At 33.6% G+C, this 144,179-nt stretch overlaps 13 protein-coding genes across 14 annotated transcripts in view; 2 read left to right on the top strand and 11 right to left on the bottom strand.

Annotated features, from left to right (window-relative positions):
* Positions 1–22,052, bottom strand: part of LOC108911728 (alpha-1,3-mannosyl-glycoprotein 4-beta-N-acetylglucosaminyltransferase B) — a 106,224-nt gene extending 84,172 nt beyond the window's left edge. Inside the window, exon 1 of the mRNA XM_018716729.1 lies at positions 21,772–22,052. Within this exon, the coding sequence (XP_018572245.1) occupies positions 21,772–21,883 (112 nt within the window). The 5' untranslated portion in view covers positions 21,884–22,052. The remainder of the gene's footprint in view (positions 1–21,771) is intronic.
* Positions 22,053–35,417: 13,365 nt separating this feature from the next.
* Positions 35,418–86,484, top strand: LOC108911730 (probable 3',5'-cyclic phosphodiesterase pde-5). 2 transcript variants are annotated; one of them, XM_018716731.2, is made up of 9 exons: positions 35,418–35,510; positions 61,333–61,413; positions 68,482–68,791; positions 75,016–75,217; positions 77,131–77,363; positions 81,818–82,161; positions 82,269–82,810; positions 84,171–84,329; positions 85,358–86,484. In XM_018716731.2, exons 1-9 carry the CDS (start codon positions 35,453–35,455, stop codon positions 85,862–85,864), a joined length of 2,436 nt encoding a protein of 811 aa, XP_018572247.1. In that variant the 5' UTR covers positions 35,418–35,452; the 3' UTR covers positions 85,865–86,484. The 2 variants fall into 2 exon arrangements, with proteins under 2 accessions (XP_018572247.1, XP_018572248.1); XM_018716732.2 differs by lacking the exon at positions 35,418–35,510 and adding an exon at positions 35,662–35,728.
* A 1,788-nt stretch (positions 86,485–88,272) lies between these two features.
* LOC108911700 (translocon-associated protein subunit alpha) lies at positions 88,273–91,997 on the top strand. The gene is made up of 5 exons (XM_018716694.1): positions 88,273–88,469; positions 88,667–88,861; positions 88,937–89,260; positions 89,605–89,808; positions 91,643–91,997. Exons 1-5 carry the CDS (start codon positions 88,406–88,408, stop codon positions 91,717–91,719), a joined length of 864 nt encoding a protein of 287 aa, XP_018572210.1. The 5' UTR covers positions 88,273–88,405; the 3' UTR covers positions 91,720–91,997.
* Positions 91,998–98,991: 6,994 nt separating this feature from the next.
* LOC108911715 lies at positions 98,992–103,091 on the bottom strand. Its single transcript, XM_018716712.1, has 7 exons — positions 102,879–103,091; positions 102,143–102,411; positions 101,903–102,043; positions 100,578–100,841; positions 100,218–100,362; positions 99,795–99,986; positions 98,992–99,730 (listed from the first exon to the last, which is right to left on the bottom strand). The coding sequence occupies exons 1-7, from the start codon at positions 103,089–103,091 to the stop codon at positions 99,161–99,163; spliced, it is 1,794 nt and encodes a 597-aa protein (XP_018572228.1). The 3' UTR covers positions 98,992–99,160.
* A 2,990-nt stretch (positions 103,092–106,081) lies between these two features.
* Positions 106,082–108,800, bottom strand: LOC108911710 (glucose dehydrogenase [FAD, quinone]-like). Its single transcript, XM_018716706.1, has 3 exons — positions 108,540–108,800; positions 108,152–108,367; positions 106,082–107,676 (listed from the first exon to the last, which is right to left on the bottom strand). Exons 1-3 carry the CDS (start codon positions 108,736–108,738, stop codon positions 106,235–106,237), a joined length of 1,857 nt encoding a protein of 618 aa, XP_018572222.1. The 5' UTR covers positions 108,739–108,800; the 3' UTR covers positions 106,082–106,234.
* Positions 108,801–110,442: 1,642 nt separating this feature from the next.
* On the bottom strand, positions 110,443–111,367 carry LOC108911697 (glucose dehydrogenase [FAD, quinone]-like). The gene is made up of 3 exons (XM_018716691.1): positions 111,169–111,367; positions 110,926–111,054; positions 110,443–110,864 (listed from the first exon to the last, which is right to left on the bottom strand). Exons 1-3 carry the CDS (start codon positions 111,365–111,367, stop codon positions 110,443–110,445), a joined length of 750 nt encoding a protein of 249 aa, XP_018572207.1.
* Positions 111,368–112,142: 775 nt separating this feature from the next.
* On the bottom strand, positions 112,143–114,957 carry LOC108911714 (glucose dehydrogenase [FAD, quinone]-like). The gene is made up of 3 exons (XM_018716711.2): positions 114,711–114,957; positions 113,959–114,174; positions 112,143–113,788 (listed from the first exon to the last, which is right to left on the bottom strand). Exons 1-3 carry the CDS (start codon positions 114,907–114,909, stop codon positions 112,344–112,346), a joined length of 1,860 nt encoding a protein of 619 aa, XP_018572227.1. The 5' UTR covers positions 114,910–114,957; the 3' UTR covers positions 112,143–112,343.
* A 595-nt stretch (positions 114,958–115,552) lies between these two features.
* Positions 115,553–118,169, bottom strand: LOC108911711 (glucose dehydrogenase [FAD, quinone]-like). Its single transcript, XM_018716708.1, has 3 exons — positions 117,904–118,169; positions 117,524–117,739; positions 115,553–117,451 (listed from the first exon to the last, which is right to left on the bottom strand). The coding sequence occupies exons 1-3, from the start codon at positions 118,097–118,099 to the stop codon at positions 116,007–116,009; spliced, it is 1,857 nt and encodes a 618-aa protein (XP_018572224.1). The 5' UTR covers positions 118,100–118,169; the 3' UTR covers positions 115,553–116,006.
* A 1,599-nt stretch (positions 118,170–119,768) lies between these two features.
* LOC108911696 (glucose dehydrogenase [FAD, quinone]-like) lies at positions 119,769–122,857 on the bottom strand. The gene is made up of 3 exons (XM_018716690.1): positions 122,758–122,857; positions 121,777–121,992; positions 119,769–121,234 (listed from the first exon to the last, which is right to left on the bottom strand). Exons 1-3 carry the CDS (start codon positions 122,855–122,857, stop codon positions 119,769–119,771), a joined length of 1,782 nt encoding a protein of 593 aa, XP_018572206.1.
* A 636-nt stretch (positions 122,858–123,493) lies between these two features.
* LOC108911706 (glucose dehydrogenase [FAD, quinone]) lies at positions 123,494–126,435 on the bottom strand. Its single transcript, XM_018716703.1, has 3 exons — positions 126,195–126,435; positions 125,478–125,693; positions 123,494–125,248 (listed from the first exon to the last, which is right to left on the bottom strand). Exons 1-3 carry the CDS (start codon positions 126,391–126,393, stop codon positions 123,789–123,791), a joined length of 1,875 nt encoding a protein of 624 aa, XP_018572219.1. The 5' UTR covers positions 126,394–126,435; the 3' UTR covers positions 123,494–123,788.
* Positions 126,436–127,590: 1,155 nt separating this feature from the next.
* LOC108911705 (glucose dehydrogenase [FAD, quinone]-like) lies at positions 127,591–131,293 on the bottom strand. Its single transcript, XM_018716702.1, has 3 exons — positions 130,905–131,293; positions 129,731–129,946; positions 127,591–129,603 (listed from the first exon to the last, which is right to left on the bottom strand). Exons 1-3 carry the CDS (start codon positions 131,101–131,103, stop codon positions 128,159–128,161), a joined length of 1,860 nt encoding a protein of 619 aa, XP_018572218.1. The 5' UTR covers positions 131,104–131,293; the 3' UTR covers positions 127,591–128,158.
* Positions 131,294–133,580: 2,287 nt separating this feature from the next.
* Positions 133,581–135,612, bottom strand: LOC108911695 (glucose dehydrogenase [FAD, quinone]-like). Its single transcript, XM_018716689.1, has 3 exons — positions 135,441–135,612; positions 135,076–135,291; positions 133,581–135,022 (listed from the first exon to the last, which is right to left on the bottom strand). The coding sequence occupies exons 1-3, from the start codon at positions 135,610–135,612 to the stop codon at positions 133,581–133,583; spliced, it is 1,830 nt and encodes a 609-aa protein (XP_018572205.1).
* A 2,078-nt stretch (positions 135,613–137,690) lies between these two features.
* LOC108911712 (glucose dehydrogenase [FAD, quinone]-like) lies at positions 137,691–140,039 on the bottom strand. The gene is made up of 3 exons (XM_018716709.1): positions 139,806–140,039; positions 139,331–139,546; positions 137,691–139,269 (listed from the first exon to the last, which is right to left on the bottom strand). Exons 1-3 carry the CDS (start codon positions 139,993–139,995, stop codon positions 137,816–137,818), a joined length of 1,860 nt encoding a protein of 619 aa, XP_018572225.1. The 5' UTR covers positions 139,996–140,039; the 3' UTR covers positions 137,691–137,815.
* Positions 140,040–144,179: the final 4,140 nt, after the last annotated feature.

The following is a 144,179-nucleotide window of genomic DNA, read 5'->3' as shown; positions in this document are numbered from 1 at the left end:
AAAAATGATAAACATTGTATTTTATGGTATTCTTATGTCAATATTCCTTAATTAATCGAACTTTTGTACATCAAATTAGAGATTTTGATAATTTTTTCTCGGAAATTGTTGAGTTTAGGACCCATGTCATATAATGATTTTTTTTTATTTTAATGTATTCTATCGTCTGATAAAATTAAATCAGTCAAACTTTTAACACCCTGTATATGTTTTAGCTTATTCTCCAAAACCAGAGTATCTATTAGCTGTTGAACAAAATGAACAACGTACTTTTATAACCGTTACTGCCGTATAAATATAGGACTAATAAAACCCAACTATTTAGTAGCTGTTTATGCATAATTAGTGTTTGTCAAGGACCATGGAAGAAATTGGTGTGTATGTCACTGAAATCCTTTTTTATAATACCTACATTCTACTAAAATTAAGAATTAAAAACAATGTTTAATTTAATAAATTAAAAAAAACAATAATAGCAGAAATCCAGTGGCACAACAACATCAATTGTACGAATAGAAAACTCCTTAATAGAAAAAAAGTCCTTGATTAAATTAAATTTTGCGATCGCACCCACTGAAGCAAGATAACTAGGATAACTGATGTGGAAATATAACAGAAATTGGCTTTATACTCCTATATCTACCGATAGCAATTGTTAACATCCGATGAAGGTTTAAATTGCAAACAAATTCTGACCTAAATACATTCTAGTTAGTTTTAGTAATTCTTTTTAATCTGGATTAAATAAATAAAAAGCAATAAACGAAGTTTCTACAATTATTCGTACAGAAATGCGTTTTGTTACAAAACATTAAAATTAAATCAAGCCACATCAACAAATATACTCTTTTGGTAATTAACATTAGAACCCATGAAAAATATCCTTGATCCTTTAAAACTAACTTCGTTATAAATTTAAGGTGTAATTACTGGTATTTCTCCCAGCTTATTTTGATATTACAGCACCGCCTTTATGTTAGGCAAAATACACACCCACGAGTACTCGTATATCACAAATTCCTTTGGGTCATTGTAATTTAATATAAAACAGGTTACGTACACATTCCTGATATCTTCGTCACATGTTGAATCACCTCCGGTTATATAAGATACCTGTGAATTCGTTTCCATTTCGTACGCAAGATAATAACGCCCACTCAAATTCAAAGCAAAATTTTATAAATACACAACTTTTATAAAGAGCAGTGAGCAGCGGAAACTATTTGTTGTCCACAGCTGTACATATAGTAATTACAGTTTGTTTATATTTTGTTGATGTGTTCTATCTTCTGCCCCTTATACTACTAAGCTTCAATTACAGTATTATATTTTGTGTTGCAAAGATCATAAATTAAATAACGACCGCTTTGTAGCTAATTAAAATACCTGTTATAAATCATAAGCCACGTTTCCTGTCGACTTCGTCATAAGGCTTTCTAATAAAGTACGCCTTTAATAAGGTGCTCCTAAAATATTCCGGGGTATCCGGTTTGATGGCACGTAAAAATAGAATCAATATCGCCGGCAAAATTTCGTAGAAAATATACTATAGTGTCGGTTTTATCACTTGAATGTATGGTTGGGTGGAGGAGATTAATAACTGGCTTTATCGAAGATATATTTCCCATTTTAGTAGAGAGGTAGCTCCTCTTAAATATGCTATTTGTATATAAAAATTCTTTATTTAAAAGGTACATACGAAATACAGTTTTAAAGAGTTAAACTTATAGCACACTCTTCAATTTTGCTCAAGGGATGTTCAAATCAGAAGAAACAGGTTCTAATGAATCCAAATGAACACTAATATTAGTTTACTTTTTGCACAAGTTACTTGCGTTACTCGCACAATACCAAAACGTCACCAACATACTTTTACTGGCATCCGAGGCAGAGCTTTGATCCGCGAAGAGAGTCATTGTCCCTTTTTATACCTTTTCACTGATTTAGGGTTAATGGGAGACGTACGTCACAATTAGCAACGATGTAGATACGCTTCGAGGCCGTACGATGAAGGAAAAACTTAACTTTGAAGTTCGCTAACGACTCGGACCAACAGAGCAATCAGATGCGAGCGTTTCTCGAGACTAGTGAGCATATTATGCTCGTCACAAGGCCTGGCCGACAATGCGGCGGCACAAAAAGGGAATACATAAGCCTTTGGAGGGCTAGCGAGGAGTTAATAGTTGGCACTGGGTTTTGATACGATAGGAGGATGCAGACAAAAAAAATTAATTATGTTAACAGCAGTGCTGCTATCTCATAACCTCGTATACGTTAACTTTGTTGAATAGTTCAGTGATTTTGATGGTGCTCCCTAAGCAAATGTAAATAAATAAACATCAATTGTCAACGCAAAGGAAATAAAACTACTGTTCACGTGACTTTTAATCATTCATGGAGGCATCAATTAACGTACATTGCAAATGAAGGTTCTGAAATACTGTCCGGCTTCTCTACAATTTGTTGAAGATCAATACGCGGAAGATGTTTCTTTCGCGGGAAATTTACATGAACTAGGAGTTGCCAGGAATGTTCAAGAATTTATGGCTAGTACATAAAAACATATCCCGCGATGTTTTGAACGCGTGTGAAAACTCGCGTTGTTGTAAATAACCCCCATCAGTCTATAAAATATCTTTCACATTTGCATCTATCGCGGAACGAACACGATATTCTAATATATTACGTATTCCCATTCTCGAGGAACACGTATGGTTTTTGCTAGCGATCAGGTGGCTACCAGTAGAATAAAGAACCACCATAACGACACAACATTAATTTAAAGAATCAGCTGACTCAAATTATAGGTGTTATGGGCGTTCAAGCGAATATACCCTGATACTAAATTTTGCAGTTTTGCGAGTACAGAAGTTCCAATTAGTAAATAACAAATTACCTAATTGAATACAAACAATACATATCTAAACACGTAGTAAATTGTGAAACTTGTTAGGTTTGTAGTTTAGTTTAGGAACATGAAACGCTATTCTGACGATTGAACAAACATCAAGATAATTAATTATTCAAAATCGGAACAACTGACGTACAGTGAACTTTGTATAGAATACTGCGAAGGCTATATATTTAAAATATTTCAAATTTAGACGAGAATGTCCTGTAAAAACTTCCAAGCAAGCCTTCCAACTTACGAAAGTTAATAAGTGATAAAGTTAGAAGTTAGCTATGGACGGATGGGTCCTAAAAATTTGTACGATACCATAATAATTAATCAGAGAAATTTATTGTTACGAACTTCCAAAATTAATTATTATTTCTGGGTAAATTATTTAAGTTTCAATTTCCACTGTCACGAGCTTAGATATAATGAAATTTAAGAAGTAAAGGATGGAAGATGAACCTCAGTCAATGTTAAAGTGTTTAACACTTCAAAAAAAAGACGTCATTATTTCCAATTGACATCCACTGATTTTCCCATTAAAGGAAACACAATGCTCTCATTCTAAAGAACATATGATTGAGCTTAAAGCAGGTGTTTTGAGAATAAATTAATCCAAGGATAATGCAATTCATATAAGATTACCATCCCAGCCATTTCTTCATAATTTCCTCCAGGTGTATACCAATATTTTACGTCCCATACAAACAAGTGCACAGGACGAAAAAGTTTACTGATGACGAACCAATGAGAACCGATAGAAAGACGGCATCCATCAAACTGGAAGCGATTTTCCCAAAGTGTATGTATGTAGGTATAAAAATGCCTTGCATGCCTCTCGCTGGCTTAAGTACATTGCTCGCTCATAATTCCAGCATAAAAAAGTTTATATTTCTTTCTTTATATCGGATCATATAGAGGCATCACTCCTGAAGGCGTCGTGTGTATTCAGCTCTCTATATAAATATTTTTATGCGAGGGTAATACGGGTTGAGCGCGTTTATAAAGGCAAGAACGAAATGTTTTCCTTTCCAAAGTATTATCTAACAGCACTGGATGGCACAAAAGGTTTGAGTTTAAGGAAAATTTATAAAAATGCTGTTAAAAACAAGCTATAACACTTTCCTGCATACTTCTCTCTTGATTTTCGTGCTTCTGAAGTTTCATGCATTTCTGTGCATGACTTGTGCTCTGATTTTTCTTTCTTGTTATTTCTTAAACTTGTGCTAATATGTCTTCCAATACTTGGACCTTGGATTACATTGTCCTTGCAGTTCGTCTTAAGAAAGACTGTCCTTATCTTCCTTGAAATGATCCGCCTTTTCAGAACATCCCTGCCAATACATAAAAGAAGAATTGGAAATTATGCTAGTGTTGCTTTCCTATTATTCTGATTTGGAAATAACGATCACAAAGTGCTTTAATTTTTTTGCCGTGTTCACTACAATTAAGGTCTTGAGGATGTTTGTGAAAGGAGTATTAAAACCAAACAGCTCTCGAATAGGATTATTATAGACGTACGTTGTCAAGTAAATTACGATTGATAGAACACATAATGTGTCGTCAACACGCCATGGTTGGATATAGGTTTCTATGGTTATCAGAGTTATGGTATCATCAGCGAACCCGAACAATCGTTCGCCTAATTAAGTAACGCACTATTAAAAGTTTGGGCTTATTAAAATATAGGGGATAGGAGAGAAGATATAGAGAGAAGAATTTAATCTCTTATGCAAGTAAAATGATTAACGTTAAAACTATGTCCTATATCTTCAGTAATACATAAAAACATCATTGGGTGTACCAGTAATGAAAGTTAATAATTTGTAAAGAAAACAAAACTAAACTTCAATAATTACCGACACATCTTATATATTTTTCAACTATATATCGAAAAGAGTATTATTTTGTGTTTCCTCCAAACGTTTATGCATAATCAATGGATAATAACTTCAATTTAATGTAAATATGATAAACCATTGGAAAGGCTGATACCAATGTTGAGAAATAGCCGTTAGAAGCTCAATAAAGTTAAAGAATATTTTAAAAATTGGTATCTAAACGACTGTTTCTGCATTTAAAGTTTACAAAATGATAATTCTCGATGACTCACTTCTTAAGACAAGATAAGAATATTACATTAGATATCGTTATTGTTTTAGATATTTCTTTCCTTGTCTTTATTATGCATATGTCAATTTAAAACTATCTAAAAATAATTCAAACTAGAGTTAACTAATAAATTATTTTGTTTACCTCTACATAATAATAAATAGGTATTTCAAAACATGTGTTTAGTATAACTTATCAATGTCATGGCCTTAAACAAAGCTAAAATAGTCGCACGAACAAAACAAATGATACCATATGACCAAACTGACCTTACCATGCAGTGAAATGTTATTTTAGCAGATTACACTAAGAACAAAATTAGAATTAGTGGTATGAATAATAACAAAATAACAAATATCTATGTACCTAATACATCCCTGTTTTTTGTGCTATTTTCCATCACTTGAAGCAAGTGTTTGCACATAGGCTATAGAACTCAGATATCCGTAGTTATTTTCCATAAACTTCTTATCTTATTTGCATAATAAAAGAAATCTAAATATATTATTCATGCCTATATACATAGTAAAAACAGATATAGCTCGTTTAACCTTTCACATATTTTTCCATTAACATTTAACTTTACCCAAGTTCAAGGTCATAAAAAAACATCTTTGTTAATGGGTGATTTTTATTTCTAATCATTTAGATAATCTGTAGTTTTATAAGTTTAGAAGAGTGTAATCGACCTCTTAAGACAATGGCGTTCCAGCAAAAAAAAACGTTGTAGCAGCGTATTCCTTTAAATACTTAATTAAAAAACTTTTACAAATTCAGTGCATTCGCTTAGATCTGCATATTACAGACGGAGTTCATGTAATAATTAATTCAAACTTGGCTCATGCCTAACACATCTGCTTTTGACGTGCCCGAAAGGGCAGTCAAGGGAGATTTACATTCACCATTTTTCCACCATTCTAGCTGTTAGTTCTCTTTACCGGAGTATTATCTCTGGCTGATCCTTAAACTCAACACAATGCAGAAATATACGGAAATAGAACAATGAAAATGTAGTGTTATTTACTATACTAATATCGGAAAATATTTAGAAGAATAGAATGATAAACATTTTAAAAACGAAAAAAAAGTAGAGTGACATATTAAAAGCAAGTTGTCATAGTTTTGTAGGTAAGTAATTGGTTTTCATCTATATTCTATTGGCAAATATATGTATGAAAAGTTTTTTTCGAAAATCAAATTCGCATATCTAATATAAGTAGTGAAAGGAAATCAGTTATTGTTCCTCTTAGCCCGATATTATATCAATTAATAAATTGTTTGACAATTTAACCTATTTTGTGTCTCTAGTAATAACTACTTTAGCAATACTCTTGACTTAACTTGAGACATCCTGTATATGAAACAAATTTATCATTCATACAACTGTAATTTCGCTGATTGTGAGATTTGTAATTGCTGCACTATTTATTTCGGCGTTATTAAAAAAGTTGGCCATGCACTACATCTGTGACAATCCATAGGTTTGTGTAAATTTTCCTTGACACTGGCCTCCTTCGTTTAATAGAGCACAATTGGTTCTATTAGGCTTCTAGATGCTTTTAAATTAATATAAACCGTTCTTGGCTTCGTAATGTTTTGCTGCTGTTAACATCAAGATTGCGATGGTTTTGCAACAAGTCCAGTGATATTCCGCACTGTCGATTTCAAGTTTTTGAAGTTATTATTTAGGTTACGATGTTACCGAGACAAGCAGGCTGCGACTAACAGTACATTGTTTTTATACTGCCCGTTAGTGTATTGCATTATTAAAATTTAAAACGGCATTGGTACTTTCTCCGCTTATATATTGGCTTCATTATTTTTTATGTTCTCTAACCTAACACATTTGTTGTTGGGGAGTCATATGTTTATTTTCATCACACCTTTTGTTGCCAGCAAGAGGTTTTAAAATAGAATAGAAGATTTATTATTTAATTTTTCATGTGTGTTTGACTTTAAATGAATTTTACACAGCTTTAATCAAAGTTCTTTTTGAAATACACAATACATTTGTTTTTATATTACATAGATTTATTGAACATTTAGTCTCAATCCACAAAATGTGTTTTTGGTAAGTGTCTGGAGATCAGGCAAAATTTAAAAAAAAATATCAACATTAAACGAAATTAATTTTCTGGCTGACTCATTATTCTGAATACGCAAAAGTTAAAAGAATCTTACACAAAAATTAAATAAGTACGTTTTAACTTGTCATAAAGTTATATCCCTATGAACATAAGATTGTACCAAGTATAACGATAAGAGAAATAAAAAAATTATGCAATCCTCAATTAACGCAATTGCCATATACGTACAATTTAAATTTAGCTTATTATACAATGTAAATGATAATAATGACTAGAAATGAGGCAACATCAAAACCATAAAACGCTATAAAGAGTACAAATTGAATAATTAGAGAAACACGCCAAGATAATTTAATTTGCATCAACAACAAGAGCCCGAGGACAATATCGTCATTTTGTCACTGACATTAATAACTTTAAATGGACTATACCTCTGCTGGTTCACATTTTTTATTATTTAAACCATTTTTCTTCTAGAATATCTCACAGATATAACCAAAACACAGATTTCCCATATTTCCAGCCATCGTCATGTATTGTGTAAAATAGTTAATTGAAGTTAAATATATTATTTCCAAATCCTATTCTTTCATTTTTCAAAATACAAATGTTTAATCGCGTGGAACATTAAAAAAGATCTTGCGTCCTTAAGAAAATCCTTGTTAATCATCGTATTACTAGGAAAGTGACCGGTTTCCTTTAGGTGTTTAAAATAGTAAGTAATGGATGTGGTGAGAATTACATTAGTTGAAGAGGAAATAGTTATACTGACACTGATATGAATATTCTCTTGGCTAAATGAGACACTCATTCGAGGTGTCAGAATTCACACTTGCGTTTCTCGTACTATACAGGGTGTTTTAGACAAAGATGCGTTTTTTGAAGGGACACTCTTTCTGAAAGAGCCTGTAGTAATATTTACATTAATCTTTGATCCTTACTAATTTAATTTATAATCTATATTTAATATCCAAAAGCATTCTTCATGAAAGTCACTGAAAACGTTATTAATGAAGTTTCATCCCCTGAAAATGATTGGATTCAGTGCAAAAATATCTATTAAAAATATTATGCATTAAATGAAAAAATCTGCAAGATTTGTGGGACATTTTCATATAATGTTTTTGTATTGAAACATAAACTAACAGAGTTCATTTAAATGACAATTTTTGAAATGCAGAGAATAATTCTCTTTTGAACGTGTACAACCAGATGACATGGTATGGCAATTAAAAATAAAATCACATGTCATGTAAATGCCTGTATAAAAGCTAGAGTTCTGCTAAAACGGTCATATCGATCGATTGCAAACTAATAGAATCAAACCCGAAACTACCTGAAATATTTTCCCGTAAATGGGAAACGTTTGTCGTTGTTTTGTTATATTCATAGTCGATTTAATTTTTTAAGTAAATAAATGAATTAAATTAACTTCATAAAATAATTATGTTTGTTAACAATTACAAATTGAAAAGAGTTTGAGGTTCTACTAAATTTTAAAAACATTTCGTAAACAGTACTATTATCGACTAATAAACTAAAGGAAAATCAGTAAAACAGCAAAGATTAAATGCTAATTTTACATCGAAAGTTATGAACAAACATTTGCACAGTGGTATTTTTTTCCTACTGAAATTAGAAACGCAATAGTCAATAATAATGTAATATAATACCCAATGTATTATGTAATGGTTATGAGTCAATTATTACAAGTAACTTTGCAAACCAAGCTTCAATATGAGAATTCCCTGTCGAAAATAGAAATATTTATATAGAACTATTAAATTGATTTATATTTAAGCTTTAATTTCATGATATTACGTTGAATTCATGAACATATTTACTGCTGGTCTGTATAAAATGTAGGTTATCTGTTTATAAATGATAAAAAGCTAACCATGATTGTAAATAAACACAGAATCAGCAAACTATAAAAATCCATTGCATTCATAACGGAATTATAATTTCAAAACAATATTTGTTTCAAAATGCTGCATCGGTAGAATTCCATAACAGATGAGCAAAAATAAATTAATCTATTTTGTTAATTTAATTAATTTGAATACTTGGAATAATCTCTTCCTAGAACGAACAGAGAAGATATTGGTATAGTACGACAATGAAAATCGAGATATATTATTATATCTTTAAATCCTAAAGCGAATATAAAAAATGTAACATACAATCGTTTTGAGCGTGAAAGATCGGTAAAACGAAAGGTATTGAAGAAAAGGCCAATACAACAAGAAACAAGAAAATTAAGACTAGCCAAAGAAAGAATCGGTCAATATAGAAGTGGGCACGGACCATAATACTTAAATGAAAACATGGTTTGATAATCATAAAACATTGTTTGATTAACTATCAAAACGTTAGAATGGGGATACCTTCAGCAAACAGAAAGGAAGACGGGAATGCCTGAGACAAATCAACTTAGTCAATCAAGGCTTCTAATTGCGTCGTAAGGCAATGCCGATATTCAATGAACGTGCGATAGCGCCTAAATGTGCCGGAAATGCCAACAATCGAGCAAACGGATGATTGAAATATCCAACGCCCTCCTTCTGAGTCATTTTGTTTTTAAAATCACACCTTCATGCCTAAATACTACAAAATATTACATTCACAGTTTGGTTAACTTTGAAGCTCACGAAAATACATCTATACAACAGCTTACGACAACAGCCATTCAGGTTAAGTTCATAGACATAATATGAAACATTAAATTATAATATGTCCATGAGTAATGGAGAAAGTTACATTAAAAATAGGGACTCTACATGGATTTCGCTCACAGAGCAACATCTGTTTATTAGCTCCTACAATATGCATACATAATGCAAGTATATTAATAGATTTAAGAAAAAACAAACACTATTTAATTAGGTACCTACCGACACGAAAATATATTATATTATATGCATTGTGTCCGTTTTGAAGACAATTACAATAAGTCTCGTAGTATTCGCGATATGAATGTATAAATGTCCAACAATTTTAGCTTCAATTCACAGGTTTCTTATCCTTGATATCAAACTCTATAGTTCGCAAGTAAATTGCATGCATTAATTATGAAGGATCGTTATTGATAACAGCAATTAGTGGATGCCAAACTATGAACTCCTGATACCTAGTTAACATGCCAAATATTCGGGAACATCATACATAATCGAGCGGGTTAATTTAACCGAAATTTATATCTGAACTCGGTCTACCATACGAATTGCGTTCCAGCTAGTAATCCGGTTCGGTTTTGAACTTCTCCAAGTTGTCCCCGCATTATAATAAACTGCTAACCACTACGTGGTATGCGTTGCAATCGCAGCAATTATCTGCGGAATTGCACAATCAGGCCTAAGTCAATTAGAGGCTTTAAATATCCGCCTACAAATAGTTTGCATTCATTCGTGATGCGGGGACTGAATCATTAGCAAAAATTTTGTCACCTCAACGTTCAATAAATTTTGTGTGCAACATGAAAAATATTTAGTTCAGATTTGATTAGGACATTTACATTACATCAAAAAAAAAAAAAGAATTTGTCATGAAGCAAGCTTTTGACACATTGGAAATCAACGCAGTTATCATATGATGTGTTAAAAAGAAGTGGTTGTAGAATTTTTAAATGGTTTTATGATATTTAGTGTAAAAGAGATAGAGGAAGAGAAAGATTCACTTTGCAGGGAAAACCATCAATTTTAGAAAAGTGACTCACATACAGCTTGTAGGGAATAAAATTATCTACAAAATGAGACTTGTTAAACTAAAATCGGTTAATAAACAAAAAAGTTATTGCAAAAAACAAGAAAAGTGACAATTTCTTAATTTATTTATAAATATCGCATTTATTGTTAAAATTTTATAAAACCTATGACAAGTTGAGGATTTTGTCATACTTTAAAAGTGTGCCAAAAGTGGGCGCTGTAGGTGCAATAGTTTTCGCACAATTCAATTTGTTTATAATGGAGGCTCAAAAAGTTATGAACTTTAAGCCCCTGTACAGGCGTTAATTTTCAACCAAACATGATTCTGAAAGCGTGATTTTAATCTTAAAGACGTAATTAAGCGACCTATTAAAAAATATCACCGTTTTTTTGACATTAACATTCTCAAATTGTGCATTGAAAAAACGTGCGTTTTTCGCTTATAAACAATTTGAATAAAATTGTTGCTATTTATGCTACCCCACCGAAAATAGATACAAAAAAAATACAAATTTAAAAAAAATTACCGTCTACGACCAACAGGAGCCAAGATAAGATTTAAGTCGAAGCGCAATTGTTTATAAAGTTCAAATTGATGCGCGCTGTAAAATTTTGCAATATCTCTATTATATAATAATCTATTCATCGTAGAATCTTTTTTTTAACTAGGGTAGCTCGACGAAAAAATAACAATGGGCATATTTACGAATTCGTGGAATAGCCCTGAACCCCAGAAAAAATACATCTTTTATAGTTAATTTTTTTTAATTTACAAAAATGTCACAAAAATTATTGTTAAATGAAATATTAATTAAAATTTCTATTTCGGAATTATTTTACTATTATCGAATAAATAAATGAAGCTATCGTTCATTTAAAAAGTTAATTTTTAAAGTGAAATATGCAAATTTTTTTGTCGCACTATTAAAATTGCCGTAGCCCCTAAAAATTTCGACAGAAAGATCTAAAAACTAGAATCTTAGAACTTCAAAATGCTTTTTTTTAATTCCCGATACGACCATTTTCCACCTAAATACAATCTGTCAAAAATCACGGAAAAATTTCGGAAATTCTTTCGACACTTTAATTTTTTGCATTAGTTTATTTGAACAAGTTTTTTTTAGGTAACGATACAGGATTTAACGAGTCCGCCTTTACTAATAAGGAAGATACAGTTATTAGAGCATATAATGACTAATGTCTTACACAAAGGTTTGATATTTTCTTGGAAGCCTAACAAAGAGGTTGTTAACAAAATTATAGTTACTTCAAAAATTAAACCAAATTGCTGAAATAAAGGCGGGGTAATTTATACTCCACGATCTGTTATTTTTTGGAAAAGAAAGTATAGAGAATATTTCTGTTACAACCGGGTACCTCCAAATCAAACTTTCGCATGTAAAGCACGTCAGTAAATATATTTTGATGGTTACAACTGGAATGCCTTTTAATTCCTTGAACACAGTTACATGTAAAGGTGTCGTTGACCCGCACGTGACTCCCATGACAATCCACGATCTTTGATTAATTACAGGAATTTTGGAAGTCGTAACAGTGCCTGAAACGAATTTTTATAATTTGCTTGTTGGTTGCTGATTAAAAAACAAGCATCCGCAATTTCCATAATGGAACGTAGTACGACAAACAGCGACAGATAAAAAAATACACGAAGTAGAACACCAGGAAAACCGGTTGGTTTTTTTGTGAAATTTTACAAGCGTGTAGCCACTGTGACGAAACTGGACTTGAGGTCTATGTCTTCGATGGTTATTGATCCAAAAGTTGTGTGTATCCAATGTTTGAAACATAGGCAAAATTGTTGCACATAGTATATGTATTTTATCTTCTTTAAAAAAACTAAAAACCTGCGTTTGTGATTGAATTTGATTACAATAAGTTTCCCATTAAACCAAATAGTTTGCAGATTCACAACCCCTTGGAGACGGCTGCAATTCAAAGGACATTTTTCCAAAGTACCAATTTTCCGATATTGACGCGAAGCTCATAGGACTCTTGCGGAGCCAGCGTAGAGAGTGATCGGACGTCCACCCCCATCAACATGCAGTTCAACAATCAGTGTTAGATCCTGTCCAGTACTATTGTACGCTCCATTGTTACATTTGCTGTATACTAAAATCAAAACCACAATACCTCTCCTACTGAAAATTCAGACCTTACATTGCCTATACTAAGAATTTCTTTACAGACAGATATTTCATGATTAAAATGGAGGATCTGAACCTTTGTTTATTATTAGCGAAGAATTTGGCACGGGGATCCATTAAAATCTGCATAATTACACTCCAGCTTAGGGGAGCGTTGTACAAAGCCTGCCATTTGCCTCAATAATAAGCAGACAGTTGTAGACACCAGATTAGAAGCGTGCACGAACATTATTCTATTTCTGATTGATGTCGGGTATACTTAACAGTTCCAAGGTCCCACAATTCTAATACAGTGTGCACTTGATGACATAACTGCGTTAGTTTATGTGCAAAACGTTTTTACACTTGTGCTCGCTGGGTGAGTCACTGGTTGTCCTGTAACATATGTAGATTATGGTAAGAGGTGAACTAAAAAAATATACATGTCTTTTTTAAGCGTCCTTCGCGGCTTAGTTTTTGTAGACGAACAGGCAAAGCTGAATAAAGCTCAGAATTATAATATTATATTGTAAAAAAATTTCACTCAAATTTCACACAAGTTTACTCAATAATTACGCACTCTATTAGAATGAGTAGAACTGAGTGAAACTATTGCATCAGAAATGAGTGCGTTTTACTCAAATCCGAGCTAACTATCAGTTGAGCGACTTTTGACTCTATTCCGAGTATATAAAATCTATTTAGAGTTGACTTTTTCTCCAATATGCTTTAAGTTTAACTATTATTCTTTACTCCGACTTGGTTTTTAATTAACTAAATATTGAGTGCAAAAATAAATCACTCATAAATGATTATCTAGGATATACAGTGTTGAAATTATTTCACTTCGCGGGGCCTCCTCCTGTCCTGGCTGAGAACCGCCAGCTGAGACTGACACACGGATTTTTTTACAGTGTATTAATATATCGTTTCCTTCGTCCAAAAGCCCCGAAAATTATAATAGAGGAGATAATAATGATCTGAGCAGCCGAAACTAAGCCGAATATGCTTAAATAATGACACAATGGGTGTTTCTATTATTGAGAATCTCAGATAGCCGTCAAAGTGTTGAGGCATTAGTCAGAGTTCGTTGTTCTTAACCAAAGATTTAACCAATACAACACTGGTAATCTAAATAATGATGAACCTTTCCCATTAGATTTGGTCACTTATTTAGCTTATTTTAGCTTAATGTTATCATAACGCCAAGTCATTAGTCTTTTCCGTGCTTTTTCTCAAGCACCTTTTGCTTTAAAAAAATTTCGCGTCTAAATTTTCTTTATCTTTTACAAATATCAGACGTTGAAGGGAAAAAAATTGTTTCAATGTACTATTTTCTAGGCCGACGTGATTTCTAGTCAAAAGTAGCACAGTTAACTGCACAGAGATTTTATATTCCTCTATTAACTTCGTGTATGGCAATTTAATACAACTATCTATATATGTCCACAAGTACCTTCTCGTTTCACAAGTTTAAAAAGATTATTACAAAGAAATGCGGTGAGTCGGCAAAGAGGTTATAACAACAGTTTACAATTTCATTGTGTTAGTTTAGAAAAAGTCTACAACATTGCATGCTATTCCAAGAATCTACTGCTTACGAAATATTATGTTACTTTTGATAAAACAAAGCGATAGAACCATCTTTGTATCGTCTATACTGTCCTATTCAAATTGCAATATTTCATGCTGAAAGTAACCATGAAATGTATAATAATTTTGTCGTCACGCCATGAACAAACTTTTTATTACTGACCTCGGATATATTCGTCTGTTTCAAACCTAAATTCTGATGTGTAACGAACACAAAAAGATACCTACATACATTAAATCCTCCTTGCGAAAGTTGCCAACGGCTAATCAACAGTTAATTCGATATAACAGCTTTCATAGTTGCTTTTGTATTTATTGCAAAACAATTTCTCACGGTTGTTTTTTTCCCTTGTATAATAAATGCTTCCTTATCAAGCTCATATAGAAAAAAGCTAATAATCACTGATGTATTAATCAATGTCGGCATTTTTATTGATTATTCAGAGACTATAGCCAACAAACTATTTCAAGGAATTTGATAGAGATTAATAAATATTTTAATAACAATTTTAAACTTTAACAGTTGAATGAACCCATATAGTTACATCTCTTCCTCATATATTTTAGTTACTATGACATCAAGAATATGTGTTACCTACGCGTACATTTTTAACAAATAGAAATTGTCATAATATGCAATAACCACAGTACTACTATAAATACTTAGAAAAGATATATCTTGGATCGAGTACTAAATTATCCAAGAGAAAATATCATGAACACCACGTAACAGAGAACGTATGTATATCTGATAAAACTCTCACGATTACATGCGAGACGAAATGAAATTCGGAATAAAACTTTACGCAATAGCATCTGCTACTACTTTCGACATAATGGCTTGCCAAATTTGACTCACTCTGTACTGTTGGGCCAATAGATACGTTAATAACCTAGATTCGCTGACAAAAACCATCTTACTTAGTTGGCCAAGAGATCAGGATATTTCAGAATGACGAGGCAAATTTAAGTGCAAAAAAAGAGACCTAAAATAAATGTAATAATATTCATAATAACACTTGGCTTAATAAAATATAATGTTGAAAATTGTTATGGAGACGAATAGTTTTGTTAAAATAAACAAATTAAACTTTATTACCCGCCTCTTAAACATATGACAACATCTTTTGCATAACTACCACGCATAAATATATTTTACTATCGACAGATCCTGCTATAAATGTTGTAAGTGATGTTCCTTTCCACACCAGAACAGTAGATACGTGTGCCAATTGGCAATGAGCAACAGTCTTTATTGCTGCATGACTGAAAAAAAAACTGAATATCTGCTAAAACATCTATAACTAATTACTGATTATTTTTTTGTATCTACATCTGTTTGTTTTCTTATTCCACTTCAGTAGCCAATCCGTGCTTATTAAATTAATGCAATAAACAAAACAGCAACGAAATTCAACCGTGAACAGTTGAAATTTAAGCAGAATCTGATCGCGTTCCAAAAATTTGAGAAACAAACTTAACATATGTTTTTAAAGGTAAAAGGTAACTTTAATATATTACACAATTTTTTATGTCAGATGCCAGAATATCTATTATGGCATTATCGCTATATATTATAGTTATCTTATAAATTGAGCCTAATAGTATTTTGTAAACCTATCTATAGGTATAAAAACTCCTCCCGAGCACATGTATATTGAGACAAAAGAAAAAATAACAGGCGTGTGTATTATAACACATGACGGTAGATTCTAAATATGAACTCTGGGTATTTCCCAGAGGAATTCGAATATATCAAGCGTATAACAGAGATAAAAGCTTTAGAGCTGATATATAAGGGCCTTAGCATTTTAACAGTCCATATTATAAACATGTGTAAGCCGAGAGAATTGCTGTTAAGAGATTGCATTCGTACCAGGGGGCAGAAATATTTAAAAAATGTTTGTGTGGAATACGCTAGAATTTTTGTCGTTGTCATTCAGTCGTCTCGGGCAATATAAGTTGTTAGCAACTTCAAAAAAAACTTGCCCCATCTAGATTGTGTTAATAGAATTAGTTTAAAACGGCACAGACTTGCAAACGTTATCAAATGAATACAACATCGTCAGTATTAGTTTCAACCTCATAAATATTAACTCGGTATAAAATTTTAAGTGATAATTTTTCACGGAAAAATATAGCCGATCACTAAAAAATTAGATACTATTAGAAGAAATTATAATTTTTGATAAAAACCAAATTGCAAATTAATAAATGTAATCTAATTGTGTAAAAATAAAAAAAAAGTGTTAAATTTAAAAATTTACTGTGGCCGTTCTAATCAACCGATTTCAATTTTTCAAAAAACATTTGACAGGTTTAGCGATCGTTTTTATGTTAAAAAATTTTCAAGTATCTAGATGCTTTATTTGAGGCTGTGCAACATTTTGAAAATTCGAACATTTTTTTTTGCGAAAACTATCAAACCGATTTTAATGAAATTTGATGTTGTTTTGTAATACGCTAAAGTTTTTTTTACCAAAACTAGAATGCCCTCGGAGCAATTAAAATATTTTTAAAAAATTGTCCAAAAAACTCGATTATTTTGCCTTTTTTTCATCAATTATTGCTAGTTTGCAACATCGGTAATAAATTTAACATTTTTAACTTACAGTATATTGTGCAAGATTTGATTCTAAAACTTTTTTCCTCTTCAATATTCTTCCAAAACGCACAGGTTCCAAGATATAAGTAAAAACAGGTATTTATTTAAAAATTTTTAAACATTTTCGCAATTTTTGAAATGTTCCGGACCTCGCCCAGATCTAGGGACATACACTTTTATTATGTGAGTTGTGCTGAAGACAATCCAGAAAAAATTGCTTGTCCCCTCTCACACCCACCTCAAAACAGATCCGTCCTGGTCTATTAGTAATTCCTGCCAGTAAAGTAAGCTATTATCGCAATTCCACGAATTTCCAGTAAATAATTATTACTACTGCTGCAACAAATTATAGCTATGGCAGGTACAAAAACACCGGCAAACACCGCGAAGGGCGTTGACATTTAAATGAAATCGGCGGGCTTGTTTATAAAATAACTCCGCAAATGCCTCGAATTTGCATTTAACAACTCGGAATGGCTGGGAATTTCTTTGTATAAGTAAGGTTTCCTCGTGTGTGTGTGTCGAAGGACGACGTAAGGCGCTATCAGGAAAGGCGCTTTGCAATAATTAAACCCATCTTATGCGGAGATGCAGGGATATCTGCAAGCTGCATTTGCACGTCAGGTCGCGTCTTACCAGTTCAACTATTTACCGTTTAATGAATACCAAATATCCGCCTGGGTTTTTAATGAAATGGTGAGCGAGTCTAGATTAAATTTTTAAGTAAATGTTTTTCTTAATTAACCTACAGGTTTCCAATTTATTTGTAACAAAAGAGCACCTGGAAATGAAATATTTCCATCGTTTCGCAAAGGTACTTTCATAAATTTTGATTGCAAAATTTTCGAAACAATTTGATTTTATAATTTCATAAAAGTATGATACGTGTCTTTTTAAGAAAAATTGTGCACCCAACTGCAATATTAAATATGACGGGAAACTTTATTAACGTTTTCACGTTCACGCGTATTAATTTCACTTTAAAGGAAGCGTCTATCAAAGCACTTCAGTTAACAAAGTCAGAATAACTTTTGTTTACTGAGATCTGGACGGAGGCAAAAATTTGATGAGCTACTGAACTTGCTGGAAGTTTAATCAAAAATATTTACACGACTTAAAAAATAACACTGCGGATTTAATTAACAAATAAAGAACTTTTCTCTAAGAGACAAATCGAACTTTAATGATACCTAATATTAAATAGTATTATATTTATTTCCAAGGACTTCATTCAAATATAAAATTAATATAAACATCAATTGGATATCTTCATGATTTCCATAACAAATATTAAGTTCGTTAATTTGAAAGGATATTAAATTCGCCCCACCGTTCATCTTTAATTTAATCATTCTCCTTACGTATAGGAGTTCGCCTCTACTACGATGTAATTTGAACGCGTTGTACCGTAAACAATGGTTGGGAACTTCTGGTCTGCATCGTCTCGTACATTTGGAAGTTTAATAAAGAAACTTAATGCAAAATTACACGCAATAAAAGTTACTGGCAGCATTACCACTAACTCAAACCTGGAAGAAAATTCCACGAAATACTTTTTACTCATAAATGAAATTTAAACCTTTGTCATGCACGTAAAAACTTTTGCTTGACCATTGCCCTAATTAATCAGATTTTCCATGTTTCCCTCATTCCTGCACTGAATGATGCTATCACCCTTTTCAAAGAACACACTTGTTTCAGAAACATCCTGTATACGAGAATGTATAACAGAATATTAAAATTAACTTGTTTTCTTTTTCTGAAGGCAGCTCCATGATATAATTTCGCGTTTACCAGTCGACCACATTTTCTTTTTCCCTCAGCCTAGCTTAGTTAAAACTGGGTAGAAGCCGTTTCTATTTTAAGGGTCAGACAATAAATTCACGCCTTAAGCGGTGGCGTTCACATTATTCTCTCCAAAACTGTAATGGTGGTGTAACAGATAAAAAATGCCGGGGATTTTTAAGTACCCTGATCTTCAAAGATTAATATCATGTTCAGGGGCGTGTCCGCCCTAAAAAAACATTTGTACAAAACTTTGGGGTTTCCAGAATTGTTAAGAGAATCCTTAGAACCCCAGTTTTGCTCTTCGGTGAAGCAAACACGTTAATTTTTTCGGTTCGGCTCGATGTCTCCAGTTTCATGGTTTTATTTTAATTGTTTTATCATCTCGAGAAGTTTCTTAAAGCATATTTTATGTTAGATACTCAATATGTAAGGGCGGAAACCAAACTATCCCTCAAATTACATCCATTTTGACGTTAGTAAATCAACAGCTTCCTGTGCAATTCCGTTTTCTTAAAATAACTCTATATATATTCAACCATAAAATGTGCTGCAGAAACAAATATACCACATAATACAACAGCTGGAACACGATCTGGAAACTTTGGCATCTATCCAGAAGATAATAAAATAAATCTTTTAACTATGCAGAAAATATATCTATTTTGTTGAAATCTTGAAGCACTTCTGGGAACTAATACTTTGTTTCCAAGATATTAATTAAAATTAGAGTTGTAGGACGAAAAAACAGTTTAACAAAATGAAAAAATTTATTATATTATGATTTTATTACTTAAAAAACTTAGAGACTTAAAAAACCTGAAAATATAATTTGGATGGAAATGTGGTACAAAGTTTAACAAAAGCTGTCTCAAATTTGTGGTCAATACTTTTACAAACATACAGGGTGGGCCATTAGTGTGAGAAAGTAAAATAACTCCCTTGTTTTCATAATACAGAAAAAAAGTTTTTATAAAAGTTGTACAGAATCAAAAACCCTAAAGGGCAAAATTAATTTGAAACACACAGGGCGATGAGTGAAAATGGAACACGAAAAATATTACATTTTTAAATGGAATACCCTGTAAATTTTTAAACATATGAATTTCTGAGAAAATTCTATATATGGCAATATAAACAGTTTTGTTACATTTTAGTGCGGGGTTGCCAAGTTATGTAGAAAATTCTTTGAATTTTGGAAAAAATAACATGACCTCGAAGAAGTTGTAGTATTAACTTTCAACTGCTAACACTTGGAGCAAAAATATTTGACAGTTATAGGCAACTGTTAGGCAAAGTATCCTATATTAGCTAATGTCGATATTTTGTACAGGGCATTTTTTATAATACGATCATTTTTAGAAAGTTCAAACTTGATTTTTTAAATGGAACCCCTTGTATATTATTGTTCTATTTTAGTCCACTCCAACTTTTATTAAGTATGTTCTACACCTAAAGTTGCTAGTTTTTAAGATATAATATTTCTGTAAAAAACTAATTTTTATTATTTTCGGTCGCACGAAATGGCTTTGGAAAAAGCTATCACATTGTGTCAACTTGTCAGTTCATAATTTATCATTCATTAATATTTATTTGTAGTATTCTATAAAATCATAAAAATTAAGTTTATCAGAAATGTTGCTATATCTTAAAAACTAACAATTTTAGATACAGAACATACTTAATAAAAGTAGACCGATATTTGAATAAAATAGAATAATAAAATAGAAAAGTTTTAGAAAATCAAGTTTAAACTTTCTAAAAATGATCGTGTTATAAAAAATGCCCTTTAGAAAACATCGGTATTAGCTAATATAGGGGCCTCTGTCTAACATTTGCCTATAACTCTGTCTAATTATTTTGTTGCAAGTGTTAGTAGCTGAAAGTTAATACAACTTCTTCGAGGTCATGTTTTTTCCAAAATTCGAAGAATTTTCTACATAACTTGGCATGTATAAAAATATGCAGGGTGTTCCATTTAAAAAATGTAATATTTGGCGTGTCCCGTTTTTACTCATCGCCCTGTATGTATCAAATTAATTTTGTAGTTTAGGTTTCTTGATTCTGTATAACTTTTATATAAACTTTTTTCTTGTATTATGAGTAACAAGGGACTTATTTTACTCTCTCACACTAATGGCCCACCCTGTATATAATTAGGTAACTCTCGTACTTTTTGCTTTACTTTGAATATAGGTACTGAGCTAGGACTAACACATTCATGTTCAGGATCAAGCAGGTCTTGAATCTTTTTAATGTTTGGCGATCAAGTGATTCGTGACACGAAGTAAACGTTGAAGAAAGTTTTACAATATCTACTGCAAATTTGGAACAGTGCAAAGTATGTTTGGAGCTCTATACTTCTTACAGTCCAACAACTGGCAAAATTCGACAAGTCTCGAAACGTATGAGTTCCCTCGAGGTGAATAAACACTAGAATTAGTTGGTATAACGGCGAATCTACAAATGATTCCTTATTAACACACACACACATCTATTACGCTGATTGAGAATCTTCATTAAAATGTAACTAGCAAGAGTCAGCGGTCTGTAAAAAAACACGTGCATATGTTGGTAACGATGTGCGTCTAGTTTATTCGAAATTACTTCAACGAGCACCAACCCAGTGTAAATTATCCAATAAGTTATGAGAAACGTAACCTAGCAGCGCTGTTTACCCTTTCTAACAGCTCTCATCATAATCAAGCGACTATAAATAAACGTAGGTGTGAATTATTCAAAACTCCGGCCCATAGCTTAACTTTTACCGCTCACGGAACAGCTGACATCGCCCCCATCACCACGTGTTCCTACATGTAAACAAAAGAGAGAAGGCGCGACATACCTGGCACCGAAAAGAGCACAAACAGACAGAAAGGGATGAAGACGATGAAGGCGAGCACCAGGAAGCAGTTCCGTCGCCTGAGAGGGGACATGGCGAAATTCACAACGGCCATGTCCCACCGACGCTCGCGTTGCACCTCTACACCATCACCAAAGGCCGAACAACCACTCGTCACAGCGTTGGCGGCGCCTCAGGGGCCGATAAACACGGAAATCGGCGGTAGCACGCGATATTTTGACAGTTTCCGCGATTTGGGCGATCACCAGGCCGTACCAACACTGGCTTCGATGTGACTGAAATGCACGGAACAGCGGCCAATACTTATATAAGGTCGCGGAATCAGCACGCGGTGGCGGAACGTATCGAGGAGAGTCGAACGCGTCTAGAGAGGCGCGCATTTATTGATCTTCTCGCCTGTTGTGGTACGAGTTGCGAGTAGCACGTGGCTCAGAAGTAATTCATGATTAATTAGTCCGCGGACTTGTTAAATCGTGATTTAGTCCCGCGGCTTCCGAATTGCAAGCCAGGATTGGTTTGCGAACAGCACGCACAGTCTTGAGGTACTCGACTGAGGATCATCCTGACGCTGCAACTTTTGATGACACAGAAAATAATAATGAAAATTAAAATGATCTCAGTGCTCTTGTAACTTTCCGCCAATTGAGACTACGAATTATTTGGGAATTCCACAAGGGTCGAATTTAAGGCCATTTTTCATGACGTTTAGAAGCAAGAATTAGCCTAGTATTTAAAAAACATGGTTTCAATCCTACTGAGATGAATGCGACTTCGAAAGTACCTCAAGGTTCTACATTTGGTCGCCTTCTGTTCAATATTTTCATTAATGACTTACACGCGAGATTTTCTTTCTAATCGCTACTTTATGCTGATGAGTTATTTACAATAATTGAAGTTCATGATTACTTTGTTTCCCTACATTGTCTTTTCTTGTTCTCTAATTGGATTCGGTTTGGACGTTTTCAGCCACGAAATTTGAGTTATTCTACATTTTTCCAATTTTCACCCCCAAGAACGGCAGTGACAACATTTTTAAAATTATGGCGATGTTTCGCATGGTACTAGCTATGTCATGTAACATTTAGTTTCGCTCAACTCACTCGGTTTCAAAAATACAATACTTATGTACGTTTTCAGCCACGAAATTTGAATCATTCTACATTTTTCGAATTTTCACCCCCGAGAACGGCAGTGACAACATTTTTAAAAGTATGGCCATGTTTCGCATGGTACTAGCTATGTCCCGTACAGATTTAGTTTCGCGCAACTCACTCGGTTTCAAAAATACAATACCAAAAGTATTCGAATGCAAGCTATTCGATTTTGAATTTTCTCGATTCTGCCCATCACTATTTTGGACAGTATACTGTAGACATATAAATAAATAAATTCAACATAAATACCACGTAATCTTTGCCAATGATTTAAAAATTAATATACCGTTAATTCGGGAGCGTTATCGTTTTATTAATATTCATTTTAGAGCAACCGCATGTACTACAGTTCTTGATTTTTTATAGTTGTCGAATTTCGAACATCGGTTTTACTGTCACGCCCGATAAAATAATTATATTAAACCGACAATAACCCTCAATTTTTTACTGAATTCAATTACTTCCTTCCTCAGCAAATTAAAAGAAATTGAAAGTTGAGGATCTACTAGTATATTTAAAATATATGTATGTATATTTATATTTTCTTTAAAAGCTCAAGAAAATTAGTGCTCGTATACAGATATTGCAAAGCATGTTCCATAGTGGATAAAAAAGAGAGTTTTATTTAGTTTCTACTAGATATACAACTTGTAGGTTGCCCACTACAATATTATCAACTTCTGGGTTGATCCGGGAATATCGAAAGAACGTTATTTAAAAGTATTGTACCCTGATCCTCCACCATTTATTAGAAATTTATGTGGTAAATTCATACTATAACTCCACAAAAACGGAGTAAAAAGCACATGCCGTACTTTTTATTTTTCAAATACATAACAAGTTATGCTGCAAGTAAAAAACTTACTCTCAGTATAACTCTAAACTGCTGCGTTGCGTAACAGTTATTTTTGAGTTTTATATCAAAAACTAGAAAGACTGACAAGTCTGCTAACGCAGACTTGATCTTTCTTATTCACCATCCACCATCACCACGTGGACAACCACAGCCTGTATTGATGCTCATTAAACGAGAATTTATTTCGGTCCTTTGACAAAATTCCCATAAATTAAAAACGTGTCAAGTTGAAATCTCACGGATTTGAGACAGACGCTACCCTCTTCCCTGACATTAATTTTCCAGTCCCTTCTTGCAACCTGAACCTGCAACTTTATCCTCAGACGTTTAGGAGGAACTTATTTGTTATCATAATAATGTGTAGGACGCCTCCTCCGAGGCCCAATGGGGTTGTTGTCGGAAGATTAAAGCGGCTTTTGTGATTAATAACACGATTTCATTAGCGGGGGAGAAATTAGTTTCAAGGGCTGACGCTGCTTCGAGAACAAAGAAGAAACGGTTGTCACATTGATACCCCTATATCGAAAGTTTTGTCCCATTCGAAATTTAATATCTTCAATTTACTGAAATGTATGAATAATACAAAATTTTCTGTATGAAAAATAGAGTAAAAATAATGAGAGGTAATTTTTTCAAGATTGTAAGTACCTTAGTAAAAACCGAGTTATGGTAAAAAAAACCAATGACATATTTTCGTAGCAATTTTTTTATGATTTTTGTCAATAAAAAAGTGGTTTTTAGGGGTTGAAAGGAAAAAAATTATTTTATTAGATATAAGGTAACTTTTATTTTAAATAATTGCACTTAGGGGTAGTTTTTACCCCTAAAAAACAAAAAGCGTCAATCGGACTTATGTCACTTTTGAACTTGAGCCTAAGACGAGCCTTATTCTAAATTTTCATGCAAATCCATGCAGTTTCAAAGAATTAGGAGGTTACAGCTGATTTTCAGCTTCAATGACTGTACTATTAATTATTAAATTTAAAATAAATATAAAATCGGATGTCTAAGTAAAAAATAAAACGTTGTATGCACCACGGATGATTATGCTCTTAGTCGATTTGTTTTCATCCCTGTATCTCCCTTGATACATAAATAACTATTTTTTAAACTTTTGGTTATATCGATTCTGTTCTTAATGACCCATATATCTCCAAAATATTTTGGACATATAATAAACACAGTTATCTATAGGAAAATTAGTGGAAAAAATGATGATACAGTTCTCATTGTCGACAGACATTCAACAATATCGGCCTAGAAACAATTTACCTTGAGCTGTCTACGAGATGTGTCTGTACTCACACGCGAAGGTCAAATATTCAATAAGTTTCTAATACATTGCAATAGAAGAACAGATATCGCCCAGTTCTTAGTAATATTACTCAATTTCCACAGTTTAATAATAGATTCTAGAAATAATGTTTGTTATCTTATTATCTACCAACACGTAATTTCTGCACGAAAAAAAGTTAGCTACTTAGTTGGATAAATATAGCGGATTTTTATGCATAAAAAACTGAATAATATAATTAATTAACTATGATCTTGTACTCCAGAACAATTAATAGAAGATTTAGAGTCCAATAACAACTTAAGATCACCCACATAAATTATCAAGGTACTTGATTGGATCATCAATAAAAAGAACAAACAGGAGTGGCCCCAGAACTGAGCCTTAGGGAACCCCTGGAAATTGAAGCAACGACAATAGTGAATTTACCAGGAACATATTTGTCTTATTTTTTGGGGTAGTCCTTGCGTTTAAAGTCTATTACAAACTTTTTTATTCATCGCATACACATCCGCTTCGCGTTCCAATTGTAATTAAGACATTGTAGGCCAATATTGCGGGCATCACGAACCTCCTAAAGTAGGTACTGTCAGTGCCCATCGGCTTGCCGAACAGCAAGGTTCCGATAGACGATGGATTCTGGGAGTCTTTCCCCCGATATCCTCGAGTTAGATGAACTCGACCAATGCTGCAACTCCACCAGCGGCTGGCCACCCCAGCCACAAGTAAGCAAAGATGTTAAATTTTTATTGCACCTTTCTTCTGAAAACTATTTTTTTTAATTAAAGTTAATATTTAAGTGTTAAATTAAAAGTTTAATGCTCTGAGTCATTATTTGACGTACATAAAACAAATATTGTGTGATTAATCTAAATTACAATCAACGTTCTCTGAAACACCACATAGTGCTATGTATTTTTAATGCTTTCTCAAAATCAGTCAACAGAACTGACATGTTTATATTTACCAGAGATAATAAACACTGTAGGAAATGTTAATTAATTCAATTGTAACCTTAAGTAATTCTTTTCCAATGCACGTAATTTATAAAAAGTTAAACAATTACGAATTCTAAGCGCAATAAGAGAACGAAAGAAGTAAAAGGTCCCACAGACACGTTGAGAAAGACCATGAAAGGGAATGGGACAACATTAATGAGACAAATTTTAATGAAAAAAAGACTGTGTTTTATCAAGCTCATAGAACTGCTAAAAAATTTAGAAACAAATGTATCCCGTAGTGTTTGATTTTATATTTATCCAATTCTATTTAGAAGATTGTCTTATGTTAGTAAGTTGGTTGTCTCCATTTAACCAAAGATGCAATCTGAAAATACTTCTTGGTACAAAATTACACCAAACTTTGAATAAATGTAGCCTCTAGCCTCTGAGATCAAGACAATTTATCATTTACATAAATATAAAGTCAACATTATCCTGATTTGTTTTACTGATCATTTTAATTTACATAACATAACATAATAAAAGCTAATGCTTTTCTAGTGCCAATGCTAATTTGAAGTTCCATTTTCTGATTAATTAATATAATGTAGTATTTGAGTTAATTTTGTTAAATGGATGAAACACTTTATTTAACCCTACGTAGAACTCAACAAGGTAAGCAAATTTTTGAAATAATCAATAATCAAAAATTGTAACCATTTGAAATGGTTCAGATATACAGGGTGATTCACAAATGGTGACCAAAAATGAAACCTCGTATTCTTTGGTGAATTTTAAGAGCAATTTTTCCTGTAAAGTTTTTATCCAGGACGCTTCGTTAAAAAGATACAGGGTGTTAAACTTCAAAAAAATATTTTAAATTTTTTTAAATAATTTAAAAACTAGTAAGTGAAATACTTTGAAATTGGGCACATGTATTTATGTAAACATTGTCCAAAATCTGAGGTCTTTTCCTAAAATGTACATGCTTCAGTAGCAGAGATACAGGGTATCGGTGGCATATTTTTCTAAATAAAATAGTACGCCACTGCTTTACGGTAACAACCATGATATTTTCGTATTCGTCTTTCAATTTTCTACAAATTACTATGGTCTTATGTTTACAATACACCATATAATTTTAGCGTTCAAAATGTCCCATATTTACATTAGTGGTGAATGAACTAATATATCAATTTAAGGGGAGTGTCAACAAAACGCTGTCACAGCATCGCGATCGTACGACGAGCTTCTTCCTTATCTATATCATCGTGTTGCTTGAGTTGTTCAAAAAACTTCCCGATCATTTGGAAAAGATAACCAACATATTTTATGTTTAGTATAGGTTGAGGATGAACACCAGAAAATAGCTAATAAAATTGTTCCTGAACCAGTTTTGGGTCTGGCAAAGCTCCGCGCGGTTGTCGTGTACAGGGTGTATTTGTGGAAGGAACTTTATCAGACGCAAACTTTTTGCACCGGTCTTTTTCGTACGTAATAATATTTTCCGATTCTTGCAAGTCCACAAGTTTTACCTTATCGTAATTAACATTGCATCAACATTAACGCAAATAATACGAGATGAGACAAAGGAAGCAGCTGCTTCCTGCCAATCGCCACCAATGTAATATCGCAGTAGCCAAGAAGTTGTAATGTATGCTCTCGTATAACCGCAAAACATACTCTTCGCAGTACTAGGTACTACTTCATGCGACACAAAGGATGTATAATTTATGATTTTCCACGTTAAGTCCACAAAAATACCGAAGCGGATGTGATGACTTCCATAAATAATTGATAGTCGCCAGACATTGTCCCGTTTTTTAACTACACCACCAGTATATTTGCAATACACTCGAGCACAATGCAACATCATCAATTCATAGCAGCATTCCTGCCCTTCGACTGTATTATCGGAATTCTCCGACTTGTGCGTGCGTTTTAGCGTGTTAACAGGGCCCCGTACCAAGAGCAGACCATACCCGCCAACATCTAAACACGAAGACACACACATGCTATGTTGTTATAGTTTTGAAATTTTTATCTCAGACTTTAGCTACAATGTCCCTTACAGTTCACCATAAACTGGAAACATATTTGTTTCAAAACTACCAGTTCCTTAAAATGGAACTTAAAGAAAAAGCTATAGAATAATAATAACAAAATTTAATGTAGTCTTTCCTGAAATTAAATTTGAAATGAATACAAATTCTTCATCCCTGATAAATATTATATAGATAAATTGAACTTCACTATACGAATAATTAAAAAAAATGGCCATATTAAAATTTTGATAGATATTAAGAATTAAAGTAAGCATAGTAACACATTAAGAAAGAAATTTTAAGATCAAATTTTATCGCCTTATGTATAGGCAACCAACAGTATACTATAACCAATCGATGTCAATACCACTATCCTCAAAGTGTTACAAAAGCGCTATAAGATAATTCCAAATATTTCTGAAATTGTGCCTGACATTTCACAGTTATAATTTATTGTTATATAAAAAAATATATAAACTAATAAATAAATTAATTTCTGAATAATATCTTTTGTTTAGTGTGGTGTGTTGTTTGGTTTTCTGCAGAGTTTGTACCTCACTAGAACTCACTACTGAGAAGGGTCGAAAGCTAGCCAGGGTATAATTGACAAATTAAATTATAGCATAAACATATACACAACAGGATCATTATTATGTTAATTACACAAACTAATTACATACACATACATATTACTACTCATAACAATATTGGCGCGTACACATAAATAATTCTACCCATAACAATATATTTAAAATTTAGTATTAATGTAGGAATTATTCAAGACAAATGTAGCGTATTATAATCAAACTTACGTTTTCTTGAAAGAAAATTGTAGGCCACAGAATGGCGTAGATGGGAAGTAGCGCGATAGATGGAGCCAGCACTTACGCTCTGTGTATACACATCTCCCTCTGAGTAACGACACTAAAGCAGCTGGATCGCTCTAACAACATAATGATGAGTCCCAAACCGACCTATGTCTGGTTGGTTAAACTTACGATATCCAAATATATTCTTAAAATATATACAATCATTTGACCAAAACTATTCAATTTTATAATAAACAAACGATACATTAATATACAATACAAAACATGTTTCTATAAAATCTATGTAGATCATAAAATTAAGAATATGGATTATAATAAAATAATCCCTTCACCGGTCTAACCTTAGTACGTAGGCCTCTTAAATGTGGTTACCGCACCTCAGGCCTCACTCCTCAATAACTAATGGTCGTTTGCGTCCAGGTGCAGATAGTGGTTACGCCCATCGAGGGCTGTGACGGAGGCGCCGAGCTACGAGTAATGAGAGGCACCCCCAGAGGCAGCACCGTCAGGAGGCTACCTTTCATTCAGGACACGTACGGCAAGTGACTTTTTAATTATTTGTTTTTGAATGTAAATACGTGAGTCATTGTTTTCGTGATGCATTCGTTGTAGACGCACTTAAGGTTGAATGCACGTTTAATGCACGTAAGAGAAAAAAAGATCGTTAACTCGCGCCTTTGGGATATTATCACTTTCTTACGAATTTATCTCTGGCGCTGGGAAAGCTGCTGGGGCAAATCAACACGCAAGGGAGGCACGACGAACGTCCGGAGAATAGAATCCGCAGGAATAAAATTTTTAACAGAAGTATATTGGCTATACCTCTACAAACGAATGTATAACACCTTATTGAGTTTAAATACATACGTAATTAGTAACAACGCCCGTAACACAAGCCATTTTACGTGCAATATTGCGGGTACTGCGGCTCAGGTTTTCCTCGCAAAGGTGTAAAATGCCTACCTCCCTATTTAAGAGACATTGCGGTCGTTCTTGTCTAAAACCTGCATACCTTTAGTTCTTTTGTCTTTGTGGGTCACAATTCGCATACGAACGACAACTAATATTTAAATAATTTCCGCACAACCCGTGCATTAATACCGTACCCACTAGTTCTCGATTTGAATAAGACATTTTGAAATAAAACAACGTAAATCAATCCACACCCCATGCAAATAACCACACTGAATTTGACCTAGTTACTGCGTTACAAACAGTTGCTCAGTTGGTTAATTGGGGACGATACAGGGTCGACCTAAGTTTCGCCTAATAACTCTTGATGAATTTTTCCACTTGTCAACTGAAAGAACGCACGTATTTCACAATAGAGATTAAGGATTCGAACTAAACATCAAATTGGTCACAAATGCATTGTCAAGCAGTGTTTGTGTTAAGGTTTTCAACTTGCTGTTACGATCACGATAGAAAATAACAGGTTACAGGTATTTTTTACAGCGGAAGATTATTTCTAATTCTGATAATGGCGCAAGCATCATAAATATCTGTCAATTTCAAGTAACAACCTCATTATGGCAGGCCTATTTCACATAGCCACTAAAGATTCTATGCAAGCTCAATTACGCCCCATGCGAAGCCGCAAAAAACTAGTTGCCGAAGGTCAAAGTGCATAGCGGAAACTAATATTATTAGGTATGGGCATTTACCTCGGAAGGCACAAACCGTACGCATCCGCATGTTATTGATGGGACGCGGATACGCGTTGTACCCAGGTAATAGTCGGATGCATCTCTCTGAGCTTAATTAATGGTTCTGTTTGATTTATCTGTTGGGCATTTGTCTGAGCCTCAAAAAAGAGAGCTGAAATAGACTTTCTAATTTCGTGTTCCCTAGCATAATGTGTGCACTGCCACAGCATTAGGATACGAATACAACAGGTCTAGTGAGATCAGTCACATCAAATTTTGCGCAAGGAACCAGATGATTGGTGTAATTCTTCACATTTCATTCAACCAATTAGCGATGGGATTATCTCGAGTGTAAACTCAATGGTTTGTTACTGCTTATTATAAACGTATTTATATTATTATATATTATTTATGACCGATGACACTAAATTGACATTTGCGCATTTTTCAGTAGCGTCCGTTGTCCATGTCTGTTAAGTATTGTTTCTATTCTGCTAAAATGCTTAGGTAAAGAGAAAATGAATGAAACACATAATAAAAAGAGCAGTAGCACGTATATAGTTAAATGATAATGTCGCCAGAAACAGCACTTACCAAAGTTAATTTGGGTAGGGTGTTTCAACATACGTGGTGGTTTTATAATATGCAGTTTGTATGAAGATTAGAAGACTTTTATCACCTTATACAGAATCACGTTCTTGAAAACTTTGAACACGTTCCATCGCCAACAAAAACTTAACTCTGAGATTATCTGTAACTCCCTTTTTTAATTGTTTCATATTTTACTTAACTATCTATCTACATTTACTTATTTTTGGCAATCAGTCCACCAAAACGTTCGTTTTGGTGCATGAACTTTCCTCAAAAATTTATGGTAATTATGTTTTAATTGAACTTACTTTGCATTCTTATCACTTTGCTGAATGGTTAAAAATCTTCCTTTCGTCTCTGTAATAAGGTCAAACACATAAAATACGATAAATGTATGCAGTATTTAAGATATAGAAGCATAGTATAATAAAGCTAATATCTGGTGTTGTTAACTCCTAATTGTATGCAACCAGATATACACCTGTTTAATTTTACCAGCACGCTTTGTTGGTTGCATAGTGGTAAATATGAATGGCCTTTTAAGATACACCTTCTGTTTCTTTATAATTTATGGAACCCTTGTAATATTTTTAAAATCTCGTAATAAATAACGATTTTTGAAATTAGAGTATCCAAATTTATAACTAACATTACACATATACTGAGAAAGGATTGTTAAGTAAATATTGTTGTGTATATATTTGGAAAATAATGTCCTGTTTCTTATCCGGAGAAAAACCAATTACCAGAGTACGAATGTATATTCTTTTAATGTTGGACTGGATAAAATCCTTTTAAATTTAATTAGGGTAGATATATTACAACGCGACATAAAAAAGGGGTCGCAAATTTCACCCTGTTTGAACTAACAAACTTTAGGTAATGTAAAAAAATTTCCCCTGAGTGCTTTCATTCATTAAATGAATGGAACAGCATACGCGGACAATTTTTTGGTAGAGTGAATTAACAGGAAACGCAAAACCAACGTTTATTAACTTTTTATTCTCAGGCGTCTGCATATTCAACAAAAACCGACAAAAATGTACATACATCATTTATCAAAGTTACAGTCGCGCCATTAGCTATTATTGCATATTATTCGCCATCTCGCCTTCGCTCCGTTCCATTAACGATTCCTTTCTTCGGTATCCAACTGTACTCGTTTGTTGCGATTGAGAATTCATAAGACTTCGCGTTATTATTTATGATTTTCCCGTTCCCGAAAGGTACACATTTCCCCTGGTGACAGGCGCGAGGCGTAATTGCACTTTCTTCGAGTTAGGGAAGTCGTAGATCTGAATGTCGAATTGATTTTCCCCTTCTTCGGCGTCCCGTGGGATTAGGGAAATGTGTTAGTCTAACCCAAATCCAGGATTCTCATACCGGCAGTTTTTATCGGAATAACTTCAGATATAGCGCACGTTTTTAATGTTTGAAATAATGTGGAATACAAGTAGCAAAAATAGTCTCAGTGAATATGAAAGTTGCATCCCTGAGGCGATATACCCTCTTAAATAGTAACGCTGCAGTAAGATTATACCACTAAAGATATCCAAACCGACCGATTCCTCATAGACAAACATTGGCCTCGGTGGAAAGAAGGCTTCGCGAAACTGATAAAATTCAGCCCAATCGTGAGGGTGCCGGAAGAAGGCATAATGTCCGAACTGTTGAACTGAGGCAGCTATACTGGAACATCTAGAACAAGACTATGGTACAAGCACAAGACAGGTGTCCAGGCAACTGCAAGTTTCTCACAGTCTTGTGTGGAATGTAGCTCATGAAAATCTTTTATACCCTTTTCACCATCAACCCGTGCAAGAATTGAATGACCCTGATTTACCTAACCGCGTGGATTTTTGTCAATGGTACATTAATATTTCCAGTCATAACTTAAATTTTCCAATGAATATACTTTTCACCGATGAAGCAAATTTTCCTAGAGTAGGTGCAGTAAATCTTCATAATGTTCATTCATGGTCGGAAGAAAATACCCATGAAATATTTGTTTCAAGATGCCAACATAATTTCAGTTTAAACGTTTGGATTGGAATTGTAGGAAATACTCTAGTAGGTCCTTTTATTCATCCACACAGGCTTGGAGCGGCCGAGTATCTTAGAAGAACTGTTTGTGCGAGTGCGTTATAACTTTAACAGACGTATATTAGGTTATGCTTCCAGCAAAATGGAAATTATTTCGAGAATATTCTTTAAATTTAATTTTGCATTTCTTGTTTTTCGTTTGTATTAAATTTTATTTCAGATAAATAACTTTACCTAATACATTTCCCATAGTCATATTTTGTCAAACATTTTTCATTAATTAATAGCAAATTATTCTTAATGTCTTATTAAATTACCAGCTTATCGACGGAAAGTATCAATTTTTAATATGATAAATAACAATTTATTTGTTATGACATCCGCATTTTTATTTTTACAAATTTTCGCAATTACCCCTTTAGTGAACGATGACGCATTTAATTTTTTTACTAGAAAACTATCTGTTTTATCGAACAATTACAAGAGGTAAAAAAATTGCGCAATAAATCAGTTTTCGCAACAAATATTTTTAAATAAATAATTTGCTTCATATAAAAAATTTCTAATAAAATATTGCAATGGGGTTGACTGTTTCACTCCTTTATAAAATACGCCAATGATCGAACAAATATTGAAAAGTTGTCTCTTTATTAGTAGGATGCTCATACCAAGTTTCGTGTCTCTAGCGTTCCCCATGTTAAAGAAAAAAATTAAAACGTAAATTTCAATCCCCTCTTTTAAGAGGGTATATCGCCTCAGGGGTGCAACTTTCATATAAGGTATTTTTACTTCAATCCTCTTATTTTTGGCTCTACATTCACTGGTACAATTTTTGCTACTTCATTTAAAAACACCCTGTATATACCATAGCCTTGAACTAGTTTTATGCAGAACTATAACCAACAGAGAAGTAACTACAAAGGACAGAGAGAGAAGGGAGAACTAAACATAACCATTCGCTAGCAAAAGTCAGCCAATTAGCTGCATCTCGAGATAAAGGTTACATGAACGCATGTCTTTTACTTCAGAACAAGATGCCTTTACTGTAATGGCTCATTTTCGAAGTGCAACTCGAAATGAAGACGAGTCAAAGGATGCCAATTTATGAGGGAATTTCTAGAAGCAAACATTGCCTATGAGATTTTCTTAAACGGGAAATGTGCTATTATCGAAAGATTTGAAACCAAACACTGCATTTGCAAAGAACAAAATTTAAATGTTTCTATGATATTGCGGTTTTTTGACAAGATTTTTTTTGAGAAATAATTTTTGTCATATTTCTCAGAAAGAAACAAATAAAAAAGATGACAGTAAACTCATCTTCATTTTTAAAGTGGTATCGACACTGCTGAAATGCTATTGTGCATTTAAAAATAACTTAGCGTAAATTGACAAGAATTTCCGCTCTGGAAACATAAGCGTAGCCAATTTATATTTAGTTTTAATTAGCGGTGCTTATATTTACTTTAATTACAGACAACTCACGGGAGTTTTATTATCTGGCAAGAAATCGGATGCATAATTTATCTTTTCGACGACGCCAAAGTTATTTGAAAATATTTATAAGCACGTTTTCAATATAAAACAGAAATAGAATGTTCCGATCTTGGCAAAGGCAACCGCATCGACATTGTTGATAAGTAATCTTACATGGAAAATTTACTAAGGCAAACGTTGGTTTGTTCTTAGGAACAAAGCCCTCTTATCTTACTTTGTGTTTGTAGAAATGTGATAATATTGAAATAAAATTCCTATTTTTAAATCAATTAAGTTAGAGCTAAAAATATACGTACATTGTAGGATATTAATACAAACAGCGACGTAAGAACGATAGATAAAGTACTTTATTTTAGCAATGAGAGTATAAAGTCATTTTTTACCTAGATCGCCAAACCTGAATATGCCGGAGCTCTTTTTTTAATTTTCGCCCTATGTCGATGTATTAATTTTCACTTTTGAAACTTAAATTTTGTGTAATTTACACACCCATATTTTTCGCCGCAAACAAAAGACGGGACTATTACTCCCTGACCCCAATCTGACCGCGATTTATCCGCTATCTGTCTCTAGTCTACCTTTAATCCGCCAGAAAAGGGTTAATAAGAGTTCGTAGGGCGCGAGGAGCGTTAAGCGAAAACGCGAGCGCGCACGCATGTTTCGTCGCTTATCAAGACGTTCCGCGACGCCCATCGGCGGCGTCGGCCGCCAGTATCGCAGTGTGCTATGGATTGTACGCGTTGTGCGCCCGCAGAACCGCGATGACATGTGGACTGCTCTCACGCGAACCATCGTCACTCTATGCAGGGGAAGACACACTAAAAGTGAGTTGTATACAGCATGATAAGGGTTCCTTGGTTGGTATTTGTATGGTGGAATGATTGTCCAGGAAATGAGATACGTTTCGAACGCGATAGTGGTGGTTATAGAGTTTTTGTTTGTTTTTGAAGGGGTGTCATTTAAATTTTGGGAGTAGAACTCCAAACGTTAAGATTTTCGCTAAAATTTACTGACAAAGTTTGAAATCGGTAACACACATTTGGTAAGCTTCTCTCCTATTGCTTTGTTTAAACGCTAAAAGTTCTCTTAAGTTCTCAAAAGTTTTTGTTTTGATTTAGTAGGTACATATCATAATCCTGAAAATATTGTTGTGTATTAATTAATAATTTTTTTTAATGAAAAATTCTTTTGAATTGTAAAGGGTTCGTAGATGTGGTATCTGAGATCTACACTTTTAAAGATATGCCTTTAAAATTTTAGAAAATGTGAACTTTTGCTATCGTTCAAAAAACGTTCTTAATCAGAAAAATAGTATTTCGTAAGCTTTTCTTTGAAATTTGGACAACGAATATGTCTGTATATCCGAACTGACTACTATCGAAATAAATGAAATAGACCCCTGAGTTTGGAAACCGATATTAAGAAAACGTAGTTGCAAAATAATTTGAAATTTGGACCATATACAGTCTCACTATTACTCTATTGTGTGCTAAAATTTCAGTTAGTTTCGTTATCTCATTTTTTAGTTATTAATGAAAATGTTGAAAAAATCACGGTTTTCTGCCCACAAAATTGATACCTCTCACTTTAACTCGTCATAATTTGTTTGTTAATTTATAAAAATATTCCAAATTTTTACTGACGATAAGTCGAACTATTGCCTTTAGTACTGTGAAGGTCATTTATCTCAAAAGCTCTTCATTTTTTATTTTTAAGCAAAACAGAAGCGAGTGCTATCTCTGTAAATATTCCATTCTTAAAAAAAGAAAAAATACTGTCCCGAGTAGTAAATAATTGTAAACAACAATCTGCAAAAATTTGTTAAAATAATATAATTATAAAGGCTATACTGGTCCTTACAAACTCTATTACAGCTACAAAATTGGTATGAAATATGTTCATTTTTATCCATATAATTCTGAGCGTGTATATATAACAGTTTTTGGCTATTTGGTTGTAAATGCAAAAATATGTAAAATAAAGTGACTATTTTCCACGCACTCTAGATAGATAAAAAATATAAGGTGTTCCTCATTTATTTAGAATATTTTAGTCGGAAACTAAAAGACTGGCCCTTATGGATTGGAGTACAAAGTATATTTATAAATGTCTTCCTTATTAATTAATACTAAAAACATATAATTTTAAATGTGATATATAAAACTCCTTTTTTTTTTGCAAAATTTCTAATAGTTAGTGACTATATTATTCAGTGTTTACAAGATTTGTATTACCTCTAGAAATTTCACTTTATTAAGATGTAATTGCGAACCTATGTCAAAACATTTCAAGAATTTAATCAACATTTTTATCGTTTTCTGTTTTATAATTCCAAGAAAAGTATTAGTACTATTAACGTACCAAATTATTTGCTGGAAAATCCCATTTCAATTGTCATATTAAATACCATACTAAACATAAATATGTTAAGAAAAGTATCTGCATAGTACAAAATAAAAATTACTCTGCTTGTAACATTGACAACCAAACACAAAATTAATTTTTGTCTCGTTCATTTCAACACAACCCTATAATTTTAAACAAAATTACATTTATTGTACATGGTTAGGTGTAGGTACAATTAGAAACAGTATGATTCGTCCAGTTGAATTAATAATTATTTCTGAAACCCTTTATTTGTCGCTCTATAATAAACCTATTTTTTCGTGAAAACGTAAATTTATTAAAAGTTGCTGCCAATACCATAATCCAAACATTTACTTCCGAATTTCATGACATTAACACGTATTCAGACATTAATTATACACGTTTATCTTTCTCCAAACAGCTGACAAATATTATCTTAATGCCTGTCAGGTTAAAATGAATTTATACCTGTAATAATTCCCCAACTTATTCGATAATAATGATTTGTGTACACATTAGGAAAAGTTCATGGAAACAAAATGTATTTCTTGCTTTAAAAATTATTCAATTAAGTTTCAATTTGATTAAGTTGTCATTTGATCCAGCACTGATCAAATCATTTGTTGCTTCCCTCTATTGTAACTAAAAATACAGTCACTAGTGTCAGTTGATACTAAAAATTACTTCTAGAAATATTAATTTTGCCAAGGTGTAACCAAATTCTGTGCATTGCAAAATAATTAATACAATATTAATAAACACATAAACACTAGAAATGAATGTTAATAGTAAACAGTTCCATCCTTCGTCAATTTAAGAAAGTTGAATTTATCACCAATTTGTTGGGGATTAATATTTATGATAATTAGCCAGTTGTCACCCTTGACTGCCTAAAAGAGCATCTCTCATAAATATTCCATTCTGTAACAGCTTTACTACGATTTTCTAAAGCGGGTTTTTAATATTCCAATTCGTTTAAGGTGTTTATCGTTACATTGACGTTTTTTAACCTCAAGGTTAGTCAGTGTGCGAATATACAATTATGTAGATATTACGTAAAATATTTTAATCAGCAGCTACGTCACTGTATTTTTGATTGATGAATTTGCTTTTACAAAATTTACCCCACTAGCAACTTTGTAGCGGATTTATAACGTATTTAGCATAAAAATTGTATTTTTTTAAATAAAAACGCCTACTTTTAAGAAATATTATTTCTAAAAGCTAGTTTCTATTTAGTTATTTTTTTAATTGCACTTGTATCAAACTCCATATTCAGTGGTAATCAACTCACAATATGTAAGTAAATCTAATTTTACTGCAATATGACTTAAAAAATACATATTGCGATAACTACGCATCTCGCCTACCTTAGTCATAAATTTTTCAAGTAAATAATTTTATTCGTTTCGTAAATAAGTATAATTAGATCCACTTTTAGAAATGATGCTAAATACAAATAATATCAAAAACATTAAAATTATTCAGTTTGTTGTCAATAGTGGGAAGATTAGAGGCCAAATTTCAAAGAAAAACAGCAAATTTTCTCAATTGTCGACGTTTCGTCACTTATCGTGACATCCTCAGGACAATTACAGATTTAAGTGTTTCACTGTGTTTTCCTAGTCTCGTTATACATAGTATGTCATATAACAATCTTGGACAGTCTAGATATAGGTAGAGAATAGCGTACACATACATCAAGATCATGTATTAAAATTATTCTTTACTGTTTAATCGTTGTAATGTAATGAGTAGCTATGGAAAGGAAATTTATCTATAGCATTGAATTTATATTTTAACTGCGATGACCATTTTTTGCGGTATTACAGAAATTTAGCCGGTAATAATTTTAATTTGTTGTACACAAAGCTGCGTAATAATAAATATATGTTATTATTGTAATGAAATAGCAGTCTACTGAAAATAGGAATTACACAGTTTGTTTGTTCCATTAAATAAATTGTACAACGTAAATCAGTGAGGATATTGACATTAGATTTATTTTTTTAATACAATGAAAGCAAAATTGTGGCGTTTCATTGTACCTCAACTTATTTTTTTTTAAATATCTTGTTTTTAACACAATCCTTAAAATCTGACATCTTTTCAAATATTGTTATTACAATTTAAAATAAAAGTAATAAGTTATAACTATGAGATGTACCATATTTCTTTTATTAACGTTCATTTAACGAAAATATTATATCGTTCATTTAACGAAAATATTATATGGAAATCTATAAACATAGCAGATATTTGTTTTATTACAGTGTAGACGGGTCTGTTCAGAAAAAAAAACGAACATCAATCTACTACCATTTTCTCATCGGTGTATTTTCTGAACAGATATCGGGTACTATTCTATGTTCAAATTGAACTAAAATATAACTTTTGGCACACGTAACATACACAAACAAAAATAAAAAATCTTGTGAGAATTCAGTCTTGGTATGTTTTTGTCTAGTTTTCTTTCCCTGGACAAAACACAAAGTAACAATAAGGCGTTGCTGCTTTCGATGACTTTAGATTTAGATAATAATACGAATCATTGAAACTTCGGTCTAATAAAGCAGACTAACTTTGGGGTATCATTAAGGAAAAGTTTGTTGAAACATAAACTGGAGTTTCTGAGGAGTATAACTTTTTTACGTGGATTGAAAATAAAATAAGGCTTCCACAAAATACCAACATTTGTATGTGAGTAAGACACATTCGAAGAACCCAGTAAGGAATAATTGAGATTTAGTACGTTTGACTGGAACTGTTGAATTTTGAATTTTCAAAATGTTCAAAAACAACACAGTACGATTTAGAACAATATACGAGTGTATGTTATGTTTGTTTACTGACTCAGATAAGATTATGGCATTAAAAAATCAAGTAGAATTAATTTTTGGATTAATGTCAAAAGTTCGTTTTAATGGGAATCCAAACTTTAAGGCTAATTATTTTATAGGGTTAAGCTTCAATTTATTAGAAAATAATTTAAGCTAAACGGTCGATTTGGAAAGTAAGGTAATTATTACTGTGGTTTTCATAGCGCTCTTATTACTGTGGTTTATCGTTTACATCAGTTTTACAAGTGTTCGAAGTTACCTGTGTATGCAGCGTTAATGGATATTGAATTAATTTACGGCGAAGCAATACAAAATGCATTAGCATCTATGTAGATTTCTTTCAAATATCGAACTTAGATGAGAATTTTCATTCTATTATCGCGGTACCGTAATAAATATTTCTGCTGATATAATTGTTGTTTTGTTGATACGACTATTTGTTCTACACTAGAATTATCTAAAAATCGTTAGATTTATTGAACAATCTATTATAAACATCGGAATATGACTAGTATATTAAACAGATATTTGTTGATCCATATTTTTCCTTGCTTGTTCAGCTCTCCATTTCCAAAATATAGTTATTTGTGTTTTAAGTAGAATTTTATACTCGCAAGAATGGTTAAACGTGAGAACCTAGCTCCGAATTAACAAATTTGAAAATTAGTATTATCCACTTATTATTGCTCTGCTTTTTTAATTAAATTTCATTCATTAATATATTATTTGCCTGTTTATTCGTTTTGGTAATATAGCAATTATAGAAACAAGCATGTTCCTTACCAAACGAAATTATAATCAATAATCCTCCATTACTGTAACCTAATTATGGTAAAAGACTGTCCATCCTCTCTGCAAGATTACTAATACCCATTTCTGAAGATTGCTTTAACTTAATTAGAACCAATAGCTTACATGGTTATACCCTATTTCTCTATAAAGCGAGCTTTATGATATTGTAGTGATCATCTAGAGACCAAAATTTAATTACAATGAATTGTGTACGTCATATTTTTTAAGTAAATAACTGTAGCCTAGTAAATTAATTTTCAATTACGCAAATTACTTGATGGTCAGAAAATTCTTTAAAAAAATTAGTGCCTACAGAAATACAAATATTCTTCAGAAAAGAGAAATTTTGGTGACGTATCTATTGCGAATTTAATAAAAGAAGACATAGAATAAATGGCTTGTCCATCGACATATTTTTACATTCATTTTAAGTAATTTAAATTTTTTAAGTGTTAACGACACCGCTTTGTATACAAACTTTGTACTGACGTAGAAAAGTTGTCAATAAATTAAGTCAACTAGTGTTTGTTTAAAGGCGAAAGCCTTACGCAAATTAGTTTCTTTACAGCCTCAGTATATTTATAGACGGATTAAATAAATTTATACTTCGCATTTAAATAGTTGCCTGGTAATTTTATTTCGACTAGAGCTCCAATCCTAGCGTGTGTATTCAAATAAAATATATTAATTGCTTTTAGCATCAGCCGGAATTAATATCTCGTAAATATATTTCAAAACTGATGCACGCTAGGCCGACAGAGTAAGCATTAAGGTGCCGCCAGATTCGTATCGAATAAATTGATCGATGCGAAGCTTCTGATCAGAGGCAGACAGGTACATGTTAACGTACAATTGCGCGATTGTTTGGGCAACGGCCTGTAGTGCATATTCTTCTACGTCCAAAGGAAGTTTTTATTGTTTAAATTCGTTTTCGCACATTTTTAGTCTTACTCTGTGCAGAACAAACAAGGCAACACAAAGCAGAACTGATAGAACAAAATAAAATAATAGTTATTTCGCAAATACCAACTGGGATTTTGTTAATGTTTGTTTCATAAAATTTGCCTATAAAAAAAATTCCTAGTCGCTCGTGATTTAAACTTTATTTATTAAACGTTTTGTACTATGTCAAACACATGTATTTTAATATAAACATGCATATAATATTTAAAACGGCGGTTTATTTATGAATATAAAATGATTTCTTTAGTTGTGTAAATAAGCTTGATGCCATTACAACAAAATAAATATTTTAATTGTAAATTGAATTCCTTCTTCCCCTTTATCCAAACTCTTATCATACCGGAAACCGTGATTTAAATTTTTGGTGTATAAATATTTTATTTTATCAAAATCAATGGTTAGTTAAATAATATATTTAGGGGAATAATTATTCCCTTTTATACCAGATTTTCAAACAGGAAGGATGCACATAGTTTTACATTTAGGCAAATAATTTCCTTTTCTAATGTCGTTTCAATTTTCACTCAACTTACCATTACAATAATATTCCCAAAATAAATTAATGTCATACTATAAGTAATAACACTGTATATAAAATTATCGCTACCTTTTAATAGAAATAATACAAAGTGAAAAAATAACGAGCTTTTTAACAGATTTTAAGTTAGAAGACGAAAATGCCTATTACAGATCCAGGAGTGTGGAAACCATTATTTTATACGGATTTTAAGGGCCCAAATCAATGCAGACATAACAAGGACGTCACTAGTCGACTGTCAGGATTATTTTTATTTGAAAAATTAAATTTTCATCGCCTTTTCTACCCCTGTCTTCGCAATATGATGTTATTTGTTTTGATTTTAGCTTGTCGCTTGTTAAATTTTGACACTGTCTTGAATAAATCGTGATTACATTATTATGTTTTGTTTTAAATCACATGACTAACTTTAATGCAGTGCTAGCGTTGATTGAACTTTAATTTTGTTTGCAATCAACACCCCGCGAGTCAAAAATATCCTTCGTTGGGTAAGAAATCTTGAAAGAAGCGAACTTTTCTTCAAACTTTAATTTTTGTCGAACTGAATTATCCTCGAAAGTTTACAACTGAAATTTGATTTACTTTGATACTGAACTTAATTCCATTTCCAATGCGGCGAATGAGCTCGGGAAATAGTAGCTAGAATTCAGCACGAGCCACTACAAATTGCAACTTTTTTGTTGTATGTTTACAGAGCTATCTGGTTTACTTACACGGAATAATTTGGTGCCCTGACGGATTTGCAATGACCCTGCAGGGAATCGTGCTTATTCCATTGGAAATTAATATGACTGCAAAATTTCCCCAGCAATTCTGCAACCTGCGTTTGCGGTGAACCTTTGCTGCAACGAAGCGAAATGAAAATTTTATATGACCAGCATTTCCCGTTCATTTAATATGCAATTTGCGTAAATGTATATTTGTAGGTACTTAAAACCATGCTATAAATTACAGAAATTTACTGAAATGTCTATAAATATATCACCTGTAACATTTTTTATGAATATGGAGGTTTGAACAAACAAATACACTAGGACTTTTAATTGAAATGGGATACCAATGGATTATCTGATTAAAATTACAGATAATCTTATCTTTGGCTTGTGGCTTAGTGTATATTTTTGCAGTTTTGTCATTTTTATGAAGAACAAGCTTCAACTTCGACGACAGCATTGCACTTAAAGTTTAATAACTGTTATTAAGAAAATACCTCTGTTAACATAAGTATGCAGAGAAAATTTTTCTAGTACTGATTCATAACATTTCGCTACAATCCTTATAAACGTATTGATTATATGTAATGTTTGTACGAGCAATGAGATATCAATATCAGGTTGATAACTAATAATATTATAATCATAACGCCCTTATTTTTTAACTAGATAATCCTCGGATTTAATATAATTTTTTATCTAGTTATTATCAGTTTATCACCAATCAGGCAACGTATGGGTAAGAATTACGTCCGAACAGGCTGTAAATATTTCTTTTCCGTCAAACACAGAAATCCTGTGTTATTGAACAAAAAAAATAATAGATTATATTACAGGTGAGTGACATAAGTCATTATAATCAAGTGAGTGTTTGACGGACGAGCAAGTGTGGCAAATTCTCACGTGGTTATACTGGCATTTCACTCTCACGATCTTTTGTCATAGTTCTAGATTTTTTGCTTTGCACGAGAAAGTAATTAATTTCATCTTGGGGAATAATATCTACCTTTTAATATGTCAAAAATTGTTTCTTAGCGGAGTGGCTTTACGTCAGTTATAAAAAAGTTGCGGAATATTTAGCATGAAATTCGTCTCGTTAAAACTTATAATGAAAAGGACACATCCTTAACGTCCTTCAAATTAATCTCCCGCTGGAAAATTTTCCAATAACGGATCTTAAATACCAACCATGCTATGACATAATTAATCTCCGAGTCTTAAGATCGCAAAATTTTGTATTTCGCCATAAAACAACTTTTCTTGATACATTGTCGCCACAATATACTATTTTAACAGAGCAAGTTTTTCATAACTTTTTTATTTAAAATAATTTTCTCCATATTTAATAATGACCCACTCAAAAAAATACCTATTTTTCGCCATCGAAACGCACATCATCATTCGAGAATGTAGTTTGATACGACCCCAAATTAGTGTGGTTTTCCCCATTCTGCGCTAAGTGGCAATAAAGGTTTCAAGGAAAAAAGAACATCGCATACCTTTCTTAAATAAAATTTGGTGTACCATTAGGGTGAAAATGAAGTAAATTAGACATGTTCCACATGGAATGTGGTCTCTAGAGATACTTACTTATCCAAATTATACTTCTTTGAAATAAAAATACATAGAGTAAGTTATTCTCTATACTCATTTTAATTCCTAATAATATTTCAGTTTCCTACTTCTGTGGAACCCATTTTGATTAAATAATACAAACTGTCAATCAATAACAGTGTTATCACGACATTACTAACTGTCACTGTCACAGCCTACCATATAACATTGTCCATGAGGCCTCTTACGACCTAATTAGTGAGATTTAGTTAGAATACCTATACGCATTTTGGACTATATCAATGTCCGATATGTCAAAATATTACAACTAAATCCGTAAATCCTTACGTAATTGGAAAAAAAGCAGAATGTCTTATTTTCTTAATAAAAGACCTTCTTTTCGTTTTCGATTATTGTTAGAGATGGACCCAACAAACCCTATATGACTATACTAGACAGGGAGCGTTCTATTCAAGTATGCAAAAATATACAGGGTGTTCCATTTAAATTAACCAAGTTAACATCCGCGACCATTTTGTTTGGACTTCATTTGTTTTTGTACTATCATTTTCGAAAACTTCATAAAAAATCGTGCAACTTTTGTATTTCACATTTTTTTATAACTTAAAACAATAAAGTTAAAGGTGGGGGTCAAAATATAGTGAATCACCCTTTATATTTAATAAACTCTACCTAATATTAACCAAGGAATTCAAACATATACATACAAAGAAGTATGAAAAAAAATGCCAATATGTTTTTATGGTACAAACAGGTATTACGCATTGTAAGAGGAGCGACATTTTAAGTAAAGATTCTAATAATAGCGGCTTCATTTTCGTGGACACCTGACGTTCGGCGTCGGTGTAATTTAAAATTCTAATTCAGTTCCCTTCACAACGTCATTGGTTCTGTCGTTTTTAATTAATACTGCTCCCAGTTCTTCTATCCCCCTGAAGTATTTTCAGTTGAGGCGGCAAATGCAATATGTCACTCAACAAATAGAAAGAACAGACACTGTATTTTGACGCAGTGAATGGAATGTCAGTGAAAGCAAATATTTTTGGTCGTTATTTATTTAAAATCTGATACGAGAAATATATATCCGGCAATATCTATGCACATCCCCACGGCACAAAAAAATCTATGTGTGATGGACTAGACCAGAGATTCATTCTTTGCTTGGAACAGTGATATTCCTGTAAGTTCGGAAAGACAAATGAAGCACCTGCTGTATTCCACATCCAGAAACGCTCCAACTTGGAAAGTTTCGGGGATTTGTTACGTTGCACTTTTATCTTACTAATTTTTTTTTTCTTTCCTAATCGCATTTTAAAGTAAATATAAATAATTACAATTCTAGTTAATTAATTCAGTTCATTAGCTCAGAGCGTTTAATAAAAAGAAAATTTTATTAAAAATGTAACGTGAATGCTTCTGCTTCCGCATACGCTGTCCCCGCGTTAGTTATCTACATTTCTTTGGACACACAAAAAGGTTGCTGGTCGAGGTTCGAGGATTTTTCCTATCGAGTATTCAGGCAGTTGTTGTTAAGCGAATTTCGTTGTTCTGTGCCGATTTGTGCATTCCAATATAGTTGGGAGTTTTATCGAAATTCACTTTTGAATGTGATTTATGTATTGGTGTGACTATAATCACAGTTCACGACTTATGTCGGATTCTAAAGCAATTGATCTGTAAGTAATCTTTTCTGGCCCACGTGGTTCTTATTCTAACTATTATTTCCTTAATCTACAGGATGCTCATATTATAGCCAATAGGATAGTTCTAACGAACCACTGAAATATATATCTATGTACATTTAGATATTTATCCCAGATACCAGATTGGACTACAATTGAAGCCGCCCTATATCCTTGAGTATTTTTTTTACCCTACTTTCAACAATTTAAACCTTTTGTGTGAGCCTTAGGTGTGGTAATCTCAAAAAAAAAGAAAAGACATTTATTATTCGTGCTATTTTAGGGCTTCGTGAATTTACCTATTCGTTCGTTCGAACCTATTCTTCCACCTTTATACTGGCTGTCTCGCATTTGGGGCTTGTTATTGAACGTCGGATTGTTATCCTCCGATTTGGTTGACGTCGCTTATATAGGACAAGTGGATCCAACTAGGAAAGAAGCATTCGCCTCTCCAGGAATATTGTAAGATCAGCAATTTGTCATTGCCATTGCAAAAGGTCAGATTTTTCCGTTATTATTATTCTTTTTTTTATTGTGACTTTGATTATCAAGTTTGCTACGGAAAGTCTATTGGAGCAAATTCAAAAATTTAATTGCTAAGTTTATTTTAACATCTATGCAACTGAGTACAACATATATTATAATAGTTTTTTTTTAATGTGTTTAAATATAAATTTCCTTATTTTTATGTCATAGTAATAAGATTGTTGGTCTGTATTTCAAATAAGTTTGGCGATATTTATGTGCATTTATATTTATTTTTTTTTTACGCCATTTCTTGAATTAAGTGATATGTATTTATGTGATTAAAATATTTGATTGTACGCCTTACGTGATCACGATTGGCACGCCCGAAATTCTAAAGATAGTACTTAAATTTAACTATCTTTAAAGTAGCCGTAAATATAACTATCTGTCCACATACATATTTATTTAAATTATCTATTTCTTTCTTCTAATAAAAATTCTTCTATATCGGAAGATTTTCATATGGTATTTAATTTTTTTTTGTTGTGTTTACCATCACTTTACTATAACATTTTAACTTTAATTGCAAAAAAAGAGTCGTAGTTTGGAAAACCGGTCAATCTGGGAACCTCCTAGCAGGGTTGCGTTTTATTGCTAGTGGCGCCCTAGATTTTTGATATCTGTAATTAAAATATTTTACTGAACCTACACCCTTCAGGCTGAGTGATTTGTCGGCACCTTTGTTACGCACTTACGCTTCCAAACTACCTCTACGTTTTTTTTTTAATTTATTTATTTTTCCCCTTTTCTCTTTTTTTCATATATGTGTATATATTTTGTACAAATAATTTTTTTAAAAAAAAAAAAAGTATAACCAAGCGTAGCAAAAATTGGCGCCCAACGTGGGGCCCCCGAAGAAAAGAAAACTTAGCCAAATATTTAAATATTATTAAATATAAACGTAATTATTAATTTTTATATTACAGTATAAATCATTTTTGCTTCTTCCTTGTTGGATCGTACTATTTCGATCATTCTGTTGAAATTCGACGTACAGATAGGACAGTTAAGTATTATTAATTATTAGGGTCTTTTCTAACTTTTATTTATTCATTTTGTTTTCGTTTTTGTACTGCTCTAGTAATAAGGGATTAGGGTTGTTTACATTTAGTCATAATAATTTTATTGCATTTTATCTGGACATTCCATTTGGATTGTTGATTAGATTTTCTTAGGTATTTTTTTTTCTTCTTTTTTGTCTTATTTAATTTAACATGTCACCCCCACAATTCGAGGTTAATAGACTTAATTCTGAAGAACTTACTTATGAATTAGCGGTACGCGGCGTTACTGATGTATCGACGGTTGATTTAATGCGAAAGACTTTGCGGAATTTATTAAAGTTGGAACGTGAAGGTTGTTCTATTGATTATCCAACATATCCTTTCAGTTTTGCACAAGATAGTACTGCATTAGGGGAGAAGATATCTGAAATTCAAGATCTAATTCAAAACTTTGATGGTGCTAATGACGCGATTCATAAAAAAATATTTTCTAAATACGCTTTTGCATTGGGGCGAATAAATCGTAGCAAACCTGTTTCGGACGACGATCAGAAAATACGGTCTAAATTAATAGTTACAATTTTAGAATTGAAATCAACTCTTGAAAAGAAAGTTAAAACTTATGAGCGTAGTTTAGCTAATCAAACCTTGGGTATTCCTGATTTAGATTTAGTAGACGTTTCGGATAGCGATAGTGATTCTGATCCTGGTGTAATGCGTTCAACCCCTGTAGCTACTCCTCCAACTCACGCGCCTAGGTTACATTATGAGCCAGTTTCGAAATGGAATATTAAATTTTCTGGTGAAAGTAAAATAGATAATTTTTCTTTAAGTGCTTTTCTCGAACGAGTTGAGGAAACACGTATAGCCCGTAATGTTACGGAGCAAGATCTATTCAATTCAGCGATAGATTTGTTTTCTGGCAAAGCACTTATTTGGTATCGTTCTATACGAAAAACTGTTCGCGATTGGCCATCGTTAGTAACTTTGCTTCGGGAAGAATTTCAGCCCCCGGATTATAATGATAAATTATTCGATGAAATTAAAAAGAGAACGCAAGGTCCCAATGAATCAATTGGACTGTATTTGGCTGTTATGAATGGTTTATTTGAAAGGCTCACTATCAAAATACCAGAAGCGACGCGACTTAAAATCTTGCGAAATAATATTGCTCCTTTTTATCAGACCCAACTAGCTCTTACTTTAGATGGAATCAGTACCACCGAGGAACTACTTAAATTAGGTAGGAAATTAGAAGCGCGGAAAACTGCGGTTGAAACTTTTAATCACCCACCGTCTAGAAAATCCAGTACTATGTTGGAACCAGATTTAGCTTACGTCGAAGCTGGATTTAATCAACCCTCCTCTTCTTTTAGTGTTGCCGCAAATGAAGTTTTATCTGAAAGGCCTATTATTTGTTACAATTGTCATAAGCCAGGTCATATATCTAGTAAATGTACAGATACACGTCGCCGATATTGCTATAGATGTAAAAAACCAAATTTTACGATAAGAACTTGTCCAAATTGTAATCATAATTCGGGAAACGTAACAAGGAGGCATTAAGTGGTCGGGTAGATGCCTCTACAGTAAATCCGACTTTACATTTTGAATCTTCTACAAAACCTATTATAGATTACATTCTTTCTCATGCCAAAAATGATGATAGGCCATATTTGCGAGTTCACGTTTTCGGTCATCCTCTATTAGGTCTTCTGGATTCAGGTGCTACACGTACTATTGTAGGTCAACCCGGTTTTGATATTTTGAAAAATTTAGGTTTAAAATTAGATCGGAATTATTCTAGTAGTTGCGCAGTGGCCAACGGTCAAAGCTGTTCTGTTTTAGGCATTTTCCATACTCCTGTATCGTTAATGGAAAAAGTTCACGTTATAGATATTTTAGTAGTCCCTGAACTTAAACATACTCTAATTTTAGGCATTGATTTCTGGACTGTTATGGATATAGTTCCAGATCTTAAAAGAGATGTTTGGCATTTCGGTCCATTGTTGCCAACACCTCCTTTATGCAGTGTTCAAGCTAAAGATAATTTGACCCTTGTCCAGAGAAATATTTTAAATAATCTTCTTGAAGAAAAATTTAAATTAATGGGGAAAAGTTTAGGTTATACTACCCTTACGGAACACGAGATTATTACCGACGCTCGTCCTATTAAACAGAGATACTATCCCGTTTCGCCTTTTAAACAGAAAATAATCGATGAAGAACTTAAAAGCATGTTAGAACAAGATATAATTGAACCATCTAAAAGTTCATGGTCCTCTCCCATTTTATTAGTTCCGAAACGTGATGGCGGTTATAGATTTTGCGTTGATTATCGCGCATTAAATGCCGTAACTAAGAAGGATGCCTATCCGCTACCTTATATCTCCGCAATCCTAGATCGTTTACGTGATGCTAAATATTTAAGTTCTATGGATATTAAATCCGCTTATTGGCAGGTTCCTGTCAAAGAATCTTGTAGAGAATTAACTGCATTCACTGTCCCGGGTGGTCGGGGATTATATCATTTTAAAAGGATGCCTTTTGGTCTTTCTAATGCCCCTGCAACATGGCAACGACTTATTGATACTGTCCTTGGTCCAGAATTGGAACCATATGTGTTCGTATATCTGGATGATATCATTATTATTTCACCTGAATTCGACACTCATATGAAGATTTTGTCCCAAGTGTTTGATCGTTTATACGCAGCTGGACTAACGGTTAGTCAGGAAAAGTGTAAGTTTTGTCGTCCCTCTCTCAAATACCTAGGTTATATTGTGGATGCAAACGGTCTTCATGTAGATCCCGAAAAGGTTGAAGCCATTCTAAATGTCAAAATTCCTACAAATACAACTGAGGTTAGACGTTTTTTGGGTATGGCAAGTTGGTATCGGAGATTTGTGCCCGATTTCTCTTCTATTGTCGCTCCCCTGACACGATTAACTTGTAAAAATTCTCATTTTAAGTGGTCAGATGATTGTGATCGTGCTTTTAAAGCCATTCGAGATAGGCTTATTTCAGCTCCTATTTTAACGTGCCCAGATTTCTCCCGTCCTTTTGTGTTGCAAACTGATGCCTCGGGTTATGGCATCGGTGCTGTTTTAACTCAGCAGATTGATAATGAGGAAAAGGTTATATGTTTTCTATCCAGATCTCTTACGAAGCAAGAGAGAAATTTTTCCACTACAGAGCGAGAATGTCTTAGTGTAATTTGGGCAGTGGAAAAACTTAGACACTATCTGGAAGGTACTCATTTCACAGTGGTTACCGATCATGCATCCTTAATTTGGCTTAACAGACTCAAAGATCCAACCGGTCGTCTCGCTAGGTGGGCTGTTCGTTTGCAACCATTTAATTATACTATCGTCCATCGTAAAGGAAAAGAACACATTGTACCAGACTATTTATCTAGATCCGTTCCTGTTATTTCCGATTCAATAAATGCTAATTCCAAAGATAATTTATCGATTAAAGATCCATGGTATATAAGGATGATCAACAAAGTAAATTCGCATCCAAGAAAATTTTCCCAATGGCGTGTTAATAATAATATTCTCTATAAGTATCTGGAATGTAAATATCCGGAATTATCCGATGTTGATATTGATTCTTGGAAAAGAGTTGTTCCTAGATCTGAAAGAAAACAACTAATCTCCATTGCTCATGATACTCCCTCTTCTGGTCATTTAGGTGTATATAAAACTTTTAATAAATTATCAAATCAATACTATTGGCCTAAAATGCGGGTTGATGTAGCAAATTATATTCGACGATGCAAGACGTGTTCTTGTAATAAACCTGAACAAAAAGCTCCACCAGGGTTTATGGTTGGAAGACCATATGTCAGTAGACCGTGGGAATTAATTTCTGCTGATCTCGTAGGTCCACTTCCGAAATCGACTCATGGTTATCTTTATATTCTAGTTGTTGTTGATTATTTTTCTAAGTTTCCAGTATTCTTTCCCTTAAGGTCTGCTACTGCATCTTCTGTAGTAAAAGCATTAGAAAACGATGTCTTTATGATGTTCGGTGTCCCAACGTCAATAATCGTAGACAACGGTGTCCAGTTTCGTAGTCGCGAATTTACAAAATTAATGAGAACATATTCTGTACAAATTCGTTACACAGCAAATTACCATCCGCAAGCAAACCCAACCGAACGCGTTAACCGTGTATTGAAAACTATGTTATCATCATTTATTGGAGACAATCAGCGTAAATGGGATATATTATTACCTAAAGTTGCGTGTGCTATCCGGTCTGCTAAGCACGAAGTAACTAAAAATTCGCCATATTTTGTAAATTTCGGCAGGGAAATGGTATTACAGGGCGATCATAACCATTATAAGGATGATCCCAATATTGACCTTAACTTGAAACATGATCAAGAGGAAATAAATAACCGTAAACAAGGATTTCAAAACCTGTACAATGATATTCATAACCGATTGCTTAAAGCATCTCAAGTTAGTACATCAAGATATAATTTTAGACGGCGAAATGTTCAGTATATCCCTGGTCAACAAGTTTATAGGCGTAATTTTGTATTATCTGATGCTTCAAAATATTATACGGCTAAATTAGCACCTAAGTTCATTGGTCCTTTCGTTATTCATAAGCGTGTATCTCCATTTACCTACCAATTAAAAGATCTAGAAGGCAACTTGAAAGGAATTTGGAACGTTAAAGATCTTAAACATGCGCTTGACCAAGATGATCTAGAACAGTGAGAATTTCTAAGAAATTCTCTAGGAAGTAAGGGGGGGATTTGTTACGTTGCACTTTTATCTTACTCATTTTTTTTTCTTTCCTAATCGCATTTTAAAGTAAATATAAATAATTACAATTCTAGTTAATTAATTCAGTTCATTAGCTCAGAGCGTTTAATAAAAAGAAAATTTTATTAAAAATGTAACGTGAATGCTTCTGCTTCCGCATACGCTGTCCCCGCGTTAGTTATCTACATTTCTTTGGACACACAAAAAGGTTGCTGGTCGAGGTTCGAGGATTTTTCCTATCGAGTATTCAGGCAGTTGTTGTTAAGCGAATTTCGTTGTTCTGTGCCGATTTGTGCATTCCAATATAGTTGGGAGTTTTATCGAAATTCACTTTTGAATGTGATTTATGTATTGGTGTGACTATAATCACAGTTCACGACTTATGTCGGATTCTAAAGCAATTGATCTGTAAGTAATCTTTTCTGGCCCACGTGGTTCTTATTCTAACTATTATTTCCTTAATCTACAGGATGCTCATATTATAGCCAATAGGATAGTTCTAACGAACCACTGAAATATATATCTATGTACATTTAGATATTTATCCCAGATACCAGATTGGACTACAATTGAAGCCGCCCTATATCCTTGAGTATGTTTTTTACCCTACTTTCAACAATTTAAACCTTTTGTGTGAGCCTTAGGTGTGGTAATCTAAAAAAAAAAGAAAAGACATTTATTATTCGTGCTATTTTAGGGCTTCGTGAATTTACCTATTCGTTCGTTCGAACCTATTCTTCCACCTTTATACTGGCTGTCTCGCATTTGGGGCTTGTTATTGAACGTCGGATTGTTATCCTCCGATTTGGTTGACGTCGCTTATATAGGACAAGTGGATCCAACTAGGAAAGAAGCATTCGCCTCTCCAGGAATATTGTAAGATCAGCAATTTGTCATTGCCATTGCAAAAGGTCAGATTTTTCCGTTATTATTATTCTTTTTTTTATTGTGACTTTGATTATCAAGTTTGCTACGGAAAGTCTATTGGAGCAAATTCAAAAATTTAATTGCTAAGTTTATTTTAACATCTATGCAACTGAGTACAACATATATTATAATAGTTTTTTTTTAATGTGTTTAAATATAAATTTCCTTATTTTTATGTCATAGTAATAAGATTGTTGGTCTGTATTTCAAATAAGTTTGGCGATATTTATGTGCATTTATATTTATTTTTTTTTTACGCCATTTCTTGAATTAAGTGATATGTATTTATGTGATTAAAATATTTGATTGTACGCCTTACGTGATCACGATTGGCACGCCCGAAATTCTAAAGATAGTACTTAAATTTAACTATCTTTAAAGTAGCCGTAAATATAACTATCTGTCCACATACATATTTATTTAAATTATCTATTTCTTTCTTCTAATAAAAATTCTTCTATATCGGAAGATTTTCATATGGTATTTAATTTTTTTTTGTTGTGTTTACCATCACTTTACTATAACATTTTAACTTTAATTGCAAAAAAAGAGTCGTAGTTTGGAAAACCGGTCAATCTGGGAACCTCCTAGCAGGGTTGCGTTTTATTGCTAGTGGCGCCCTAGATTTTTGATATCTGTAATTAAAATATTTTACTGAACCTACACCCTTCAGGCTGAGTGATTTGTCGGCACCTTTGTTACGCACTTACGCTTCCAAACTACCTCTACGTTTTTTTTTTAATTTATTTATTTTTCCTCTTTTCTCTTTTTTTTATATGTGTATATATTTTGTACAAATAATTTAAAAAAAAAAAAAAAAAGTATAACCAAGCGTAGCAGCTTTTACGAGCAAAGCTGCGGTTTCTCGAGAGGAATAAATTCCCATTACATTGTGAACATATGTGGAATAATGAGATATGAAAGAAAGTTGAGAAAAAAAGAAAGTTATAATACTTTTTGCGATATAAGTTCGCTGTCACCTAGACCTAATTGATTCGTGAAAGATGGGGCCAAGGTCTATTATTTGTACGAAACAACATTTTTCGACTGAGATAAGAAACAGTAGAGAAGTCCCATTAAGCAATTATATGTATGAAATTGCGGTTTAAAAGGAAGATTTTTATTTTTATTGCAAAATACGGACTAGAACGAAGTTATACCGGTTTCAAAACTTAAGTAAATAAATAATACTAAATTGTAAGGTATTTGAGACCTATTAGGCTATTGATTATATAAAAAAAAAACAGAGTTAAAAGGAACTATGAAGTTCAAGCAATTTTATTACATGAATCGTTTGAACGGTAATTTTAATAAAAAAAGAGGTTGTACAATATTTTTGGATGAGAATCGACTGATATGTGGCCGCTCAAACTTTGTCAATTTTTCGATTTCCTACGTAGTTAGAAAGGAATGTGATGAGAAAACAAATCCGAATTCTTTCGGTTTAATGCACCTATTTGAAACAAAATTTCGTGTAGTTTAAATGTACACATAAAAGAACGTATAAGGTGGTTATAATAAAATATTCTGGAAAATAGTTGGAGAAGTATGGTGGATTGGACGAGGAAAACCGGTAACATAGCCACAACAATCTCCAGACGTAAACTCTGTCGACTTTTATGATAGGAACCTTTACAAAAGGATCAGCGAAAGGAACATCCGTCCACTACTACACTATACTATTCCTATGGGCTATAGTACATCTCATTTTGATAACTTGTAAATCATCTCTATTACAACCTACTTGGATTTTAAATTGTTAGCATTTTTTATATTCCTATCTTTAAAGAGATACCTTATTTAATTTTCGTGGTTGAAAACATTCATAGGTATTGAATTTTCAAAACCCAGAGAGTTGCACTAACCAAATTTGGACAGGACATAGCTAATACAATGCGAAGCATATGATAAATGTTGTCACCGTCGTTCTTGGGGGTGAAAATTCGAAATATTTGGAATGGAAGGCACAAAAAGCAATCATTATACGTCAAACATATCCTGCTGCCAAAAAAATTAGCCATGTCGGAAATAATATTATCTCAGACCGCCAGCGAAGTTAGAAAGACCTAAAGGGCACCTAGAGAAGTTTTGACGGGAAATTCTTGAAATTGTCTACCCAGTTGCGTTGCCATCTATAAATTAGATTTGTTGCGACAAAACTTCTGTACACGTGTACAAAGTTACTCCGTAAGCCTCGCGTCATTTGGACATAAACTAATGTTAGTACTCATACAGGGTGGAAAGTGCATCGACTAAGTGATTGTAACTTAAATGGTACATAATCTCAAACTACCCTATTTTGATTTATTTGTTTTAGTGAATTCTGAAGAACTGGATATAATCTATGCGACCACTCTTATTTCGCTGCTTACGAATTATGTTTGTGGCATTGCCGATAGCAGACCCTAGGCCTTGTTCATTATTAATCGATTAAAAAAAGTCTAACAGCTTAAAATCTTCAAAATATATCTGTTAAGATGAATACTGCATTTTATTTATAAAATACCAAATGATTTACAATAATCATCCACCTAAAATGCGAACAGAATTTATCTAACCCTTGAAATATTTGATTTCATCTTCATTTATGCGCTTTATACAGAAATACACGTCATAAAAGTTAATGAACGGTATAACCCGCCGCGTTACATATTTAGGAAGGACTTTTAGTGTTAACCTTTAACCTGCTTCATATAGTTGGCGTCTCTTACTTTCGGGACCTTTTACACTTTTCTTTATCCTTATACAGCCAAGGCCGACAGACCTAATATATCCAACTAACGTTAGAGCAGAGGCGAAAGAGTGTTCGGCTTTATATCTTTACGTAAGGGCGCTTTAAAGTTTGATGTCTCTCGGGGAGAACAAATATTACTCTTTTTACTGACAATTTTATCCGCATGGTTAAGTCTACATCAAACTGACTGGTTGAAAAAAAGGTAACATCTTGCTCTTGAGGTTTCTGAACTAAACGAAAAGAAAACTTTGTGTAAAAAAGAAATATAAGTATTGAGTCGGATTTTGATTAAAATAAATCGGTTTTGCCTAAAAAACTTGTTCTTATTTTTAAAAAGTGCTTGTTACATTCTTACACGTTTATTCTAATAAAGCCTGGATTGCATTCAGTGCCTACTTCTCGGTATTTTTGACTTACAACCGCACAAAGCGAAATCTATGCGCCTTCAGAGCACTTTCGCATACCACTATAAATTCCGGTATGTGGATCCATTCCGTGTTTTTAATATAAATTTTATTAATACAGCCAGCATGAAGAATTCCCTTATATGCACCCATAAAGGACGCCGAAGTCGGTTACGCTGCAATCCATCACGTCTCACACACGATGACACTTAATTCTTTTTGTTTTCGCCATTCCGGACGGTCGTGGAAGATGCAGTATTACATTACGACTTCCTTAATGGCTAGATTGGATGGCCGAAGTAAATCGAAGGCAGGTTTATTCCGCTGACGGAACGGACGATTGTTTAATTTTGGCTTTAATTAGTTTTATGATATCGGAGATTCGTTAGAAAGGGTTTTAATGTCTTTTTGTCTAACATTTTATAAAGAAAATGATATATCTTCAACCAGCTTTACGAAATTATTACTGAAATCAGCGTTACAGATAAAATGAAATGTATTATCCATGAAAATAGAACGGTCAGGGCCATTTTTAAGGAAGTAAATTCTGGAAACAACCCGATTTGAAGGGACCAAGCCATGGAGGCAGAAGATCAAAGCCAGCTTTTCTTTTGTCTTCTAATTCTACACTTTCTACTCTTTGGGCAAATTTCATTTCATCAGTTAAAGCCGAAGCGCTCTTCATATGCTGATCACGCGTAACGTATTTAAATTTAATTACCATAGCGATTTCTGGAATATTTACCCAACCCTTGCACCGTTACAGTTATTATTTACACCATAAAGGAGTATTATTTACCAGTCGAGGACGATTTTGCGCCCGAGCGGAGCGAGGGCTGGCAATAAAGTCCGAGGCTGGTAAATTATAATTAACTGCTGCGTGGTGTATAACATTTTATTGTTCCCACAGTCCTTTATGGTTCATGAAATAAAGATTAGGTTTTATTTTTTGACATTTTTTAATCAATTCATTTTGACATTATTCGAAATCTTGAAAAGTCGCCTTGGTTGTTCATATTTTGTCGTTTCTAAGGTGTTTAAAAACAAAACTACATAAAAGTTGCAATTTTGCAGGTTTTGAATTATTATTTCTAATTGAGTTAATAATATTGCACAGTTTTCGAAACTAGAACATCCTGAAACATATACAGGCCATTCATTCCGAAGAACATCGGCAACGTTAATACAAGAGTTGATGTATTAGCAATCAAGTGACATGGTGGGTACTAAATGTAATAACTGTACAATTACTATAAATATTCATCCATAATAATTAATAAAATGCAATGGTCATCAAATATGTCTATTTATTTGTTCATAAAATATGCATTTATAGTCTATTTACTATAGTGGGAGCAGATAAAACTTACGACAACACGATTTTGTAGTTCTTCACAATCTGGACACCTTTGCTTGTCATTGTCATGGGCGTATTTTGAAGTTTCATATAATTTTTCATTAAACGTCAATTTAAACCAAAATTCTTTTTTTGGTCTTTATCGAACTCGCTTCGCTCGCTGAGCTCGTTCAATAAAGAAACACTTTACTGACTTGGTACAAAAATAACTATTAAAAACAAAACAGTCTCAGAAGTAAGTAGATTACTTATTTACATAGGTGCAAGCATTTTTTTGTTTATTTGTTTGTAAATAAAACGACCGGGAACTGTTGTGTTTTATGAATTCTGATTCCTCATCCTGGACCTAGGATGAGTATTAAACATAAAAAGAAAATACGAGAACTTGAAAGGTCAACTTGTTGAAATTGGCTTGGTAAACAAACATCCCAAATACAATCCTGTTAAAGATGGTCCCTCATTAGGAAACTACCTATTGTTCATACCCTTCTGATCAATGCGAACCACTACGTTGGACGACATTTACCCTTATCTGGGTGTAAAAGCATTGTTTTACTCTATTTTGTTAATTTATTTAGATAATTTCAAGGAACGTTTGTATCTTCAGCTCATGAATGTAGTATCTATGTGTACAAAGCTAGAACGATGAAGTCAGATAAAAAGCAACCAAATAGTCTTGTAGGATATAATTTGAATTCTTCTAGGAACATTCATGAAATCTAAATTTATAATTTCTTAAACTAAATTCCATTTTTGTGAAAGCAGTTGAAAGTACGAGATCATACGTTAGCGTTAACATTTTGGCAGCTTCTTTACAAGTACTACTTACGCACCTAGCAGGGTACCGAATAATAATACGTCTTAATTAGCACCTGGTATCATTTAAGGCGAACGTAACTACCGTACAATTAGTTCTCCACTTCAATTTTGGCGTTCCAATATAACATTTTTATTATGGCCTCTCCTCGCCATTAAATCGCAAACCTGGCAGTAATTAATTCAGTTCGCCACATTCGCACCACGGATTTAGTTATCGGAAAGCAAATAATTACCCAGAAGTTATTAATTGATAAAGTGAAAATATTAATAAGCGATGTTGTGTGCAGCGAAATATTATTCGGGGATAGTTATTGCATCGCTCTGTTTGTCCGAGGATTAATTTGATTAACTCTGGTGAGTGTGATCGTTAGATTCGCTAAGAATGACGCAAAAAAAATTTATTAGCTGTTGGAGACACCGAACGCTTCCATTAGGCCGATGATTCGTCAAAATCACCCCAGTTTCCAGCTGATGTTTGTGGGCAGCATTTCCGCTAGAGCAGCGATCCAACGTCGATTTTGATCACTTGAAGTTATATAACCAGGGACAAGCGCCTGGCCAGTATGTGTGACGTACGATCCGAATTTTGAACTTAGAGGCAATATAGTCAGGCTCCGTAATTGGTATTTTTTACATTAACTTATATGCTGCTGATGTATTCTATCTCTAAAGGTAACATCGTCAAATTGTTTCCTCTTTACAGCATTTGTGCCGCAAAACTAAACATAGCGTTAGTCTCGGTGTACTTTATAGTAAAACTGTTGTAAACTTGTACTTTTTCGGCGTATAGAAAGTGCGAGAGCCTATTTCGTTTTCTTACATACCTGATTTGCATTTATATGGAAAACCCCACAAGTTGCCTTGTACACCAAAATCCCTGTTTATATTTCTGGAGGGAATAATAATATAAACTCCTAGAAAGGTTGAAAGGCATGTTATTAAGACTTTATTAGTTTCTGGTGAAATGACATTTCTTTACATTAGAGGTTGCTCTCATTTTTTTCATAAAGTACTGCCAATTTTGTTTCCTTATACGAAACTTATACGCATTCCAATTTTCAGCAGGAAAAATCAAAGTGTACTGAATGTAATCAGCACTCTTTCGTTTATGTAATGTAAAGTTATACCCGGAAAACTTGAATTTGGTGATGTAATACATTTATCAGTAGCCACCACTGCATATCTCTGTATGTTGAACCATGTGGTAACCTATATATGCTCGTTTTATGTCAGAGTAGATTAGAATGACTTTCATTGTAGAAAAATATGTCACTCATTTGGATGACATCGATAAATATCGCCACTAAGTGTATTTATCTACTCCAATATCGGAATTACGTTGGGGAACGTTGCGGTATTAGATAAATAATTCGACATTTAAGCAGTGGCGGGTCTGGACATCCATACCAGGGACAGCAGAAAAATTTAATTGCAGAGTATAAAAAAAAAATCAAATATAATTGGGTAGTTTTATTTTAAGTACTACTGAAATAGTCCATTCTTGTGCTTTTGTCCGAAATGAACTTTATTACTTTTTCATTAAAGTTTGCATAGTAAATATGCGCTACTCCCACCCCGTCTTCCACTGCTGCGCGACGGTAACCTTGACCACCACTATAAACACTTCACAGATGTAGAGGCGAGCTACAAGGAATCCACGTATTCAGAGTTTTGCAAACGAATTTTACAACTGTGCTTTCGAATAAATTTTATTAATGTTTCGAACAATATCAAAACTTTATTGAAATATTTGAAAACGTTTCTCAATATTATTGATTCATTTACTTTATTCGAGCTATTCTATAAAAATGTTTTTTTTAACAAGATGCAGAATCTCATTTATAGTCCTAAGAAAAATCTTACTAATTATTTGTTAGTTTCTCCTAATGTAGGTACCTAATCCTCATAGAAAAGAGATAACAAAACTTAGTTAAGAAATTCCAAACACCTTATCATGCTTTAAAACTCCTTTGCTCGGCTTTCTTGGAATGATTATTGCCTTTGTTACTTATTCGTTCGACTATTGCAAACTTTAAGCCGTAAACTCAAATAGTTTCTACAATTTCATGTTATCATCATGTTCAACCAAATTAATTGAAAATTATTTGCAAAAAAAAAATCTGGGAAATAAAATGTGTGTTTGTTTACTCTTATTTGAAAGTTAAACGCTGACTAGAATTATTTGAATGCTTTAAAACTTACCGATAGAGTTCATTTACGATAAATAAACCTTTTCTCTTATTTTGGTGAATATTGTCGACTTTCGTACTCTTCATTCAAGAGAACATTTTCTTCAGTGTACGATAAGGTTAATCTAATTCATAGTAATGCTACCAACAGTGGTAAAATCTTGTTGTATCCTCCAGTTTATAGCGAGAGAAATTTAAAATTCTACACATCCCAAGAACAAAACAATGCAAGCCATAAAAATTATCTGCCGTAATAACCGAACCTTTATCTCGAACCTAAATATTTGTTTTATCCGGTACTAATTGAATTATATTTTCGAGATAAACAGATAATGGATATTAATTGCTACGTACGTGTGTCTTCTAAAACAACGTTTATTGCTCATTATAGGTGAGAGGCTAACTTTTATTTATTGTGCTCGCTTTTCAGGGTCTCGATCGCCTGTGAACAACAAAGAGGGGAGCCGGACACCCACTAAAATGGACTTCACCAACTCCAACGTAATCACAGGTACAATATTTTTTATAAAAGCCTTATTCTAGCGTTACTATAAAACGAAAAAAGGTAAACGCAATGCTACTTTAAATAAATATATATCTTTTTAAAGCAGTATTAAGTAACTAATACCAGTTTAGCAAAGCCTGAAGCCTGAAAGTCTGAAACTATGAAAGATATGTAAAATATGTACGTGTGAACCGCAAAGGGAAAGAACCAGGACAGCTGGCGAGAATGGTAAAATGAAAACCGTTGGAGAGAAACCAATTATTGTTTAACGAAATTATTTCCTTACACTGGAAGGAAACTTGTGGTAAACAACACGTGTGCTCGACAGCTATGAATGTTGTATCCCTTTATGACTTTCTATTGCTGTTTAATATTAAATTACTTCATACGGAGCAAAATAATATTTTAGGGATGATTTACTGGAATAAGGCTCATGAATTATGTTTGTGGCATTGTACACGTCCACAGGTAAAATGCGCATGCTCTTAACAACACCGTATATAATTTTATTATCTCGATATTCTCCAGTAGTAAAAGTTACCTGTGTTATAAGTTTGCATCACTATTTAATCATTAATTATTAATTAATACCTATTTAAAACGTAGTTGAAAGGAGTGAACAGCAAAATATTCAACACTTTGATGCAAAACTAAACGAAAACAAGACGAATTGAATGAATTGAATTGAATCCAAAGACAGAGGTAACAAATCGGAATGAATATCACATTTTGGTGTGTTTAATAATGAGAAGCCACTTTTGCAATTTTAATTAAAAACTGTTACTGTGCTACATCATATTTTTCGTAATTTTTCGCAGACTATTTTCATTTTCCACATGGCTGGTCCGTAATTAATATGTGACGATGTAAAAATGCTAAAATTCATCGTGTGTTTACAACGCTTATCGTTTGAAAATTATTCCCGTGCGAGTACCTCAAAGCCTTCTATTGACACAGGATTTGTTATCTGAAGCAAATAGAATCTTATTCTATCAGTGTTAAGCCGTAAATTCTCGACATCTGCGGCCAATATTGATTTAAGATAAATTTGGGTTATACTTGGTTCTAATTGTTCTAGGTTTGGTGACTGAATTTAATCTGCCCTAATGGCATTAACCGATGTTCACGGAATGTGAAATATCAGATATATGAGAGCTCTGGCCACTTTCAAACCAATGATGGCGGTGAGATACAAGTTAAATCTGTGCTAGTTTGATTGAATATAACTTCCCTTAGGGATATTTTTACTGGACGCTATGGCCGTATTTACTTTTATTTTGTAAACTTTGAACTGTTTTTCGTAAATAAAATACGTTTTGTAATAGCCTTAAGTATTTAGCTTTGACAACTTCCTGAAGATCATTATTCTTTGGGTCCCTTTTGAGCTTATTAGCAAATAGTACTGCAAGTTGTTTAAGAACTTAGACTGTTTTTTCTAGTATACTGCACAACGCTCTGGTTTATTTATTTTTACTATTTCTACATCCCTGAAAGCACCGAGTTTTCTATTATCGAATTCAGAGCAAGATTTTTCAGTTTTCCGATTCCTTAAGCAAGCCGTGTTTGAATCTAGTTACTATTGATTTGTTCGTTTGTTCCAAGTACTTCTGATCAAAATTCGCGAGTCCAATATCGTAAATCTCGAAGCAGATCTGGATTCTTATTCATGCATTCTGACGGAATACAAGAGAAAAACGAGGCCTGATTTTTAACCACAAGCAAACACCAATCGGAAGAGTTAATCTGAAGGAATAGAGAGAATATTCCGATTTAATTAAAAGCGCTTGACGCTGGTTGTCGGAGGGTAGATACTTTAAATTATTACATTTTCTAAAGTTCTGTGATTTGTTAAAAAAAATCAAATGAAGAAGTACCAGAATCGAATTTTTCGATAAATTCAAAATATAACTTATCTGTTGTGGCACCCACACAATAAAATCCACTAATTTTTTAAACATAATATATTTCTATATTTATAACTTATTATTTATGTACCCTGGAAAATTAATTGTCATTGTTTTTATTACTTAAGCAACATCATTGTTTACATTACGATCTATTTGAAATATTTTTATTAACGTTATTAATAATAACAGCATCAGTTATTTATATCAGAAAAATAAACCTGTACAAATATGATCTCTGCATCGTTTTAATATATACTGAGAGAAATATTTTATTATAATAACATAGCCCCACAAAAAAGTGGTAGGTCGGACAGACAAAACCTTGATATCCACGTGTTTTTAAGGCCGCTGAATCCGAATCCGGTGTACGTTTGACCCGTTCAGGTCTGGGTTAAGGTTAGTTCAAGGTCAAATATAGATAATCGACTGTCAACAAAGTAAACCGACATCTATACGTTTTTAGGGTCGCTGGATTCGAATCCGGTGACCGTTTGAGGATTTAGATGCTTTATTTGATGCTGTGCAACAATTTGAAAAATTGAAAAAATTTTTCAAAATTTTTTTCAAAAAATTATTTTGCGAAAACTATAGAATTGATTTTAATGAAATTTGGTGTGTTGTTTTATTATACTCTAAAGGTATTTTTACCAAAATTAGAATGCCCTCAGAGCAATTAAAATATTTTTAAATAATTATCCAAAAGATTATTTTGCCTTTTTTCATAAATTATTGCTATTTTGCAACATCGGTAATAAATTTAAACATTTTTAACTTACACTATATTGCAAAATTCAATTCTAAAACTTTTTTTCCTTTTCAATATTCTTCCAAAATGCATCGGTTTCAAGATATAAGTAAAAAACTCAGATAAAATAGGTATTACCGCGCCCAGATCTAGGGATCTACACTTTTATGATGTGAGTTGTACCGAAGATATTCCACCAAAAATTAATTTGCCCCCTCTTACATCCAAGAAGTGGAATATTTCGACAAATCCGCCCTGGTCTATTAACATAATGGATCTTTTCGTATACAAAAACATTTAACTTCAATGTGCTGCCCTCTGTTCCACAAAGGTATTAACCCAGAATGGCGTGAAACGATATTTTAATTGAGAATATAATGAGGCCTTTTATGTATTATTTTTTAGAAGGAAAATAAATTTGTTTTCTACCTCAAACATAATACATTTGCTTTCAAACAGAGAAAAGTAAGCGTTCTGTATAATTTGTAAACAGACAGTGCTTTAGACTTAGACCAACCACAGAGAGAAATGCCGTTTGAGGATAAAATCTGGCTGTTATAGACTTCAAAAAATTAATTTGTGTTTTTAGTTTGGTGCGACATTATAATGCCGAGCTATTTATAAAAAGCGAAATCCGCGATATAAATATTTTGGCTGTCGTATAAATAAATAGACCTCCGCTGCCAAGTGGTTATTTGGCACCAAACGCAGACAATGTTTTGTGTTAACTGCAAAAAGAAACATTTTGTTATAAATGTATTGCATTTTATGCAATAGTACAATGTTGGTATATTTAGTATTTACGGGATTTGCTCAAAAAGTAACGGGAATTGTTAATTTTCTCAAAAATACTTATTTAATCTTCAATTTTTATCCCATTCCATATCGAGAAATGAAAATCGAAAAAGATATTCAAGAAAAACGCGACCAAAAAATTTTCACTTTTTTCAGTCATTTTTGGTCACTTGAAATGAATAAAATCGTTATCACTTTTTTTTACCATGAAAATACAACGCTTAAGGAAAAAAATGAGCCCAGATTCATTTCTCTACGACTATTTGTCGAGCAAGAAGAGCCGATTTTCGAAATGACCTTTTTTCGAAAACTTTATATAACTCGGAAAAATTTTTAAAGTTTTTTAATTAAAAAAGGGCACTTTTTTGCTTGCCGAGGGCTACATTTACAGCAAGTAACAAGTTTCAAAACCTTAATTTGCAAAAGATACAGCAAAAACAAAAAAAAGTCGATTTTTGACAGTTTTTTCGATATATCTCGATATATTTAAAAATACAAATCGATAGGTTTTTCTTATGGCTGCAATTTTCTCATTTAACTTTTTTCGATTGGAGTTAAAGTTCTTTTTTTATTAGCGAAAAACCGTTTTTTTGACGTTTATGAATTTTTTAGGTTAACTTCGCCGTTTATATCAGCATATTTTTTGTTTCCAGGTGGTATTTTTTGTAAATTTAACATTAGACCGTGGCAGATTGATAGGACTATGTGTCTCATCTATCGTTGAAAAACGTTGTCCTTTGATAAAGTGATGAATATTCCTTGAAATTTGTTAAAGTGAAGATTAAAAGCTTTTGTATCAAGTTTTAATAATATTCTTCGTAAACTTAATCACAATAACTATGCAACTAAAAAAAAATAGCAGTGTGAAACAACAATAATTACAGTAGATAATAATTCTGTCACAATAAAGGGACGTGGGTTGCATTTATTATTGAAAGCTTTTATTTATATCACTGTACATATCTAATTTTAATTACAGTAATAATAATCGTGTTATAAATTATTAATAAAATATATCCATGATCTATGTATATGTGGGAATATAATTTTAGCGAGTAGTGGTAGTAGTATCTTAGACCGAATGAATAAAAAATTCCAGACTTTAATTATTACATGCATCATATTAACAATGTCCGTCTTCAAAATAAAATTTTATCTCCAAACTGACAGGAACATAGCTACGAGTCACTAATAATTTGAATGAAAAATAGCGAGCCCGGTTTCAGCAAAGTGAGGGAAATTTTCAAATAAAATATGTATAACTTTGTGTCCCACAATATTTCATCGGAACGTCAAGTTAAAAAAAAAGATTATTTTTACGCATCGGGCAGTAACCCGTACATTTTTTTTATCAAAAGTTCATTTATTATGCCAAAGCCGAGATGAGAATTTTTTTTAAATAAAAATGTGATGAAACAAATTTTATGGCAGAAATTTCATTTCATGTTTCAATTTTAAGTTGATAGTGACGTTGAATGAATATTTATTTTAACGTTACCTTTAGGCTGTAAAAGCTTACCACTGAATTATTATTTAATATATGTAGAAATTTCAGTTCAATGGTGGTAAGGTTCAGGCTTTTTCCAGCGAAATTTATTTTTATCTGCGGATAATTTAATGTATTTGTGATGAATATACGTTTTTGCAGATCTATTATACGAGTGGAATAAAAAAAGTGGTATCGACAATTTCAGGGGTAAAAATGTCACTACTGAAAAAATAATTTCAAGATTATACCAATCTTTAAAATGGTTTGGAATGTGAAATGACTTAATTTTTAAGTCACAAAATAATCTGACTTTCTTAAATAGTTGAAACATAAAATATCATTCAAATTTCAATGTCGATGATAATTTGTCGGCATCAAAAATAAATTTAACTGAAAATTGGAAAATATAAATAATAAAATTAACATTATCTATATTGTTTTAGTAAAATTGAGTGACATTTGAGTGAATTTTTTTTTCAACTGGAGAAAGCTCTGATTTAAGAAATGTTGAGATTTTCCCAATAAAAAATTCATGTAAGCACCGAGATTCTCTTAAGTCCAAATTTTAATTAATTACGTTTAATTAATTAATCTGAGCAGCTTTCTTTCATCCGTAAAAAATTAGCCTTACCTGCTGCGGATTTTGTTCGGAATAGATAGCCGCCTGCGAACTCCCATTAAACTTTCACATCATAGGGGAATTAGCCAAAGTTTTGATTTATTGCTAGCGCTGCATTAATTAAATCCTTGCAAGTGACTTAGAAATAATTAATAAATGAAATAAGTACCTGCGACGTTTCGTCGTTGTTTTATTAGTGCTAAGTTGGCGTTCATCGATATCAATTTAAATTTCTCCAATTTAAAAGACATAAGTACCCTTTTTAATGAATACTTGTATTATAAATATGACTGATGTCCAAAATTATGTGTCAGATTATCTGACTTGCATATCAAATTGGTTAATAAAGCCCTTTTATGACCGTCATAGAAATATTTATTTATTTGTGGCATTTCTGCCATAATGAAACCAAAAAACTCTGGTTTTCGTTAACAAAACTCGAATAAACGACTTGAAATCAAATTTAACAAGTTTTTTTTTGTTTTTTATTATCTACTTTCCATATAGATATAAGATATATGTATAATACTTATTCTATTATTACTTGATCGTTGATATTGTCCTACCAATAACTACCAAGTTTATATCACGTGACATGTGAATATAGTCGATTAAAGTTAGTTAGTTGCAGAACCTTGAGGCCAGTATTAGAGAAACTTTTGGCGCCATCATACTTCCACTCGCCACTTTATCCTTTTTATTCTGTAGTTTAAGGATTTTAAAATTACAGTTGATTTCCCGAATGCCAAGAAACTTCCACAACTCACGGAAACTCGTTAAGACCAACTGTTTGATTACCGAGCCAGAGTCTATCGCCTGTTAAATTTGTGGCGGAACTTCACAATCGGCAATTATCTACAACCATGTGAAATTAATTAGTGAAGTCAAACGGCCCCGCAATAACTTCATGGTGGCTACGTATTGAATCTGTATACCTAACCACACTGCTAATTGTTAATATTAAACTGTACATATGCATCCCGTTTCAAGTTTTCGCGGTTATGTTTGGCAGAAGGTGCTATCTGAAATAATACAGGGTGTCCCATTAAGGTCGGCGAGGTACCATAATAGGAAAAGTATGTAAGGTCCTAGAACTTCGGAAAAAAAGTTCAGCGGTTTCTCTTGGTTGATTTATTAATCAAATTTTTTTCCCGAAGCTCTAGGGCCTATACTTTCTCTAATATCGTACCTCGACGACTTTAGTGGGACACCCTGTATTCCCATGTAATTTTTGCTCCACGTAATCTAAAACACAATGAACTCTAATAGCAAAATACACTCTCGCACACGTGGAAAGAATATTTTTAGTATTCTACGTGCAAATTTATAAATAAACAGACATTTTCAATTTTGTTTGTCACTTTACCCCACTGGAAACGCCATTATACCCATAAATCTTCTATATACTCCATAAACTCGCATTTCTCATCTCTCCCGCTGTTTATATTTCACGTCAAACGTCGGCGAGCGTGAAATCCACAATAAATCCACCTAAAAACGCGACCCCCGTTTGTTTCAGCTGACCAAGTATCGGAATTCTTGTTCGCACACCCCGACTTCCTAGAACGCTACGTAATGGATGAGATAGAGGTCGAACAGCTGGAAAGGTGGATAATCCGCAAATCGCAGAGGCTGAAGAAGAAGCCGGAATCGTGCACCCGGAACGGCAGGAAGACCAGCCTCTCCCGGTGGAAGTTCTGTGTGCACGCCGACAAGCGGCAGATGCTGCAGGATTTGACGCAGAGCCTTCAGCTGAAGCCGACGAAGGATCACGTTCTCTGGGAACTGGCCAACTGCATTTGCTCGGCAGTCAGTGCCGACGGGTTCAGGTTAGTAGAATTCACTCTTATAATAATGATAATAATAATAATAATAAATAGCCATTTTTCCTGTCAAAAATGTTCTACGATGCAAATTTGGGCGAGTATTTGCCAAAACACACGAAACAAGCTATTTTATCGCCAAAAACGACCCTTCGATGGCAGCAAAATTAAAAACCAACGAATTTGTGGATTTGACACCTTCTGTAACTCTGCAACTGTAAAATTAAAAAAACATTGTACTCCACCCTATGTATGCATGTAACAATAAACGACATTTCAGATTTAACAGAACAAGGACCATGGTTTGCGAGAGGCTACGTACATTATTTTCGAGAAGAACCGTTCCTAGCAGTCGTAAAATTCCCCGCGTCATTTTCCTGTTCAATGAATAGCAGCTAGAGCAGTTAATTTTACGTCTGCAAAAGCAGTTGTTTAACCTTACGTGCCTATTATCCTGCTTTATGGAGAATAATGCGGGCTCGAGTTTTACTCTTTAGCGGATGCCTTATTCGGATTTTGAACAACGCGCGTTATCAGCCACCATTATGCCCCATAAAGGAAGTTTTCAATGTAATCTAATCTGGGGGATTAAATACTTACATGCGGAGGACAAGGAAAACCTGTCCAATTGAAAGCGGTGATACGAATAATGTCGCTGACTGTATCTACAGCCATGTGAAGAATATTATTAGCAGTAACCAGCATGGTTTTATGCGAAGTTGCTCCACAACAACAATTTATTGTGCCTTAGGCAGAGGAGTTGGACAATTAAGAACAAGGGGATGCGATCTATACTGATTTCTCCAAGGCTTTTGTGTGTAGTACTAAATTAGTACTTTCACTTTCTATGCTGTCTCTTTTATATTGTTATCTTTCTGACAGGTATCAGTATCAGTATGTATGTTATCCTCAGGGATCAATCCTGGGCCCGCTGTTAATCCATAATTCCATTAATAACCTTGTTCTCTCCTTCTATACAATGATGGCATAAAAATCTATTTAAAGATAAACACCATTCAAGACTGCGTTGGTCTCCAGGAAGATCTCAGTAGACTTAGCCTTTGTTGTGAATAATGTATTTCTGCATGAGTCAGATTTTATTAAGGATTTCAGCGTTTACTTCGACCCCGAGATAAATTTCAGTCTTCGTATAAATAAAACAACTTAATAGTTATTTGAAGAGTATCATTTCATGTTGATTCTATTCTTCTATTAATATGATAGCACTGAATTTACAAAACGCGACACACACTTCATTTATTAGTGAAGACAATCCAGGTCAAAGCGAAAATCAAGAGACAATCTTCCTAAAGTTACGACGTCATCTTAAACTACATCATTTACAGGATGGTTTTTAATTGCGTTCAATAAGGGGCCGATTTTTTATACAGGGTGTCGTTTCGGGATGCGGGACACTCTGTATTGTAATGGGCGTGGATAAGGCTATATAACATTTTATTTATTGCTGAAGGACACTCTGTATGTAAAAGTATTTTAGTTTAGTTATTTGCAGTAGTAATAAAAAGAAAAAACATTGTACTTACTTTGACATCCGCCTAAACCCTACCAGTCAATCTGATTTATTACTTTTAGTTATACTTAGTTACAAATACCGAAATTATTCCAATACATCTAGATCTGGGTTATCCTTTGATTAAAATTTATCGTAGTCGTAACTTAACTCAGTCTAGATTTCACACCAACGTAAAATAAAACCACTTCAAACTGGAAAGCTGGAAATATGGTATTACTTTTCCAATAATGTTATGGTAGTACAGGAAACTTTGTCCTTTAATAGAATCGTCCCCCCCGTTCCGTTTTATCTCAGCATAATGGAGGATGAACGACCCTGTGGAAATAATACTTTCCCAGTTTAATTTAATACTCCTGTTTTAATATTACTGAATTTTATGCCCCTAGTGGCTGGGGTAATATATTAAAAAGACAATAATGTTGGGCACTGTGCTTGTTTCATATTTGCGTAGGGTCGAATACAAAAAAATTAAAGCTGATGATTTCATCCCGTGAACAAAATGAAAGTGTATAATTTTAATATAACAGAAAGTTTTATCTTAATTCTACAACATTGTTGGAAAAGTAATATCGCGTTTAAAGCTTTTCGCTTCGAAACGGTTTATGAAGACAGGTCCTTGAGAAAACCAAATTAGATAAGTAGTTGAATTTGCGTATTTAGAGTAAATAAAACTAAAAACACTAAATTAAACCTGCTTATTACAGTGCATTTAAAGAAAACTAACTCTCGATCACAAAATATTCCCGTATGGTATAAATAGTTTTAACCTACTTTTTCCTTTGTAATTTCCAACCATTTATTTTGCTGATTAATAAACGTACAGTAAAGCTTCCTTCGTCAATCCAGTGTCAAATTAGTTAAAACTACAAACGTGAAGGATTACCACTAACGACTGGGCGACAGTCTATTATGGCCCCTGGCATCGACCTGTTAGGATTTCTCGGGGGACTTTGTAATAAGATTTCGATTAAACGCCACTAACTACATCGAATTTGCCTTTAACCGACCTCACTTAAGGTCCGCCTTTCGCGTTTCCGAATTCCTATTAAACATTACACAGTAACTGACTATTAAACATCTTCCTTTAATCTGAATATTAATCATCTATTCAAAAAAGTAAATGTCAGTTCTGCTAAAATAGTAGACAAATATTAGTTGTCATTATCCAGCTTTAAACTGACTCAAAGTGTACAGAAAACATTTTAATCCTGGTTTAGCCAGCGTAAAATTAAAAATTTTTATTATACTCGCAAGCTGATTTAATGTATTTTAAAAACAAATTAAAATTTAGTATATACCAGATAATAAAACTTGATTATATTCTATAAATACACCTGAATAAGCTAGAACAATACTGTATAAAGTTGGATAAACTGCTACAAACAATTCATTTTAATTATAAGTTCCAATTAATTGATTTTTTAATTAATTGGACACAATCAGGATTGATTGTGTCCGGGATTACTAGAAATTAGGTAGATTAAATATCATCGGCCACCACCCCAATGATTATATGCTTGCGTCAACAGGAACTAATTGCAGTTTTATTTATTTTTTACATCATTAGTCAGATATAGTCAAAGATTCAATGAATTAATGTCTATCTTCCATATCTTATATTATTTATCTTATTTCTTACCTGTAAGCCTTATATCGTATAATTAGTTCCAAGATCAAAGCGTATGCTGAATATTTTCCAATAAAGTCACATGCTTTTGAAAAGCTACTTCGAATCAATCTTTGTGCCCTCCGATGTTTCATTTCAAAGTTATTTATCTCATAGAGGAATAGAACCAAGTAATCTATCTGCGTTGATATTTTTGTGCAATTGCAATTGAAACTTATAGGTGTTACTTAAAATGTCAGTTTCCGATGTAAGTGAATTCGGAAGATTATCGAAAATTCGTTTAGATTAGGGGGGCATTAGTTTAAGGGTTATATTGAATAAACATATCCTAGTTGACAAACAAAATCATACATTTGGATGAAACTGCTGACATTATCAATGTTATTATGCTAACAAAAACAGCCGCAGATAATAGGGTAGGATAAAATAGATTACGTAACTCTTGTATTTTTTTTGTATTAAAATACAGTCCGGACGATATTTGTTGAGATAGAATTCCAAAATGATCCATGCAGTCATAAGTGAAGTTAGATGTGATCCTTTAAATAAAATGGATGTTAATTCGAATATGTCGATAACTTCATTATTGGTTGTCTCTAGAATAGTCTTCGTATTTACTACCTATACTTTTATTAGTATTGAATAAAGGTCTACTGAAATGTTGTTTTTTCTACACATCTTGCTTGTATAATATATAAGTAGAAGGAATTTATATAGTTTATACGAGTATATGTAACTAAAGCTGTGCCAGAAATAAATAACTTCGGACAAATTTTATGTCCGAGATATAACACAATGTTGCATTTTATAATGGAACGAGTAGTTGGCTTTGAATTCATACAAAAGCTGCCCTTTTTCTGATTTCGTATTATCTCCATTCTATTTGTAACAAATAAATTGGTAAAATAAGTGAATATTCTTTAAGAATATATTGCGTTGATTAGGTTATGGATATTTTCAGAAAAGTATACTTAAACTAAATGCTTATTAGAAATAAATTGTAATGGAATATTTCAATTTTTTTAAATTCATATACAAAAGAAGAGGAAACTGAAGTTATGGCATTTTAAATTATTTTAGTTTAATCTTTCAATTCCCAGTTTAAAATCAGAATTCAAAGTTAAAAGTTAGAATTTCGACATTTAAAATCGAAATTCCTAGTTTAAAATCGGATTTCCAAGTTAAAAGTTAGAATTTCAACTTTTAAAATCGAAATTCTTAATTTAAATCAGAATTCAAAGTTAAAAGTTAAAATTTCGACATTTGAAATCTCCATTCTTCGTTTAAAATCGAAAATTAAAGTTAAAAGTTAGAATTTCGACTTTTAATATCGAAATTCTTTGTGTAAAATCGGAATTCTAAGTTAAAAGTTAGAATTTCGACTTTTAGAATCGAAAATCTTCATTTACAGTCGAAAATCAAAGTTAAAAGTTAGAATTTTCACTTTTAAAATCGATATTCCCAGTTTAAAGTCGGAATTCAAAGTTAAAAGTTATAATTTCGACTTTTAAAATCGAAATTCCTAGTTTAAAATCAGAATTCCATGTAAAAAATTAGAATTTCGACTTTTAAATTCGAAACATCTAGTTTAATATCGGAATTCCAAATTAAAAGTTAGAATTTCGATATTTAAAACCAAAATTCTTAGTTTAACAGTTGGAATTGAAAGTTAGATATTGGAAGTCCGACTTTGAAAATCGAAATTACTAAATTAAAATCAGATTTCCAAGTTAAAAGTTAGAATTTCAACTTTTAAAATCGAAATTCTTAATTTAAAGGCAGAATTCAAAAATAAAAGTTAAAATTTCGACTTTTAAAATCGAAATTCCTGGTTTAAAATTGGATGTCCAAGTTAAAAGTTAGAATTTCAACTTTTAAAATCGAAATTTATAATTTAATGTCGAAATTCAAAGTTAAAAGTTAAAATTTCGAGTTTTAAAATCTATATTCCCCGTTGAAACCCGAAATTCAAAGATAAAAGTTAGAATTTCGACTTTTAAAATCGAAATTATTTGGTTGGAATCGGAATTCTAATTTAAAAGTTAAAATTTCGACTTTTAAAATGGAAATTCTGAATCTAATGTCGGAATTCAAAGTTAAAAGTTAGAATTTCGAGTTTTTTAAAATCGATATTCCCAATTTAAAGTCGAAACTCAAAGTTAAGTTAGAATTTCAACTTTGTAAATCGAAATTCTTAATTTAAAATCAGAATTCAAAGTTAAAAGTTAAAATTTCAACTTTTAAAATCGAAATTCGTAATTTAAAGTCGGATTTCCGAGTTAATAGAACTTCGACTTTTAAAATCGAAATTCCTAGTGTAAAATCGGATTTCCAAGTTAAAAGTTAGAATTTCAACTTTTAAAATCGAAATTTATAATTTAATGTCGAAATTCAAAGTTAAAAGTTAAAATTTAGAGTTTTAAAATCTATATTCCCCGTTGAAAGTCGAAATTCAAAGTTAAAAGTTAGAATTTCGACTTTTAAAATCGAAATTCTTTGGTTAGAATCGGAATTCTAATTTAAAAGTTAAAATTTCAACTTTTAAAATGGATATTCTGAATCCAATGTCGGAATTCAAAGTTAAAAGTTAGAATTTCGAGTTTTAAAATCGATATTCCCAATTTAAAGTCGAAACTGAAAGTTAAAAGTTGGAATTTCAACTTTGTAAATCGAAATTCTTAATTTAAAATCAGAATACAAAGCTAAAAGTTAAAATTTCGACTTTTAATATCTAAATTCCCCGTTTAAAATCTAAATTCAAAGTTAAAAGTTAAAATTTCAACTTTTAAAATCGAAATTCGTAGTTTAAAGTCGGATTTCCAAGTTAATAGAATTTCGACTTTTAAAATCGAAATTCCTAGTTCAAAATCGGAATTCCAAAATAAAAACTAGAATTTCGACATTTAAATTCGAAACATCTAGTTTACAGTTGAAATTCCAAGTTAAAAGTTAGAATTTTGCTTCTTAAATTCGTAATTTCGGATTTAATGTTTCAATTTCGACTTTTAAGGCCGAAATTGTGATAAAATACACTTTCGTGCAATAATTTATTTTACTGTTTCGTCGCAGGTTGTACCTGGCAGACAGAAACGAGCCGGAGGATCTACGTCTCTTCCTGGGCCTGGAGTCCAAGACGGAAAACGGGGAACACAAGCAACAGAGGATCCAGAACGGCGTTAACGTACCTTCCTACGTGGCTCGCACCCTGGAACCGGTCCGGATTTCGAGAAACACCCCCGATCCGCGCTTTCCAGGTCAAATGATGGATGAGGTAAGGTCGTTTTTATGCCACATCGCAATCCCTTGAAATAAGTCCTTCTAAAAGTTCTCAATCCCTCGAACAATACAGATGTCTACCAAACCGCTTCACCGTGACTATTTTTATCCACTGAGACTATCTAAATTGATTTTCATTTGTCCCTTATTGAAACGTCGTTCTAAATATTCAGAACATTGTCAAATTTAACTTATGCGCTGAATTATGTAGCCTTGCCATGAATTCGAAAATACGAGTAACAAAAATGAATTGTCAGTTCCAATTAATCGACATAACGATAATTCATTGACATTTTGGAATACTATTTCTTCATATACTGCGATATTATTTGTTTTATTACATCCCTGGAGCTTCTGCACTTTGTATCTAACAAAAATAGCACGATTGCGGTGGCAAACTACAATTGGGCAGTATCGTACGTGCTGGGGACTTACGTTTTATTGCCACGATTTGTTGGAAAGGACGTAATAAAAGTGAACCGGTGCATATGTAAAACTTCGAGGGCGATATAAAGAGTCATATGGGCAGATGCAATTTCATAAGGATTCGTTTTTTTTTTGGTTAAAATGGATCTCCTGAATCTAGAATATCTTGTATCTTCTTATCCCTTATAGTTGCGTCGGTTTTGATGCATATTATGATCACTACACAAAAGTTTTGCTTCAAAAACGTAAATTGCTGTGTCTGATATTTTCTCTCCTGTTGTTGCAGCACTACGGCTTATTTAATCAGTTCCTGTCACATCAATTTTCGTTCAAGGCAGTGCAAGATCAAATAATCATTTATTTACTACTTAAGCCATTACCTATCTAGTTTATTACTGAGATATATTGTCTCCATTAAACGTAGCATTAGGAGAACGGTAAGGAAAAGCTGTTGTTTTGATCTAACAATGCCTTCGTTGGATTTTATCAGAGAATAAATTGCAAGTATTTCATTGTATCTATTCAGGTTCTATTCTGTTCACTTTCCAGCTGTTGATTACCCGGAAAAAGAGGGGATGAATAATTAATAAATGCTATATTTATAACCTTCATTTGAGCATTAGACACAAATAATAAATGAGAGCTAAAAATACTATTTAAAGTATGACCAAAAATTTAGAAAAATATCTGTTTTATCTGAGTTTTTTACTAATATCTTGGAACCTATGCATTTTGGAAGAATATTGAAGAGCAAAAAAAGTTTTAGAATTAAATTTTGCAATAAGTTAAAAATGTTTAAATTTATTAAAGGCAAAATAATCAAGTTTTTTTGGATAATTTAAAAAATATATTTTAATTGCTCCGAGGGCATTCTAATTTTGGTAAAAAAAACTTTAGAGTATAATAAAACAATACACCAAATTTCATTAAAATCGGTTTGATAGTTTTCGCAAAATAATTTTTTGAAAAAAATGTTGAAAAAAAATTGACCAATATTCAAAATGTTGCACAGCCCCAAATAAAGCATCTAGATACTTGAAAAAAATATTTTTTTTGTTAAATACAGATAAAATTAAGAAAAAATAGTACTTTAACCTTAAATATTGGAGAATTGATGAATAATATTAAATTGATCAAAATAATTCATACAAAACAAAACTAATATTGTAATTTACTACCTTTAGATAATTTTAGAGTTTATATTATTCCATAAAAAAAAATAACTTTAATAACTTTTAACGTGTATTTTTAAAAGCACAAACTTAATTTTTATCGTTCCCAATTTTTTTATTTTTATGCTGTATTTTATATCCGGCACATGCTACGCTTGTTCGAATTCCTTGTCCTGCCAACCCAGTTTAAAGACATAAAAATGTAACTCAGACCAAACTGACGTCTGCAACAACGAGAACAAAAACAACACTGGCTTTATACTCCAACTTTTATAGTCCATTGTTTGTCAAATATGTGTCTTTCTTTTAGCTGCAAGGCGATATCGTTCACGTCCAATGCCAGCCGATTATGCAGTCTGATGGAAAACTAGCGGCGGTGCTCGAGCTGTGGAGGCGAGATACCGGCGGTCCGTTCTACGAAGAGGACGAAGAGATCGCCTCCAGCTACCTGGTGTGGGGCGGTATCGCCCTCCACTACGCCCACCTCTACCTCAATATGAATCAGCAGAAAAAGCTTAACGACTTTCTGCTGGCTGTAGTCAAGTGAGTGATCCTAGATTTACTGTTATTTCTTAGAACAGAATGTTTCTGAAAGGACATAAATAACAATTCTCATTGATCTGAAACGTTAATCAAGAATTATTACGCGTAACTTCGGCGGACCCTGCATCGGTCCACTAATCCTCATCGAAGTACCGTTCTCGCGGGTCATGTTTCAACAAATTTTTGTATCCATCCATTTGAGGCTGCAAAGCTCATCATTTTTTAATTTTCTGCTACTGTTTTTATTTCTGAGTTTATGGAATTTCTTGATCAATCACTAATAGTTTAGGTTTGGGAATTTTTCTCTTCTGTTCTAGATTAAAACTCTCTTTAAAGAAATTCTTTAAACTTATATTTTCACATATTACAATATCAACTTTGCCTTTAAGATTGTTACAAAACACAGTTAAACATAAACTAACTCAAAATCTGTGAAATTATAATCGATCTATCAATGTCTAGCGTTCCAGGTTTCAAATACTATTGACATTTGTATCACTCTATATCCCAATAATAATTATTGCATTTAAAAAAAACTCCTAGATGTACGGTAGAAAAATTTAATGCTTCTAATAAAGATAGATACAGTAAACCAACAACTGGAAGTAAAGTATCTGTATATCTATTCCTATTTCGATAATCGCTGTATAATTTTACGCAACCAAATCTGCGCCATATGCTGCATTCTCTGTAATAAATTTGCATTTCTATTTGATCAGATTGCATGAGAATCCATTGCGCACCGAAAAAAATTATCTCATTATCATTAATGCTTTTATTGGAGCAATATCATCAACTTACTAAAATCAATATTAATAGGAGTTGCTCGTGATAATATTTGTTTATAATTAAGTTATTGCGGACTGCGGGTATCTTTATTGCGGAGAAAATAATGCGTTGCCAAATAATAGGTTATTTATGTATTCAAAATAATCTTCAAGCCATTTAATGAGCATGCTATTTATTACAGATAATATAATAAATAACCATCATTGATTTGCTATTGCAAAATATTTCTTACCGTACATTATTATCAAAAAAAAATAATTACTGACTGCCATAAAAACATGTGCCATACAATCTACCAAGCAAAGCGCACAAACGACAGCGAATTGCGCGACTAACGTCTCTCAGCAAAAAACCTGGATTGTTCAGCGGCTCGCCAGGCAGGCATTAGGATACGTATCGAATAAATTGATCGATGCGAAGCTGCGGATCAGAGGCAGACATGCACATGTTATTGTACAATGAAGCGGATAACATCTACGACAATTTTAGATATGCACCTATGACTTCGATAAATATTGAACAGTCATTTTCGCTTTTGAAATGGTTATTTACGCCGGCACCACCGATCTCTAGTAATTAATATTTTTGCTCTCTGTCATAAAATGTGTGATAATTGGTTAATAAATTACTTCAAAAGGAAAATGTTTTTGAAATAAAACATATTCTATCAAATATTTAAATTTCTGCCCTACGACCAGTGATTATACGTTTTATGATGGATTAAATGGAATTAATGCTTGTAAAATAGATATTCAGTGCAGTCGATACCTATATTTTAATAAAATCGAAAATGGGTAACATTATATTTTTGATTTTTTGCTTTTACCTCTTTTTTTTCTTTAGATTTGACACAGAATTTAAATATCCGGTTGAAATGATAAATGACATATATTTTGTTCAATGAATCATGATGAAATGTTCTTAAAATCACCGTTGCGCTAGGATCATTCGTCAGCAGAATGCCCCGTTAAGTTCCATAACAAACGAGCGTTGAAACGAGGAATTTGAGACATCAAATGGACTGAAAATTAAGATTTATGTTCTTCGATGTAACTTCTTGCAGCACGGAACGTCAGGTATTTCAACTACTGGCGTATCATTAATAATACACGTTTTGTTGTAGCTCTTGGAAACGCGGCACTTTTGACGATGTCGTTTCAAAACATAATTCTTCTCTGGGTTTTATATACAGAGTCTGAAACTCCTTAAAACTTTTCAGGCCTAATTAAAAAAACATGTCATTATAACAAAATAGCAATTAAAGATATCTTCAATGTACTGTGTCGAAATTTATGACATTAAATAGGTCGCGAAAAGGGCTTTTAATTATATATGCCTTGATATATTTTGTCATTATACAGGGTATATAATATTGGATAAAAATGTAACAAAATGAAGCGTTTTTTATGTGATTGCCGTCATAGGTGTGTGAGTTGCCCGTCGTGAGCTTTTGGGACAGGATCGGATTCTACTTAAATTTAAACTGTTCACGGTTTATTTTTGTTGGCTGTTTTATTTGGTGTAGAACAAGTTAATGGCTCAAAGAGAAAATCATATAGAGCTAGCTTTTACCCGTTATTGCAATTTTACGCAACAACATTACTTATGCTAGCTTTACGGATTTTACATCTACATTATTCATTTTAGAACGTACCTACTTTTTCATTTCGTGACGATACAAAGCAACGTCAAGGCTATCTATACAAAGTCAGCATTTTATTTCCGCTTGAAGCGTTAGAAAATATCATCAGCTGGAAGCCCCAGCGCGAGCTATAAAACTGAAGAATCTCCTAATATCGAATAAATCGAATGCCATCTCATCAAGCGGAACGTTTCCTATAATGCAATATCGCTAAGCGCAAACCTGACAAAGTCCCATAAAGATGGCTGCTGCATATTGCCAAGTACGAAAGAAACTAAATTGAGAAAATATTGACGCTGTTGTAGCGCTTTTGTTTTCTCGTTGTACCATTAGTTACACAAGTTGAATTCATAATGAGAAATCGTAATAGTGTTCGCTTTGATAAAACGTTTAACAGGAACTGACACGAGGATAGAAAATTCTGGTGATTTGGTGGGGCAATTGAGCGGGTCATAATACACGGGAATACATAAGTCAGACCATGATTTTCAGTCGCTGTTAAATCATACCTAGATCATAGAAGCTTATTTTGTGGCTCTTTTTAAGGTTAGGAAGGATTTGTTGTTAAACTGACTTTGGATTCGTGTTCAGCAGGTCAAGATACATGGGAATTTAAAGACCTAACCACTTGTTTCAGGCGCTGGCAAGTCATACTTGGATTTTAAATGCTGGTTTGTCGATTTTGTAAGTTTTTTAAGCATTTTTGGATGTTAGAAAGTTCTGGTGATTTGCTGGGGCAAATCTGACATCAGATTCGAATGCAATGATTCAAAATACATAGGAATAATGTATTCTGGTCATTCGAACAAGACTTTTTTTTGTGAAGCTTGTCATTCGTCATTTTTTCAAGGTTTCCTTGGGCATTTGGTCTTGCTTACTTTCTTCAATATTTACTACACCTTAGTGTCCATATTTGCATGTGACCACCTAAAAATAATTGGTGTTTTTTTCGCTACTACTTGTAAAAATATATTTTATATAACTGTTGTTGTCTCAAAATATACACTTGAACGAAATACATGACATTAAGCTGTTTGTATTAGTGCTAATTTAAGCTTCCAGTAACTACAACGAGAAATGTTGATTGTGAAGTAATAAACAAGTGCAGGTATTTGAAGAATTTAAGCATTTCTGCAACAACGAACCGGAAAAATCCGAGTACAAAAACGGGCACCGAAATAACTTCCTGGAAAACATTAATCTCTGTCTGGATGAGAACTGTAACAGCGAGAATGTCGCTTATCTAGCTATTCTTTATAAAAGTACATTAATGAGAGATCTGGACCGAGTCCCAGGGTAAAATTAAAAAATGAGCATCAATTATGTAGGGCGTCGACGTAATTTAAGTCATTCCCGATTGTTTGAATTAAAATTTAGTTCCATACGTACGTTATTCCGGTATGCTACGTAACGCAACTAATTTTTTTGAAGCACTGTGTTTAGTTTGTGAAGGACTACTGACATGACCTGGTTCCGATGAGTCAATCCATCTGATGGGATATGACAACAGGACGATAGGCGGGCAAAAAACAAATGGCCGACGTTGATTCGGCGAGAAAGAGATAGCAGCTACCTTCATAGAAGCTATGTCTCTCTTCACCTCGTATTAAATATAAAAATATGGCTGAGATTTTTCAGGTTTTATGATCTAATTCAACCGGAGTAAATGAAATTTAAATATTTCTGCACCCGTGGATTGTAATTTAATAATAATCAGTGTCGTCGCCGAAATGCATCAACAACAATATAACAGACGCTGTAAATCACGCTTCGTGACATTGCTGATAAAAATAAGATAATAATATAGAATAATTTAATAATAATTTATTGTTACTATGAAATTTTCACTGGCACAAAGCATACATCATTTTAGACGTTTACAAGATATTGCGGGTGTAATTCTATTCTGCTCGGAGCTGTAGTCCGTAGAGTAGTCGTTTCCCATGGAAAAAGCGTGTTTGCTTATTCAATATACTTCAAAGACGAAGGCTTCCTATCGCATTACACTTAAATTTATCTCCAGGTCCATTTTCCAAGACATGGTCAGCATGGACATGCTCGTCATGAAGATCATGAACTTCGCCCAACGCCTGGTGGACGCGGACAGAGCGTCCCTCTTCCTCGTCGACTCCAAGAACAAAGAGCTCTACGCCACAATTTTCGATGTCGGCGTGGAAAATACCGACACGGACGGTCTCTATGCCATCGGTGGTGAGGCGGAGGAAATCAAGGTGCACCCGTCGAAGGAAATCCGTTTTCCTTTGGGCACGGGCATCGCGGGTCAAGTCGCCATGACGGGGGAGATCCTCAACATCAAAGACGCCTATGCGGACTCCCGATTCAATCGCACGGTGGATCAATTGACGGGTATGTCATATCATAAATCTTCCAACTCTATTATGTCCCGTCATTGGACATTTCATTGCGATAAATAAATGTTTCCATATTGAAAATTCAACGAATTCTCTTGGTAGGCTACACCACCCAAACCATCCTCTGCATGCCCATCTACATAAGAGGCTCCATCATCGGAGTGGTACAAATGGTCAACAAACACTTCGGGTCATTCACCAAAGACGACGAGGAAGCCTTCGAGATGTTCGCCGTCTATTGCGGCTTGGCCCTCCACCACGCCAAACTGTACGACAAAATAAAAAGATCTGAACAAAAGTATAAGGTGGCGCTGGAGGTGTTGAGCTACCACAACACCTGCACGGAAGAGGAGTACCAAACGGTGCTCAAAGAGGGCGTTCCTAGAGACATGGTAGGGGTGGACGATTACTATTTTAATCCATTTGATTTGGGGGACTACGAGAAGGCTAAGTGCGCGATCTATATGTTCTGGGACTTGTTCGGATTGAACGGATTCGACCAGAATACGTTGCTGAGGTTCACGCTGACCGTTAGGAAGAACTACAGGAGGGTACCTTATCACAATTGGACACACGGGTTTTCTGTGGCTAATAGTATGTATTGCATTATTAAGAAGTCCAAGGGGCTCTTCAAGCAAATCGAGGTAAGAGACATTTTTCTATATACTTATAAAAAATTGCTATGCTTTCAATTATATCGCTTCAATATATCTGGATTACTGAACATTAAGACAAAATTGTAAAACTATCAAAAAATATTTATTGGGATGCCGAAGAAAAATGAATTTTTCTGCATTTAATATAGTACGTTAAAAACAGTGCGGAAAAAGAGACTACTGACGTGTTGTAGACGTCATTTGAATGTATTTTAAGCTGAATCATTTAGATTCTAAGTTCCATGTAATCTCAGGTGTGTGCGACTTTAATCAATTCAGCTACAGTCAGCTGTAACATGACATACATTAGATTAAACTAAGTTAACTACAGTATAAAATTGATTAGCGCTTACAAAATGGAAATTTGTGCGTTTAATCACTCCTTTGACGCGAACCTGACAGGGTTTCATCCATCAGTCGCTGATAAGAAACCCTAAGTTGTCGAAATTTGCTCGATAGAAAAAAAATTTTAATTAGCTACACAGGGTGACGGTGATAGGTGTTGAAGTTTATCTACGTTCATTAATTAAAAAAAAAAACGAGCCGTCAGCAAATTAAAGCAAAATGAATACGCTTATAAATTTATAATTTTATTATATACAGGGTGTTAATGAACTTATCTCAAAAATTTAAAGGGGTGAAAAATAGTTTGTAGGTTTCTTACGAAGCCGGACTGTATTCGAAAGTCAGTTTGTAAACATTGTTGTAGTGATTGCTGTGCTGTTTTTCGAGAGTACATTTAACGGCCGTATATTGTAGCTCATTTCTCTGTTTTCTCTATATACCTTCAGTAAAAGCTAAAAGAGGTAAATTTTCAGTGTTGAAGATCGTAACGACTAATAAAGTGAAGTTCATAGAACTCGGAATGAGTTGTATGAATGTAACAAGCGTTAAATACTTCCGACTTAGTTGGTTCTGCTAATTTGTATGCAACTCCACAAATTCAGCACCGGTTTCAGAACCTAACATTTGAAGCTTTTATACTGTAATCATTCATAAATTTCCGGTTATTCCTGTTCAGGTCCTCCTGGAATAATTTTAATGAAAACAGAAACTTTACCCAAAACTCAACTGAACTACAAGAAAATTAACATGATTTCTGAATTTGAAATAATTCAGACAGTTTACTCACCCTGGCACAGATTTATGGAGATTGGATATTTATAACTTCATAAATTTTGTTTTAATTGAATATACAGGGTGCTTCTTTAAGAGGTATCGCCCCTTAAAATTTTCGTGGCGTTTTAAAATTATTTCTAATTATACAAGGTGTCTTATATCTTCTGTATATATTTATTTCTCGAGGAAAAATACATTTTTCAATATTTTTTTATACTGCTTGTTTCAGTGTCTAGCTCTGTACATAGGAGCGTTATGCCACGATCTGGACCATAGAGGAAAGAACAACAAATTCATGTTAGATATCGAATCTCCGCTAGCAGCTATATATTCCACATCAACTATGGAGCATCACCATTTCAACCAAACGGTTACTATCTTGCAACAGGTAACTTTATTGTTTGCTAATTTTATATAGAGGTAACGCCAATCTTTACACAACTTTCCTGAATCTAAAATACCAGGCGTAGGAATTCCGTAATTTTCCCTAAACTTCATGTTGAAAGTTTTAGTTGCAGCATGCGGGAAGAAATTGTCCTCACGAAATAACGGACTGAGTTTCGTGAAACTTTAAAAATAATTTTCACAGTCAGTCTACATAATGTATTACTTATACTGTATAGTTTTACATATCTCTAATAGCATTTTTTCTATAAAACAACAGAATGCGTCAAAATAGTATTAGAAATCATAGAAAACTTTTAAAATCTTCGAAATACCCCAAAAAGCTCTAAATACGGGAACTACTTAATGTCCTTATAGTGCCGGGGGGTTAGTTAGTATGGAACTACTTTCAGGTATTTAAAATATTTCAATGTTTTTAGAAGTTATTTCTTATTTATTTATAATGCTATTTGGTCTTGCGACAAACAGTGGAAACGAGGTGAGTACAATTTGCTGCAAACCTGAGCTTCAACGTAATCAAATTCCTCAGTTCTGATTAACAGGCATATCTTGAAAACTAATAATATTTGCGTGAGATGTGACGAATTCCTAAAAATATTTTTATCAGTTTAATGCGGTTATAAAACCTTTCTTATTCCTCGTTTCTTTTAATTCAATATCCAAGCTGGATGCTATTAATCTTATATTCCAAGTTTATTTTTAATTGAATTTGTACAAGAGATTTTCCATTCGTAATTTCTGTACGGCTACAGAATTCTGATATTATACAATGAATTTTTTGGATAAAAGTTCGGGATTTTAAGTAATAGCCAGAGATAATACTTCTTTGTTCACTCTTCCCCTGGCCAGGATCCACTGATTATTGAATTACATGGTACTTGGGTGGACGTTCGAACACACTCTACGCTGGCTCCGCAAAGGCCCTCTAGCGAGGTCCGCGTGGGGATCGGAAAATATGCCCTCCGGAAAAACACCCATATTATTAATACCGGTATCTTTCTGTACTTTCAGGAGGGCCACAACATTTTCGGCAAGCTCTCCAGCAGCGACTACAAGCAGGTGCTGGGGCTTCTGAAGCACTGCATCCTAGCCACGGACCTGGCAGTGTTCTTCCCGAACAAGACCAAGCTGTTGCAGGTCCTGCAAGCGAGGAAGTTCTCCTGGTCCAATAACGAGCACAGGGGCCTGATCCAGGCCATAGCGATGACCGGCAGCGACCTGAGTGCCAGTGCGAAACCGTGGGACATCCAAGTTGAGACTGTAAAAGTGATTTTCGAGGAGTTCTACCAGCAGGGAGACGCCGAGAGGGCCGCCGGGAGGAAGCCCATACCCATGATGGACAGATACCAGCCCGACCAACAGCCTTCCAGCCAAGTCGGGTTCCTGACGGGTATCTGCGTTCCTTGTTACACGCTGCTGTATACGCTTATACCCGAAAGTAAGCCCATGTTGGACATGTGCCAGGAAAACCTGGAGAGATGGCGCAAGATCGACGAGGACATTAAGGAGAAGGATTAGTTCTATGTTCGGTGTCATTTTTCTATGTACTTAGCTCTTGTACCTGTCGTCGTCTACTGTCTTACACATCAACCACACAAATCTCGAAGGTGCTATCCGGTCTTACACGTATTTATTGTAGTTTGTAGCGAACTCTGTATTGTAATTTACTTACTTTCAGTGGAAGTGCAAAATTTGATGAAAAACGTAAATTGATAATTGGAAAATATGCTGTCAAATTACTGCAAAAGGGAAAATAATTTAATTTCATTGAAAACTATGTTATAAGTAAGCATTTTTAAGCAGGCACAGGACTTCCCTCAATTCAAAACATCGTTAAAATCTCTACTTCTCTGGCGTCCCTCTAGCATTTCGTTCGAGGATTCCAGCAAACCAAACCGCACCCTTCTAGGTCGAAAAATAAAAATTTTACGATCTGTTCGCCAATTTCAAAAGTCACGTGACTTAAAACGTGACCTAACAAAGCACCTCCATATTTTTTTAACCGTTGACAATATCGAAAAAGTAACTCCGGCGTCCCTCTAGCATTTCGTTCGAGGATTCCAGCAAACCAAACCGCACCCTTCTAGGTCGAAAAATAAAAATTTTACGAGCTGTTCTCCAATTTCAAAAGTCACGTGACTTAAAACGTGACCTAACAAAGCACCTCCATATTTTTTTAACCGTTGACAATATCGAAAAACTAACTCTGGCGTCCCTCTAGCATTTCATTCGAGGATTCCAGCAATCCAAACCGCACCCTTCTAGGTCGAAAAATAAAAAAGTTACGAGCTGTTCCCCTATTTAAAGAGTCACGTGACTTAAAACGTGACCTAACAAAGCCCCTCCTTATCTTTTTAACCGTTGAAAATATCGAAAAACTAACTCTGGCGTCCCTCTAGCATTTCATTCGAGGATTCCAGCAATCCAAACCGCACCCTTCTAGGTCGAATAATATTTGGAAACGTTCATACATTTTTTCACTTTCACTGAATTTATTGTAATAATTGTATATAAATATAATTTATTTCTTATCAAAGAGGCTATTCTAGCTTAATTTCAATAAAATGACTTAATTTATTTTTATAAGTATATTCTTTTTGAAAGTATTAATTTATCTATCTACTATCAAGAATCAAATGAACTATTTTAGAATATAGGTCCAATTAAATAAAAATAAACTATTTAAGCTACAAGCATCGCTTATTTCTATTCAAAAAATGTTTACAATAATATATTTTTTATAACTTATTGCAATGTTTTATCTGCGTTCTTAAAATTTTAATTTAAATTTTTTAAATCTGCATACCTGTGTGTATTTTAACAATTCCTTTATTAATTTGTCCAGATTTGATGTTACTTCTCTAGTTCTACTTTGTTTTTTTTATATTCTGGTAATAAATATATTGATGCTGAACCTTTGCACTGAAATATTTTTTAGAACCCTATACCGCCTTGTCAAGACTATTATTACAGTGCATGAACTAAAAACAAAACGCATCGAGCTCTCAGTAGCTTTACAATAACGGAAATTGACATTTTCAGCTCACTTTCCAAAGTTCCAGTCAAAAAACCGCTCTAAGCAATCAAAAACACAATACTTAGTCCACATCAGAAAAAAATCTCCGAATTCGTCATTCGAAAATGACGGAAACGCAACAGCTACTACAAACATGTAGAAGTCAATCCAGAAGGATGTCATGTTTCAGAGACTTGGAAATAGTACCCTGAATATCGGTAGATTTTTAACCAGAACGGCCAGAGTTTGTACTCGTTCGAAATATATGCTTACTTTGTGTTATTATAATCAAACATTGAAATATATAATAAAATCAAATATTTTCAATTACTTCCAAGTTATATTCTCGCTAAAAAATAACCACACTAGCTGAAAGCTTACCCAGTTCCCAGTTCCTCAATTTGTCCGCCTGAGTCGGTCCTATCTGCGGCGTAGATCCTCAAACCACAAAACACAAAAGGTATAACTGTATTTTTGATATTATTATTCTAAACTTGTCACACTATCACACATTTCTAACAATACGAAATTAATCCAAAATAATCAAAATCAACTATTAAAAACTATTATTGAAATATTGTAATACTAATACCAAGCCAATAAAAATTAAAATTAATTCTGAAAATTGTCCAAACATATGCAACCAGTAATACTTCCGACTACTACTAAAAGTTAAACCAATTTACTTGCAAATTTGTATGTAGATGTAAAAATTACTATTTGAGAATACTTGCAAGTGGAAATAAGAAACTCGATATTTTTCATAAAACAGGAGTTCTGCGATTCTGTAAAAAAATAATCGAGTGCATTCGAAGTAATGTCATTTCGCCCAGATGTCACTGTCACCCAACGCAACGTCACTTTGGTGGAGGGGGTGCCATGTGTACGTTACGATTTACGTTAGCTTCCACGTAGAACCAGGTGGAGAGAAGAAGAGGTGTAGAAAGTCAGGTTACGAAGTGTGTCGGTTCGCTCGGTGTGTCATTTGACCGGATGATATTACAGTTAAATCAAGTACTAATTCAATCACCTAAATTTCGAAAATGAAAAAGATCTTCCTTTTTATTTTGTTGGTGTTGCCAGCGGTGATTCTGACTTTCGATAATGGTGAGTTTGTTTTTCAAATACAAGGCACGTTTTGTGTGCTAAATTACGTGGCAGTTTTTTTCAATAAAAACTGATAAAACATATGCCCTTCGTTGCGGAAATGGGTTAATAAATTACCATCGTAATGCCTGTGACAGTTATTGTCGTCATTTCATTGAATAATTTTCTGAAATCTAACCAATATGTTTACTTGTAAGGTGGTAAGATGCTGTCATATGCTGAAGAGGATCCCCTGGAGGATGAGGCTGAGGTTGAAGGAGAAAATGAGGTTGAAGTAGAGGAAGTTGGCGGGACTGAGGAGGAGGAAGAGGAGAGTACGACCACGGCTTCGCCAGATGCGGATACTACACTGTTGTTTGTCAAGCCCGTGTCCACTGGAGCTTCTCAGATGGGTACGTAAACCATGTCTCTCTTTTCCCCCCTCTGTTTTCCCATATCTCGTTAGTAGTCGATATTTTTTCTTGTAGAAATACCGGCAGGCTTACCAGTGGAGTTCCTGGTGGGTTTCCGCAACAAAGGCGATCAGGACTTCGTCGTGGAAACGCTGGAAGCCTCCTTCAGGTACCCCATGGACTTCAACTTCTTCATTCAGAATTTCTCAGCTATCGGCTACAACAAAATTGTAGCGCCCGAACAAGAAGCCACGTTACACTACAGCTTCGTTCCGTCGGAAGCTTTCGCCGGCAGGCCTTTCGGATTGAACATCAATTTGGCCTACAGGGATGCCGGCGGTAACTCGTTCCAAGAGGCCGTGTTCAATGAGACTGTGCAGATCGTGGAACTTGAAGAAGGTAAGTTTGTACGAATTTACGAAGTTTTTCAGGGAAGGCGCAGTTTTTTTAATAATGGCGGACAAATCGTTGGGACGTTTGTGGTTTTTTATTTCTTACAGCATTTTTTTACATTTTTTTTGACTCGCTCTGTAATAATTGATTTGAGACAGGGTTATTTAATAATTTTACTGAAATTTCAATTTATTTATTTGGAATATCTGATATCGCAGATAAGAAAAGCACTTTTGCTGATTACAGATTAACGTGTGTCCTTGTCACTGAATCATTTTTTTAAACGAAATTATTTTGTCAAGTTTCTTTGAGTAGCGGACCAGGGCGGGCTAAAAATTTGTTTCTTTAAGGTCTGGATGGGGAAACGTTCTTCCTTTATGTATTTTTGGCTGCCGGTGTCGTTCTTCTTCTGGTTATTGGACAACAGACCTTGCTCTCTGTGGGAAAGAAACGAAGCGGTGGCAGCAGGAAAGCGGCCCCCGTTGAAACGGGAACTAACAATCCCAATAACGTCGACTACGATTGGCTGCCGAAGCAAACCCTCGCTAGTTTAAGTAAGTGCAAAGTTAGAGGTCATCGATTTTTTTACCACAGTTCTGAGTTCGATTCAAGTGAATTTATTTCTTGATATTTAGATACACAGAAGGCGGCTACCGAATTAAACTCTGAAGTCCAAAATCAGAGGTTTTTAAAAATTTTACCACAGTTTTGAATGGAATTAACTTATTTGCTGATGATTTTAATACAGTGGAAGGCATTGCTTTATTAAATTTACATTTCAGCAACATAATTCATAAATTCTTTTGCCAAAACAAACTCCAAAGTCCGAAATCAGAAATTATCAAAAATTTCACCACAGTTTTGAATTGAATTTATTTGTTGATATTTAGATTCACAGAAAGCGATGTGCATATAACTGGCTACCGAATCAAACTCTGAAGTCCAGAATCAGAGGTTTTTAAAAATTTTACCACAGTTTTGAATGGAATTAACTTATTTGCTGATGTTTTTAATACAGTGGGAGACATTGCTTTATTAAATTTACATATCAGCAACAAAATTCATAAATTCTTTTGCCAAAACAAGCTCTAAAGTCCGAAATCAGAAATTATCAAAAATTTCACCACAGTTTTGAATTGAATTTATTTGTTGATATTTAGATACACAAAGCGGTGTGCATATGACTTGCTACCAAATCAAACTCTGAAGTCCAGAATCAGAGGTTTTTAAAAATTTTCCCACAGTTTTGAATGGAATTAACTTATTTGCTGATGATTTTAATACAGTGGAAGGCATTGCTTTATTAAATTTACATTTCAGCAACATAATTCATAAATTCTTTTGCCAAAACAAACTCCAAAGTCCGAAATCAGAAATTATCAAAAATTTCACCACAGTTTTGAATTGAATTGAATTTATTTGTTGATATTTTAATGTTAATGTTTATAAATTCTTTTCCCAACAAGGTCACTACGATGTGCTGCCGAAACAAATTCTAATCAATTTAAGTAAATCCATAATTGGAAGTTATCAAAATTTTTACTACAGTTTTGAATTGAATTTTAATGTCACAGAAATAAGTGTGCTATGTTTTATGTGATATGATCCTTAAATTCTTTTCCTGATAAATTGACTGTGACTGGCTACCAAAATAAAATTTTGCCGATTTGAGGAAGTGCAAAATTGGAAATCATTAAAATTTTTACCACACTTTTGAATTGAATTCATTTATTTGTTGATATTTTAATGTTAATGTTCAAAATTATTTTCCCAACAACAGCATACTGACGAAACAAATTCTATCCAGTTTAAGTTTGAAGTTAACGAAATTTTTACTACAGTTTTGAATTGAATTTTAATGTCACAGAAATAGGCGTGCCATGTTTTATGTGATATGATCCTTAAATTCTTTTCCTGATAAATTGACTGTGACTGGCTACCAAAATATAATTTTGCTGATTTGAAAGAAATCCAAAATAGGAAATCATCAAAATTTTTACTACACTTTTGAATTGAGTTGAGTTTATTTGTTGATATTTTATTGTTGATAATAATAAATTCTTTTTCCAACATGATGAAACAAATTCTAATCAGTTTAAGATGGAAGTTAACAGAATTTTTACTACACTTTTGAATTGAATTTTAATCTCACAGAAGATGGTGAGCCATATTTCATGTGATATGATTCATAAATTCTTTTCCTGATAAATTGACTGTGACCGGCTACCAAAATAAGATTTTGCTGATTTGAGGAAGTCCAAAATTGGGAATCATTAAAATTTTTACTACAGTTTTGAACTGAGTTTATGTGTTGGTATTACCAGAGACATGTGCATGTTACTCACAAATTTCTGGATAATTACGTAATTGTGGTTTTCTGCGTTGCAGACAAGGAAAAGTCGCAGAAATCCCCGAAGGCCACCAAGCAGAGTCCCAGACAGCGCAAAGTCAAGCGCTCGGAATAGTGACTCGCACAGACTGATCAAACAATGAACTTTTTTCCAATTCATCAGCATTTCATTTGTACATTGTACATCCAAGTGATAAACTGACATCTGAACCATCAATATTTATGTATGTTGCGGTTAGTTGTTCATTATTATTTATAATTCAAATATCCCGTGTTGTGACCTTTTATTAATTGTTGGAATGTCGCAGATAAATAGAACAATATATGTAAATACTGAGATCTCACCATAATGGTGGTACAAAGATACGAATAAATCGTAATTTTTTATAATTACGCTCGACTTTTATTTCCTCTCCTATTTCGCATACGGGGCGGTCCAGGGACAATTCGCCAAATGGTAGGACAAACTATTATTCCAAATGAACGTGGGTTATAGTTCGTTTCATTTTTGGGATACGGGGTGTTGAAATTAGAAATATTCTGAAATGTCTCTGAGGGTGGTTGATGTAAACCGATGAAACACACTAAATTGTCTGATCAAAGGTAAAAATTCGTCGACTTATAAATATGTTAACCAGTGGTGAGGATATGGGGGTCAGGACAGGCGCGGCTCCAAGAGGGGGGCGATGGGGGCGACTACCCCCCAAATGGTCTGAAAAAAAATTAAAGATCAAACGGAATAAATTAATAACGACTAAAATGTTTCTGTTTAAGATTTTTTTTTTGACATCAACTAATCAACTGTATAAACGCAACCCTCCCTCCCCCCTCCCCCCCTTTTCAACCCCCAAATTGAAGTTGATATAATGAATTATGAAAAAAAAAATTCTACCGCCAGTATCTACGGAAATATTTTGCATATTTTTATAATCCTTTAATATACAAAATCCATAATTATATAAAATGTATGAAAAATTAAAAAAATAAAAATATTGATTTTTTTGGGGGTTCTGGGGGTTAAATTAATTTTGAAGGGTTAAAATAATTTTGACAAAATTTTTTTATTGAGAACTATTGTCTAAAACATTTCAAATAAAAAAAAAATGCAAATAGAAAATTTTTTCAAAAAATTCATTTTTAGGGGGTAGGGGGTGGTTTTACAAGGGTAGAAATAATATAGAAGTATTTTTTTCGTCGAGCTCCCAACCACCATTCCCTGAAGGGCTACTGCCACGTACCCTTACTTTGACGGGCTCTGGATTGATCAATTATGGGCAAATTCAATTAAAATTAACAAGGCATAAAGTTTAAACCTTCATTTACAAAATATTAAAATTTCAGTCTTAATGTTTATAACAAATTGCTCTGTGATTAATTGGTCCTAGAAACTTGTTTTTTTTTTTCAATTTGTAGTTTTTTTATGGGCTTTCGATTGATGTATATAACTTCTTTCAAAAGTTAAAAACCGCGGAATTATTTTACTTGTTTATTAGGCAAAAAGTGTCTTCTATTTGGTCACAATTATATACAACTAAATTTGAAAAAAAATTAAAATTTTTTTAACTAGAGGATACTTGGTGTCCCTTCGAAAGAAATGAGTCCAAAAAGAATGTTTTAGTCATAACCCTGCCCCCGGAATAGTCATTTGAAAATGGGCCTTTTTGCAAAAATGGGATAAATAAATGAAATTTTGCAAAAACTATTTGACCGATCGAGCCCATCTTTTGCACATCTCTTAAAGATATAAAAACTCACATTTTGGGAAAGTTTGGCAAGATTTTATTAATTATTTAAAAAGTTATTAACAATTATAGAAAAAGCACTTTTTCCGTTTAATTTTGCAATAACTTTTTTGTTTATAAAGCAATTTTAACTTGTAAAGTCTCATTTTAAAGATGAGTTTCTCTAGATCAAATCGTCTATTGAACTTTTTTGCTAAGATTAATAATTTTTTTACAATAACGCGTAGAACGAAAAATGACGAATTTTTGACCTATTGGTTGATAAAAAACAACGACGCTGTACTTTTTTCATGACCCATTTGATGAGACGCCTCTTGTATTATCATTCCCAAGACTTTCCAACAATAAACTCACGCCCAGTAATTTTTACGAGTTCTCCATGATTTTTCACCTTTATTTCTTGGTCAACTATTCAAGTATTGCCTTTTTAAAATTTTGAATTTCCCGCGTCAGTACAATTTAGTTTCAAATCAGTAGGTTGGCAACACTGGTTTCATTACATAGAAAACCAACCAGAGACTTCAGTTCATGGAGACGATTTGTTGTTTTTGTTTGTTACAAAATGTAGGGTACGTTCCAACTGCAAAAATCAAAGTTCAAATTTCAAGTAGTTCAAATGTTCAACATAAATATTTCCGCAGCTCGTTTCAAACGAATCGTCGAATTGGGGAAAGTCAGGTTTAATTATTTATTATGAATATAATACATAATTGTTTAAAAGTTTTCCACATATGGTCCGCGCCATCTAGAAGACACTATCCTTAATTAATATTGTTTGTCTACCAGCTATTTCGTCTGGGGACTAACCGTTGATAGAAAACTACAAACAAGTGAGGTGCAGTTCCTAATAAATTTAAATAGTTACCAGTAGATGGCTACTGAATTGAATTTGTACTTCATAATAAGTTCAGGCAGTGACTAACAGATGGCGCTGGAGTAAAAAAATTTTAAATCGATTTGAAATACTTAACCATGGAGACTAGATAAGGAGCACCAACTCATACGGGAAAATTGACAAAATTTGTCCAAGAAATGGCAGAAGTTGGGGTGGCGCTAGTGTTCCATATGACCCAAATGAATGTAGCTTCATAAATACGAGTGAAGTAAGCAAATAACCAATTTTATTTTATTTATATCGAGTTTAGTAGATATATTGGGGAGCGGGGAGGTATACTAAACCTAAAAACTAGAAGTCAAGTCAATAATTATTACAATTTGTTTTTATAAATGGTAAATAGAAAGTTTCGGAAATAATTTAAATATGGTAATAGTATGTGAAGTGAATGACTGTCAACAGATTTAAAATAAAACAGTACGTTTGTGATTTGCATTTTCAATCTAATGATGTCCAGCTGTTCTATATTACAACTTGACCGAATAGTGGGTTAATATTATGGCAAAAGGTCGAATAATTCGGAAGTTGGAAGCAGCTTCTTTGATTCTTAATACGGTAGAGAAATTTTTAAATAGAAAGATTTCATAAGTGAAAATATTGTATAATTGAATGATGCATTGTTTCTTTATATATTTTGCAGCAGCATCAACAGCAAGAGCATCCGCTACACCAGCAACAACAGGTGCAGCAGCTACAACAAGAGCAACAGTTACAACAACAACAACAACAACAACAAGAACAGCAAGTAAATCAAGAGCAATTAAGTTACGATGAGATTATACTAGAAAGTGAGCATCCTGTCCTGTATAATCTAATAAAAGAAAAGTTCTGTTGACGTGTGATGAGGTCTCGACAAAGCAACTATGAATATGTTCACATAATATTGACAATAGCAACAAAGTATACTTTATTTATTTCTACATATTCTTGTAATTTATATTACGTGCATAAATAATTAAATTCGTATCTTTCATATAATTCTTGCTGGTGACATCGCTATTATCATTACTGAATTGAATAAATCATTTCCAATTAGTTGCTGTTTCTTTCCTGTTAGTAAAAAACTGATTGAAATTCAGATATCATATAAAATTTAAAGAGAGGATACGTGTAGTAATTGATGCTGATCGATCTGTATTGGTAATTGACTACTTTTACTAAATATTTAAACATGGAAATCAATTGCTTCATGAACAAAATGAAATTTTAAGAAGATAGACTGACACGTATTACTTATTTTTAAGTTGTTTTATTTGTAATATATATTTACTTTGTTACTTGTTTGTTATGAATAAATATTTATTTTATTTTAATTAGGCACAAATAATTTCGTTTTTTTGATTCAATTAATAAAACATTGAAATCTTTGGTAGATAAACATTTTATTTTTACAAAATATATAACAAAAATATAGAACATTGCTAAAATATTTCTTTATAATACCTTATTAATTTTGGTCTATACTCTACCTTGGAATAAGTCATGGAACCATGTTACGTTCGAATTAAATCAACAATTTTACGAAAGTAGAATTAAATTTTACAGCAATTTTAAAATATATACCCAGAAAACTAATCGATTTTAAACAGTTATAAAATATTTAGATTACCTATTTTTTGTGACCTTTATAATGGAGTACCTATATTTTGTTAAAATTTTGGTATCAATTGGTTGTCATGTTGTTTTAAGCTTCTTGACATTTTGAGAAGAGAGCGATATGACTCTCGAAGCATTGAGAAGTCTAAACCGACAACATGGCAATCAGCTTAGAAATTGTCCAACCATAATTTATCGACTTTCCATAGTCAGTTTTCAGTTACACTATAATATAGTATATTATTGGTTATTCAAAAAAAAAATGGATTGTGATATACTCTATCTTATATGAATTCCTTTCCCATCAATTATTCCTATAACCTGCTCTGGAAATTCATATTGGGCAAAATATTGTTCGATTACAACTGCCTCATTATCTCGGCCATTCTATAATTTGTGGAGACAAGTTACTTAGCAAGTATGTAACTTTTCTGGTTGTTGTAGAGCTTAAGGCAATGCAAAATTTACCAGAATCATGGGTGAAATAATTAGAAATGGCAAATTTTTCTTCAATTCTGTTAGCTACTTCCCATATGCTAACACGGAAATGTTAAAAAAACTTGGCCACTATATTCAGGTACAGTAATTTCAAAGTAGTTCTTATTTTTTACTCTTTCTGTTTCTTAGAATAAATCTATTTCATCATCACTCTCAAGCTGGACAATGCGTCTAATAAGTCATCTGAATCACTGGACTCAAAATCGGACATCTGTAATATTTTAAAAAGTTTATTTAAAACACCGAGTTTTTTTATATTCTATTTTTTATTACCACAAGTAAAAATTCCATATTAATAATACAAGAATTACTATTTTTTTAAAGGCAACTTCCTGTATAAAATGTGACTTTTACTAACATTAAACTAAAATCTTTAACAAAGTAATTATCAAAAACATAAACCTTACTTATAGGTTAATATTAACAAGATCACGTCATAAATTCCTTGAAAACTAGTTTCTTTCTACGAACACCAAATTCTTCTCATAAAGCTAATATTTTTTATTATCTATTTAGTTTAATTACAGTCCGGAATGACATATTTTCATGATTTATATAATTCAAAGTAGCTTACATTATTTATTTTAAAATTTTTAACACATTACAAAAATGACATGATTGATTTATAATTCAAACTGCCGCTTTTTATCTCCCCTCTCTACATATGGGACATATGGAACACTAGCGCCCTCTTATTTTTGTACGATTTTTGTTTACATGGAGTTCGGGCTCCTTGTATAGCCTCCATGCTTCAGTTGATAGGGAAAAGTTTTCTCTGTTATTTGTCTTTCTTTGAATCATTAAACGCAATATTTCTCTCTTTGTCGCTTTCAACCACAGACTTCTAAGTAAAAGTCTGTGCTTTCAACGTAAAACAGAGGTAGGCGGAGCTAGTGCCCGTTATCGGTATAGAAGAATTTGGAAATGGGTTTGCGAAATAATAATGTTTCTGATTGATTTTGGTAGGTGGCGATGAGTGGAACATATTGAGATCTATTTTTTGAATTTTTTAAAATTCGACAGATGGCCAGGTACGAAATGTACGAGTTATAGCGACATTAAAATGAATCAAGAGACACAAATGTACCATTTTTAGTTAGTTTATCTGAATATTACTTAAAAACCGCAAAAAAACTACAGGGTGATATTATTTCCTACAAAAAAAAAACGAATTGCTTACCACTGAAAATTTTAGATCAAATCTGATTGATCCATATGATAACTGTTTTAATAAACCGTAAAAATTTCATTCAAACCTTCTAAAGCGTTTTTTAAACTCAATTTTAAAAAAATTACCCGCTCTATCTCGGAAACGAAGCTCTTGTGGACCCATATTCATACGAACTTTTGCATATTTTGCCGAGCGAAATCTTCCCTAGGCTTTTGTCACTTCAACTCTGAAACACCCGGTATATTGGTAGAGGTTGAGACTATCCATAGTTGATACCATGGATAGTTCAAAAAAAAGGTTTATTCAATAAAAAAAGAGATTACACAAACCAGTAATTTTGAAAGAAGATTTGACTAAAATAATTTTTCATTATATCTCGCAATATAGACCGATCGAAATAACTAATTCAGAGGGGAAAAAATTGTTACCTGGACTTTTATAAGTGGAAATGATAAAGGGGCTTATAATAAACGTAAAAAAATAAATGCTTGAGCAGGGGTGGCGGAGGGTTGATTTGGGGGGTTGAAAAGTTGTGAAAAATTGTATCATTGGGATTTCTGGCGAAAGTTGAAGTCAAACAAAAAAGTATTCAATACAAAAATTGTAGATCATGCAAAAATCTACAACTTTTGTAGAGGTTACTTTTCAAGATAACATTAAAATTTCTGAGAAAAATGCGAAAAACCGTTTTTTTTTCTTATTTTTCGTTTTTTATTTCTCATTTCCATTAAAGCAATTTGATTTTGACGAAACTTGGTGAAAGTATACCTTTCTGTGTCTAAAATTACCACAAATTTTTTTAGATAAAATTGTCAAGAAGTTTCCGAGATATTCATTTTTTCCGGTCTGAAACCATTTTTTCAAAGAAAAATTCTACTTAGAAAAATCATCGTACAGAGTTCTGCCGGCGATAATTTTTTTGTTTTGACATATACTTTTTGGTGAAAAAAAAATCTGTAATCACAATTCAAAACCATGCTCAAAAATGCAAAAAAAAGACTTGCAATAATGAATTTTTCAGTAATTGTTGATAATTTGTATAAATTTTCAAAAAATCAAAAACTGACTACACCATTCAATTGTACGGAAAAAAATACAAAAGAAACTGTGCCTCATTGTTTGACCAAAACCTGTTTTTCGCATTTTCTCGGAAATTTTGAGATTATCTTAAAAAGTGACCTCTACAAAAGTTGTAGATTTTTGCATGATCTACAATCTTTGTATTGGATACTTTTTTGTTTGACTTCAACTTTCGCCAGAAATCCCAATGATACAGTTTTTCACAACTTTTCAACCCCCAAATCAACCCCCCGCCACCCCTGCTGACGCATTTATTTTTTTTACGTTTATTATAAACCATTTTACCATTTCCACTTATAAAAGTACAGGTACAATTTTATTTTCTCTAAGTGTAGTTAAACATTACGGAAAAACTTTTAGAAGAAAAAAAGTATAGTTTTTATTAAAACAACAAGATACTGCTTTTGGACAATTATATCACAATAAAAACAAAATACAGATACAAGTAAAACGCAAATATAAAACAAACTCATAGGCCTTACTTGGATATACATAAAAAAACGTATAGACGCTACAATCCCATGTAAATTGGCAATATAAATTTATTATTGCGCCACGTATTTCAATAAACATATTAAGGTTTGGGACTCAAAGGGTCTGTTTCGCAACGAACAACAGTAAATCGCTTCTTTCCGGTGCAGTACTGTTTGCCATTATTCTGACAGCCGCAACTATACTCCGCACTCGACGTGGTCTTATCGCTGTTGTCCTCTTTTATGATGTCCAACTTATCATCGTCTTTGAGGAATATCTGCGACAACCTCCTTTGGTACATCTTCGCCGTTGGCTGTGCCCGAGTGAAATCCAAAACTCTCGCCGTGTTGGGCTTATACTTCTTCAAACTCTCGTATATCTCGTTGACCTCTCTCGACGTTTCCAAGAAACGCGTACAAGGGGACCAAGTGAACTCCGGTCGTTTGATGTTTAACTTGAGGTTGTCTTTCGCGAGTTCGGTGGAATGATAGAACTTGTCGGGGTTGAATCTGGACTTCCGATAAGCAGCTAGTTCTTGAGACAGCTTGGTTATCGTACAACCGGCCTCTTCTCCCTCCAGGGTCTTGTTGTAGTCTCTGGCGATTTTGATGTCGTGCTTCCAGAATCTGCGCCTGGCGTGGTCCCTTGACATAGGCGCTACCTCCTTAATCTGTAAAGTGAGATGAAGATGACGTTCGGCAGTGCATTTATGTGTTGAAGTGGCAACTGCCTACCTTGAAAACAAGGATGGCCGCGGCGTATATGCAGACGATGTTGATGAAGGTGAGACAGATGCTAACGGCTCCTAAGGCAAACAATTCAGTGGCGTAGTTGCGAGAGTAGTAGTTCGTTTGCGTCAGTCTGTGGTAACGGGTAGTTTCGTTGCCCTTTACGTAGTAGACAGATGCAAGCGACCATAGCAGCCCCTGGAACAAGTAGACATCGAAGCTGTCAAAAATATGGAACTATCTGTCAATTAAGCACAAAAAATATATCTGTCTTGCACTCTAAAGCTAGTTACCCACCTGCTCGAAGCGACATGAGCGACAAATCTCGTCACGACAAACCGCAGATATAATTTAAACACAAAAATAACACTCTCCATTGTCATGTCACTGTCTTCGAGTGGTCGACTAGCTTGAAAAGGTCATACTTACGGCGTTAACAGCTGGGGGCGTTAGTGACGTGGAAATTGCCACCCCGACGAGGGAGGCGAAATTGTCGCTGAGAATTCCCAGAGCGACAGCTGCCCCCGACAGTAACGCGATGAGACAGCCCACCCACAGAGAGCGCAGTTCTCCCCTGCAAAGATATATCGAGCAAATCTTATTTGGGTTCGTACAAAACAGTCGGATTTGTGCAAATTCATCAAGAACCTACTTTTAAATAGTCTATCTAGATCAACCATCGCAAACATCTCGAAACACCATGTGAAAATTGCGAAAATACGACTTATCGCGAGATTTCTCTTAACAAAACCCGATGACATAAATCTGACAATCGGTGGAATGGCCTACCTTGATAACATCTCGTACGTAGGCCACGTGTGGTTCCCATACTTGTCGGTAAGGAGACAGATCAACGTCCCATAGCAAAAGCCCACAACTGTTGCGATTCCAAGACCAATTAGTTCATTCTGGACCCCGATTTTCGTCAACCGTTTGTGTTTTATGACGGAACCGAAGGTAGCAGCCATTACTGGACCCATCATCGGGCAAATCAACATGCTTGACAGAAGGCAGAGGTTGCTATTTTCCACTAGACCAATGGCACACATGGTACTGAAACAACACAAATAGTGATTTTTTAATAAAAGGATGATACTGTGTAGAACATGTTTTTTTTTTAAGAATTAGGTACAATGTCAGTTTTCTGTTCTAAATTCATTACTTTTAGATCACTTATGAATCTGAGTTGTGTTTATGGTCTAACCTGTCAATCTAAAGGTTGTGCAACATTTTCAAAATTCGAAAATTTTTTTCAAAATTTTTTTCAAAAAATTATTTTGCCAAAAATTATTTAACCGATTTTAGTATTGAGTGTTGTTTGATTATACTCTAAAGTTTTTTTTACCAAAATTAGAATGCCCTTGGAGCAATTAAAATATTTAAAAAAAAAACTTGATTATTTCGCATTTTTCATCAATTATTGCTATTTTGCAACATCGGTAATAAATTTAAACATTTTTAACTTACAGTATATTGTGTAAAATTCAATTCTAAAACTTTTTTTCCTCTTCAATATTCTTCCAAAATACATAGGTTCCAAGATATAAGTAAAAAACTACCAAGATATAAGTATAAAATAGGTATTTTTTAAACATTTTTGCAATTTTGAAAATGTTTCGGACCTCGTCCAGATCTAGGGATCTACACTTTTATTATGTGAATTGTACTGAAGGTAATCTAGAAAAAAATTGCTTGTCCCCTCTCACATCCACTTTAAAACAGATATTTTTGAGCAAGTCTAAATTATTCGCTATTTTTTAAATTAAAATTCATATATGTATATGAAAGTTATAAGATTTAACCTTAATCTAAATAATTTTCTTAACACCTAATTTGATAAATAAAGTTAAATAGTAGAAAAAAATAAAACGAACTACTTTGAAGGGTAATTTGTATATTAGTATTTTTTTTTAGTTTAAATTATTAACACAAAGTAGATGGTATCTACTATTTTGTCAATTGCCAAACAAGGTTCCAATTTGAGTATGTTTCTATTTGCTGCAACTTTATTTAGAGTGGCAGGAATCTCCACTACAGTTTATTCCACAATTTTTGCTGTTTAAATTCTGTGTGAGTTTATGAAAATATATTTTGGACTGTTAAAAGTTACTTACGTTGATATTAACAAAAGAAAAACGAAGTCGAAGGTCATAACAGCATGGTGCTTTACATTTTCAACTACCTGGGCGACTGTTAGGCGTGCTTTGACTGACGTCAGAAAACGATTCCAGGCGGTATGTTTTTCGTGGTGTTCTCTAAAAATAAATAAGTAAATAAGCAGAGTGAATAAATTGTATACTATTTTTTATGAAAAAATAATGGAAAAAAACATTAAAAGCAAAATGTTAACCTACTCATTACTTTCCAGTTTCCCATCATCAAGAGACAACGAATCCTTTTCATTGTCCTCATTTTCGTGCCCATGATAGTGCAGCGTGCAAGGGATAACGCTGATGATGGAGTTCTGTCGGTGGCCAATTCCATTTTCCCTCAAAATTTCCAGAATATCCTCACATCTATCGCTGGATTCTATGGAAAACACGACTTGCAAGTAATTATCTTCGACGTTCTTGCTCCAAAAGGAGTTGTCCACATGAAACTGCTTCAGTATGTCGCGAAGTGTCTGACAAAAAAAAACAAAGAAATAATAGAATCGTTTGTTAGTTGTTAGTAGTAGATTTTTGCATGATCTACAACTTTTGTATTGGACACTTTTTTGTTTGACGTCAACTTTCGCCAGAAATCCCAATGATACAATTTTTCACAACTTTTCAACCCCCTAAATCAATCCTCCGCCACCCCTGCTCACGCATTTATTTTTCTTTCGTTTATTATAAGCTTCTTTACCATTCCCACTTATAAAAGTCAAGGTAACAATTTTCTTTTTTTGCCTCTAATTGAGTTATTTCGATCGGTCTATTAAAAAATTATTATTTTGTTATGGGGAATTTAATTCTAAAACTTTTCTTACACCTGTTGGTTTTCAAAAAACATTGTCGTTTTCAACAAAAACAATCATAGGAACCTACGTATTGCAGCTGTGTTATTTAAAATCCTCGAAAATTCGAAAGTTACATTTACTGCACTTACCTTTTCCAAGGGTTCACCTTCATTCGCATTTGATATGGTTGAATCGCAAAGGGGAATAAAATCATCGTCGACGTTCTCGATGACATGATGATTTTCCTCCTGCATTGAGTTTTTGTACGATTCGTCTATAGTAACCCTTTTTGTGACTTTCTTCTGCAAAGATTTCTCGTAATTTTCCGTAGGAACGTAAATTATGAACACAACGCCTGACATTTTCACCGAAACTAAAAGAACGGGACACTTTTTTTACAGTATGGTGTTTTTATTTAATACAGAAAAACATATCAACGTTTAAGTATGCCAAGCCTAGCAAATTAAAAGGTGCCTATTATTAACAATATTATGAAGTGAAAAAAAATATCAGTTTTCATTAACTGTCATAAATATCAATTTTTTTTAATATTTGGAAGAAAGTACATTTCTATAGTAACAGGCGAATAATTTTTAGACCTTCATCAATACAGTGTGTAGAAAAATATTGAACACCTATTTCCTCAGTTTTAAATTTTTCTGGTTAGGCAAAAATAACTTCTTAAAAATCTTAACTCAACTAATTCTTTTCCGCGTGAGGTTATTCATTTTTTTTCTTTTCTTTCCCTGCTTTTATCACAGGAAGGAACATGATTCGCTAAAATGACAATTGCACTTGGAACATATACAGGGTAGGCCATCGAAAACGTACCGCAAGGCATTACAGGGTAGTAATGAACTTTTCGGCAAAATCCAAAAACAGGTAAAGTTTGCTTCTGAGGGGGACAACTTTTGGCGCAAAAAGCATAGCAAAATCTTCAACCCCCTAAGTGGGGGTGCCATCCCCCAAATTTTTTTAAATGGGAATGGGGGTCAAGTGGGGGGTCATTAGAAAGGGCTTTTAATTCTCTATACATCGATTCTTACTTTTTGAAAATCGATCCATTATTTTAGAAAATATGCAGCTTTGAAAATACGAACAATATTTTTGACGAGAAATGCGAAAATCGATTTAATTTTACTTCAAAACTTACGGTATTAGCTTGGTAAATTCCTTCAAAAGAATTCGCTGTTTTTTTTCTGATTTGCGAATTCTTTAGCCTGATTTTGGTGAGCAAAAAATTGTCCGCTTTTTGTTTCGTATTTAGATAGGCCACAAGAAGTTGCTAGATAACTGTCTTGTGACTTGTAGTTGAAGAGTACCAATACTGCCGAGTCTTTTAAATTGATTAATTATGGTGTACTCAATTCCAGAAAGAGTAGAAATTATTGAGCTTTTTTTCAAAAACAATGAATGCGGAAATCGGGTCGCCGAACTGTTCAACCAACGGCATCCTGAGAAACATGCGTCTGGAAAAATTGTTCGCGAATTGGTGGCCAAATTTCGCGAAACTGGCTCCGTTCATAACAAAAAGAGGCAGGTTGAAAATCCGGTACTAAATGAACCTACGGAAATAGCGGTATTGGGGCAAGTGGCAATGGATAGTACGCTGAGTACAATGCAATTGGCTACTGCGACAGGAGTGAGTCGTACAAGTGTCCAACGAATATTAAAAAAATACAAATTCCATCCTTATAAGATTCGGCTAGTGCAAGAGCTAAATGAAGACGATTTTGATCGTCGTTTGCAATTTTGCGAAATAATGACTGAACGAGCGATAAACGATAATTTCCTCTTTAATGTGTGTTTTTCGGACGAGTGTACGTTCTTCTTGAATGGTTTAGTGAATCGCCATAATTGTCGTTACTGGGCTGATACCAATCCAAGGATTTTCCATGAGACACACTCCCAACACCCCCAGAAGTTGAATGTATGGGCAGGTATTTTTGGAAATTCCATTGTAGGTCCTTTTTTCCTTCCTGGAAATTTGACAGGCGATATGTACTTGGATTTACTACAAAATGTCATCGACCCAGCTCTAACAAATATCATAGAGGACGACCCTGCTTACAATGAACACGAACTGATTTTCCAGCAAGACGGAGCTCCTCCACATTACTCGCTCAATGTGCGCAATTACCTAAATGAGACGTTTCCAGGACGCTGGATAGGACGAAGAGGTGCAATTGAGTGGCCCCCTCGGTCACCCGACTTAAATCCTTTAGATTTCTTTCTCTGGGGGCACATTAAAAGCAAAGTTTACAGCACTCCACCTGATACCTTGGAAGATCTGCGAGGACGAATCATTAATGTATGTCGCGAAGTAACACCGCAAGTGCTCCAGAATGTTCGACAACGGTTTGAAGACAACCTGTATCATTGTATGCAAGTTGGCGGACAACATTTTCAGCATTTACTTGACTAATACCGTAAGTTTTGAAGTAAAATTAAATCGATTTTCGCATTTCTCGTCAAAAATATTGTTCGTATTTTCAAAGCTGCATATTTTCTAAAATAATGAATCGATTTTCAAAAAGTAAGAATCGATGTATAGAGAATTAAAAGCCCTTTCTAATGACCCCCATTCCCATTTGAAAAAATTTAGGGGATAGCACCCCCACTTAGGGGGTTGAAGATTTTGGTATGTTTTTTGAGCCAAAAGTTGTCCCCCTCAGAAACAAATTTGACCTGTTTTTGGATTTTGCCGAAAAGTTCATTACTACCCTGTAATGCCTTGAGGTACGTTTTCGATGGGCTACCCTGTATGTACTTAAAAGTGTACAACATAATTAATAATTTTATTCGCTTGTCATGTTCAGGGTCATCGATATATGTATATTGCTTTCCTAGTACCCAATAATAAGGTAATTTTCTACCGTTAAAGCAGTTTAGATATAGTTTTAGATAATATTAATTTAAAGACAAGTATCTCTGCAAAATGTGTACGATAAACTAAATTTTTTTTAGATAATGCTAATCTAATACGCACTAATGGCACTGAAGCCAATAACTACGCAATGAAAGGTTTAGCTTTTACTGCCGAAAGACAAAACAGGATTTAAAACACGTATAACGTTCATAGAATTTAATAGTTTACGTTTATAAAATGTTTTTAATTTATTGTAAAGGTATTTAGTTGGCTATTTTCAAACAGCAATTCAAAATATGTTCTTCATTAGCTGTTTTTGATTCTAATCTTACTTGATTCTAATTTCGATTCCAATATTAAAAAAAATCAGCGGACTTTGTCGCAATTATACAGGCGACGCCGAAGAGGAAAAGTTTGCCATTTGCATGTATCACCAAAACGCAATGAGTGATGTACTGAGGACTATGACTTTTTACACTTGTATTTTAAAGAAATATCCTTTTATTGAACATGTCTTGTATAATAATTCTGTAGGTATTAACGAAAAAAGTATAATTCAATATAAATCATTTTTATAATAAAATTATGATTTGAATTATTCTAAAACACACTTTAAAAATATGTACTAGATTTACTTCAATTCCAATAATGTTTAATAAAATCGGCGGCTCTTTCCGCAATCATAAAAGTGGGAGCATTCATGTGCCCGGAAGGTATCTTAGGAATAACCCCAGCGTCCACAATTCTCAGTCCCTTCATGCCATGTACGCGCAGTTTCGAAGATACAACAGAATTGTTTCTTGATTTGCCCATTTTCGTAGTTCCAACGGGATGATAGAGAGTAGTGGTCGCTTGTTCCACGGCACAACGCCAAAAGTCTTCAGTACCCTCGATATAACCGGTGCAAATCCTAACAATAGGAGCTAGTTGCGCATTGACAGCCCTGAAAGCATCGGTTTCAAATAGTTTTAGACCCTCATTTATACCTTTTAGCATGGTGTCCATATCTTCCTCCACGGCGTAGTAGTTGTAATCGATGTTGGGAAAGTCTAGGGGATTCTTCGATTTTAGTGTTACGCTGCCTTTAGATTTTGGGTGGAGCAGTACTATCAATACAAACACATCATTATAAGGTACTTGTAACTCTTCAAGTTGACCCTTAAATTCTTTCCTGAGATTTACGGACTTCCATAAGTTAGGACCAAATCCTGGAGGTGTGAAAAGTATTTGTTCTATGTCAGGTACAGAACTTTTCTTATCGTTTACGTTCAAGAAACTTACCGAATCTGCATTGAATGCTGCTGTGTAAGGTCTGCGATTGTTTAAGTAGTTCTCTAGTAGTACCTCTAGAGAGTCACGAAACAACGTTTGGTTAGTTCTCACGTTCAAACCAAAGAATGTAGCATGGTCTTCTAGACCTTTCCCGACTGGTAGGTCGACTAAAGTTTCAACCCCAATCCTATCTAATTCTTCTTTAGGACCTATACCAGAAAGCATCAGAATTTGTGGAGTATTTATGGCGCCTGCAGAAAGTATGACTTCTTTTTCAGCTCTAGCTTTAAACGTTCGTCCTCCTTTTATAAATTCTACGCCTTTTGCTATTTTCTGTTTCGTGTCTATTCTTAGTTTAGTGACAAAAGCATTTATTGTAACGTTGAGGTTCTTCCTTTTTAGAATTGGATCAATAAAGGCTCTTCCACCGCTTGCTATCTTATTTCCTTTTATTGTAGACTGTATTGGCGACACTCCTATCTGATTCTTACCGTTATAATCAAGTACTTTGTCTCCTAACTCTTTCTTGGCATTTAAGAACATGGTGGTAAAAATAGTTGGCTCAAAATAGCCCACGTCTAACAGACCACCTTTCCCGTGGTACCCTGGGTTTCTGTCGTGGATGTGGCTATTCTCTGTCTTTATGAAATAAGGTAACACGTCCTTGTAGGACCAACCAGGATTGCCCATTTCCTCCCATTCGTCATAGTCCGCTTTATTACCTCTCACGTACATTTTGGAGTTGACCGTACTGCTTCCTCCTACAACCTTACCTCTTGCGCAGTTACACCTGTGTTCCTCCATTGCTGGAACAAAATTACAGAGCGTGAGATGTCTCAATAAGCAATACTGCAATACTATATAACTACGTAAAGTAGATAGGGACCCACTTAGGAAAATTAAAACAGGTAATGTTAAAAAGTTATAGAATTCTAAACAAAATACGGTATGTTTCTAATGTTTCGTCTCATTCTATCCAAAATAAACGAAACGGCAACAAAATTAAACCGTGAACAGTTTATATTTAAGCAGAATGCAATTTTGTTCTGAATGCTTACGAGAAGCAACGGAGATTAGCCTACGCTGTTTAGTTAAAGTGCCTTATCGTCGCCTCTAAAATGCCACTACTGTCAGTTAACTTCACACCTGGTATGGTATGATGGGATGGTAAACGGGGTAAAAAAATAATGTTTAGTGTATACTAGAGAACCTACTTTTTGTCAGGAGGAAACGATGATGTTACAAGAAGACGATATCAGATGGATTAATGTATAAATATACCTTGACAACCTTTCTTCTGTGGCGTGGTCAAGTAGCCCCAGTTCATGTCCGACGAATAGAGTTCAAAATTCATTCCAGGAATGTCGCTAAAGTCGTTTTCTTCTCCTCCAGCCTCCAGTAAAAGTACTTTCCACTCTCCGATCTCTGTCAATCTGTTGGCTAGTAAAGTACCAGCTGAGCCAGCGCCAATTATAATGAAGTCAAACGTACCGTAAGCTGTAATATAATTAAGAACTAAAAAAATGTTTAAATAAAATGGGATAAAGGAAAAAATTTCAGAGGACATTACAATACCTTTCATTATCGACTTTTAAATAGAGATTTATTAGTTTAAACAAAACAAATTCATTAAGAAACAAAGCCACCTTATGAAGATCATATTACTTACCATAAATTTTGTTTTTCTCAGTTGGCTTAACGTAACATAATTTTTCGTTATTCACAGGTAACTCGTAAGCAGCTGCCTTTGACAAATTTCCTCTAACCATCTTAACGAAGTTTTCGAAAGTCGAATTAGTTTTGTAACCGCGTGTAATAACAATAACATTATTCGTTAATAATGCAATTAAAACCAGATGGTACCTCATTGTGACAAAGGATATGCAAAACTATATATTATTTCTAATAAACAGGATTTTTTTTAAGGCAACCTGAGTCAAGTTTGTTTATATATGCCCGCTATATTCAAGGTTGGAAAAAAACACGCCAATTTCCGATAATTATTGTATGTAGATATTTTTCTACTTAAACTAATAGCAAGAAATAATAATGTGAAAAACACCGGATAATATTTAGAATTTAGATATAATTTGGTGGCGTCGCAAGTTTCTATCTAAATGAATTTAAACGAAGTGATTTAATCAAAACTGAAGCGAGTTTAAGATTTTTATAAAATTAAAGCAGCAAAATATGTATGCTAAATTATAATTTTCTTAGATAATGCTAACAGAGTAATTTTCAGGAACTGCGTCAAGATCTCTGACTGTTTCGTTTTCATTTGGTCATCCTGTATAAGTCACGCTGGGAAATGTTTAGTCCTCGAAGCTGTAGGCCGAGAGGGTTAATTTTTCCAAATGCCATACAAAATTTTATCCAACACTTTCATAGAATTTTGTTTCAATAATAAATAAAAGCAACTTAAAATTTCAAGTTGTCAATGTCAGAAAAAGTTAATTAACGAAAAGAATGTATTTTTTACAAAGGATGGAGTGTCAACCTAAATTGTGTCTGTAACCAAGGGTTTCATAACTCACTAGTGACTTATGACTTGTAACTCACTAGTGAGTTATAGGCCACATTATTCCTTTAAAACCAAATAAATTATAGTATCTTTATATACAAGTGTTGGATAAAATAATTGTATTACTAACTGAAAAGTTTGCGTGCTGTATTCAAGGTTGGAGAAAAACACGCCAATTTTCGTTATCTATTGTATGTAGATATTTTCCTACTTAAACTAGTAGCAATAATAATGTGAAGAACCCTGGATAACATTTAGAATTTCAGATATAATTTGGTGGCATTGTAAGTTTCTGTCGATCTAAATCAAAATGAATTTAAACGAGATGTGATTTAATCAGAACTGAAGCCAGTTTAAGTTTTTTAAGAAAATTGTGAGGTTTGAGTAAATCCTAAAATTCAATTACATTACAATACTTGATATTTCATTTTTCAGAAAATATAGATTTTTCCCTTCTTGCATCAGCCTTCAATCAAAGTGCGCATATTTTTCACTCGTCTGCAATTTTCTGCGCGCGATTTTGGTTTAGGCGAAAATAGTTTAATAAAAATAACCCTCAACTGGAACCAAGATGAATTTTTCGAGACAAAACGTCTGAATCTTTTTCGGGCTGATACAGTACAGTATTGAGGGTCAAAAAGGCTTGCAAAAAATGTTCCAGGTTCGTATTTAAAAAAAATGAAGTTGATGATGATCCCGAAACGTTACATATAACAATTGATTATGCCATTCGATAGAGAGCAAAAAGTTGCAACGAGAAAGTATTCTTCTGTTTTCAATATCACCTCAAACAAGGCTGAAATGAACAATTTCCTTTTTTTTCAAATATTTCTAAAACTAATAATGTTAGCCTTGATTTTTTGGAGACATAATGTAGGTCCCCTGATTATGCAACTTTGCCTCCATTTAAGCTACTTCGTATCTCTTACCGTTTCTGAGATCCCTGTAGTGAGAAGCGAATTTGTAACAACCTGTATAAAGTAAAAAACTCATAAATATTTACAAGAGTTATTAATATATTAATTATTAAAAACACTTATGTAATAAAAATTTAAATCGTTTTATCGGAAACATGTGTGAAAAGTGTTAGTCTTCGTTTCCAATACCTTTTTATTTCATCTGCAGCTTTTTCTGCAATCATGTAGGTTGGTGCATTGGTATTTCCGGATGGTATTTTGGGCATAACCCCAGCATCCACTACTCTCAATCTGTTCATACCGTGCACAAACAGTTTCGAGCTTACCACGGAATCATTGCTTGATTTACCCATTCTCGTAGTTCCAACAGGATGATAGAGAGTAGTGGTCAGGTATTCGATCATACAACGCCAGTAGTCGTCTGTCCCTTCAGTATAATTGGTGCAAATCTTATACGTTGAAGCGTATGTGGCATTGACGGACTTGAAAGCATCAGTTTTCAGAAGTTTTAGTGATTCTTTAACGGCTTTGAGCATGGTTTCAGCATCTTCATCGTCTTCATAGTAATTGTAATCAATAATGGGAAAGTCAAGAGGATTGTTGGATTACAATGTCACTGAAGTCGTTTTCTAGACCTCCAGCCTCTAGCAAAAGAACGTTCCATTCTTCGACCTCGGTCAATCTATTGGCCAAAAGGCTACCCGCTGAACCAGCACCGACTATGATAAAGTCGAAGTTCCCAAAATCTGTACGAGGAAAATGTTTTACAGATGATTTCGAATTTTAACAGCAACACATTTTTAACAATTTCAACCTTTTCGAAGACAAAAGGTTCATAGGCAATAAAAATTAATACTCACCGACTATTATATCTTCTTGCAAGGGAGAAACGTAAGTCAGCTTTGAATTGTTGATGGGTAAAACGTAATTGCTACCTGCCGTAATGTTACTCAGGACCATATCAATAAAAGCTTGAACGGTTTCATTTGAAGATCTGGAGGAATCGGCCAAAAGGTTACAAGGAAGAATCAGCAACACACATACTTGTAAGTAATACATTTTAGTAAAACACAAATCGTTCTGTGTAATATTTCGTCAACTACCTATTGAAATTGAACGTGCAGGATTGAGTTTTGGAGAAAATTATCGCAGCTGTAAAATTTTAATGGTACATTTGCGCTATTCAGCCTGAATATCTAATCATTTTTTTAACAGTAATTTAAGAGTAACGCACGTGTCCAGTTTTGATGCAGATTGTCAGAGAAAATATTGCAGCAAACTGCAAGCGATGGTGTCACAAATGATATACAAATCTTATGTCTTTACAGTTACGAATGTTTTACAGCTGTCAATTGCCAATAAATAAAAAAATTTAACAGCGTATTGGTATCTTCCGATACTTCTATTCGTTTCATAATTATTCACAACCAGGATGAATAACAACGACATTTAACACGCTTGCGTTCGTTGGTGGTAGATCTAAAGTGTATTAGATAACAGAAAGTAAAAGCCACAGATCTATATTTTTGTATCAATAATCATTTACACCATAAAGGAGGGTACCTATTTGCGCCCGAGCGGAGGGAGGGCTGGCAATAGAGTCCGAGACTGGTAAATTATACTTAACTGCTGCAAGGTCCCACAGTTCTTTATGGTTCATGAAATATAGATTAGGTTTTATTTTTTGACGTTTCTTAATCAATTTCCACTTCTACGGTGAAATCCACTTACCTCCTTAAAAACAATGTATTAATAGTATATTTACTATAGTGGGAGCAGATAAAATACTTTTTATACATGATTATATTTCTGACAGCTTTTTTGTACAAAATACGAGATAATCATAGTAATTTTTTCCAGGTACCTTCTAAAATAAGTGCGAGTAGAGGAAGATATCTCACAAACATAAAAGCAATAAAATATATTAGAAAGAATTGTGCTAAAAACATCCGTTGGTAGTCCAAATAATCTAAACTTTGTTTTGTCTTTACAGTAAAATCATAAAAATAATATAATTCAAAAACGTAATATGTTATTATTGAATCCAGTAATTTTTAATTTCATCTGCAGCTTTTTCCGCAATCATATAAGTAGGAGCATTGATATTTCCAGAAGGTATTTTAGGCATAACCCCGGCATCTACTACCCTCAAACTATTCATGCCATGCACAAACAGTGTAGGGCTTACCACGGAATCATTGCTCGATGTACCCATTCTCGTAGTTCCAACAAGATGATAGACAGACGTCGTTAGTTGTTCGATCATACATCGCCAGTACTCGTCAGCACCCTCAGTATAATTTGCGCAAACTGTAGTAGTAGGTGCGTATTTACCGTCGACTGATTTAAAAGTGTCAGTTTCTAGTAGTTTTAGAGTCTCTGTTATAGCTGCGAGCATGGTTTCTACGTCTTCTTCCTCAGCGTAGAAGTTGTAATCAATCTTGGGGAAATCAAGGAAACTGTTGGATTTTAATGTGAGGCTTCCTTCGGATTTTGGGTTCAACAGCACCAACCATATATTAATGTCGGTGTAAGGACTTGATAACTCTGCAAATTGATCTAAGATTTGCTTATTAAAATTCAGTGTTCTCCATCCATTTGGAGTGGATCCTGGGGGTGAAACTAGAATTTGCTGTATGTTTGGTACTGAGCTCTCGTTATCGTTTACGTTCATGAACGCTAAGACGTCTTCATTATAAGGAGCTGTATAAGGTCTCTGGTTGTTTAAGTAATTTTGTAAAAATGTTTCTATCGATTCATTAAACAGAGTTTGGTTGGTTCTGATGTTTATACCAATGAAAGCTGGATGCTCTTGCAAGGCCCTTCCAACTGGTAAGTCAACCAAAGTCTCCACTCCAATTTTATCTAGTTCTTCATTGGGGCCTATTCCAGATAACATTAATATTTGCGGGGTGTTTATAGCACCAGCAGAAAGTATAACTTCATTTCTAGCTGTGGCTTCGTACTTACTCCCATCTTTTATGAACTCGACACCAAGTACTGTTTTTGTATCGTTGTCTATTAATAATCTAGTAACAAAAGCGTTTACGGTAACGTTAAGGTTTGTTCTGTTTAAAAACGGGTCTATGAAAGCTCGTCCACTGCCGACTGCCTTATTGCCGTTTATGGTGAACTGAACTCGTGAGACTCCTATTTGACTTTTGCCATTGTAGTCAATAACTTCGTCGCCCAATTCTTCCTTTCCGCTTAAGAACACCGAAGTAAATATAGTTGGATCTACGTAGTTGACATCTAACATACCTTCACTGCCATGGTAGTCCGATTCCTTATTATAGATGTGGGAATTTTCTGTTTTTATAAAGTAAGGTAAAACATCGTTGTAGGACCAACCAGTATTGCCCATTTCTTGCCATGCATCGTAATCGGCTTTGTTACCTCTGACGTACATTTTCCCGTTGATGGTGCTACTACCTCCTACAACTTTACCTCTGGGACAGACGCACATGCTTTGATTCATCCCTGAAAAAATACAGATCCTAGGTTTCTATCTTAGAGTTGATATTAAGTCAAATCAGGCATTAAGAAAGGAAAAAAGAGATAAACAAATCCTTCACACAGATCGTTCGAAGGTAAAAGTGGAGGAAAAGTTTATGCTCATTGTCCGAATTTAGTTTTCTTCGATAATTTACCTTTGCATGCCCGTGTTTGTGGTGTACTGAAATATCCCCAATTCATGTCAGTTGAATAAAGTTCTGCAGTCATTCCTGGAATGTCACTGAAGTCATTTTGTAGACCTCCAGCCTCTAGCAAAAGAACGTTCCATTCTTCGACCTCGGTCAATCTATTGGCCAACAGGCTGCCCGCTGAACCAGCGCCGACTATGATAAAGTCGAAGGTCCCAAAATCTGTACGAGGAAAATGTTTATTAATGAAATGTTACAAATGAGGTCATATTTTAACAGTAACTAATTTTTAACAGTTTAACCTTATTTTGGCTTTAGGAGAGTGTGGCCTAGCGACTTCATGTCATTGATATGTATCAAGCAACGCTGATCGAGGTTAGTACTCGGATGGGAGATGCTCGCGATGCTTGTCCGCCTTCTAGTCAGCTGTATATATGCGAGGTTTGTATAGGAAGACATGCCATCTCTCGGAAAGAATGTAAAACCGTTGGCCCCATGTCTAAACATTAAAGGATAGTCCTTACGACAAAGTGAGGATTCTGCAAAATTTCTAGGGGGGTTACTCGTCTCCTGGCGTCAATGTTTAGTAGCAGCTACTTAAAATAACAAAAAAATCCATCTAATAGTATAATAGCATGTTTTTATTTGTTGTCTATTAAAAATTCATGCATATTTATTTTAAATTTTGCTTTTTTATTCATATCTTCTATTTTCGACAACTAAAAGTCATTTATTATGCAATAAAAATGAATACTCACCGTCTATTATATCCTCTTGCGAGGGAGAAACGTAAGCCAGCTTTGAGTTGTTGAGAGGTAAAACGTAATTGCTACCTGCCGTAATGTTATTCAGAACCATATCAATAAAAGCCTGAACTGTTTCATTTGAAGAACTGGAGGAATCGGCCAAAAGGTTACAAGGAAGTATCAGCAACACACAAGCTTGTAAGTAATACATTTTAGCAAAACACGAATTGTTCTATTTCACAAATAGCGTTTTATATTGTTAAAAACCTATAGAATAATAACAATAATACGTGTAGAATTGCGTCTGGTAAAAAATTATCGTCACAGCTATAAATTTTATTGCCCATTTGCGTGAATCAGCTTGTATATCTAATCATTTATTTAAAATTGTTATTTAAGATTGTTAATTTACGCACGTTGCTGTTTTGATGCAGATTGTTAAAAGAAAATAGTGTAACAACATAAAGACCTGGTAATACCAGTGAAGACGTACAAACCTTTTGGGGTAATACTTATTGAAGTAACGGAAAAAGTTGCTTTGAGCGTATACGTAGAAAAATATTTTATCCACACATATGAAACGTCTAAAGTGATACTTTATCAACTAGTGGAATAAAGTAACTTTATTTCACTAGTAGAATAATGAAAAAATAATAAACCTATAATAAATCAAATTTAATTTATTTACTTATTAATATTAACATTTACATTTATAGTAACAGACATTTCGTTTTTTGTTTTATCACATATTTTCCGTTAATAACAACCCTTGCAGCATTGTTGCCATCATTTTCGGAACGCATAACATCTGCCGAAGTTTGTGAAGAATTTGCACAAGTTACGGATGTCTCTTCTTGTAAGTAAGCATATACATTTATTATAATTCGTTTTGTAATTCATCGATATTCAGAGAGACACATAGAATACACTTCTCTAGAAAGCGGTTTAAAACTTCTTTCTAAGGGAGTTTCTTGATTCAGCAGGTCAAAATACTATTGGATACTTGGGTCTGATCCAAAGTCCAATCCACATTTTTTCGTGGTGCTGTGTTATTGAAGAAAATGGAATATATTGCATTTGATATCTGTGCCAAGATTGTTTGTATTATAGACATCTGTCAGTGGTCCATCTGGTATCAGAGTGTAGTTCCATTATATCCTCTATTGTTCACCTTGAACTCCTAATAAATTATGGGTTGGTAAGGCGATACGACACAACAATGACACAACAGCTTTATTTTTTCTTTATCTCATTGTAATAATAATTATAATAATTAACTATTTTATAAAGATATATTATTATATTATATTATACAATCCAGTAATTTTTAATTTCATCTGCAGCTTTTTCCGCAATCATATAAATCGGAGCGTTGATATTTCCTGAAAGTATTTTGGGAATAACCCCAGCATCCACCACTCTCAATCGTTTCGTGCTGTGCACAAACAGTTTTGAGTTTACCACGGAATCCCTGCTTGATTTACCCATTCTCGTCGTTCCAGCAGGATGATACAGAGTCGTGGTCAGTTGTTCTACCATACATTCCCAGTATTCGTCAGTACCCTCGGTATAATCTGTGCAAACTTTGTACATTGATACATACGTAGCGTTGATAGACTTGAAGGCATCTGTTTCTAGTAGTTTTAACGATTCTTTTATGGCTTTGAGCATAGTTTTCTTATCTTCCTCTACTGAGTAATAATTATAGTCGATGATGGGGAAGTCTAGAGGACTGCCCGATTTTAACTTGACGCTCCCTTTAGATTTTGGATGTAGCAACACTGTCCATATTTGTATATCATTGTAAGGCTTTGGCAATCCTGCAGATTGTTCTGTTACTTGTTTATTCCCATTAAACATTCGCCATCCGTTTGGAGTGACTCCTGGGGGGGTGGCTAATATTTGTTGGATATCTGGTACTGAGCTTTTGTTGTCGTTTACGTTGATGAAGCTTATAGCATCTGCATTGAATGAGGCTGTGTAAGGTCTCTGGTTATTCAAGTATCTCTTGAGCAATACTTCCATGGTTTCGTTAAATAGAGTTATGTTAGTTCTAATGTTTAAGCCGACGAATGTGGCATGATCCTCCATGGATAATCCGACAGGTAGGTCCACTAAGGTCTCGACTCCGATTTTGGTAAGTTCTTCTTGGGGACCTATTCCAGATATCATTAATATTTGCGGGGTGTTTATAGCACCAGCAGAAAGTATAACTTCCTTTTTAGCTCTGGCTTCATACTTTCTCCCATCTTTTATGAATTCGACACCAAGTGCTGTTTTTGTATCCTTATCTATTATCAATCTAGTAACAAATGCATTTATGGTAACGTTAAGATTTCTTCTCTTCAAGAATGGGTCTATGAAAGCTGTTCCACCACTGACTGCCTTATTCCCCTTGATCGTAAACTGAATTCGTGAGACACCAATTTGACTTTTGCCATTATAGTCAATTGCTCTGCAACCTAATTCTTCCTTTCCTCTTAAGAACACTGAGGTAAATATGGTCTGATCAGTGTAGTTGACATCTAACAAACCACTTTTTCCGTGGCATCCTGGGTCTCCGTCGTCGATATGGGAATTTTCTGTCTTTATAAAATAAGGCAAGACGTCTTTGTAGGACCAACCAGGATTGCCCATCTTCTCCCATGCATTGTAGTCGGCTTTGTTACCCCTCACGTACATTTTTCCGTTGATAGTACTGCTTCCTCCTAGGACTTTACCTCTAGGACAGGTGCACTGAAACTGGTCCATTGCTAAAAAAATTATCTCTCTTAATAATTTTAATATGCGCCGACATTTCTATTCGAAATTATCTAACTAGTTACCTCTACATGCTCGCTTCTGTGGCGTGCTTAAGTATCCCCAATTCATGTCGGTCGAATAAATTTCCACTGTCATTCCTGGAATGTCACTGAACTCATTCTCTGGACCTCCAGCCTCCAGCAAGAGCACTTTCCACTTCTCGATTTCTGTCAGTCTGTTGGCCAAAAGAGTACCCGCTGATCCTGCTCCAACTATGACAAAGTCGAAGGTTCCAAAGTCTGTAGAAAGGAGAAATTTAAACACGATTCAGGAGGAAACAATTTTATAGTTCTTTGATGACACATCGTTGAACTCGTTGGTCAACGAAGTTGCAATTTATGCTACTATGAACCCTATCAGGTCTGTCAGTAGGAAAATAATATTTATTGGAGGTAACACTCACCGTATGTTGCACTTTCCTGCAAGGGAGAAACATAAGCTAGTTTCGAATTGTCGATTGGTAAGACATAGCTTTCATCTGCCTTGATTTTGCCCAGAACCATCTCGATGAAGGCCTCAGCGGTGTCATTTGCTGAGCAGTACAGCTCAAAGAGGTGACAGAGAAGAATCAGCAACGCAGATAATTTTAAACGATTCATACTGAAGACTTTAAATATTATTCGTGGTTTACTTAAATTTCTGCATGTACCTACTGCATGCTAAGTATTATTTTTCAATTTGGAGTTCAGTAAGTGCAGTTTTTATACTTGCACTTCAATTATTTTCTGGTTAATCACTTATACTTACTGAAATTACATGATTAGGTAATGGCTTTATTATCTATCAACTTTTTCTAATCGTACTGCATTAGTAAAATTAGAATTAGCTGGTCATACACTCACATTCTTGGTACGCATATAAAATTGCCTTTGCTCATACCCACTTTAAAAGTTGCTAGGATTTATCACGTGATTGGTATTGTCAAGAACCCCAAGGAAAAAAAAAACGTTGATTTACGGCTGAAAATGATTTGTCACCAACCCGATACTTTAAAAATAATGACAATATCAATTCCAAAACTACGTTTACAAATAACTGAGTTTTAATAGAAAATATAAGCATTATTATGCCATAGAAAATCCAAATTTGGTTTAAGAGACTAGCTACTCACTTAGATTTTCCCCTAAGATTTGGTGTGGAATATTAAATGACCGTACAATAGGACCGTTTCTTATTGAGGGTAACCTTACTTCTCAGAAGTATTTAGATATTTTAAGGATAGAAATAGAGGATGCATTGGATAATCTTTCCTTACATTACATTAGAAAGATGGCGCACTATAATTCATTTTGGACTTAGATATGGATATATTAAGTAGCGCCTTGTAGAATAAAGATAAAAAAAAGACAAATAGCGTTTTAAAGCTTATGTGGAACAGATTAAGGGAAAACTGATCACATTTCACCAGCACCCCATTTACACCCTCAAAATTGAGCCCCAAAATTATAATTTTGGAAAAAATTTACATTTTTTGCTCTCTCGTTTGAAATTTTTTTTTTTTTTTCAAATGATACAAAATATTTTTTTTATAGTTTTTGAGATGAAGATTGAGATTTAGCTCTGATTTCCGCTATTGTACATCGATTTGCTTGTAATTAAGACAGTAGGTGGGGAATAGCTCAAGAAACTATATATATAACTATATTTTTACTCTTTGTCAAAATAATCGGAAATTAATAGAGCAACTAATTTCAAGCAAAAAATGTTTCATACCTAAGTCCTATTGTGGCGCAGGGCCTCATAATTCTGCAGTGGTACTCATGGACCTGTAGCTTGGCCTCCACGGTCTCCATACCTCAACCCTTTAGATTTTTTTCTATGGGGTTGTCTAAAAGATAAAATTTATTACAGTCCATGTGAAAATATAGAAATATTTCACCACAAAGTCAGTTCAAAACGTTATAAACATATTAGATTGATGATTGAGCTTTGTCTGTACGAGAATGGACGACACTATGAAGTATTTATGTAGGATTCGTGGAATATTTGTGTATTTTGTTTTATTGAGTATTGATTTTGGTTTGGTTTGGTGGTAGGAAAGGCGCAAGTTTTTTCTAATTTGAGCCACCTTGTATATCTTACTGTTTCCAAGATGCCAATGGTGAGCCATGAAAACGAACCACCCTGTATAATATAAAATGGTGAAATATGGCTGTATCCTAATTGTTGTCGGCTTCTTCAAGGGCTGATGAAGTAACGTCAAAACAGCTGTTAAACATTTGTATTTTTGTTTTTGATAAATATAATAAAAATAAGAATGACATTAATTTAAAGGTATGGCTCACTATAAAATCGAATCCAGCAGCGTTTAATTTCATCCGCAGCTTTCTCCGCTATCATAAAAGTTGGGGCGTTGGTATTTCCAGAAGGTATTTTGGGCATAACCCCAGCATCCACTACCCTCAACCTTTTCGTACCATGCACGAACAGTTTTGAGTTTACCACGGAATTTTTCCTTGATCTACCCATTCTGGTAGTGCCAACCGGATGATACAGAGTCGTGGTCACTTGCTCTACCATACATTGCCAATATACGTCAGTACCCTCGGTATAATTTGTGCAAACTTTAAATATTGACGCATACGTAGCGTTGATCGACTTGAAAGCGTGAGTTTCTAGTAGTTTTAGGGATTCTTTTATGGCTTTGAGCATAGTGTTCTTATCTTCCTCCACTGCGTAATAATTATAGTCGATATTGGGAAAGTCCAGAGGATTGTTCAATTTTAGCCTAACGCTTCCTTTAGATTTTGGATTTAGCAGTATGATCCACACGATTATATCATTATAAGGTTTTGCTAGAACTTCAAGTTGCTCCATTACTTTTGCGTTCGCGTTTAATATTCTCGCTCCATTCGGAGTGAATCCTGGGGGTATGGTTACTATTTGCTGGATATCTGGCACTGAGCTTTTATTATTGTTTACGTTAATGAAACTTACGGCTTCTCCATTGATTGCTGCTGTGTATGGTCTCTGGCCATTCAAATACCTTTCAAGTAATACTTCTATGGTTTCGTTAAATAGAGTTATATTAGTTCTAATGTTTAAACCAATGAACGCGGGATGATCCTCCATGTATAATCCGACAGGTAGGTCCACTAAGGTCTCGACTCCGATCCTGGTTAATTCTTCTTGGGGACCTATTCCAGATATCATTAATATTTGGGGAGTATTTATAGCACCAGCAGAAAGTATAACTTCCTTATTAGCTCTGGCTTCATACTTTCTCCCATCTTTTATGAATTCAACACCAAGTGCTGTTTTTGTATCCTTATCTATTATCAATCTAGTAACAAATGCATTTATGGTAACGTTAAGGTTTGTTCTGTCTACAAATGGATCTATGAAGGCTCTTCCACCACTGGCTATTTTGTTACACTTGATTGTAAATTGCATTTTCGAAACGCCTATTTGATTTTCTCCATTATAGTCTATTATTTTGTAGCCTAATTCTTCCATTCCTCTTAAGAACACTGAAGTAAATACAGTTGGCTCGGTGTAGTTGACATCTAACAAACCACCTTTACCGTGGTACCCTGGGTCTCCGTCGTCGATGTGGGAATTTTCTGTCTTTATAAAATAAGGCAAGACGTCTTTGTAGCACCAACCAGGATTGCCCATCTCCTCCCATTCATCGTAGTCGGCTTCGTTACCCCTCGTGTACAGTTTTCCGTTGATAGTGCTGCTTCCTCCCAGAACTTTACCTCTTGGACAGACGCACTGATATTGGTCCATTGCTAAAAAAGTTATAAAACCGTCAGAAAATAAACCTTAATGGATGTTTTCTTATGGGACAGTCAGCATAGTTTAATTAATTGTGGTTTATCTTATCTAAATTTAAATAAATATACAAAAGAATGGGTCAAGAATTGAGTTCATAGATCAATTTTGCCCAACAAGAAATATCTTGCACTGAGAAAAGAAAATTCGAAACAAACAGCAAGTTAACGTGTCGAAGGTTTCTTATCAAAATGAATTATGGTTTGGCAAAACTAACTCTATAAAATCATACTCTTGACTGACCCTTTTGGCGTCATAGATTATTTACATAGTTTCCTTTTAATATGATAAAAACGCAGTTAACAATTGTCACCGTTTAACAAAATAAATACATGCTTTTTTGATGAATAAAGAGGTAGAAGTAGAGATAGAGATGGGGAGAAATGCGGACAGAGATGGAGATAGAGATAGAGATAGTGATAGAGATAGAGATAGAGATAGAGATAGATTTGGCAAATAGTTGTAGACAATAACTGAAATGATTTAGTTAGTTAGTTACCTCTACAGGCCCTTGTTTGCGGCGTACTTAAGTAGCCCCAATTCATGTCAGTCGAATAAAGTTCTGTGGTCATTCCTGGAATGTCACTGAAGTCATTTTCTGGACCTCCAGCCTCTAACAGGAGTACTTTCCACTTCTTGATCTCTGTCAGTCTGTTGGCCAAGAGAGTGCCTGCCGATCCTGCCCCAGCAATGATAAAGTCGAACGTCCCGAAATCTGTACAGACGAAGCAGCACTAGTTATTTTTGTGTTAAGAGTGAAAAGTGATACGTCAGTGAACCAGACTGATAAACTTTTTCCTTGTAACACATACATTTTTCTACAATCGTTTAGTAAAACAAAGCAATATTTTATCAATCATTAGCTTTATTGTAGCAGAACGGTAAACTGAAGCAGGTAATTTACTTTTTAGTATTTATATTTTTTCAGGCTTTAATAACAATTCTTGATCTTTTGGGCATGTAGGAATTGTATTCTGACATGGAAAAAACCTGGTCAGTGCCTACTGAGATATAATCATTTGAATGTATAGAATATAGGTTAGTTGGTTTAAATCGTGAGAAATAATTAATTTAGTTAAGTATTTGACGAGCAACTGAACATTTGGCCAAATGAAAAAAATCAATTTGCAGGACAATATTTGAGAACAACAACAAAATGTTACATTTAAAATAGTATTGATAACTTTTTATGGTCATTAATAAATGCCAAAGGTAATAAGGTGTCTAAGATTAGATTCCTGAAGAACACCTGATTCAGTTGTAGCCGTTACAGGTGACATGAAACAGTATACACTTATTTTTATATGTCTGTAATAAAGCGTGTTTAAAATAAACAATTTATGTTTCATGAAGACTATGATTTTTTACATATATTTTTTTAATATTAAAGTCAAATGACCCAGTAATTTTAAAACAGTATAAATCAACTACATTTGTCAGTAGCAAAAGAATATTTTTTTTGTAATAAAATATAACTCACCAAATGTAACATTTCTCTGCGAGGGAGAAACGAAAACTAGCTTCGAGTTGTCTACCGGTAAAACATAGCTACTACCTGTCGTGATGTTGTCCAGGACCATTTCGATAAAGCCCTCGGTTGTCTGGTTCGCAAAACAGCTTTGCTGTGTCAAGATCTGACAGGGAAGAATGAGCAACACACATAATTTTAAATAGTTCATCTCGACGACAGAATTTGAAATACAGTTAAAACGTGATTCGCGGTTTATTTAAACGTTTGGATACGTTGTAATAAAAATTTCTGTATATACAGAGTGTCCAGCGTTATCTTACGGTTAAGGAATTTATAATTTTGCGCTCGTTACACAGCATACGTATGGTAAAACCGGACTTTATATAGAACCTGATTAGTCATTGACAGTTGCTGTTTAGGGTAATACTCTGATTATTTCAAGTGCTTCACAATATTTGCGTGACCCCGTTGTAGAAAGTTGCTGTTAATTATAGTCGGTAAAATAAAGTCTTATATGAGCATATCCATCTGCAAATAATAGTAAAAATAAAGGTCAACAGATCAGCATAGAAACATTTTTTTTATAGATGTCATTGCTGAATACTTTAACGTTTTAAGGTAGTACTTAAAAAACAGAGATAAGAGAAAATACACCTAGGTATTACTACTAAGTAGTTCGAAATATTAATGTCATATATAATAAAATTTTTAAAGTTTGGTCGGGTATGCAGTCAAAGCTAACATAAACATCTAAAATCTTTTTTATTGCTCGAGCTTTCGGAATTATTCCTACCCAAGGAGATTATGTCTTATGTCTACATATCGTTAATATAAATCGGTGAACGTGAATAATTTTTGTCCGCATCTTCAAGGATTGATGAAGTAACGATACAACAGCTGTCAAGCAATTATATTTTTGTATAATGCTTTGATACATTCATCTAATATAGTTAAAATAAGAATAGTTTAATAAAAATATGTAACAATTGCCTGATGCTTTTGCAGAATTATTAACAAACAGGCAAAAGAACGGAAAAAAGTTAGGGTTTAAATTCGTTTCCAATCCAGTAACTTTTTATTTCATCTGCAGCTTTTTCGGCAATCATGTAGGTTGGTGCATTAGTATTTCCGGATGGTATTTTGGGCATAACCCCAGCATCCACTACTCTCAATCTGTTCATACCGTGCACAAACAGTTTCGGGCTTACCACGGAATCATTGCTTGATTTACCCATTCTCGTAGTTCCAACAGGATGATAGAGAGTAGTGGTCAGGTATTCGATCATACAACGCCAGTAGTCGTCTGTCCCTTCAGTATAATTAGTGCAAATATTATACGTTGAAACGTATGTGGCATTCACGGCCTTGAAAGCGGCAGTTTCCAGTAGTTTTAATGATTCTTTAATGGCTTTGAGCATGGTTTCAACATCTTCATCATCTTCATAGTAATTGTAATCAATAATGGGAAAGTCAAGAGGATTGTTGGATTTCAATGTGAGGCTTCCTTTAGATTTTGGGTGCAGCAACACCAACCATATAATAAAATCGTTGTAAGGATTTGATAGTTCCTCAAGCTGTTCTATTAATTCCATATTCAAATTCGTTGTTCTCCATTCATTTGGTGTGCCTTCTGGAGGTGTGCCTACTGTTTGCTGAATATTTGGTACTGAACTCTCGTTGTCGTTTACGTTTATGAAACCGAAAGAATCTACATTAAACGGCGCCGTATAAGGCCTGTGGTTGTTTAAGTAATTTTGTAAAAATATTTCTATAGACTCGTTAAACAACGTCTGGTTGCTTCTGATGTTTAAACCAAAGAAAACCGCATGATCTTCCATGGCTCTTCCAACTGGTAACTCAACTAATGACTCCACTCCAATTTTATTTAATTCTTCTTTAGGGCCTATTCCAGATATCATTAATATTTGTGGGGTGTTTATAGCACCGGCAGAGAGTACAACTTCGTTTTTAGCTGTGACTTCGTACTTTCTCCCATCTTTTATGAACTCGACACCAAGTGCTGTTTTTGTATCCTTGTCTATTAATAATTTAGTAACAAATGCGTTTACGGTAACGTTAAGATTTCTTCTGTCTAAGAATGGATCTATGAAGGCTCTTCCACCACTGGCTGCCTTATTTCCCTTGATCGTAAACTGAACTCGTGAGACACCAATTTGACTTTTGCCATTATAGTCAACTACTTCATAGCCTAATTCTTCCTTTCCACTTATGAATACCGAAGTAAATATGGTCGGTTCAGCGTAACTGACATCTAACAAACCACCTTTACCGTGGTACCTTGGGTCTCCGTCGTCGATGTGGGAATTTTCCGTTTTTATGAAATAAGGTAAAACTTCCTTGTAGGACCAGCCAGGATTGCCCATTTCTTCCCATGTGTCGTAGTCGGCTTTGTTACCTCTGACGTACTGTTTTCCGTTGATGGTGCTACTACCTCCTACAACTTTACCTCTGGGGCAGACACATATACTTTGATCCATTCCTGAAAAAAAAATTGATTGATGGAAAAGAGTCAGCTAGATAACTTGTTTTCCTCAGATTACTTTCACCACCATTTGTTTTTTTACCACCAACGTTTTATATTAAGACAAATCAGGTAATTCGAAGGGAAAAAACAGATAAAGGAACTCCCCCACAGAAATCGTATTAAGAAAAGAGCGTTATAAAAAAATATGCTCATTATCGAAATTTAGGTTTGTTCGATGACTCACCTTTACACGCTCGTTTTTGTGGTATGCTAAAATATCCCCAATTCATATCTGACACATAAAGCTCTGAACTCATTCCTGGAATGTCACTGAAGTCATTTTCTGGACCTCCAGCCTCTAACAGGAGTACTTTCCACTTCTTGATCTCTGTCAGTCTGTTCGCCAAGAGAGTGCCTGCCGATCCTGCTCCAACAATGATGAAGTCGAACGTCCCGAAATCTGTACAGACGAAGCAGCACTAGTTATTTATGTGTTAAAAGTGAAAAGTGATACGTCAGTGAACCAGACTGACAAACTTTTTCCTTGCAACACATACAGACATTTTTCTACAATCGTTTAATGAAACAAAGCAAACATTTTATCAATCATTAACTTTATTGTAGCAGAACGGTAAACTAAAGCAAGTAATATACTTTTCAGGATTTCTATTTTTACACCATTTAGTATAAATAAATATATATAGCCTACTGAGATATAATCATTAGAATGTATCGTAAATTTGAAGAATGTAGTTTAATCTCATTTAATAATAATTATACACTTATTTTTGTTGTTGTATTGTTGTTTCATGAGAGCTAAGATTTTAAAAAATAAATTATGATGTAATTTTTTTAACTATTAAAGTCGAATGATCCAGTAATTCTAAAATAGTATAAGCACTGTCAAACTACATTTGTTAGTAGCAAAAGAATATTGATTTTGTAATGAAATCCAACTCACCATATGTAATATTTTCCTGCCAGGGAGAAATGTAAACTAGCTTCGAGTTGTCCACGGGCAAAACATAGCTACTACCTGCTGTGATATTGCCCAGAACCATTTCGATAAAAGCCTCGGTTGTCTGGTTCGCGAAGCAGTTTTGCTCTGCGAAGATCTGACAGGGAAGAATAAGCAACACACATAATTTTAAATAGTTCATCTCGACGATTGAATTTGAAGTACTGTTAAAACATGATTCCCGATTTATATAAACGTTTGGATACGTTGTAATCTCTGTATATGTGTCCAGCTTGGTTAAGCAATTTATAATTTTGCTCTCGTTATACAGCATGGGTATTGTAAAACCGTACGTTTTATAGAACCTACCTAGTCACTGGTAGGTGCTATTTTGGGTGACACTCAACTAATCACGTTATTTGCGTGAACCCGATGTAAAAAATTATTGTTAATTATAGTTGGTAAAATAAAGTTTTATATTTGTATATCCATCTGCAAATAATAGTAAAAATAGAAGTAAGTTAAGTATAAGGAGACAGATTACATTACATATAACTAAAAAAAATCCAAGATATTTTTATGCGAACAAGGGTGTTAACAACATAATTGATATCTTAAGCTCAAAAATGGAATATTTTTATTGTGTAATTACTTTATAGTTTAGAAAGAAACATGTACAGTTGTGACTATATGTGTTGTGTGTTTAAATTTAAAATTATATGCAAAATAAAGAACAATAAAGTAGATTATATACGGCATAATGTATAGAAAATCCAGTTACGAAAACTTTTATTAATACTTCACATAAATAAAAATGGACTTGTTAAAATAAAATAAAATTACTACTCATGGAAAGTAGAAAAATTTTATAGCATTTTCTTGCATTATAAAATCATATTTATCTTTGTATCACGAATATGCTACTGCAGCAATTGAAATCTCAAGAAGTAACGAACACAAACTACTGTCAAGGTCGTTTTACAGCAAAATAATAGCGATTAGATTCGTTTGATGTACCCTTATCTGTTACATACAGTTCTGATTGTTGTTCTCAGGCTAAGTCCTGTGGGGGCAGATCCACTATCAGAACCTTAGGCCAACCCTGATGTTCATTTCTGTCAATGTTATTATATATTTGATATTAATTAAAATATAAAATAACAAAAAATTTTTTTAAAATTGCAATGTTTAATTTTTTTATTAATTCCAAATAATTGAGTAAAGATTATTGTTTCCATAACGAGGCAGGCTATGTCCTATGAAAATAGACAAATTAAAAATTATGTCAAACAATACATGACAGCTCTTACTTCGTGCGAAATTAGTGTCATTCGTGTGAGATATATTGTATATTATATAAAATCTAAACATATAGTCGGGTATGCATTCAAAGCCAACATAAAAATGTAAACCCTTTTTTATTGCTCGAGCTTTCGGAATAGATTCCTTCTTCAGGAGATTATGTCTTATGTCTAAGTAATATAATATAATGCGGACCGAGTCCAGTTACTAAGTGACGATATGTGTGTTGCGAACAGTTATATAGAAGGCGAGAGTCAGATTTAGAATTGATTGACGTTTTTTGAAAACATAATAATATATTCAGCATTATTACTGTATTTCTTTAAGTTATATAAATTACATAATCAAGTTTAGAAGTTTAATTCATATTTAAGTCAATAAGACTACAATAATATAAAACGGTGAATTTGACTAATACTAATTTTTGTCCGCATCTCAAGGCCTGATAAAGTAACAATACAACACCTGTCAAACAATTATATTTTTGTATAATGTTTTGATACTATCATCTAATATAGTAAAAATAAGAATGACATTAATAAATTCTTTTAAAGCGTACCTATGTGCAGTTTTTAATATCTTAATATTTTTTCTTTATAACAAAATTAGAAAAATAATAGTTATAATGATATACTAGAAAATGCATTTTAAAAATATATGGGTTACTACAGAAGCCAGTAACTTTTAATTTCGTCTGCCGCTTTTTCTGCAATCATATAAGTCGGAGCATTGGTATTTCCAGAAGGTATTTTGGGCATAACCCCAGCATCCACTACCCTCAACCTTTTCGTGCCGTGCACAAACAGTTTCGAGTTTACCACGGAGTTTTTCCTTGATCTACCCATTCTGGTAGTGCCAACTAGATGATAAACAGTCGTGGTCAATTGTTCTATCATACATTGCCAGTAATCGTCAGTACCCTCGGTATAATTTGTGCAAACATTAAATAGTGACGCATACGTAGCGTTGACCGACTTGAAAGCATCAGTTTCTAGTAGTTTTAGAGATTCTTTAATGGCTTTGAGCATAGTGTTCTTGTCTTCCTCCACTGCGTAATAATTATAGTCGATATTGGGAAAGTCCAGAGGATTGTTCGATTTTAATGTAACGTTTCCTTTAGATTTTGGATGTAGCAGTATGATCCATACGATTATATCATTATAAGGCTTTGCTAGAACTTCAAGTTGCTCCGTTACTTCAGCGTTCGCATTTAATATTCTCGCTCCAATCGGTGTGAATCCTGGGGGTACGGTTACTAATTGCTGGATATCTGGCTCTGAGCTTTTATTATTGTTTACGTTCATGAAACTCATGGCTTCTCCATTGATTGATGCTGTGTATGGTCTCTGTCCATTCAAATACCTTTCAAGTAATACTTCTATGGTTTCGTTAAATAGAGTGATGTTAGTTCTAATGTTTAAACCAATGAACATGGCATGATCCTCCATGTATAATCCGACAGGTAGGTCCACCAAGGTCTCAACTCCGATTCTGGTTAATTCTTCTTGGGGACCTATTCCAGATACCATTAATATTTGGGGAGTATTTATAGCACCAGCAGAAAGTATAACTTCCTTTTTGGCTCTGGCTTCATACTTTCTCCCATCTTTTATGAATTCAACACCAAGTGCTGTTTTTGTATCCTTATCTATTATTAATCTAGTAACAAATGCATTTATGGTAACGTTGAGGTTTGCTCTGTCTAAAAATGGATCTATGAAGGCTCTTCCTCCACTGGCTATTTTGTTGCACTTGATTGTGAATTGAATTCTCGACGCGCCTATTTGATTTTCGCCATTATAGTCTAATTCTTTGTAGCCTAATTCTTCACTTCCTCTTAGGAACACTGAAGCAAATATAGTTGGATCAGTGTAGTTGACATCTAGCAAACCACTTTTACCGTGGTACCCAGGGTCTCCGTCGTCGATGTGGGAATTTTCTGTCTTTATAAAATAAGGCAAGACGTCTTTGTAGGACCAGCCAGGATTGCCCATCTTCTCCCATGCATCGTAATCTGCTTTGTTACCCCTCACGTACATTTTCCCGTTGATAGTGCTGCTTCCGCCTAGGACTTTACCTCTTGGACAGACGCACTGATATTGATCCATTGCTAAAAAAGTTACAAAACGATCATGACAAAATTTTAATGGATTTTATATTATTTACTTAGTTTTTTTTCTTTTAATATGATAAAAATGCAGGTAACAATTGTCAAAATAATTCAATTAGTTAGTTACCTTTACACGACCTCGTTTGAGGCGTGCTTAGATATCCCCAGTTCATGTCAGTCGAATAAAGCTCTGAACTCATTCCTGGAATGTCACTGAAGTCATTTTCTGCACCTCCAGCCTCTAACAGGAGTACTTTCCACTTCTTGATCTCTGTCAGTCTGTTCGCCAAGAGAGTGCCTGCCGATCCCGCCCCAACAATGATGAAGTCGAATGTTCCGAAATCTGTACAGATAAAGTAGTAATAGTTATTTATGTGAAAGGTGATACAGTATCGATCCAAACTAAAAAACTTTTTCCTTATATTACATGCAAGAATTTTTCTATAGTCGTTTAATGAAATAAAATAATATTGTATCAATCATTACTTTTTAGGATTGATATTTTTAGAGCCTTTAATAACAATTCGGAATTATTTTCCGACATAGTAGATTTTTAACTATCTACCTATTAGTATAAATAAAACTATATAGTCTACTGACATACATATTATAATCATTTGAATATATAGAATATACCTAGTTCATAAGAAATAATTAATTTAATTGCAAATTTGAAGAATGTACTTTAATCTCATTTAATCATTTTTGTTTGTTCCAATACCTGACACCAAGACGGGCATTTCAAGAAGATTTGTAATTATAGAAGAAGGATTTTGCGTGAATGCTGTTGAAATATGCAGAAAATATATTTCTCTGTGCTCAATTCGCCTAACACAAGACATATTCTTTTTAAGATACATCAATCAAAAATGTACTTTTCAGTCTATTGGAATCAAGGTACCCTCAATAGTTGCTTCATTCCTGAATATCGCAAATCTAGAAGCATATACTGACCATTGTATGAGGCGCACTTCGACAACTTTATTGGCGAATAAAGGAATAAGGAAAATGTAGCTGTTACAAGAATAGACATCCATAACTTGTGCATATTCCTCACAAACTTCGGTAGATGTTATGCGTTTCGAAAATGATGGCGACAATTCTACAAGGGTTGTTATTAACGGAAAGGAAGTTAAATGTGACAAAACAAAAAACGAAATGTCTATTACTATAAATGTAAATGTTAATGTTAATAAGTAAATAAATTAAATTTGGATTATTATAGGTTTATGGTTCATATGTGAGGATAAAATAAATTATGTAATTTTTTTATATTTATTTTGTAATAAAATCTAACTCACCATAGGTAACATTTTCCTGCGAGGGAGAAACGTAAACTAGCTTCGAGTTGTCCACTGGCAAAACATAGCTACTACCTGCTGTGATATTGCCCAGAACCATTTCGATGAAAGCCTCGGTTGTCTGGTTCGAGAAGCATCTTCGCTCTGTCAAAATCTGACAGGGAAGAATCAGGAATACACATAATTTTAAATAATTCATCTCGCCGATAAAATGTGAAATGAAATCCTCTTAAAACATGATTCGCGGTTTATATAAACGTTTGGATACGTTGTAATAAAAATCTCTGTATATACAGGGTGTTCAGCGTTATCTCTGGGCTAAGGAATTTACTATTCTATAACTTGCACTCGTTACTCAACATACGAATGGTAAAACTGTACTTTATATAGAATCGGTCTAGCACTGGTAGGTGTTATTTTGTGTGATACTCGACTGATCGTGTGACCTCGATGTAAAAAGTTGGTAAAATAAAATTTTATATTTACATATCCATCTGCAAAGAATAGTAAAAATTGAATAGATTAGCGTAAAAATTGTTTTCTATTTACTTTAGTGTTACTGTTAAGTATACGGAGGATATAATTAATGTCATATCTACATTTAAATAAAAAAATATTCCAAAAATATTATTATGCAAACAAAGGGTTAACAACTTTAATCTTAAGCTCGAAATGGAATATTTTTATTGTTACTTTATAATTTAGGCAGAAAAATGTACATTATACTGTTCATTGTTAACATGCAATCTAAGGGGAGGCAAATTTAAAATATCAAAATGCATAATCTTTAATAATTGTTGAGTATAAACATAGTAGGAAATAAACAAATAAATTATATTTTAATTCTGCAAATCATAAAGCATTTATCAGTTTGTCAGTGCATCCCAGATTTTATGTGGATTTCTAGACGTAAATTATTATCATTGGTAATACAAAGGAAAGTTTGAAAAAATAACAAAATCTGTTTTTTTAATGGTAATAATATTAGATAACTGACCGTAGTTTTCTATTAGGATCAACTTTTCTTAATAACGATTGTCGATATTGTAAAAAATAAAGGTACTCTTGAGCAAAATTTTCATTTTTCGACAAACTCCGTAACGATAGCAAAAAAATTGAAATCTGATTATTTCATTTTGGGTTTTAGGCCACACAGAACTTTTTATCAAGAGAATCTTTTTTTCATAAAACCAATAATAAGAAAGTATATCGACTTTCAGTTTTTTAATTGTAGCTCGAAAACGAAACAAAATTTCGGTGTAGTTCATCAAAATGGGAACAGTTTTAAAAAAGCAAATAAATTTAAAAAAATTAGTTTTTTTTTATTTTTTTTAATTTTTTACTAATTTACATTAAAAACGTGGAAAATCTGAAAACGCATCATTTTGAAGGGAATCTCATCTAGTTTTTTGTACAACACTTTTCTTTGCCTGCTTCTACTAAAAAAAAAAAAATTGAGCCAAAACAGTAAAAAAATCTTATTGTTTTAATTTTTTAAAATTATTGTTTATTGACGATTTTTTGCATATTTTTTTTTAATTATTTTAAATAAGCCATTTTGATGAGAAATTCAATTCTCCACAAAATTTTTCCTATGAACTAACTATAACGAAATTTTGCTTCGTTTCGAGCTAAATTTAAAAAACTGCAAAAGTGCATTTTTACCCCTATCTTCAATTTCAACTCTAATTTAATAGCTCCCCGCGGTTTTCTCATTTTTAATGACCCTTCGAACAAGTTCCTGTGATGAAAATCCTTAAACAAATTCTTCCTTTTTTGATAATAATGATAATTATAACTTATAAGTGTAAACGCGAAGAAAATCGAAAAATTGGCTAATTTAAGTTTGAGCAGACATATATCAGTCAATTTTCATCCAAAAATATTGTACCTCTTTTTTGAAGAAAATTTTATCACCCTTTTTCTATGAAGCAATACATATACTTATACCTATTTACCTAAAAAAGAACTAGAGGCAAAAAAGTAAAAAAAATCAAAAAAATATAATTTTTTGCTTTTTTAAAAATTGTTTATTAACGATTTTTTGCATAAATTTTCCTTTTAAATTTTTTAAATAATTCTCTAAACTGACAGGGGTGCATTTTCACCCCTATCTCCAATTTCCACCCTCTAATTTAATAGCACTCCGCGGTTTTTTCATCTAAAATGACCCTTTAAACGATTCATGCAATAAAATTGCTTGAACGTCATAATTCCTTTCAACCCTGTTTTTTTTTATATAATCAATAGCCTAGATGTTAAACGTTATTTTCGTAACTTTATAATTTGTCTGTTTGGATGTCTCTGATAACATCGCAGCTTATTCAGAAGCTCGCTAATAACTGTATGGAATCACTCCAAAATTTTTTAATCTTATATTATGTCAAATTTGAATAAAAACATTTTTTGATAGGCTTAGGTTAAGTGTTTTAGTTTTTTAAAAACGCAAATAAAAACGATAGTAGATAAGATAAAGAATATCTGTAACTTCATTTAAATAAAAAAGGATTAGTAGTAATTATGTGAGATATTCGCAAATTTTTACTGCAGAATATTGTTTAGTTAAAGATCTAAAAGCATTAACTTAAATACGTTAAGCGTTGCAAAGCATAAACATGCATAAATCAAATTTTTCTTTATTTTAAATACAATTTATTTAATTAGCAAACAGTTCTCTCATAGGTGGTCTCTTTTAATATAATCAGCAGCCTTTTCCGTAATCATGTAAGTAGGAGCATTGGTATTTCCAGAAGGTATTTTAGGCATAACCCCGGCATCTACTACCCTTAACCTCTTCATACCATGTACGTGCAGCTTGGGACATACAACGGAATCTTTCCTCGACACTCCCATCCTTGTGGTTCCAACAGGATGATACAAAGTCGTTGTCAAGTGCTGTATCATGCAGTGCCAATATTCCTCCGTACCCTCGGTATAATTCGTGCAAATTTTATAAATTGGTACGTATCTGGCGTCAACAGACTTGAAGGCATCGGTCTCTAGTAGTTTTAGCGTTTCGTGTATAGCTCTGTGCATTGATACCATGTCTTCCTCCACATGGTAATAGTTGTAATCTACTTCGGGAAAATCTAGAGGACTGCTGGATTTCAAAGTCACGCTGCCTTTGGATTTTGGGTGTAGCAATACCAGCCATATTACTACGTCGTTGTAGGGCCTTGCTAACGTTTCAAGCTGTTGTTCATATTCTTCCCTTAAATTTAAGATCCTCCATCCGTCGCGACCAACCCCTGGAGGCGTCATGGCGATTTGCTGAATATCTGGCACCGAACTTACTTTATCCTTCACATTGATGAAACCCATAGAATCGACATTGAACGCTGCTGTAAAGGGTCTTTGATCATTCAAGTACTTTTCTAGAAGAATTTCTATGGAATCGTTGAATAACGTCTGGTTCGTTCTGATGTTCAAACCAACGAACACCGCGTGATCTTGCATGGCTTTTCCAACAGGTAAGTCAACTAGAGTCTTCACTCCAATTTTGTCCAACTCTTCCTTAGGGCCTATACCAGAAAGCATTAGAATCTGTGGAGTGTTTATGGCACCAGCAGAAAGTATAACTTCCTTGGCTGCTCTTACCAGGTATTTCTTCCCACCTTTTATAAATTGAACCCCATGCGCGGTTTTGGATTCTCTTTCAATTATTAATCTGGTAACAAAGGCGTGTGTCGTAACATTAAGGTTTTTCCTGCCTAGGAATGGTTCTATGAAGGCTCTTCCACCACTCGCTATCTTGTTACCGTTTATGGTGAACTGAACTCGTGAAACTCCTATTTGGTGTTTGCCATTGTAATCAGTTATTCTAGCACCTAGTTCTTCATTACCTCTTAGGAACATCGAAGTGAAGACTGTTGGATCAGTGTAATTAACGTCTAATAAACCTCTTTTACCGTGGTAACCAATCTCCCCATCGTCGATTTGACTATTTTCCGTTTTGATGAAGTATGGCAACACATCCTTGTAGGACCAACCACGATTACCCATCTTCTCCCAACCATCGTAATCCTTTTTGTTGCCTCTTACGTACATTTTGGCGTTGATGGTGCTAGAGCCCCCCACAACCTTACCTCTTGGGCAGACGCATCTATTCTCCTCCATCGCTGAAAGAAGATACATGACCAGAACAGAAATATGCTACAAAAACGATTCTTACCTTGGCACGCTCGCTTTTGAGGTGTTGATAGATAACCCCAGTTCATGTCGGTCAAGTAGAGTTCTTGAGCCATTCCAGGGATGTCGCTGAAGTCGTTCTCTATTCCCCCGGCTTCTAGCAAGAGTACTTTCCACTTCTTGATCTCCGTCAGTCTGTTGGCCAATAGAGTACCAGCCGATCCTGCTCCAACTATCACGAAATCGAATGTCCCAAAGTCTGTTTCAATAAAAAAATTTGTTAATTTGATTAGCAAGCTTCTATAATGTGTTCTTTGCTAAAGTTAACGTACAGGTTCTGAGCTATAGGTCAATACTGACTCCTTAGCAGCTTGAAGTCGATGATATCTTTCAAAAATCGATACTTACTATAGATCTCATTTTCTTGGTCTGGAGAAACGAACAACAACTTGGAATTGTTAACGGGTATAACGTATTCGTGACAAGCTGTTAAGTTCCTGAGCACCATGTCGATGAAGGCCTCGACAGTGTTATTTGCGGTGCTGGAGGAATGCGCCAGTTGGTAACAAAGAAGAATCATTAGCGAGCATAGTTGTAAAGTATACATATTAACAATTTAAACAGCGTTTTTCGGCGGCTTTTATAATGAACCCGTATCATGTTTTTGCATATAGAGGGGACTGAGCTGAATGTAGTTAACTTTTCTGCGTACGGGGTGTCAAATAATAGTAGTAACAAACTTTTTAAACCCATTGTATGCTTTAGAATAAAAAAATAAAAGTTACATATTCTAAACCAGCGCAGAAAAAAATAAATTAAAGGTTTTGATTTTGAAAAAAAAATTATTATATCAAATTTTATTTAGAATTTCATAAAATTGGAATTTTGAAACATACAGGGTGTTCTGAAAGTTCGTCAGGAAACTACGGGAGGTTATTCTATGGATTAAAATAATAGCAGTATAATAATATTTTTCCAGTTTCATAATCCTCGAATATTTCAGTTATTGGTTATTCGATTAACGTAGGTATTACATTTTTTATATCATTTATAAACTTTTTCAATTAAAACTGAGTGGAATTTATGAAATAATTACATTACAAGCACTTTAAATATTACGAAATGAGAAAGACATATAAAAAATACAGTATACTTTTCAAATATATGAAATTTTTTTCAAATATATTGAGCGAATGATACGGAAGCCAAATGCGTTGTCATGGTAATAGTTATATCACGTCAAGATCATATATAAGCGTAATAAAATTTCCATTTTGTATGCTTAAATCGAAACAGTTAAAACAAAAAATAATATCCAAATCGACTGAATACAATATTACAAATACATACTACAAATAATACATGCTTATTAAAAATATTTTTTTACCCTTGTAGATTTTATTGTATAATTAACTGTCTATTAATTACTTTTTTTGCAGTAAATTTGCATCTCAGATAATAAAGTAGAGTAATGCAGTACTAAATATTTTATTTAAAATAAGTAGTGATTACATACATAACTGGCATAAATTATGAAATAATTGCACATAGATAAGATCAATTAGCACGAAAAGTTTGCCAAAATATAAGTAATTGCACATCTTTTTTATATGAGGGCTCTACACTTAAACTGCTTCTTCTTATAGAAATTGTTTGGCTATTTGGTGTTGAGATAATTTTCTAATTTTCTTGCTCTAATCATTATTTCAAAGTGATAACTGTTAAATTATTTTCATTTTACTTTAAGTAAAAAGGCAAAATTTTCCTCATCTCCATTTTTTTTAATTTAACCACAAATTAAAGTAATTATGATTCAGATACCCTATGACGTTCAAGATATTTTATTACATGAATCGTTCAAATGGTCATTTTAGATGAAAAAAACGTGGAGTGCTATTAAATTGGAGGGTTAAAATTGGAGATAGGGGTGAAAATGCTCCGCTTTCAGTTTTTTTATTGTAGCTCGAAAACGAAGCAAAATTTCGCTATAGTTCATAGGAAAAAATATTTAGAGAATTGAATTTCCCATCGAAATGGCTTATTTAAAAAATTTAAAAGGAAAATTTTGTGCAAAAAATCGTTAATAAACAATTTAAAAAAAGCAAAAAATTAGATTTTTTTGATTTTGTTTACTTTTTTGATTCTAAGTTGTGAAAATCTTTATTTATTATTAACAAATAAAATTTTGAGATAATTTTTTATTATGTAAAGATCCAATTTGTTGTAAAAATAATAAGAATTATAATCATTATTACCCGTATGTTAAAAACGACGAAAATCTAAAAAATATTTAAGTTTGGCCGGTTATAACTCAGTCAATATTAGTCCAAAAATTTTTGGAAACGCATCGTTTTGAAGGGAATCTCATCTACTTTTTTCGTACAGCAATTTCCTTTGCCTACTTCCACTAAAAAAAAAAATAGAATCAAAAAAGTAAAAAAAAATCTTATTTTTTGCTTTTTTTTAAATTGTTTAATAATGATTTTTTGCATACAATTTTTCTTTTCAATTTTTTAAATAAGCCATTTCGATGGGAAATTCAATTCTCTACAAAGAGCTACAATTAAAAAACTGAAAGGGGTGCATTTTCACCCCTATCTCCAATTTCCACCCTCTAATTTAATAGCACTCCGCGGTTTTTTCATCTACAATGACCCTTTGAACGATTCATACAATAAAATTCCTTTTAACCCTGTTTTTTTAGATATAATCAATAGCCTACTTTACTAGTTTCCAAAACCATGTTATAAATTATTATTGTTTATAAACTTAAAGTAAATTATTCATAGCTGTTTCCCCGTGGCAATAGACCTATGGTACAATCCCTTAATTTCATCAGCAGCTTTCTCCGCAATCATGTAGACCGCAGCGTTAGTATTAGCAGAAACTATTCTGGGAATAACTCCAGCATCCACCACTCGCAATCTCTCCACACCATATACAGTCAGCTTGGGAGTTACTACAGCGTCTTTACTTGAGTTACCCATTCTCGTAGTGCCTACCGGATGGTACATGGTCGAAGTCAAATGTTCGATCATACAGTGCCAGAATTCGTGAGAACCCTCCTTATGCTCAGTGCAGATTTCTATAACTGGAATATAAGTAGCGTTGATCGATTTAAAAGCCTTCGTTTCCAGTAGCTTAAGGGTTTCTTCTACACCTTTGTGCATGGTTCTCAAGTCTTCTTCCTCAGCGTAATAGTTGTAATCGACGTTGGGGAAATCTAAGGGATCTTTCGATTTCAATGTAACACTACCCTTGGATTTTGGATGTAGTAATATTAACCACACGTGCATGTCAGTGTAAGGATTCGATAATGGTTTTACATCTTTTAGATTTAAAACTTTAATTGCTTGGCTATTTTCGAATGGAGGCACCATGAGCACCTGTTCAATGTTTGGTACTGAACTTTTCCTGTCGTTTACATTAATAAAGCTTACACAATCTGCATTAAAAGCCGCCGTCAAGGGTCGCTGGTCGTTTAAGTACCTTTCTAGAAGTACCTCTATGGAGTCATTGAACAATGTATGATTGGTTCTGAAGTTTAAACCCGTGAACGCTGCATGGTCTTCCATGTTTAATCCAACGGGTAGGTCTACTAGAGTTTCAACACCGATTTTGCTTAACGCTTCTTGGGGGCCTATTCCAGATATCATTAATATCTGAGGGGTGTTTATAGCTCCAGCGGAGAGTATAACTTCTTTCTTAGCCTTGGCTGCGTATTTCCTTCCGTCTTGTACGAATTCAACACCAAGAACTCTCTTCTTTTCTTTATCTATTATCAGTCTGGTAACGAAAGCATTTATAGTAACATTGAGGTTCTTTCTGTTCATAAAAGGGTCTATGAAAGCTCTCCCGCCACTTGCTATCTTGTTACCCTTAATGGTGAACTGAACTTGAGAAACGCCTATTTGTTGCTTGCCATTGTAGTCGTTCAGTTGATATCCTAGCTCTTCTTTACCTTTCAGGAATATGGAAGTGAATACAGTAGGAGCAGTGTAGTTGACATCTAGCAGGCCTCCGCTGCCGCGATAAGGAGGATCTGGGTTGTAAATATGGCAATTTTCTGTTTTCTTAAAGTAAGGTAACACGTCCTGGTAAGACCATCCAGGATTGCCGAGTTTTTCCCAAGCATCGAAGTCATCTTTGTTACCTCTCGAGTACATCTTTGCGTTTATAGTGCTGCTGCCTCCAACTACTTTCCCTCTAGGACAAACGCACTTACTTTCCTTCATTGCTGAAAAAACATTTGATTTACATTATTTTTTGCTATATTCCAGTTTTTTATCGGTACTCACCTTTGCATGCTCTTTCCTGCGGTGTGCTTAAGTAGCCCCAGTTCATGTCAGTCAGGTAAAGTGGCAACGCCATCCCTGGGATGTCGCTGAAGTCATTTTCTTTGCCTCCAGCCTCCAGTAAGAGAACCTTCCATTCTTTGATTTCGGTCAATCTGTTGGCCAACAGAGTGCCAGCTGAACCAGCTCCGACTATGATAAAGTCGAATGACCCAAAATCTACACAAAAGCAGAAAATGTCTGTGACTTCAACAATTACAAAAATGTTTTGTTAATGAATATTAATTCCAGTCATACTTTATGAAACATTCCTGAATAAAAAGCGGAAACAATCTTGTCTTTGTTTTATTTAATAAGATCTTGCATTGCTTACTTCCCAATTCTTTGTATCCTTGTATTATTATTTTAAACTATTTAGATTATTGAATATTCTCAATCGCATACTTTTCAAGTCGAAAAAAGTCACCACGCTACTTACCACGAAACTCTTCTCCTTTCGAGGATCGAACGGAGCATAGATTTTCGTTATTCACAGGCAATTTGTAATTGTCACAAGCAGTTAAGTTGCTGACGACCATGTCCACAAACGCTTGGAACGTCTCATTGTTCGTTTCAGCCGAAAAGCTCCAAGGAAGAACCAACAACGCACATAACTGTAAATAAATCATCTCCGTTATAAATACTCGAACACTACAAAAATACACTTCGAAAGCTTATGTAGATAGTGCGAGTGTAATAATTATTGTACAATATAAAGGGGGGGCAATTGTAGTGTTTATCGCTGGTTATATATTTAATGGGCTTGTTAAAGTATTCTAAGAATTATTGGTCTTATTGCAACCAACTATATTAAAGTAATGCGTCTGCATCTAGGAGCACTTGTGTGATAAGTTTTCAATGTAGAAGTCTTAGAGCCAGAATGATCTGCCTCAATTCGAGACATCGAATCTTCAAGTATTTATTCTGCGTTTTCCATCCTTCTTAAACTATCCAGGGATTTTTAGCTGCAAAGGGACAAGTTTCATTTCAGTGTACCACATCTTACTTTCTTATTATTCAAGAAACTTTGATTTAGTTATAAATTTTATAATCAATAAATCATTAAGGAAACGTAGGTACATATATTCAAGTAAATGAGTTTTCTAACTGCTTCCACATTGCGTAATAGACAAGTAGGTCATTAAAATTGATAAGAAAACGTTTTTTTTTTATAAAACTGTCAAGTAAATTAACTACTATTAATTGCATGGTCAACTTTGGAACGTACTGGAAAAATGCTTGCTAGATACTCGTGTTCATTAAATTCAGAATATATGTCTTTCTCGTAACTTCTCTACTTGTCTTTATTTCTTCCACTAACGAAACAGTGATACCCATTAATCACGGGGATTATTAGAAGTGTCTAATTTAATCACACCCATGGTCTTGTCTTATTTCAATCCCGACTTGCCTTCATGCGTCTTTGTCCACAAGGATTCTTGCTCAGCAAAAAAATAGACACAGGTTGAAATTGTTCCCCAAACTTTGCTTGTTTCTTTGAGAACATAATTTAAACAGACTTGTTATTTTAGAATCCTGATTACCTGTCGTTTACGTAAATGGTGTACCTTCACGTGCGTAAACACCCAGGAAAACAATTAAGATTGTTACAGACAAATAAAAGATTGTTTGCTCAAATCATCACCACGTAACGGCATCACATGGCCTGATGAGAGGACAATATCCCGGATCGATTGCGCCTTCTCAGTTACAGACGGAAAAGCTTCCACCTGAATTCGCAGTCACGTGGAAGCTGTGTATCGCTCATTATGTACAGAGTGGTTGTCTTTTAAATTGATGCAAATTTATGTTAAATTCACGCGAAATCGTTAATTGCTTTGATACTGCATAATGAAATATTTCTTTATACAAATAAGGTACAGACTTTCACAAATAAGTTTGCGTCTGAAGCAGCTCTACCCACTCCTATCCCCAATCGTTGAGTCTATGTGGCATCAAAATAAAAAATGGTTTAGTGTGTAATTTTACATAAATTTTGTATCAACATATTGCTTCTGATGACTGAATAATGGAAAAATCACCTTTCAAAGCATATTCTTACTTTACATAAATCATTATATGAAAGCTAAAAGAAGATATCTCCAACTTTTGATACTTCATATTTCTTGCGATTCCATTCAACAGTCCCTTCTATCGTTTCACCCTTTAAACAAATATACATTAAGAATTTTTGATTATATACGTAATTTTAGAATGTACTAATGTAATGTTACAATGATTTTTTTGTCTTTGGTAAAAGATAAGGTTATAATCCTTGAAAAACCTACTAAATTGACACCCTGTATAGTCTTTGCGATACAGTATCTAATCATAGCTAATTATACAGCTTATTATTTACGCATTGCCCATGTTACTAATTATTTATGGAATAGTATTTATTTTATAATAGCCAAGTAGTGAAAGTAAGGTTGAGACTAAGCGAGTAACTAATTTTTTAAAGTTCTTAATTGTTTCTACAATACATATTGTTATATTCTGCGTGACGAAAAAATTTTGATACAAGAAAAAAAAATTAAATAGGGCAGTTATTTTAAGTACTATTGAAATATATGGAAAATGTGCTCAACATTATTTTTTGTAGTGAGAGTCCATTATTCAATTACTTTTTCATTAAAGTTTGGTTTATACCACACGTGAACAAATTACGTTTAATAAGAAAATAAAGCGGGATTGTTTGGTTACAGCGAACTAAACAGAGCCCCAAACTTCATAGTAAATATGTGCTACTCCCACTCCACTGTAAACACTTTATAGATCCAGAAGTAAATATTTTTACTATGCCCTCTAACAATGGTTTTATTCTAGCTAGTTCTTTATTTGCGAAAAGTCTTACACTCTTCAAGTTGGAGCTTTATTAATTATTTAAATGTAATTTGGGTCCAGAAAGCGTCCTCCGCTGTCAGTAACAGATAATTATCTGGAAATATACAATCTCAATCCGTTGCAGATAGCCTATCGAGTTCAAGGTTGATTTCGTGAAATCTACACGCATGAGTGGGTAGGACAAACTCTGTAACTTTCACAGAGGGGAGTATATTTTCCGCTTGAAAATCATTTCTTTTCGTAAACCAAACCTAACGGTTCGTTTCGGGGGATAAATAGGCAAGCAAATAAAATTTTTACTCGAAAAAAGTCCTATCCGCGAGATTATTGTAAAATTGTCTAAAGAAGCATAATACAAGACATCTCTCGTCTTGTGAGCCAAAAAATTTTATTTGCTAACTTTTCTATTTAAACAAATAAGTGAGGAAAACAGTTTTTTCACTTTACAGGGAAAACCATCAATTTTAGCGAAAAGTGACTCGCAGACAGCTTTTAGGGAGTAAAATTATCTATAAAATGAGACTTGTTAAATTAAAATCGGTTAATAAACAAAAAAGTTATTGCAAAGAAACAAGAAAAGTGCCCATTTTTTAATTTGTTTATAACTATGTTAAAATTTTATAAAACCTATGATAAGTTGAGGGTTTTGTCATACTTTAAAAGTGTGCCAAAAGTGGGCGCTGTAGGTGCAATAGTTTTCGCACAATTTATAACGGAGGCTCCAAAAGTTATGAACTTTAAGCCTCTGTACAGGCGTTAATTTTCAACCAAACATGACTCTGAAAGCGTCATTGTAATCTTAAAGACGTAATTAAGCGACCTATTAAAAAATATCATCGTTTTTTTGACATTAACAAAAGACCGTGCGTTTTTCGCTTATAAACAATTTGAATAAAATTGTTGTTATTTATGCTACCTCACCGAAAATAGATTCAATGGATAGCTGGCAAAAAAATACAATTTTATTTAAAAAAAAGCACCCTCTACGACAAACAGGAGCCAAGATATTTTTTTTTAATCGTAGCGCAATTGTTTATAAACATTAAGACTTGAATTTTTCGCAAAATAAAGTTTACGATGTAAATTACGATTTCCCGTGAATTGCATCGAAAAATGTGGAAAATTAACGACTCGCGAGCCTTTAAAGAGAAAGTACTTGCTAAGTAAAATGTCCGGCGTGGTGGTGGGGGAAGCTCGTCCAAGCGAGACGCGCGCGCCGGAAAAGTGAAATCCAAATTTCAAATTGATGCGCGCTATAAGGTTTTACAATATCTCGGCTTCTATTCATCGTAGAAACTTCTTTTTTTTAAACTGGGGTGGCACGACGAAAAAATAACAATGGGCATATTTACAAATTCGTAGAATAGCCCCGAACCCCAGAAAAAATGCATCTTTTATACTGAATTTTTTTTAATTTACAAAAATGTCACAAAAATTATTGTTAAACGAAATATTAATTAAAATTTGAATTTCGGAATTATTTTACTATTATTAAACAAATAAATGAAGCTATCGTTCATTTAAAAAGTCCAGTCCCCTGGTAAAATGTGAGAGAAAAGTGGTTTTGCAAGGCCTTATTGACGCTGTTACATGGCTAATATTTCGGACTTTAGAAAAGAACCTGATTTTTCTGGAAAACTGTTAGAGATAAGTATGGACAACCTTATATCATTCGAAAGAGCATTCAATTTTGCATTCATCCATGACAACTAATATGGGTCATTCCATTTGAAAAAAAAAGTTTTTCAACTCGTAAGATCATTAAATGTAGGTCTCAGTATTTCCGAGTCTGAATAACGTACACGTTTTGCTCATAGATGACAAGATAGAGTGGGCCACTAATCGCACGCGTTAGTCCGTAAGACGGTGATTTGTGCGGGAGAGGGGCGGCATATTATTATTCAATAGGCCGTATTTGCGTAGCAAACGTAGAAATTAATAGATTAACAATCGAATAAATAACGTAGAA

This window comes from Anoplophora glabripennis, unplaced genomic scaffold, assembly GCF_000390285.2.
Source record: "Anoplophora glabripennis isolate ALB-LARVAE unplaced genomic scaffold, Agla_2.0 scaffold149, whole genome shotgun sequence".
In the NCBI taxonomy this organism is placed as follows: Eukaryota; Metazoa; Arthropoda; class Insecta; order Coleoptera; family Cerambycidae; genus Anoplophora; species Anoplophora glabripennis.
The sequence above is the reverse complement of the archived record's forward strand: the minus strand, read 5'-3'. Positions and strand labels throughout refer to the sequence as shown.

Bases quoted from the DNA above. Each gene is read 5' to 3' on its own strand.
- LOC108911711 (XM_018716708.1), bottom strand. From the start codon at position 118,099: ATGAATCGTTTAAAATTATCTGCGTTGCTGATTCTTCTCTGTCACCTC. The intron at 117,740-117,903 runs GTGAGTGTTACC...TCCTTTCTACAG, and splicing joins GCAGGAAAGTGCAACATACG to ACTTTGGAACCTTCGACTTT. The intron at 117,452-117,523 runs GTAACTAGTTAG...TAATTTTTTTAG, and splicing joins ACAGAAGCGAGCATGTAGAG to CAATGGACCAGTTTCAGTGC.
- LOC108911714 (XM_018716711.2), bottom strand. From the start codon at position 114,909: ATGTATTACTTACAAGCTTGTGTGTTGCTGATACTTCCTTGTAACCTT. The intron at 114,175-114,710 runs GTGAGTATTCAT...TTCCTCGTACAG, and splicing joins GCAAGAGGATATAATAGACG to ATTTTGGGACCTTCGACTTT. The intron at 113,789-113,958 runs GTAAATTATCGA...GTATTTTTTCAG, and splicing joins ACAAACACGGGCATGCAAAG to GGATGAATCAAAGCATGTGC.
- LOC108911696 (XM_018716690.1), bottom strand. From the start codon at position 122,857: ATGGTCCTGGACAACATCACGACAGGTAGTAGCTATGTTTTACCGGTA. The intron at 121,993-122,757 runs GTGAGTTATATT...TCGTCTGTACAG, and splicing joins GCAGAGAAATGTTACATTTG to ATTTCGGGACGTTCGACTTT. The intron at 121,235-121,776 runs GTAACTAACTAA...TAACTTTTTTAG, and splicing joins GCAAACAAGGGCCTGTAGAG to CAATGGACCAATATCAGTGC.
- LOC108911697 (XM_018716691.1), bottom strand. From the start codon at position 111,367: ATGTATTACTTACAAGTATGTGTGTTGCTGATTCTTCCTTGTAACCTT. The intron at 111,055-111,168 runs GTGAGTATTAAT...TTCCTCGTACAG, and splicing joins GCAAGAAGATATAATAGTCG to ATTTTGGGAACTTCGACTTT. The intron at 110,865-110,925 runs GTGACATTGTAA...ATTACTATGAAG, and splicing joins AGGTCTAGAAAACGACTTCA to ACGATGAAGATGCTGAAACC.
- LOC108911730 (XM_018716731.2), top strand. From the start codon at position 35,453: ATGTGGACTGCTCTCACGCGAACCATCGTCACTCTATGCAGGGGAAGA. The intron at 61,414-68,481 runs GTACAATATTTT...CGTTTGTTTCAG, and splicing joins CAACTCCAACGTAATCACAG to CTGACCAAGTATCGGAATTC. The intron at 75,218-77,130 runs GTAAGGTCGTTT...TCTTTCTTTTAG, and splicing joins CAGGTCAAATGATGGATGAG to CTGCAAGGCGATATCGTTCA.
- LOC108911705 (XM_018716702.1), bottom strand. From the start codon at position 131,103: ATGAATTATTTAAAATTATGTGTATTCCTGATTCTTCCCTGTCAGATT. The intron at 129,947-130,904 runs GTGAGTTAGATT...TTATCTGTACAG, and splicing joins GCAGGAAAATGTTACCTATG to ATTTCGGAACATTCGACTTC. The intron at 129,604-129,730 runs GTAACTAACTAA...TAACTTTTTTAG, and splicing joins TCAAACGAGGTCGTGTAAAG to CAATGGATCAATATCAGTGC.
- LOC108911710 (XM_018716706.1), bottom strand. From the start codon at position 108,738: ATGAGGTACCATCTGGTTTTAATTGCATTATTAACGAATAATGTTATT. The intron at 108,368-108,539 runs GTAAGTAATATG...ATTATATTACAG, and splicing joins TGAGAAAAACAAAATTTATG to CTTACGGTACGTTTGACTTC. The intron at 107,677-108,151 runs GTATATTTATAC...ATTTTGTTCCAG, and splicing joins ACAGAAGAAAGGTTGTCAAG to CAATGGAGGAACACAGGTGT.
- LOC108911695 (XM_018716689.1), bottom strand. From the start codon at position 135,612: ATGATTCTTCTTTGTTACCAACTGGCGCATTCCTCCAGCACCGCAAAT. The intron at 135,292-135,440 runs GTAAGTATCGAT...TTATTGAAACAG, and splicing joins CCAAGAAAATGAGATCTATA to ACTTTGGGACATTCGATTTC. The intron at 135,023-135,075 runs GTAAGAATCGTT...ATCTTCTTTCAG, and splicing joins TCAAAAGCGAGCGTGCCAAG to CGATGGAGGAGAATAGATGC.
- LOC108911712 (XM_018716709.1), bottom strand. From the start codon at position 139,995: ATGATTTATTTACAGTTATGTGCGTTGTTGGTTCTTCCTTGGAGCTTT. The intron at 139,547-139,805 runs GTAAGTAGCGTG...GCTTTTGTGTAG, and splicing joins GAAAGGAGAAGAGTTTCGTG to ATTTTGGGTCATTCGACTTT. The intron at 139,270-139,330 runs GTGAGTACCGAT...ATGTTTTTTCAG, and splicing joins GCAGGAAAGAGCATGCAAAG to CAATGAAGGAAAGTAAGTGC.
- LOC108911700 (XM_018716694.1), top strand. From the start codon at position 88,406: ATGAAAAAGATCTTCCTTTTTATTTTGTTGGTGTTGCCAGCGGTGATT. The intron at 88,470-88,666 runs GTGAGTTTGTTT...TTTACTTGTAAG, and splicing joins GATTCTGACTTTCGATAATG to GTGGTAAGATGCTGTCATAT. The intron at 89,809-91,642 runs GTAAGTGCAAAG...TCTGCGTTGCAG, and splicing joins GCAAACCCTCGCTAGTTTAA to ACAAGGAAAAGTCGCAGAAA.
- LOC108911706 (XM_018716703.1), bottom strand. From the start codon at position 126,393: ATGAACTATTTAAAATTATGTGTGTTGCTTATTCTTCCCTGTCAGATC. The intron at 125,694-126,194 runs GTGAGTTGGATT...TCGTCTGTACAG, and splicing joins GCAGGAAAATATTACATATG to ATTTCGGGACGTTCGACTTC. The intron at 125,249-125,477 runs GTGAGTCATCGA...TTTTTTTTTCAG, and splicing joins ACAAAAACGAGCGTGTAAAG to GAATGGATCAAAGTATATGT.
- LOC108911715 (XM_018716712.1), bottom strand. From the start codon at position 103,091: ATGTCAGGCGTTGTGTTCATAATTTACGTTCCTACGGAAAATTACGAG. The intron at 100,363-100,577 runs GTAGGCCATTCC...ATATCTTTGCAG, and splicing joins ACGTACGAGATGTTATCAAG to GGGAGAACTGCGCTCTCTGT. The intron at 99,987-100,217 runs GTAAGTATGACC...TACTTGTTCCAG, and splicing joins CGCCCCCAGCTGTTAACGCC to GGGCTGCTATGGTCGCTTGC.